This window comes from Ursus maritimus, unplaced genomic scaffold, assembly GCF_017311325.1.
Source record: "Ursus maritimus isolate PB19 unplaced genomic scaffold, ASM1731132v1 scaffold_7, whole genome shotgun sequence".
NCBI lineage: Eukaryota > Metazoa > Chordata > Mammalia > Carnivora > Ursidae > Ursus > Ursus maritimus.
This window is the reverse complement of record NW_024426885.1, coordinates 83,747,047-83,891,225: the sequence shown is the minus strand read 5'-3', so window position 1 is coordinate 83,891,225 and position 144,179 is coordinate 83,747,047. Positions and strand designations below refer to the sequence as shown.

General features: G+C 45.4%; 1 protein-coding gene across 3 annotated transcripts; it reads left to right on the top strand.

The window, feature by feature from the left end:
* The first annotated feature begins 48,276 nt into the window (after positions 1 to 48,276).
* On the top strand, positions 48,277 to 108,628 carry EDARADD (EDAR associated death domain). 3 transcript variants are annotated; one of them, XM_040623804.1, is made up of 7 exons: positions 48,314 to 48,447; positions 50,367 to 50,509; positions 57,738 to 57,796; positions 61,601 to 61,640; positions 72,795 to 72,853; positions 95,547 to 95,592; positions 106,714 to 108,628. In XM_040623804.1, the coding sequence occupies exons 2-7, from the start codon at positions 50,470 to 50,472 to the stop codon at positions 107,094 to 107,096; spliced, it is 627 nt and encodes a 208-aa protein (XP_040479738.1). In that variant the 5' UTR covers positions 48,314 to 48,447; positions 50,367 to 50,469; the 3' UTR covers positions 107,097 to 108,628. The 3 variants fall into 3 exon arrangements, with proteins under 3 accessions (XP_040479739.1, XP_040479740.1, XP_040479738.1); XM_040623805.1 differs by lacking the exon at positions 50,367 to 50,509 and having other exon boundaries at positions 48,277 to 48,447; XM_040623806.1 differs by lacking the exons at positions 50,367 to 50,509; positions 57,738 to 57,796; positions 61,601 to 61,640 and having other exon boundaries at positions 48,277 to 48,447.
* Positions 108,629 to 144,179: the final 35,551 nt, after the last annotated feature.

Sequence of the window (144,179 nt, the reverse complement as noted above, 5' to 3'; positions counted from 1 at the left end):
TCTAATCTTACTATCTGGCTTTTTAGCATAGCCAAAGTATGGATATTTGAAATAAAAAATTTGAGTTCTTTTATAAAAGTTGCACAGAAAACCAAATATCATAAAATACAGGTTATGCCCATTATAATTTCTGTATATATAGTTAAATATTATAATTATATTATGTATGGTTATATGGATCATAGTTATATAGTTATATGAATTTTATATATATATATATAAATTAAAGTGAATGCTCTGTAATGCTTGTGACAAACAGCCTCTTGGAAAGTAAGTGCAGGATGAAGGACCTATGAGAAGTTGTTTTCGAGTTATTGCTAACATTGTGATTCAAAGAGCTCTCCCTTGGCGTTCCCATCCAACCCTGACCGGTTCTAGCGTGTGGAGCATCTCGTGCGGGGCGGGGAGGTGGTGTAAACGGCCCCTCGTACTCTGCTCTGGCACCGTGAGAACACAGCATCCCCTGGGCAATGGTAGCTCCCATGTATTCAGCATTCGCTCTGTCCCAGGCAGGCACTGTTCTTGTGGCTTACATGCACTGAACATCTTCAATACTCCCGGCCACCCTTTCCTTGGAAAAGTGTAGTAACTCACCCAAGGTTGCATTCCTATGAAGTTGTAGACCCAGGGTTTACACCAGTGAGTCCCTCTGCAGTGTCTCTGCTTTCACTTTTAGGCTGTCCTATCTCGATCATTATACCTTGTACCGGCTTTCACCTTTCTTCCAAAGTTCCAAGGGTTGAGCGTAGAAGGAGGAGAAGGCACCTCATTCCAAAATACTAATGACTCCTGGAATATAGTAGCACTGGCTTTGAAACAAGTCCTTCTAATTTTTGTTTTCTCTTCAGCTTTCATCAAACAGAAAAGTATTTTCTTTGAAATACGTGAGTCTAGTCTTAGCTCTTTCGTGTTCTGGTTGCTGAAGTGGGCTTATGCCAGTGGGTGTATCATCGCAGAAGCAAACTGGAGGTGGGCAACCAAACACTGCCAGGATCCCTCCCTCATAGCCCTGTTCCTCTCTGAACATCTCTCTTTTCTTCACCTTGCCCTGCAGACCTGCCCTTTCATACAGAAGGACATGGACAGCCCCAGCGACCAGGCTTCCCCTGCCTCCCTTCTCCAACCCAGCCAGTCTGTGCAGGAGTATCTCGGTAATCGGTCCGAATTCTTGGCTCAGGGTGGTCAGGTGTGAACTCTTGTGCGAGATCCTGGGCCTGCGGCAAGGCCGTGTTATCCTAATGTGTCTGCTCCCTTAGCCAACCTGTTAGGATCTGTTGGTATGAATGAGCACTTTTCTGAAAAGGGATGAAGGCTAGGGGTGGCAGTGAGAAGGATAAACAGACCATCTAGTAGGTACCTACTACATTTCGATTTCACTGAAACTCAACTGGGAAGTCGTTGTTAGACCCCCAATCTCTTCCTGAACCCATCGGGTCCGGCTTAGTTTTGTGAGTTTTCAGAATAAACAGCTGGTTATTTGAAAGGAGGATCTGAAGCCGTTTCCCCCTGTGGCATTTTAAGGAATGCCTTTGAAAAGCAAAATAGGACAGTCAGCAAGAAGAGCAAGCTTTCTTAGGTCTCCTTAAACTGAAGACCCGCAGCTCCTACAGCCAGCCCTGGCACAGAGCAGACATTGGGTAAATGATAGCTGTTGTTTTAATTCTTGGAGAAGGCGCGGAACAAGTAGTATCGGATGTTGTCAAAGTGGGGTTACTGAGATGGGTGCTGGCACCCGAACTCGCTTACTCTTCTCTAGACCAAGGCCCATCACAGAGCATCAGCTGACAGTCCTCAGGAAGACTTAACATGATAGGAGCGCCTGGGTGGCTCAGTCAGGTAAGCTTCCGAGTCTTGGTTTGGGCTCAGGTCATGACCTCAGGATTGTGAGACAGCCTGGCATTGGGCTCGCGCTCAGCGGGGAGTCTGCTGGAGATTCTCTCTCTGCCCTCCCCCCACGCGCATGCGTGTGTACTCAGGCACGCTCTCCCTTCCTCTAATGGTGGTCCCTTCTGCCCCGGACCGCTCAGGGATACTGGTCTGATCCTTCTTAGAACCCAGCATTGCACCACTCTTCCTCAGCAATGAACTCTGCTAAGGGGAAAAGACTTCTGGATGGGACGCCGGGGTGGCTCAGTCGTTCAGCGTCTACCTTCGGCTCAGGTCATGATCCTGAGGTCCTGGGATGCAGTCCCGCATTGGGCTGCCTGCTCAGCGGGAAGCCTGCTTCTCCTTCTCCCTCTGCCACTCCACCTGCTTGTGCTCTCTCTCTCTCTGTCAAATAAATAAATAAAATCTTAAAAAAACAATTCTGGGATCCTATCTTTTCTAAGTGAAGAAAGTCATGCCAACCGAGAGATGAGGAATCAGGGCATGTGGGCACTGGACGTGGCTGCCATGAACTAATATCTCAAATCCTACAGGGGTTACGGAAATCAGGAATTATGGACAAACCAAGATCACACAAACAGAGGGTAAGACGGTACTCCTTAATTTATAGCACAGAACTTCTCAGGGTGCCAACTGGCTCCAAATGTCCTCTTTTTGGAGGGGGGCAAGATCAAACCATTTTATTGAGGGGCTTCAGGGAAAGGTCAAAGGGCTTGGAGGACAATGAGATCCATATCCTCAGTCTGGCCAGGATCTCCCCAGCTTCACAGTCACCAAAAAAAGTCCAAATGTGGTCTTAAGGCCCACATTCCATATTTTTTGGCGCTTGGCCTTCTGGTAACTTAACTATTCACTTAAGAATCACCGTGTGGTGCCCGCAATGATCTGGCTTCCCATAGCATAGGGCTCCCAAACTCCTCTACCCTGGTCACAGCCTTCATAGTTTTCCTTGCCTAAAATTCATATTTTCCAAACCAAATAACAGCAAGGTAGGCATTCTAGGTTTCAGATGGGGAAAAGTAGCATAGCTCAGATCTCAGGCCAGAGAAGGCTGTGCCCAACGGTTCCTGGCCTGCTGGATTCAGCCACCTCAGTCACCCCCCACGCCAGCGTCTTCTCCATCACAGTGGGGCCACTGTGCTATATTTCAGGTGCCTGCCCTGAAGTCAGGAAATTGCCACTAGACAGAGCACTGGGGCAATCGTAGGAGCCACTTCCTGGGTGTCCCTTCTCTTAGGGGCTGTAGTCGGTGTCACTTCGGCACGGTACCTGGAAACTCTGCCTCGTGCATGTCTGGTTTTATAGAAGTTCCTCTTTGTTGGAAGAGAAAAGGGTATTTCTAAAAAGGAAAATACTATGTTTTTAAAATCTTGGTGAAACTAGGGCACCTGGGGGGCTCAGTTGCTGAAGTGTCTACCTTCGGCTCAGGTCATGATCCCAGGGTCCTGGGATGGAGCCCGCATCAGGCTCCCTGCTCATCAGGAAGCCTGCTTCTCCCTCTGCCTGCCGCTCCCCCTGCTTGTGCTCCCTCTCTCCCTCTGCCTGCCGCTCCCCCTGCTTGTGCTCCCTCTCTGTCTCTCAGTCAAATAAATAAATAAATAAAATCTTAAGAAAAAATTTAAAATCTTGATGAGTCTGATCCTACCCTTGGCATAATCCCATCGCAATTCTGGGGATACTAGAAAAGAAACCATGCATGCATTTGAAGGATAGTAAAAGAAAATAGAAATATTACATTCTAATCTTGTAAGTTCAAGCTTTTCCATAATACTAAACTTGAGCTATGGAGAGCAGTAGTTGCCCTTGGCTATCTACCTGAAGAATGCTGAGAAGCCCTCCCCAAGGAGCATGGATAGACTGAAGCATTCTGAGCTCAACTTGAAACATTTCAAAATTTTTTTAATTATTTTTTTTTTTAGAAAGAGAGTGAGCACTCGTGGGAACGGGGGGTGGGGATGATCGGGATTGGGGGGTGTAGGGTGGGGGCAGAGGGAGAGACAGAATCTTTTTTTTTTTAATGTTTTTTTATTACATTATGTTAGTCACCATACAGTACATCCCTGGTTTCTGATGCAAGGTTTGATGATTCATTAGTTGCGTATAACACCCAGTGCACCATGCAATACGTGCCCTCCCTACTACCCATCACCAGCCTATCCCATCCCCCCCCTCTGAAGCCCTCAGTTTGTTTCTCAGAGTCCATAGTCTCCCATGCTTCACTCCCCCTTCTGATTGCCCCCCTTTCTTTATCCCTTTCTTTCCCTACCGATCTTCCTAGTTCTTATGTTCCATAGATGAGAGAAATCATATGATAATTGTCTTTCTCTGCTTGACTTATTTCACTTAGCATTATCTCCTCCAGTGCCGTCCATGTTGCAGCAAATGTTGAGAAATCGTTCTTTTTGTTGGCTGAGTAATATTCCATTGTATATATGGACCACAGCTTCTTAATCCAGTCATCTGTTGAAGGGCATCTCGGTACCTTCCACAATTTAGCTATTGTGGATAATGCTGCTATGAACATTGGGGTGCATATGGCCCTTCTCTTCACTACGTCTGTATCTTTGGGGTAAATACCCAGTAGTGCAATGGCTGGGTCATAGGGTAGCTCAATTTTTAACTTTTTAAGGGCCCTCCACACTGTTTTCCAGAGTGGCTGCACTAACCTGCATTCCCACCAACAATGTAGGAGGGATCCCCTTTGTCCACATCCTCTCCAGCAATTGCTGTTTCCTGTCTTGTTGATTTTTGCCCGAATCTTAAATACCTAAGGGATCAATCTTGTGACCCTGAGATCATGACCCTAGCTGAAATCAAGAGTCAGACGCTTCGGGCGCCTGGGTGGCCCAGTCAGTCAAGCGGCTCTCAGCTCAGGTCATGATCTCAGGGTCCTAGGATTGAGCCCTGTGTCAGGCTCCCTGCTCAGCAAAGAGTCTGATTCTCCTTCTGTCTCTCCCTCCTGCTCTCTCTCTCTCTCAAATAAATAAATAAAATCTTAAAAAAAAAGAAAAAACTCAGACGTTTAACTGACTGAGTCACTCAGGCACCTCAAAACATATTTCAATTTTATTTGGAGATTCATGGTTAATACCACGGTAGGATCTAAACGAACAATTCATTTAATCAGCATTCAGAGATTTTTGTTTGAAGGGTTGTTGTTCAAAAGCTTTAAGGAAAGATAGACAATCCTTTTGTTGCTAGTTTAAGTATCATTTGGGAACTAGAAAAGAATATTCTCTATGATTATCTGAAGCCTAATTTCATATCTACAAGCTGACTTAAAATAAATCAATTCTTTATATATTTGACAACATGAAGTATCTTTTTTGCATAGCAGTTTCTGTAAAAAAAAAAAGTAACATTTAATATGTTGTGTTTTTATTTGGCATTCTCATAATATATGCCCATCTATTTCTCAGTTATGAAGAGGCAATAAAAATACAAAATTTTTTGACACATCAGATAACCCTATCATCACCATGACATAAAGATGGGGAAAGTGACCCACAAAGGCTTCATGCCTCACTTTGAGCCAGGCAGCAGCACAGGGAGGGTCTGCCCTCAGGCTCGAGTTCCTCCCAGACCACCCTCTGCAGTGTGGCGAGTTAGACCCCAAGTTATCAGGGATGCTCAAGTCAGATTTGTTAATAACCAACGTTCACACACCTTTGAGGAAAAACCAGCATCATGGAAGAGAGATCACGATCTCTATAAACGGAGACTCTCTTGTAAAATAAGTACAGTTAATATTTTTAGTGGCTGAGAGACAACGGCACATGCAGAAAAGAGACAAGGTGTGGAGACAAGATCTTGCAAGGGGAAGATAGTTTTTACAGTTAAAGAATTCACCAGATGGGCTGAACAGCAGGAAAGACACAGCTCAAGAGTAAATCAATGAACAGGAATATCAAGCCAAGAACTTCTTTGAGAACACAGTACAGAACAAGGGAAGACGGACAGAAAGTTGAGATATTAAGGACGAACCCTCAAGTTCCAACATCATCCCCTAGTTGTTCTATTTACGTTGCTGTCAGCTCCTTCCTAGCCAAAAAATAGATCCCCTGAGCCAGCCTTTTCTCTTCCCAAGTTCCAGGCACTGTGAAGTCCACCATAGGGGCCAAGGGCACCACGGCGCCCGGTGAGCTGAGTCTCCATCTGGTGAATGCACAGCCCCAGCATTTTGCCCACGGATTTGCAAAACCCAGGGAGGCAGATTTCTTTTCTCTCTTTCTCTCTCTGTAGCCTCATACCAACCGGGAATTCTTAGAACTCTCTTCAGTGACTTCTGGGTGTAGCTTGGCCACCGTTTTCACTGAAAGCCCAGTTGAGCATGACCACCACCATTCAAGCACACGTATGAGCAATTACGTTTTCTAAAAAACAACCAGCCAATGTGCACAAACCTTTGAGTAGCACAGGGCACACAAGTTGCTGGAGTCCCTACCTCGGGAAATAGCAACAGAAGCCGGGTTCAGTGACCCAGGACCCTGGACCTTTGGCAGTTTCTGTGGTTGCAAATCCAAACGTGCCAAATCCTGAGGGACAACCTACTAACTGTAAAAGAGCAAAAATGCATCAGGATTCAAAGAGTGGAAATCAATTTGTACTGAAAAACAAAGAAGCGGGCTTACTGTGAATCAGGCTGGGAGGACAGGCATAGATAAAGGCTGCTGTATGGGTCACAGGAACCATTGTGACCTAAGGTCATGCTATATCTTGTAAAATGCTATGAGGACCCCTTCTTGGGGAGCTTCTGCTTTCCTACCAATGATGCCCCCCAATCTGCTTTGCTAGTCCCATGGATTCCTGGAGATACCCAAGTTCGAAACTACCCTGTCCTCATGACAACACCTGTCAATGGACTGCATGTTTGTGTCTTCCCCAAACTCGGATATCGAAATCCTAACCCTCAATGTGATGCCATTGGGAGGTGTGGCCTTTGGGCGATGATTAGGTCATGAGATTGGAGCCCTCATGAATGAGGTTAATGCCCTTCTAAGAAAACACCCGAGAGCTCGTCCTCCCTACTGTCGGCCGTGCAAGGACACAACAGGAAGATGGATGTCTGTAGACAATGAAGCAAGCTCTTGGCGGATGTCAGATCTGCCAGGACCTTGATCTTGGACTTCCCAGCCTCTAGGACTGCAAGGAATAGTAAATGTTTGCTGTTTAAGCCACCCAGTCTATGGTCACTTGTTATAGCAGCCTGAACTGACTAAGGCAGCGCCCAAGTCCTGATTAAGCCCTGCTTCTACTAATTTCCCCAGAAAGAGCACACGATCCAGAACTGACCTCTGCTTTCCATACACCTGCTTCAGATTCCTTCAGTGGGAGCCCAAACTTTGCAAAAGATGCTTTCCTCCTCCCTCGTGGCAACCAGCACCCTATGTCTCCTGAGGAAGGTCCTCCCGCACTGTATTAAGTCAGTAAATCTGATTTTAACAGATCATAGGCTTGTTCTTGGTGGTCTTTGAAAGATTAGGCATTAACTCTTCCGAGAATGTTCCGAAATGGCTGCTTCGTGAAGAGGTGAACTGTGTCCCCAAAGCCTGTTTTGCCACCTTGCAATCACAGACACACAGCCGAGACAAACCCTCCCAGGTGCTGGTGTCTCAGAGCACTCAATGCTTTGGCTCAGATGTCCCTCATATGACGGGTCTGCTGTAATCAGTTCTTGACAAGACGGCCGATTGGCGGTGGGTACAAAGTGCACTGATAAGCAATGTTAATATTAGGGAACAATTTTTTGAGTGCCAAGTGTGTGTGTGTGTGTGTGTGCACACCCACGCATTCACGTGCTAAGCATTATGGTAAATGTCTGACAAGGACTAAAACATTGAAAAGTCAGAATAACCCATTAGCTGATATTGTCATTATCCTTACTTCCTGAATTATGAAACAGGGTCAAAGAACAAGAAATGGCAAAAAGAACCGAGATTTGAGGCAGCTCACTTCACAGCCAGGCTTGAGCCATAAGCACGTACACCTGGGTCAAGTTTCGGCTCTGTGTAACCTTGCCGTAACCTTGGATAAGCCGTTCGCCTCTAAGGTTCAGGCTCTTCATCTGCAAATGACGGACGTTTCAGGACCCATAACTCCCAGACCATTCCTGTGAACTCCACACTTGTAAATTCAGCTACCTACTTTACTTTTTATCAGGAACTGGGAAGGGTCTGAAACTTTTCTTGTGGCTAGCCTGCTACAGTGTCATGGACGCTGGCAAAAAAATGCAAGATTTAAGTCAGAAACAAAGGACTTGACTACTAATAGCACAGGAAGTAGCGTGAACGTCATGCTCACATTGGTTTGCTCATTCCCTGGGTACCATGCAGGAAATATGGGGCAGTCCAGGGGGATACTTTGCATGCTGACAAATCCTGAACATAGGGACCCCAGATCTTTCATAATGGGCAGTACGCCTGGCTGAACTTTCCTTTTTTTTTTTTTTAAGATTTTATGTACTTATTTTTGCACGCACACATGCCAAGGGAAAGAGAAAGAGAGAGAGCGTGTGTGCAGGAGCAGGGGGGAGAGGCAGAGGGAGACGCAGACTCCCCGCCGAGCAGGAAGCCCGATGTGAGACTCGATTCCAGGACCCCGGGATCATGACCCAAGCCAAAGGCAGACGCTTCACCAACTGAGCCACCCAGGTGCCCCCTGACTGAAATTCCCTTAGAGGGAGACATTATCATTATTACACGAGACAGGAAGAAAGCCTGCCATCTGCTCTGGAAAGAGATGCTCTTTCCATATTTCAAAGTTATTCACTATGTAAACATCCTTACAGAGCTAGTCTGGAACAAAGGCTCTCAGTGCCTCTGCGCACAAGATGTGCGGACATAAATCCGTGCAGAACTGTCTCCCACAATATCCACTCTGTATTTCTATACTGTCTTGGCCTCTTATGAATTTTCTCACAAGTGAGACAGTCTAATGACTCTGACCAATAGAGACTGGGACCAAATCTGTTAATTTGGTCTCATGCAGCATTTAAAGTTACTATCAATAGGACCTAAGCAGCAGGATGAAGCCAACCTGTGATGTTGACCTCAGTCATGCCCTCCAGGGTCCTGGACCCAACCAGCCGAACAAATCTAAGTCATCATTGTCATTAAGGTTCTGTACTGACCTTTCCACATGGTGCCAGGCATTAACCCAGGTGTAGCAAGATGCATTAGTGATTGCAGTCTCTGCCTTGGCCCTTCAGGAAGAATTCCAGGGCAATTCTGACACCCATAATAACCTCAGGCAGTGAGTTGAGGCTGGCCTGACNCTTTCCCATGGCCAAACTGGTGGTCACTTCATTAAAGTCAGGAACAATTTTGTACCACCTCTTCTAACTGGATGACTCTCATTGTAGGAAAAACTGTCTGCGATATGTGCATAAGTACTAAGTCGGTTATCCCTCTGGAAGATTCCCCTGAGTAACCAAGAGCAGCCTCATTTTAGGTAGAGCTCTGCCATCATATTAGGGCTATATGACATTCTGGTGGTGTTTCCTTAGGCTCACCCTTTAAGTACAAGTCCATGTCTTTTGAGAAGGAGGTAAATTAATGCCTCAATTCCACACTAGAGGTGCAGTGCCAGAGGTCCATGTGGGGCCTCTAGAAAGAAAGTGTTGTTGACAACTGTCGGAAACTCCCAAGGGAAGCCCACATTTGTGGAGGGACACAGGTTGAGTACCTCCAACGTGACTTCCTGGTAAGGCCTAGCGTTCCCAGTTTCAGTTTGAGTAATTACATCTTGACTCTTAATCATAGGAAACAAACTGAGGGTTCCTGGAGGGGAGGCGAGTGGATGGATGGGATAACTGGGTGTTGGGCATTAAGGAGGGCATGTGATGTAATGAGCACTGGGTGTTATATATAACTGATGAATCACTGACCTCTATGTCTGAAACTAATATTATATGTTAATTAATTGGATTTAAATTCTATTTTTTTAAAAATTAAAAAAATAAAATAAGTAGCAATCAAATCATGATCAGAGCTGTCTAGCAGGGAGTATCAGAGCCAGCAGTCAGTTACATTTAAGGAGCTTGCCAAAGTTTAGGACAGTCACACTAGGGCATTTTCCTGTGTGAGGAAGTCTTCAGGGGCATTTCCGAAGACAAAGATTATGAACATCTCTCCTTCCCCTATACCTCCTAGAGCCAAGGATGCTCCCTCTACCCACTCACCCCACTGGCCCTGTACGTGGGTGTTGTTTTCTCTCCATCGACCACAAAATCAGTAAGTAGCTATAACTTCACTTTTTCCAATATTCCTGCTCCCACCCGGACCTTTCATCTTTAATGGCCATGGGCAACAGGGACAAAGGCATCAGTTAAAAACTTACAGACTTCTATTATGCTCCACTACCTTGGTCCACATGGGCCACTGCAAAGGGACTCTGTGAACTGTGTACTCAGATGAGTGGTCATTTTCTTCAGAAAGGCAGGGACTATGACAGATACAGGAACCAAAGAAGCAAGAATTAATGGGCCATCAGAATAATGGAGCACCGACCCTTTTTCATCCTTGGTTTGATCCTCAAGGTCCAATTTCTCAACAGAATTTTCATTTTGGCCTCATCTGACTCACTTGGCTACCCCTGGGCCAGTTGGCAGTTCTACTAAGAACTGGAACTGAGGAGGGTGCTACCTTAGAGGAGGAAGAGAAGAATATTTGTCAGGTAAACCCAGGAAATGTCCCGTATAGGAAGTTATGCTTTTTGTCATGGTTCTCCATTAACACCTCCCCGACTGTTAAGGAAAAAAATTATTCGTGACACATGATAAAGACGGTAGGGAAGATTTTATTCAAGGGATGCTACTACAATGGGATTTTGTGGTATGGGAGAGAGATCTGCCTCAACTCTGAATACAGCAAGGACAAATGGAGATTTATAGCCAGAGAGGATGGCGGGGGTCATTAGACAGAAAATTAAGAGGAAACATCAGGGTTAAGGGTGGAGGGATTCTGCCTGAATCACCTGGACAGGAATATTGCTGAAGGAAGGCCAGGGTCATAAAATATTGAGAATGGGGGATAAGGAATTTTTTAAAAGATTTATTTATTTATTTATTTGGGGGGTTAGAGATAGAGGAAGAGGGAAATAGAATTCTCAGCAGACTTGCATTGAGCGTCGAGCCCAATGTGGGGCTTCCTCTCACGACCCTAAGATCACGACCTGAGCAGAAACCAAGAGTCGAACGTTCAACCAACTGCACCACCCAGGCACCCGGGAATAAGGAATTTGATCAGATATTAAGAGTGGTAAGATACCGGGGCACCTGGGTGGCTCGGTCGGTTAAGCGTCTGCCTTCGGCTCAGGTCATGATCCCAGGCTCCCAGCTCAGCGGGGAGTCTGCTTCTCCCTTTCCTAGTGCCCCTCCCCCTTGCTCATGCTCTCTCTCTCTCTCAAAATAAATAAATAAAATCTCAAAAAAAAAAGAGTGGTAAGATATTAAGGGTGAGAGATAAGGAATTTGATCAGATATCAAGGGTAGAGTAGGAGATTTCTGAAAAATTGACTCAGCAGGATTCTTGCTAAAACTGGACTAAATGAGCAGAGCCTGAGGTCAGGGCCTGGGCAGAAAGAGGACTCAGAGGAACCTGACTCAACTTTGGTCAAGGAGAAAGTCTTCCTCATGCATGACTCATTGTATTTTCTGCAGTCAAAAGAATTTGATAATTCTTTTATCAAACAGTCAGTGAACAAGAGATATTAAAACAACAGCAATAATAATAACAAATGTAAGCACTCTAGCAGAGACAAGGGCAGTGCAGGAATCTGCCTCATCAGGTTTAGAATATACATGACTCTATGATTGAGTTACTACCAGCACTTGACTTAATTGTTGAGATTAAGAAGTAGCACAGAGGATCACAGGGGAAGGGAGGGAAAAAACTGAATGGGGAGTCATCAGAGAGGGAGGCAAATCAGGAGACACTCTTAACCAGGAAACAAACTGAGGGTTGTTGGAGGGGAGGTGGGCGGGGGGAAGGGGAACAGGGTGGTGGGCATTAAGGAGGACATGTGATGTGATGAGCACTGGGTGTTACACGCAACCGATGAGTTACTGAACTCTACACCTGAAACTAACGATGTACTGTATGTTGGCTAACTGGATTTAAATATTTAAAAAAAGACACTAAAAAAAAAAAAAGATGTAGCTAACTCACAATATCTTTGAGTGGAAGAATGTGTGGACTTTCTACACCCATGCGGTCCAAATACCATGGCTAGCAGCCACATGTGGCTATTGACCACTTGAAAGGTGGCCAGTGCAAACGAAGAAATGCCGTAAATGTAAAATACACACTGGCTTTCAAAGACATGTTATGACCAAAAGTCAGAGAGTATTGCAACCCTAACACTGCAAACATTGCATGGCATCTACAACTAATGGGAGTGGGAGCCAACCTGAAAGGTCAACCTGAAAGACCATGATGTCAGAAAGAACATGGGGGAGAAATACTTACAAACCTGGAGTGAACGGGCTGAGGCCAGTCAGGTTGCCTTTTTTTGTGCGCAATTCTGTATATGGACAAAGAGAATTCACTGGAGATGACATGTGTGTGCCTCACATTTTCAAAGGGATATTATCAAAATGTGTACAGACCGACAGCCATACGTTAATTATGTTTGAAATGTATTCAGACCTACCCGAGTCCATTAAAGTGTATCCTTTCATGTTTAGCTTCTCAATTTTGCTCTTCAGCTCCTCCCATTCTTGAAATCCCAACACAAATCCCATCTCTTGCCTAAGGACCATGAACGACCTCACTATCAATGGCCATAGTGATTTGTTCAAAACAACTTAATCTGGAGTGATGTGTCAGGTGCTGTTCTAGGGACTGGTGACACGGTGAACAAAACAGGTAAAGATCGTGCTTTCATGGAGCCTATCTGGCCTTAAGGGGGAGAGCCCTTCTTTATCAACACGAATAGACTTGCTATGGATGTTGTTTAGAATTTCAGTTTTTTCTTGGAGATATTCAAGTGATCATCTTGGAGGTGGTTCTCCTGAAAATCCCCTTGGAGGACTGATTCGACCTTCTGAGTCAGGAACTTTCCTAAAGACAGCAGTAACAGGAAAGGTGACAACTGGCACTCTTGCATTAAGAAAAAGAACCACAGTGCTTGAAACACAGATATGCTGCTCAGCTGTCAAAGAGTCCACAAGGCTGCCGAACGTGTGTGGCCAACAGACACAGAGGTTATCATCCTAAAGAGCAATGGGAAATCCCTCTGGTTGATGACTCTCCTTGACAGAGGCTTGACAATGGCCTTGATTCACTTACTATGATGTTTAAGTAATTGTACACATTATGAAAAGTACACTGGGCACTTCCGTTTCCATGACACCATCAAGGATAGTGTCGTTCTATTAAAATTTTGCATGGAGAGCTGTAACGTATAGAGTAGTTAAATCGTTATGTGGTACAGGTGAAACTAATGCAATGTTGTGTGTCAGCTATAATTCCATAAAAAAGAAATTTTTTGTGGTTTCTGATCTAGGAATCAGCCAGTGAATAATTCTATATCAGTGTCCAGTTACCAGGATAAACATGTGATTTATTTGTACTCCTGAGAGTAAGCTGAATTGTGATCAACAAGCTAGCTGGGCAACTACTCATTTATCCTGCTTAATAGAGACATACGAAGGTAAAAGGCATCTGAGGAGACTGATGATTTATATATTGAATAACATCTTGACAGGTATAAATTGCAATTTGTGCTTGGTGATAAGATTTTTGATATTTACTTTCTCCTTCCCTTGGCAAGTCAAGAGGGTTAAAAAGTAACTAGTGTTGAGTCCATTGTTTTTCTTAAATGTTTACAGAGCTATAGAACTCTCAAGTTTTCTTTATTAGACAGGATTAGATATAAATTAGTGATAAGATTTAAAACGATTTATACTGCTAAAATGAGAACTGTCAGTTTGAAGAAAGCTCGTTTTTATAACCAAAGCATTGCTCGGGCTAGAGATTAATGAGTGCTGTGCTCGGGGTGACTGAAATGATCGCTTCAATGACCGGTCGAACTTGTTCTGGATTCTCCCGCCCCTCTGTTCCACAGACCATCTTCTTCAGTACACGGCACTTCCCATAATTGCCTTCAGAAAGTCAGTTAACAGAACTGGGCTATTAGTTTTGCTTGTAAACCCCAAGTCCCTCCGCACACCTTGCCTGCGTCCTCTGGTAACTGACCACATTCTTGGGATCTGCTTGTCACCCTAGAGTGGGAAGGAAGGGCGGACTGCTCTTTTCCTCCAGGATCTCAGGCTCGCTTTCTCCACTCTCATCTCACACCTAACAACGTGGCCATGCCGGATAATAGCACCAACTTTCAGCAACCAGAAACCATCCCCAGATGATAAAATCACCAGCAAATGGACAGAAGAAATGCCCTACCTCTTCTTCCACCATTCAGGGCAGAGTCAGCTTGATGAGCCCACTGAGGACAACGAAGTCCTTCTAAGGAACAGACATGTCCAACCCCGTTGGTGCTTGATGGTGTTACACAGTGGCTGGAGAAGACAGAATGGGAATGGCACAGGGAGAACAGTGGGTTTCAGCTTCTTGGAAACAGAGCCCACATCTATTTCTATGTTTACCTCGCCGCTATAAACCCAGGTCATAGCACAGTGCCTGGAGCAGAGCAGTGGAAGCTCTCCAGAACTGATAACTATTGCTATTTATACACTAAAATTCCTCCCACAAAGGGCCAAGTGTCACAGCTTCCCCCAGTTCCCCACACCAGGCTGCAGCCAGGCCCGCTGGGCTTAAAGCAATGAAGAATCAAACTATTGGATTAAAGATGGCGAGAGGCATTTAACAGGACCCAGGTTACAGGAGCCATATTGTCCTTCAGGACCTTGGGTCTTACCAGTGACTAGTTTTTCACTTCTCTGAAGAGACTGCTCCCCAGATCTCCCTTGAACCTATGTCTGGAGTCCAGCACCAGCACCTCATTTATAATCATATTGAATTTCTTACTATCACAGGAGAAATCTCATCAGAAACAAAAGTAAGCACTTATTGCCCATGGTTTTTTATTTTTTATTTGTTAGAGAGAGAATGAGAGAGCACAAGCAGGGGGAGCAGCAGAGGGGAAGCAGGGAGCCTGATGCAGGACTCCATCCCAGGAGCCTGGGATCATGACCTGAGGGCAGATCCTTAAAGGACTCAGCCATCCAGGAGCCCCTTATTGCCCTTGTTTAAAACTTAATGCATTCTCTCCCCCCACCTTCACTCATACACGCCCATTCACAGAGTCAAATACAAAAGCAGGTATTCCCCACTCTAATTCGCTAAGGCACTATGAGCTTAAGCTCAACCAAGTCACTTCGCCTGGGGCTGCTCTATTGCCCCCTACCTGCTTCTCTGTCCCCAAGCATGATCTGTGACTGAAGTGAAAGGGCGGTGGCACCTTCTGCCCTCCCTCCACAAGGCTGTCATCAGCACACTCTTCCCTGTGCCTCCACTCCCAGGCCCTGGCTGCATTGGCCCTCATGGTCTGCCCTCTCTTAGAGCCTTTCCACTCTCTCCAAGGGGAAGGGAGACCTTACTTCTCACCCGTGGCTGTCACGTGCCCTATGTATATTGTGATGTCAGCCCAATTAAGATCTTGGGAACCAAAGGACCTGCCTCTGGTTATGGATGAAACCAACTCTGGGGCTTGGGACACACGACACCAGCACAAGCTGGTAGATGGTAGATGGTTAAGGAATTACCTGAGTTTTCACATCTGGTTAACGGCAGAACAAAGAGGAGAGCCCGGATTTCCTATCTCCCAGGACGGTACTCTTTAAGTAACTTACAGCGCCATCCCTCTCGGGCTTTGGGAGTGGCACTGTTCCAACCGCAAAGTCTTGGTTCTGTGCAGCACTCTGGGCTCTGAGGATAGTCAGTCCAGAGTCACCCCCGGCTGGGAGCTGTGGTTGGCAGACGACTCCCAAATACCTTCCCGTCACAGTTACCCTGCGTCAGATGCGAATCTGTGGAATGCATGGGGCTTTCCTGTTGGCCTCTAGCACTGACGCCCGAATGGGCTTCAGAGTGATTTTTTACACCCACTTATCTTAACACATCACAGTGTGACTGCTCCAGAACTCACTCCAGGGTTTTCCTCCTGCGCTGACTGTTCCCCAAAAGTCATATGCAGAATTTCTAATCCCCAGTGTGACTGCATGTGGAGACAGGGCCTATAAGGAGGTAATAAAGGTTAAATGAGGTCATGAGGGTCCTGATCTGCTAGGACTGGTGTCCTCATAAGGGGGGTGAGATATGACAGCTCTCTCCCTGCCTCCCCACTGAGTGCCCACAGAGAAGAGGTCATCTGAGGGCACAGTTGAAAAGATAGCTATCTACAGGCCCGGAGGAAAAGGCTCACTGGAAACCAGCCTTGCTGGTGCCTGGATCTGGAGCTTCCGGCCTCCAGATCTGTGAGGAAACAAATTTCTGTCGCTTAAGCCACCCGGTCTGTGGTGTGTTGCTGTGGCAGCCTGAGCGGACAAAAATACACTGATAACGTTTCTTTCAAGCTCTGGGGAAACTTCTATACACTGTGCTCCATGCTTTGGGGTCGACCCTTCTCTCTATAGCTGTTGCTAATACTTGAGCCAGAGAAGTGCTAGGCACTAGGGATGTTGGAATTGGAGAGGATATCTATAACCATCCAGCTCAGCATCCCCAGCTATGAAGAATTCACACACAGTGCAAACGTGGTTATCCTGCTTAATTACCCTGGTGATTTCTTGATACCCAAACCCAAATGCCAGTTCCCCTGTGGAGTACTAACCTCACTACCTCCCTCCCTCACCCGCCTCCATGCAGACCTGGGGCCCTATCCTTCAACTCTTGCCAAGCCAACAACAACAGTTCATGATTCAGTTCCTGCCTCTCATGCTTTATTCGTTGCCTCCTAAAGTCTGGTAACCCCACACTCCTCTTCTTTCAAAAAAAAATGCACCGCTCCCTTGGAACCTACCAGATGTTTTTTACCCCTACAATTTAGTGGACAACAAGGTACCAGAGCCTCTGAGTGACTATTAATGCCTATTTGTCACACTGTGTATGCTACAGAGTACCCTGTTCTGTGTTCTTAACAATCAGGGCTTTGACTTCTTGCAAGGCCTCTGAAGGCCCATCACCCACAGTAGTTTGTACGTAGCTGACGGTGGACTTTAACCAGAGTCTATTGCGCAAAGGCCAGAAGTGGTAAGTCCCTTGACCAGTGAATGAGGCATGCACACCTCCACACGTCTTGAGGTCCTCTCTTCAAATATACACATTCACTCTGAACAGTCATGCCCTCCCCGAGGGAAAGGATGACCACCCAAAATCAGTGCGTGACCTCAGAAAGTTGACGCTAGACTGTGCAGGCAGTGGTAACGTCCCCCAGTTCATTGGCCTCTCTCAGTGCTAAAAACCCCCTTTCTGTACACAAGCTTCCTCTCAAAATTCTAACCAATCAATAGAGGCAACTGGGTAATTTTCTATCTGCGTTACAAAAGTTCAGTGCTATGTATTTTGAAACAAATAATTTTGTACTCTATTGGGTTTGTTATTTTAGTAGAATTATCTGTAAGAGAGGCAGTTAGAAAGAGCTTTTGATGTACCAATTTAAATTTGAACTTATTCTGAATTAGTCATTTATTCTCTCCCCTCTCTCCAGTGAATTTCTTTCATGTCCTTAACAGAACTGAGAGTTCTTATATAGAATATGGATGATCACACTGACTCTATGATGCCTTGCTTGACCAAGATATTAAAGTATACAAACGTCAACTTTCAAAGGATTACCTCCAGCAAATTCTTATGTTTACCATAATGTTAATTTAAAAAATTTACTTGTTTAGATGCAGTACAAAGAATAGACGTTTGCCATTTCTGTAGCAAATTATTACTGGTTTTTCATTCATCTTTGAGAGTCCTAGTGAAGATGTTTGGTTCCCTTTCAAGTACTGAAAAGAAGATACTAAAAAATACTTGGAAGGACTCCTCTACCACTCTTTCCTACCATCCCCATTTGTACATGAGGAAACGGGGTGAAAACCTAGAGGGAGGAGGCCAGCAGAAAATGAAAGGGAAACAGGCTGAGAGACTAGAACTGAAGCTTCGCAAAAATATAGCCTTTCAGGAAGTAGAAAATGGGCTGTCTGCTTCCAGCTTGGAGATGAGAGTATGGAAGCTTGGGTAAAAGGAAGAAGCAAAATCCTGAAGATTATCAGGCTCAGGAGGAATGGGGTGGGGGTGGGGGGCACCCAGGTTACCAGTAAGTTACAAACCTTGACTCTTCCCATTTTCGTTAAAAAAAAAAAATTAAACCCTGCAGTTCCCTCCTCTTCATCCCCCTCCCTCCTGCAAAGAGAGTAAAAAACAGTGACTCTCAGGGTACCTAAAAATGAGTGAGACATAAACCAACAACCACAAACGTTTCAGAAAAACCAAACAATGAAAAAAACCCTTTAATATGTTTTATCGTTTTTTTTCAAAAGAGAATTTGCACCTAAGGGGTAAAAAGTGATCAAGACATTAACATCAGTATAATTAAATTAATCATAGGGATATGCCAGAATATCATATCATGAAATGAGAGCAGGCAGTTATGAAAATTAACAGAGATCTTGGAAATACAAACAGCTATCGAAATAAAAAGAAACGTTTCAAGAGATGGGCTGAATAGCAGAATGGGCACTGCTCAAAACCGAACCAGGGAGCTGGAACATCAAGCTAAGGAATTCTCCCAGGAGGCAACACAAGAAATAAAAAGATAAAAGCTATGAATGACAGGTAGGGAATTATAGAATATAGATCTAAAAGTTTCAGCAAAGGTCCACAGACATCCATGGGTTTGACTGTCATCTTTCCTGCTTATCTTCTCAGCCAAAAGTGAAGCACCTGAGCCGTAGGGCTTTTTCCCAGAGTTACTGTTGGCTTCCGGCTCGGAGTCTCAAAGTGCCGGTTTGGGCCCTGGTTCTCCCTCGGGATTCGTCTACCAGCACCTGTAACTTCTTCAGACAGGCTCCCCAGGAAGCCCAGGCCCACCAGCGGCTTCAACGCCACCCAGTCGCCAGCACTGCGCCTCCCCAGCTAACACTGTGGCACACGCTGCCCAGCGAGAGCGGGTCCGAGGCGACGCTCCGGGACTTGAATGACTCCAGCGGACAGATGCCAGTCCAGCGGTGAGAAAGCTCCTGAGCTCCTGGAAGCCGCGTGGGGAGGCGGGGATGCTGAGACACCTGCTTCACGGCCCCGCCCCTCCACGCAGACCACGCCTCTTCGTCGGCCACGCCCCCTCCGAGCGCGGGGCCTTGTGGGAGTTGTGGTCCCGCGCGGCCGCGAGCTGGCCTCCTCCCGGAAGGCGGGGCCGGCGGCCGGGAGAACCCAGGAACTACAGCAGCGGAGGCCGCTCCGCCTCCCCGGGGCCTCGGGCTAGACGGCGGCCAATGAGGCAGGACCACGCGGGCCTCCAAAACAAGAGGCGGTGCGGGCCGTGCGGGCGGTGCGGGCGTGCGGACGGGGCTCCCTGCTCCTGCGCCCGCAGCCGCCCGCAGCCCTCCCGAGAGCCTCCCCGCAGGCTCCGGATTCAGCCCTTCTCCTGCCCTGCACCTGCACAGCCCCGGGGCCAGGATTCGGCCGGACGTCCCAGAAGTCGGGCTCTCCTCCTCCCGGTCGCCTTTCTGTGACCGCCTGCCCAGGCGGTTACCAGCTATGCCTCCACTGGCCTGAGAACTTTGTCCAGGTAGTGCGGTGAGCAGTCCAGGACTCACCAGCTTGCGTTTCTGTCTCAGAGGTCACCGCTCTTTGATGTAGAGATGCTTGAAAACCATCGTTTTCATCTCTCCTGTCTGTTTGGGGCTTGTTTCAGGCTGGACGAGGAATCGAATCCCTATGACTGTTTCTTTGCTGGAAGCAGAAACTAAGGGTGGCTTTTGTTTGTTCGTTTTTTAAGTACTGTCTTAAACATTTTATGAAATCAACAGATCTGGATTCCAGAAAAACAGAGCGCCCCGGAATTCATGCCTAGTGCCTGCTGATGAAATAATCCGTTTAACTGTTCGCTATATTCTCGCGACTGGGGCTGATAACATCTCACTTTATGCATAATACCGAACTCTACATACACACGGTAGCAGTATTTTTCAAAGCCTACTCTGGGACGTTTGGACTGCGATTTTTAGGCTTAATATTTAATAATAAATAGGAAGAGGCCTGCTCAGACACCACTCTACACATTTACTGATTCTGGTAGAAAAATGGAGAAAACAAAGGAGTTAAGACTCCTTCCGTAAAAATTGACGGTCCATTTGGTTTTAAAATTAAATACACTAAGATATTATTTTCTTTTTAGAGTCCTGTCCTTCACATCAAAGATCTTTCACTACAGAATCAGGGTTACTTTTGTATTACTGAAGCACATACTCTTAAGAAATAAAAAAAGAAGAAAAAAAAAGCTGTCTCCCACTGGGTGTGAGCTGATGACTCTTCCGGCTGCTCAAGTGATACCAAAAATCGGTCCGGCTGGGCTCCTACTTCCCCAGGAAGATTCACTGCCTTTGATGGGGAACGACAAGGTGGTTCTGGAGGTGGAATGCCTGGCGATGGTTCCTCACTGCTCTGTCAAGCTTCAAACAGGGAAAGAACTCGTTACTGTAAGACGCCAGCTTTCACCACTGTTCCAGCTGCTTTCCTTGTAGCTTCTACGCAAGTTTTGGATCTTCCTCCTTCACCGACTTCTCCCTCCTTCACCGACTTCTCCCTCCAACCCAATTCTCAAGAGTTATAGGTTGCTCAGCTCCCTTGCAACTCCCCGGTGCCAGCATCAGGCTGGGGTCCCTCAAGCAAAGGCCTGAGTGCCTCTCAGCACGCACTGCTCTCCTCTCCCAGTGGTCTCTCCAGGAGGTGGGCACTCCCACCTGCACCTCTTGCCAGACCAACACTTACCTGTCCTGCAGGGTCACACCAGCCCGGCTTTTTATGTGTTCTCTTCCCAGTGGATAGCTTGTCGTCAGCGCTGTGCCTTGCTTCTGTCAGGATTTACCCTGGACATCAAAACCCTTTTTCTTGTGCCAGTGAAGCCTAAGAAACATTCCTGACGAGTGAACCAGGAACTCGAATAGATCATATTTATCCTGAATGTTCTGTCCAAAATGAAAAATATTTACATTTCTGAGGAGCCTCAAGATCTCTGACAAGGGAAAGTTCATCGACTCTATCACGTAGTGGCGTATATAAATGTCAACCCCGATTCTGTGTCAGTTTTCCTGCTTTCCCAGCTAGTAATTCTCTACCTCAGAAAGCCCACTCTCAGCCCTTTCTTCCCTGAAAGGCTATTGCTCTTAGAGTCTGCACATGGTACGTGGGGCCTGATGGTCCTGGCCGCCCTCTGTACCTTGAGTCTAACTGCTGGGTATGCAGCACGTCTCTTGTTCTAAGATTTGAGATAGTTTGGGGCACTTAGTCAACAATAATCACTTTTTTGTTGATCCAAATGTTCACCCTTTCTTAATTATTCTATTACCATAATTGACTGGTTCTGATATTTGTTTCCCCCCCCCCAATTTAATATCTCTTAAGGTGGAATGCACCTTGCACGGGACAATACGTCATAGTGTAACTGACAGCATTTCTCTTTCTTAGCAGAACAGAAAACATAGTGCATCTTACCCTTGATAAAAGCTAAGATGCAATTAAATACTCTATTTCGATCATGATTCCGCTACTTTAAATCCTCTGCTGGCTCCCTGTGCCCCCACAGTGTAATATCTCAGCTCCTCAGCACAGTATACAAACCATCTCACCCCCAGTGTCGAGCTCTGGGCTCAGCTTCCATCCCCACCCTTCCCCCTCCCGCCCGATGCTGCCAGATCGGTTGTCTGTCCGTGAAGTTGCTCTGGTTTCCCAAATGCACCCTGCTGCCTCCTGCCACTTGGAAACCTGGCATCTTCATACTCATTCTCCCACGTTGCATTCACACCCCCTCCCCTGAGAATCTGTTGCTGAGTGGCTCCTGCCCAGCTCTAGGTGACCCTTGGCAGCCTTGTATCTCCCTCTAGTAAAGAGCCTGTCACGCTGCACTGTGGACATGCCCACCACCCCCCGAGAGGAGGAAGAAGCCTTGAGGGTGCCGAGCGTTTTCAGCTCCAGTGTGGAGCCCCATGCCTGGCTCGCAGGAAATGCCGGATCCTGAAGACAGATGGAGGTCATCTTCTGGCTGCAGCAGGCTCTGCTTTGCCCACCACAGGGTCTGGATCAATAAAATAGTAGCTGGTTATTACTGCTGTTGTCCTAGGGATTTTTCCCCATATATTTCCCAGGTCTTGACTCTTTTTACATCACTTTAATTCAGGCCTCAACCACTTCCTGATCAGATCAGGTGAAAGCATTTTCCTTCCTGTACCTTCTATGGATTCCATACCCAGTAATTTATAATCTACATGGATTTACTGCATCAAATAATTCCATCTTCTTCAAATATGATTTTGATCAAGTCACTTGCCCTTCTTAGAACCATGTCATAACTCCAGTAGCAAACTTGAAATCTTGGCCATTGGTTTTGATTTTTGTTTTGTTTTTGTTTAGGGGTTTTGGTTTGGTTTGGTTTGGTTTGGTTTTTGTAACTTTAAAAATCCCTTCAGCTCTCGGCTCTGTCTGACCTGATTGCTTTCATTGGTTTCTTCCACAAAATTGTACCGCTTCAAAAACTCTCCTTGTTGTCAGTGGTGCCCCCACCCCCCCGAATGCTTCATTAGGAGAAAGCTTTTTTTTTTTTTTTTTGCTCTGGTAAATTTGTAACAACAATGAGACATTTCAAAGAGGTGATTCACAGAAAAATTTCTCTAAGGGTGGGGTGAGGGTTACTCAAAAAGGAATTTTACAAGGTTTTTTTTTTAAGACATGGATAGTTATTACAACTTAACGTAACTCATGGGGACTGTGCTCTTAACTGGTCAAACGCTTCTTGGCATGCAAGAAAGAGTAACAGGGTTCTAGATGGTTCTCGAGGCATTCCAGCACGAGTCTCTTGAGGTGCGGATTCTAGTCCTGCGCTGTGCAAAGCATGAGGCCTGTCAGTGAATCTATTTCTTCCTGTCCTTTCCACCTGAATAAATAATGTGGTGATCCTCTCAATGAGTTATACTTTTGGTTAAACAGCCAACTGTCTTTTAAGAGGGCTGCAGTCATTTTTTTCAAAATCCCATATATTTACTCCGATCCTAGAACTTTGTCATTCTGACCCTCTCTGCTGATTAACATATTCTCTCCAAAACTTCAGTTATTTGCAGGTACTTGTGGTAGAAACAAAGATTCTTTACATATTAAAAAAAAATCCATTCACAAGCTTCATTTACAGTGATAATACCAAGACTTCATAGTGAAAATCTCAGGAATCTAAAAGAGTACCATATGCTATTCATCAAATAGTTATGGAATCTCCACTAAGTTCCAGGGCTGCAGAGAATGTGAGCAGAGAGGGAGGTAGCATTTGTTCCACCTTATGCTACCATATTTATTTCTTTGTTACTCAGAGGGGCCTTCTTTGTAGAACACATTATCTGATGTTTTAAAAATCATAAAGGTGGACATGGGTTTGAAAGAATGGAGCCTAGAACAAGCAAAACTAATTGAAGCTATTACAAGCATCCAAGACCCAGCAAGCAAGAACCTGAGTAAGAATCCAAAAATTCAGGGAAAGGAGTTAAGATGGCAGAGGAGTAGGGGTCCTCTTTTTCAGCCGGTCCCCTGAGTCAAGCTGGATAGGTACCAGACCATCCTGAACACCCACAGAATCAGCCTGAGACACAGGAAGATACATCTGGATCTCTACAAATGAACATCTCCAGCGCTGAGTATTGAGGTACAAAGCGGGGAGCCATGGAACCGCGCACAGATATCGGAAGATAAACGGAAGGGGGGGGAGGGAGCCGCCACGTTCGGGCACCGGGAAGTGGTAGCCACCTGCACAGGGGAGCGGGCTGACTTGCGGACTGGCACCCGCGAGAGAGCAGACTGAGACCGTGAGCCGGGGAACGCATGCCACCAGACTTCTCACGGAACTCCGGTGTGCTCACTGGATCCAGACTGAGACTGGGAGCTCTGGGAGCACACAGGGGCGGCTGGCAGCTGGTGGTGTTAGAAACACAAAGGACAGAGAAGCGCCGGGCCGGGAAGTGAGGGCTGGGATGCCGGGTGTAGGGCGCACATCCCAGGATGCTGCAGGGTTGAGCAGCACCAACAGAATCAGAGTTAAAGTGGCCAGAACATCAGTGGAGAACAGGCCTCGATCCCTCTGATCTGAGACAGAGGCCGAGATTCGGCCACTGCTGCTCTGTCTCTCAGAAAAGGCACAGCAAACCGCCAGGGAAAGCCGCCAGAGAACAAAAGCCTGGAAACACCAGCTCACAGGGTGCCCATGCCCATCCCCCCTCACAGGAGAAACAGAGACCCTACCCAAACAGGGTTGCCTGAGTATTGGCGTGGCAGGCCCCTCCCCCAGAAGGCAGGCTGAAAAATCAAGAAGTCCACATCCCTAAGATCCCTATAAAACAAGGGCGCACAGCCTGGGTCTTGGTCAATAATTTGGGCTCTGGACAACCCCGCAACCTCTCCTCATCAGAATGACGAGAAGGAGAAATCCCCCCCAGCAAAGAAAAGACAGTGAGTCTGTGGGCTCTGCCACAGAACTAATGGATATGGATGTAACCAAATTATCAGAAATGGAATTCAGAGTAACAATGGTCAAGATGATGTGTAGACTTGAAAAAAACATTAACAAAAATGTTAATGAGAATATAGAATCTCTAAGGGCAGAAATGAGAGTGAATCTGGCAGAAATTAAAAATTCTATAAGCCAAATGCAGTCAAAACTAGAGGCTCTGACGGACAGAGTAAATGAGGCAGAGGAACGTATCTAGCGAATTGAAGGATGGGTTAGTAGAAGAAAAAACGAAAATAGAAACTGGACTTAAAAAAATCCACACCCACGAATGTAGGTTACGGGAGATCACGGACTCAATGAAATGATCCAATGTCAGAATCATCGGCATCCCCGAGGGGGTGGAGAAAAACAGAGGTCTAGAAGAGATATTTGAACAAGTTGTAGCTGAAAACTTCCCTAATCTAGCGAGGGAAACAAACATTCGTGTCCAAGAGGCAGAGAGGACCCCTCCCAAGCTCAACCACGGCAAACCTATGCCACGTCATGTCATAGTGCCATTCGCAAATATTAGATCCAAGAATACAGTATTGAAAGCGGCCAGGGCAAAGAAATTTCTCACGTACCAAGGCAAAGGCATCAGAATTACGTCAGACCTGTCTACACAGACCTGGAATGAGAGAAAGGGTTGGGGGGTCATTTTTAAAACTCTTTCAGAGAAAAACATGCAGCCAAGGATCCTTTATCCAGCAAGGCTGTCATTCAGAATTGATGGAGAAATAAACACCTTCCAGAATCGCCAGTCACTGACCAATTTCGTAACCATGAAACCAGCCAGCCCTACAGGAGATGTTAACAGGGGTTCTATAAAGGTAAAAAGGCCCCAAAAGTGATACAGAACAGAAAGTCACAACCGATACAAACAAACACTTTACAGGCAACATGGCATCATTAAAATCATATCTCTCAATAATCAGTCTCAATGTGAATAGCTTAAATGCTCCCATAAATGCCACCGGGTTGCAGATTGGATAAAAAGACATGACCCATCCATTTGCTGTCTATAAGAGACTCATTTTGAACCCAAAGATACATTCAGACTGAAAGTAAAGGGATGGAGTACCATCTTTCATGCCAATGGACCTCAAAAGAAAGCTGGGGTAGCAATTCTCATATCAGATAGATTGGATTTTAAACTAAAGGCTATACTTAGAGACACAGAAGGGCAATATATTATTCTTAAAGGATGTATCCAACAAGTGGATATGACAATTATAAATATCTATGCCCCCAACAGGGGAGCAGCAAGATACACAAGCCAACTCTTAACCAGAATAAAGAGACATATAGATAAAAATACATTAATAGTAGGGGACCTCAACACTCCACTATCAGCAATAGACAGAGCACCGGAGCAGAAAACCAACATAGAAACAAGAGCTTTGAATGCCATACTCGACGAGTTGGACCTCATAGATATATATAGAACACTACACCCCAGAACCAAAGAATACTCATTCTATTCTAATGCCCATGGAACATTCTCAAGAATAGACCATGTTCTGGGACACAAAACAGGTCTCAACCGATACCAAAAGATTGAAATTATCCCCTGCATATTCTCAGACCACAACGCTCTGAAATTGGAACTCAACCACAAGGAAAAATTTGGAAGAAACTCAAACACTTGGAGACTAAGAACCATCCTGCTCAGGAATGACTCGATAAACCAGGAAATCAAAAATCAAATTAAACAATTTATGGAGACCAATGAGAATGAAAATACAACAGTCCAAAACCTATGGGATACTGCAAAGGCAGTCCTAAGGGGGAAATACATAGCCATCCAAGCCTCACTCAAAAGAATAGAAAAATCTAAAATGCAGTTTTTATATTCTCACCTCAAGAAGCTGGAACAGCAACAGAGGGACAGGCCTAATCCACGCACGAGGAAGCAGTTGACCAAAATTAGAGCTGAAATCAATCAAGCAGAAACCAGAAGTACAGTAGAGCAGATCAACAGGACTAGAAGCTGGTTCTTGGAGAGAATCAATAAAATTGACAGACCACTGGCAAGACTTATCCAAAAGAAAAGAGAAAGGACCCAGATTATTAAAATTATGAATGAAAAAGGAGAGGTCACGACGAACACCATTGAAATTGGAAGGATTATTAGAAATTTTTATCAACAGCTATATGCCAATAAACTAAGCAATCTGGAAGAGATGGAATCCTTCCTGGAAACCTATAAACTACCAAGATTGAAACCGGAAGAAATTGATTCCTTAAACAGGCCAATTAATTATGAAGAAATTGAGTCAGTGATAAACAACCTTCCAAATAACAAAACTCCAGGCCCGGACGGTTTTCCTGGGGAATTCTACCAAACATTCAAAGAAGAAATAATACCTATTCTCCTAAAGCTATTTCAAAAAATAGAAACAGAAGGAAAGCTACCAAACTCATTCTATGAGGCCAATATTACCTTGATCCCCAAACCAGGCAAAGACCCCATCAAAAAGGAGAATTACAGACCGATTTCCCTAATGAATATGGACGCCAAAATCCTCAACAAGATACTTGCTAATAGAATCCAACAGTACATTAAAAGGATTATCCATCACGATCAAGTGGGATTCATACCTGGGATGCAAGCGTGGTTCAATATTCGCAAATCAATCAGCGTGATACATCATATCAACAAGAAAAGACTCAGGAACCATATGATCCTCTCAATCGATGCCGAAAAAGCATTTGACAAAATACAGCATCCTTTCCTGATTAAAACCCTTCAGAGTGTAGGAATAGAAGGTACATTTCTCAATCTCATAAAAGCCATCTATGAAAAGCCTACTGCAAATATTATTCTCAATGGGGAAAAGCTGGAAGCCTTTCCCTTAAGATCAGGAACTCGACAAGGATGCCCACTCTCGCCACTATTATTCAACATAGTACTAGAAGTCCTTGCAACAGCAATCAGACGACAAAAAGGGATCAAAGGTATTCAAATTGGCAAAGAAGAAGTCAAAATGTCTCTCTTTGCAGATGACATGATACTCTATATGGAAAACCCAAAAGAAGCCACTCCCAAACTATTAGAAGTTATAGAGCAATTCAGTAACGTGGCGGGATACAAAATCAATGCTCAGAAATCAGTTGCATTTCTATACACGAATAACGAGACCGAAGAAAGAGAAATTAGGGAATCCATCCCATTTACAATAGCACCAAAAACCATACGTTACCTTGGAATTAACTTAACCAGAGACGTAAAGGACCTATATTCTAGAAACTATAAATCACTCTTGAAAGACATTGAGGAAGACATAAAAAGATGGAAAGATATTCCATGCTCATGGATCGGAAGAATTAACATAGTTAAAATGTCCATGCTACCCAGAGCAATCTACACTTTCAATGCTATCCCGATCAAAATACCAAGGACATTTTTCAAAGAACTGGAACAAATAGTCCTTAAATTTGTATGGAAACAGAAAAGGCCCCGAATCTCCAAGGAACTGTTGAAAAGGAAAAACAAAGCTGGGGGCATCACAATGCCGGATTTCGAGCTGTACTACAAAGCTGTGATCACAAAGACAGCATAGTACCGGCACAAAAACAGACACATAGACCAATGGAACAGAATAGAGAACCCAGAAATGGACCCTCGGCTCTTTGGGCAACTAATCTTTGATAAAGCAGGAAAAAACATCCAGTGGAAAAAAGACAGTCTCTTCAATAAATGGTGCTGGGAAAATTGGACAGCTACATGCAAAAGAATGAAACTTGACCACTCTCTCACACCATACACAAAAATAAACTCCAAATGGATGAAAGACCTCGATGTGAGACAGGAATCCATCAAAATCCTAGAGGAGAACATAGGCAGCAACCTCTACGACATCAGCCACAGCAACCTTTTTCATGACACATCTCCAAAGGCAAGAGAAACAAAAGATAAAATGAACTTGTGGGATTTCATCAAGATAAAAAGCTTCTGCACATCCAAGGAAACAGTCAAAAAAACTAAGAGGCAGCCCACGGAATGGGAGAAGATATTTGCAAATGACACTACAGATAAAAGACTGGTATCCAAGATCTACAAAGAACTTCTCAAACTCAATACACGAGAAACAAATAAACAAATCAAAAAATGGGCAGAAGATATGAACTGACACTTTTCCAATGAAGACATACAAATGGCTAACAGACACATGAAAAAATGTTCAACATCATTAGCCATCAGGGAAATTCAAATCAAAACCACACTGAGATACCACCTTACGCCAGTTAGAATGGCAAAAATAGGCAAGGCAAGAAACCACAATTGTTGGAGAGGATGTGGAGAAAGGGGATCCCTCCTACATTGTTGGTGGGAATGCAAGTTGGTACAGCTACTCTGGAAAACAGGGTGGAGGTCCCTTAAAAAGTTAAAAATTGAGCTACCCTATGATCCAGCCATTGCACTACTGGGTATTTACCCCAAAGATACAGACGTAGTGAAGAGAAGGGCCATATGCACCCCATTGTTCATAGCAGCATTGTCCACAATAGCCAAAGCATGGAAGGAACCGAGATGCCCTTCAACAGATGACTGGATTAAGAAGCTGTGGCCCCTATATACAATGGAATATTACTCAGCTATCAGAAAGAACGAGTTCTCAACATTTGCTGCAACATGGACGGCACTGGAGGAGATAATGCTAAGTGAAATAAGTCAAGCAGAGAAAGACAATTATCATATGGTTTCTCTCATCTATGGAACATATGAACTAGGAAGATCGGTAGGGGAAGAAAGGGATAGAGAAGAGGGGGGTAATCAGAAGGGGGAATGAAGCATGAGAGACTATGGACTCTGAGAAACAAACTGAGGGCTTCAGAGGGGAGGGAGGTGGGGGAATGGGATAGGCTGGTGATGGGTAGTAAGGAGGGCACGTATTGCATGGTGCACTGGGTGTTATACGCAACTAACGAATCATCGAACTTTACATCGGAAACCGGGGATGTACTGTATGGTGACTAACATAATATAATAAAAAAACATTAAAAAAAAAGAATCCAAAAATTCAAAGATCTTTGAGAAATATCCAGGCCATCTACTTATGTATCACAAGATAGTGAAAGAATCAAACACTGAGTCATCAGGGATCCAATCATAGTTTAAATGACACAAATAAAAACCAGGTCATGTTTGGTTGGAAAGTTATCCATAAAGGATTTAATAGTAAAAAAAAAAAATCATAAAGCTGAATTTAAATTCTGTCCTTCATTTCCCACAACCTTTATAAAGCCAAGAAGTATTGGATGGAAAATAATTTTGCTCCATTTTTTAAGAGCCCATAGATGGCATTTTTTAATGTTATGTTTTTGAGTTTTCATCACTGTTTATTCACATTACTTCTGCTTTGGACAGATAAACAATTGCTAATGACAATGTGAACTTCCTCCAAATGTACAACCCAAAATCCCTAGGTACACCTTACTTAAGCTCTTTGTCCCCTCTAAACATTATTTCTCTCTTATTATGCATTCTTGTTTTGTATTGTCTTGCATTATAAAGTTTTTTTTAATAGACTTTATTTTTTAGAGCAGTTTGGGGATCACAGCAAAATTCCCTTTCCCCACATACACAGAGTTTTCCCCATTATCAACATCCTCTTCCACAGTGATAATTTGGCACATGCACTGACCCTACACTGACATATCATTATCACCCAAAGCCCATAGTTTACATTGGAGTCCACTCTTGGTATCGTACCTTCTATGCGCTTTGACAAGTGTGTGCTGATATGTATGTACTATTAAAGGATCACGCAGAATGATTTCACTGCCCTGAAAATCCTCCGTGCTCTGACTATTCATCCTTCTCCTCCCTAACTACTATAACACTGACTTTTTACCATCTGCATCGTTCTGCCTTTTCCAGAATGTCATAGAGGTGGAGTCCTACAGCATGTAGTTTTTTCAGGTTGACTTCTTTCACTTATTAATAGGAATTTTAAGTTTCTTCCATGTCTTTTCATTGTTTGATAGCCATTTCTTTTTATTGCCGACTCATATCCCATTGTCTAGATGTACCACAATTAATTTATCTGTTCTCCTACTGAAGGACATCTTGGTTGCTTCCAACATTTGGCAATTATGAGAAGAGCTGTGATAAACATCTGTATGAAGGTTTTTGTGTGCACACAGTTTTCAACTCTTTTGGATAAGTACCAAGGAGCACAGTTGCTGGATCATATGGTAAGAGTATGTTTAGTTTTGTAAGAAACTGCCCAGCTTGTCTTCCAAAGTAGCTGCACCATTTTCGTGTTCTCACCATAAATGAATGAGAGTGCTCTTGTTCCACATCATCAAGAACATTTTATGTTGTCAGTGTTTTGGATTTCAGCCATTCTAATACATGTGTAGTGATACATCATTGTTGTTTTAATTTACAGTTCCCTAATGATACATGGTGTGGGGCATCAGAGCATCTTTTCATACGCTTATTGCCATCGTCTTATCTTCTTCAGTGAGGTATCTCTTCAAGTCCTTTGCCAATTTTTAAATCACGTTGTTCATTTTCTTATGTTTGAGTTTTAATAGCTCTTTGTGTATTTTTAATAACAGTCCTCTCTCAGATATGTCTTTTGCAAATATTTTTCTCCCTGTTTGTGGCTTACCTTCTCTCTCTTGACAATGTCTTTTGTGAAGCAGAAGCTTTCAGTTTTAATGAAATCCAGCTTATCGATTATTTCTTTCATGGCTCATGCCTTTGGTGTGTATTTGAAAAGTCATTGCCATATCCAAGGTCATTTAGGTTTTCTCCAGTGTTGTCATCTGTTTTATAACTTTGCTTTATATTTTATATATATTTTATATAATATATAAAAATTTTATAATATATATTATATTATATATCATATATTTTTATATATTTGTATTTATATATTTATAAATTATATATTATAATTTTAAAGGGTGTAAGGTCTCTGTCTGGATTTTCTTTTTTTTGTATGTGGATGTCCAGTTGTTCCAGCACCATTTGTTGAAAAGAATATTTTTGCTCCTTTGTCAAAGATCAGTTAACTATATGACTATATTTATGCGGGTCTATTTATGGGCTCTTTATTCTGTTTCATTGATCTGTTTGTCTGTTTTTTGCCAATTGTACTGTCTTCATTGATGTAGTTTTATAGTAAGTCTTGAAGTTGATTTTTATCAGTCTGACTTTGCTGTTCTCCTTCAATATTGTGTTGGCTATTCTGAATCTTTGACATCTCCATATAAAATATAGAATCAGTTTGTTGATATCCACAAAATAACTTTTTGGAACTTTTATTAATAGGATTCTGTTGAATCTATAGATCAAGGCGAGAATAACTGACATCTTGACAATATTGAGTCTTCCTATCCATGAATATGGAATATCTCTTCATTTATTTAGTTGTTCTGATTTCTTTCCTTTGGGTTTTATAATTTTCCTCATATAGATGTTACAGATATTTTGTTAGATTTATAACTAAGTATTTCATTTTGGGGGGTGCTAATGTAAATGGTATTGTGTTTTTAATTTCAAATTCCATTTGTTCATTGCTAGTATACAGGAACATGATTGACTTTTGTATATTAACCTTGTATCTTGCAACCTTGCAATAATAGCTTATTAGTTCCAGGAATTTTTTGACAATTTTTTTTCTACATAAATGATCACGTCACCTGCAAAGATAGTTTTATTTCATCCTTCCCAATCAGTATATTTTTAATTCCTTTTCTTGTCTTATTGCATTACGTAAGACTTCCAATGTGATGTTGAAAAGGAGTGCTGAGAAGCGACATCCTTATCTTGTTCCTAATCTAACAGGAAAACTTACAGTTTCTCACCATTAAGTGTAATGTTAATTGTGGGGGGTTTTGTACATGTTCTTTATCAAGAATGTGTATTCTGCTGTGGTTGAATGAAATAGTTAACAGATGTTGATTATGTCCACTTGATTAATGGTGCTGTTGTGTTCAACTATGTCCTTACCGGTTTTCTACTGGATCTGCCCACTTCTGACAGGGGGTGTTGAATTCTCCAACTGTAATAATGAATTCATCTATTTCTCCCTGAAGTTCTAGCAATTTTTGCCTCGTGCATTTTGATGTCTGTTGTTAGACACATACATATTAAGAGTTGTGAAGTCTTCTTGGAAAATTGACTGCTTTATTATTATGTAATGCCCCTCTTTATCTCTGATAACTTTCTTTGCTCTGGAGTCTGCTCTGTCAGAAATTAATATAGCTACTCCTGTGTTCTTTTTATCAGTATTAACATGGTCTATATCTCTCTGTCCCTTTACTTTTAATCTATATATGTGCTTTTATATTTAAAATAAGTTTCTTTTTTTAAAGATTTTATTTATTTATTTGAGAGCAAGAGAGAGCATGAATGGGCGGAGGAGGCAGAGGGAAAGAGAGAAGCAGACTCCCCCTGAGCCGGGAGCCCAATGTGGGACTTGATCCCAGGACCCTGAGATCATGACCTGAGCTGAAGGCAGATGCTTCACCGACTGAGCCACCCAGTCGCCCCTAAAATAAGTTTCTTATAGGCAACATATAGTTGGATCTTGTTTTTTGGTCCACTCCAATAATCTCTGTCTTTTAGTTGGTGTATTTAGACAATTAACATTTAAAGCGATTATTGATATTGTTGAATTAATACCTACCATAATTGTGACGATTTTCTACTCCATGCCTTTGTTCTTTCTTCCTGTTTTTATCTTGCTCTGTCTTTTGTAGTTTTTTTTTTTTTAAGATTTTATTTATTTGAGAGAGAGAGAGAGAACAAGGAGGGGGAGCTGCAGGCAGATGAAGAGGGAGAGACAGACTCCCTGCTGAGCAGGGAGCCCGATGTGGGACTTGATCCCAGGACCTGGGATCATGACCTGAGCTGAAGGCCGACGCTTAACGACTGAGCCACCCAGGCACTTGAGCATTTTATGTGATTCCATTTTGTCTTCTTTTGTGGGATATCAGTTATATTACTTTTTTAAAAAACTTTTTTAGTGGCTGTTCTAGACTTTGCAATATAATAACTAATACAAGCCACTTTCAAATAGTGAAAAAAATATATTATTATATATATAATAACAAAGTAATCCTAATTCCTCCCACATATCCCTTGTATCATTGCTGTCACTCATTTCACTTATATAATAAGCGTACATAAGCATATATGTACGTAAGCATAAATAATTGAATATATTATTGCTATTATTATTTTGAACAAATTATTATTTGTTAGATCAGTTAAAAATTTTAAAAGTAAAGTTTTTTTATTTTACCTTGACTTACTGCTTCCCTGATGGTCTTCCTTTCTTTATGTAGGTCTGAGTTTTTGACCTATATTTTTTCCTTCTAAGGAACTTCTCTTAACATTTCTTATAAGGTAGGCCCACTGGCAATTAATTCCCTCAATTTTTGTTAATTTGAAAAAATCTTTACTTCTCTTTCACTTTTGGAGGGTAAGTTTTCAGGGTGCAGAATTTTAGGTTAGCATTTTTTTTTTCAATCAACACTAAATATTTCACTCCACTGCCTTCTTGTTTGCACAGTTTCTGAGCAGAAGTTGGATATAATTCTTACCTTTATTCCTCTATAGGTAAGGTGTTTTTATTCTCTGGCTTATTTTTCCTTTGTCATTGCTTTTCTGAAGTTTGAATATAATATGCTTAGGTATAGTTTTTGTTTGTTTTGGTTTAGTTTTCATTTTTGTCATTTATCCTGCTTGGTGTTCTCTGAGATTCTTGGATCTGTGGGTTGGTCTCTGATATTAATTTAGGAAAATTCTCCATCATTATCACTTCAAATATTTCTTTTGTTCCTTTCCCTCTTTCTTCTCTTTCTGATATTCCCATTACATGTGTGTTAAAACTTCTGTGGCTACCTCTCAGTTGCTGAATATTCCAGTTTCTTTTTCTGTCTTCTTTCCCTTTTCTTTTCCATTTTGGAATTTTCTACTGTCTTATCCTGAAGCTCTGAGTTTTTCTCCTCAGCCATATCCCATCTGCTAATGGGCCCATCAAAGGCATTCTTTATTTCTGTTATTTCTGTGGGTTTTTTTTTTTTTATTTCTAGCATTTAAAAAATTTTCTTCTGAGAATTTACATCTCCCTGCTTAAGTTGTCAATCTGTTCTTACACGCTGTCTACTTTATCTGTTAGAGCCCGTAACATATTGATCATAATTTTCAGTCCTCTGGCTGATAATTCCAACACCCTTGCCTTATCTGAGCCTGATTCTAGTGCTGTTTCTTCAGATTGTGTTGTTTGCCTTTTTAGCTTGCCTTGTAATTTTTTCTCGATAGGCAGACTTGAAGTACCAGGTAAAAGGAACTGCAGTATGTAGGCTTTCAGTACATAGGCCTTTAGTAATGTGGTGGTGAGTGTGGGGCAGAGGAAGCATTCTGTAGTCCTATTATCTGGTTTCAATCTTCTAGTGAGTCTGTGCCTCTGGACTACAAACTTCACAAATGATTCTCAGTCCAGTCTTGCCCCTAGATGAGACAAACTGCTAGAGTGGGTTGGAGTTGGCTCTTTCCTTTCCCGCATGGGGAAGGTTAGAGCCAGCTGAAGTTGGACATTTCCTTCCTCCAGGATGGTTAGGCTGTGATAAAACCCCAATAGTTTAGGTTTTGGTAGAATAGTTCCTCTGAAGGGGAGGCCTTTTTAAGAACAGAATGCTCTGAGTGTTTCAAGATGATTTTGTTTCTCCTCTTGTTGCCAATATTCACTGTGAGAACCTGGTCAAACTCCTGGAGGTAAAATTCATAAAAAGGTGTGGTCCCCTCTGGAGGGTTTTTTTTTTTTAATTGATATTTTTATTTTTTTTATTTTAATGGTTTTTTATTATATTGTGTTAGTCACCATACAGTACATCCCTGGTTTCTGATGTAAAGTTCGATGATTCATTAGTTGTGTATAACACCCAGTGCACCACGCAATATGTGCCCTCCTTACTACCCATCACCAGTCTATCCCATTCCCCCGCCCCCTCCCCTCTGAAGCCCTCAGTTTGTTTCTCAGAGTCCATAATCTCTCATGGTTCATTCCCCCTTCTGATTACCCCCCCTTTCTTTATCCCTTCCTTCTCCTACCGATCTTCCTAGTTCTTATGTTCCATAGCTGAGAGCCCTCTGGAGGTTTTATTTCTCAGAAATCCACGCTGAGCCTTCAGCCATTGACCAATCACAGTTCAGGGTTTCCTGCCTTAATACTAATTCCAGTGAAGGTGTCTGTTTATGGGTTTCTGTTCTGGTAGATTGTAATCCTCTATACTGGCCTGTTGGTTTCTCCAGTCTTGAAAGCAGTGGTTTGCTCTGTGACCCCACTTCTCTGATGGACCTGAGGAGGGCTGTTGACTTTCTGGTTTGTTGAGCTTTTCACTTGTTGTCAGGGAGGAGTGATGATGACTTTAGGCTCCATGCTGGCCATTATATAGTTTTAAGTATTTGAAAGCAGAATACTGATTTTATTGTTGTATCAATATACTTTTGTGATTATCGTTAATGTATCATAATTCGACCACTCTATTATTATTGAACATTTAGGTGCTTCTACTGCTCCTTTATTTCTTAGTTATACTTCAGCTGAAATGATTATGTTTGTGCGCTTAAAATTATTCTTCTTTGGATTATTTTTTTCTTACATCCAAGTTCACACCCATAACCCTCAATCCCAAACTCTATTAAGAAAATGACTGTAATATTCATAATTGATCGGATGTTTTGGTTGGGAGAGGAGGATGGGGGAGGAGAGAGATGAAGATTAGTCCTCTTTCCACACTTTCAAATCTTTGCACTGACTGAAATGAAAAATGTCTGAGTATCATAAGGAGTTGCCCGTTGAAACAAGTTTAGTGACAATCCGTCCTCTCCACTAAAGGAATAAGTAGTCCTGAAACTGAGAAAGCTTTTATTGAAATGCTGCTGATGGGCGTTTCTAAAATGCAAGTTCTCAATGATCACAAAACAAAGGTCAATTTAATTCTGTTAGCCTACGAGAAATTATATCCTACAATGTGCAACTTAAACTTCCCCTTCTGTTTCAACTGAATTAAACTTCTCTCCGTGCTAATTGCGTCAACTGTAACTTACTGATAAAGAAGTACAAGTTACTGCCCCTGAGGCTGCTGTTGCCGATGCTGGTTTGAGCTAGTTCACCGCAGGTCCTCTTACTTGTATTTGCCTTTGGTGCCCTCTACCTTTCCTCTTGGTGCACTTCCTTGCTCCTCTTCATCATTTCCTCCCTTCCTAATGTTCCCCCATTACCCCGAGAAAACCTGATTGGATTAAAATAGTTGATAATAGCATGAAACTATTTGCATTTTAAAAGAGATCAAAACAGTGTGACACAAAGGAATGAAATGCTAATTGGTATATAATCTCAGATAGGAAAAGTTGCAAATCATCTCAAATATGCTAACCACCACTTATTGTGTAAAATGGATAAAAAATCAATTTTACTTTCATATTTATGTCATAGCCTGCAATATTGAAATTTCATAATCTGGAAAATGAGAAGAATGAAGGAAAATTTTTCAAGTGACTAATTCTTTGCAAACAGATCAGCCTGAAACAGTGTTTATTGGGGGGGGGCACAAGGTAGGTCGAGACTGATTTTTGTTAAGTAGGCACCTTTATGAAAACTATTTCCAAATTATCTATTTAAATTTTTAACTAAATAATATATACATAAATAAATATTTATGTCTAAAATTAGGACATTACAGAAAAAGCTAAAGTCTCTTGAAGCATTCATCTCTTCCTATCCTGGTTATCTTCCCTTGTTGCCCAGAGATAACCATTATTAGCCATTGTTATAAATTTGGCATGTATCCATCCTTACGAAAACAAGAAAAGCTTTATCGAGGTATAATTATCATACACCCAGCTACACATACTTAGACTGTACCCTTTGGTAAGCTCTGACATGCATGTACACCTATGAAAGCATTACCCCGAGCTCTATGTGCTGGACCTATCCATCCCCCAGGTTTACTCATTTCCCTTTGTCATCACACTTCCTTCCCAACCTCCATCCTAGACACCCACTGATCAGCTTTCTATCACTATAGATGAGTTTGCATTTCAGTAGGTTTATATAAATGGAGGCACACATTATGTACTCTTCCCTTTTTCTGGCCTCTCTCACTCAGAATAACTATTTGAAGATTCATCTGAGCTGTTATGTGTGCAAGAGTTAATTCCCTTTTTTTTTTAAAGATTTTATTTATTTATTCAACAGAGACAGAGACAGCCAGCGAGATAGGGAACACAAGCAGGGGGAGTGGGAGAGGAAGAAGCAGGCTCATAGTGGAGGAGCCTGATGTGGGGCTCGATCCCAGAACGCCAGGATCACGCCCTGAGCCGAAGGCAGACGTTCAACCGCTGTGCCACCCAGGCGCCCCAAGAGTTAATTCCCTTTATTACTGAGTAGTGTTCCACGCTAAAGGTATACCTCAATATTTTTACCCATTTACCTTTTGATGGACATCTGGGTTGTTTCCAGTTTGGAGTTATTACAAATAAAACTGCAGTGAACTGTGCACAAGTCTTTGTCTAGATGTGTGACTTTTTAAAACTTGGATAAATATGTAGAGTAGCAAGATCATGTTGTAGGTGCGTATTTAAATTTTCAAGAAAATGCCAAATGGTTTTCCAAGCAGGTTGTACTCAACATTGCAACCACTGGGTGGAGGATTCCAGTTCCTCCATATCCTTGTCAACATTCGGCATGATCAGTCTTAAATTTTAGCCTTCCTAACAGGTGTTAAAGTATCTCATTATGGTTTTAATTAGAATTTCCTAAAATGCTAGTGATGTAAGTGTTTATTTGCCATCTTCCTTGGTGAAGTGTTTCTTTGAATGTTTTGTCCATTTTCATTGGGTTGTTTGTTTCTTTATGTGTTGAGGGTTCTTTTCATATTTTGGGGAAAAGTCCTTTGTCAAACACATCATTTGCCAATATTGTCTCCCAGCAGTGGCTGGACTTTCCATTATTCTAAGTTTCTTTAGAAAAGGAAAATTTTAAAAATTTGATGAAGGCCAATATTTCAATATTTAAATAGGTATGTATTTTTGGTGTTGTACCTAAGAAATCCTAGCTGAACCCGAAGCCACAAGAATTTCTCCTCTGTTTTCTTCTTATAGTTTTAGGTTTTTATATTCATGCACATTGCTTTCAGACATGGTTTAATTGCTCTTGAGTGAATAAGGGTGGTAGGTACACATTTAATTTTTTTAAGAAACTGCCAAGTTGTATTATTTCTGGCTTCATTTTTTCCTTTATTGGCTTATTAACCATAACTCTTATTTTTTATTTTGGTGGTTGTTTTAGATTTTATTTATACATCTTTAACATATCACAGTACAGCTTTAAATGATATTTTAACAATTCCTGCATTAGAACCTTAGAAACATATACTTCCTTTTCTCTCCTCCAGGCTTTTGAGTCATTGTTGACATTAATTTCACTTCCACATATATTATAAACCCCACATATATTGTTACCATTTTGCTTTAAAAATCTATTAGCTTTTGGGACACCTGGGTGGCTCAGTTGGTTAAGCATCTGCTTTTGGCTCAGGTCATGATCCTGGACTCCTGGGATTGAGTCCCTGCGTCAGGCTCCTTTCTCAGCAGGGGAGTCTGCTTCTCCCTCTCCCTCTGCTCCTTCTCTCTTGCCCTCTCTCTCTCCCTCATTCACTCTCTCAAATAAATAAATAAAATTTTTTTTAAAAAACAAGTAGCTTTTAAATACACTGACCAAGAAAAAAATCCTTTTCTATGTAACAACATATTCATCATTTGTTCTTCATGCCTTTGTGAAGATCCAAATTTCCATCTGGTGTCATGTTCTTGTCTGCCTGAAGGTCTTCCCTTAACAATTCATTTAGTGCCAGTCTGACAAAGACAAACTCTTTCAACTTCTGTATGTCTAAAAAATACGTCATCTTTATTTTTGCAATACATTTCTACTGAGTGTACAATTCTCAGTTGACAGGTTTTTTTTTTTCTTTCAGTTCTTTAAAAACATTGCTCCACCATCTCCTGCATGGTTTCTGATGAGAAATATGCTGTAATTCTTCATTTTGTCCCTCTGTAATGTATCCTTTTTCCCTGTGGCTGCCTTACGACTGTCTTTGTCTATGGCTTTGAGCAAATTGATTATGTGAGGCTTGGTGAAGTTGTTTTCATGTTTCTAGTGCTTGGGGTTCACTGAGCTTTTTGGATCTGTGGGTTTAAGGTTTCCATCCAATTTGGAAACCTTTCAGCCATTACCTCTTCGAACAATTTTTGGTTCCCCTCCATCTTTCCATTTCAGGGTTTTCAGTTACATGTATGTTAGGTGGCTTGAAGTTGTCCCACAGTTCATTTTTGTTAAATTATTTTTTCTCTCTGAGGCTCATTTTCAATGCTTTCAATTGCTGTGTCGTAAAGTCACTAATCTTTTCTTCTGCAACATCTTATCTGTTGTTAATCCCATCCAATGTATTTTCCCCTCCTTAGGTGTTATAGTTTTAATCTCCAAAAGTTTTATTTTGGGTTTTTTATTTTATTTATTTTTTTAAAGATTTACTTATTTGTCAGAGAGAGAAAGAGAGAGCACAAGCAGGGGGAGTGGCAGGCAGAAGGTGAAGGGGACTCCCTGATGATCAAGGAGCCCAATGTGGGGCTTGATCTCAGGACCCTGGGATCAGGACCTGAGCTGAAGGCAGATGCTTAACTGACTGAGCCACCCAGACGTCCCCATTCTGGGTTTTTTAATAGTTTCTGTGTCTCTACTTAGCTCACCAAACCTATGGAATACAGTTACAATAAAAGCTGTAATGTCCTTCTCTGTTAAGTCTAACATTTGTGTTAGTTCTGGATTAGTCTCAATTACCTAGTTTTTCTCGTCATTATGAGCCTATGTTTTCCTACTTCTTGCAAGCCTAGTAATCTCTGTATCCCAGACCTGTGCATGTATCTTGTTGGGTACTGGATATTTTTGCATTTCTATATTTTGTATTTGTATTTATTGAGGTTTTCAGGATGCAGCTAAGTTACTTGAAAAGAGTTTGATACTTTTGGGTCTTGCTTTTAAGATTTGTTGGGTGGAACTGGGGAGGGCTTGATCAGTCCAGGCATAATTATTCTAATTATTCTGCACTACTGGGCAAGACTCTTCTGTGTACTCTACCAAATTCCCATGAAATAGAGGTTTTTCCAGTCTGGTTGGTAGGGCTAAGCACTATTCATGGCTCTGAGTGAGCACCAGGTATTGTCCCTTCTAATCCTCTAACATAGTCCCTCTAATCATCCTTTCTCCAACTGTGGGTGATTTCTAACATGAACGCTTCCATCAGGAAATGTCATGCTGAGTAGTCAAGAGGGGCAATCCATGGGTCTCTGAGGAACTTTCTGTGAAGTCTCTACAGCCTTCTGTCCCGTGACTTCTACCTACATCTCTTCCCATCAGGGAATCATAGGCCTTAGAAAGGTCTGTGTTCCCTTTCTCTGCACTGTAGCCTGGAAATTCCCTTAAGGCAACAAGCTGGGGCAATCATAGGAATCACCTTGCTTATATCCTGGCTCTTAGGAATCACTGACCTTTTTTGTCTGATGTGTAGTGCCTTAAAAACTGTTGTTTCATATATTTTACTTGGGTTTTTGTTCTTGTTTCAGGCAGGAGGGTAAATCTGGTTCCTGTTACTCTACCGTGGTCAGAAGGCAAAGTTGATATGTATCCGTTTCTTAAAATTTTTACATGTAGTTATAGAAAACATAGATTGGCTTATGTCTACCCCTCATATCATTTTGCGACTTGTTTTTTCATTTAAAATGTTTTTTAGCTGGTTTTTGGCAGCTTCTGTAAAATACTGCATTGCATGACTATATTATGTATTTATTTATTCTCCTGTTGATTGGCATTTAGGTTGTTTCTAATATTGGCTGTTACGAACAAGGCTGCAACCAACATTCATATGCATGCCTCCTTGTATCACATGTAGGTGTTCCTTTAGGGAAATTTCAGGTCAATTTTAGCAAACTTAGCAGTTTTAGGTCAAACTGCTCTTCAATGTGACCATATCACTTTACATTCCTACACTGTATGAAGACCTCTTTCTTTGCAATCTTGCCCGTATTTGATATTGGCGAGCTTTTAAGTTTTTGCCAGTCTGCTAGCTCACTGTTGCTTTAATTTGTGTTTCTCTTATTTTTATAAGGTTGAGCGTCTTATCATATTTTTATTGATCATTTTGGTTTCTTCTAGGAATTTTCTAGTTAGTCTTTATCTAATCTTATATTATTTTTTAACATACTTTATTTAAATGAATGCTGACAGCTTCGGATGCTGATCGTTTATTTTATATATATATATAAATTATATATTATATACTGTTCTATTTTATAATTAGAAATACAAATATTTTATAATTAAATTTTATTTTATATTTTGTTATAGCTATAAAATAGAATATTATATATAATTTCTCTAAGTTTATCCCCATTTTATAATTTTCTATTGCCTTTATGGTGCAAAATTTGAATTTTTATCCAGTTAGGTTTATCAGGTTTTTCTTTTATGTCTGTTTCTTTTTTGGCCTTAAGAAAGCCTTTCCTGGGGTGCCTGGGTGGTGCAGTCAGTTAAGTGACTCGTCTTGCTTTCTGCTCAGGTCGTGATCTTAGGGTCAAGAGATCCAGCCCCAAGTTGGGCTCAGTGCTCAGCACAGAGTCTGCTTAAGACTCTCTCTCCCTGTCCCTCTGCCCCCCCACCCCCCCAAATAAATAAATATTTTTTTAAAAAGAAAGCCCTTCCTGCTACTGAAGTTATTAAGACATTCTCTCTTATAGTCTCTCTTAGTAATTTTAAAGTTAAATGCTTTAATATTAGATATTTCATCTATTTGAAGCTTACTTTTGTGTATAAGGTGAGGTAGGGATATAAATTACATTGTTTGCTATCTAAATAGCAAAATATCCCAATACTATTTTTGAACTGTCCATCTTCTCACCACTTACTTACTTTAAAAAAAAAAAGATTTATTTATTTATTTATTTATTTATTTGAGAGAGAGAGGGCACCTGCGTGTGTGTCAGTGGGAGAAGGTGCAGAGGAAGACAAACCCAAGCAGACTCCTCGCTGAGTGTGGAGGCTGAGGCAGGGCTCGCCACACAGACCCCTGCGATCATGACCTGAGCAGAAACCAAGAGCTGGATGCTTAACGGACTGAGCCACCCAGGCGCCCCTCACCATTTAAATGTCTCTTGTCATATAGCAAATTCCCAAAAGATACAAAAATCTGTGCTTGAATTTTTTCTGCCCCCATTAATCTTTTTTTTTTTTTTACACCAACTCCTTTAATTACTGTTGCTTTATAATATCTTGCTATCTTGTAGGGCAAATCCCCCCACTTTGTTATTCCTTCTCAAAATTATCTTATTTATCCTTTCATATACATTTGCAACTAGTTTCATGTTCTAAGAAAATCTTATTAGCTTCATTGGGATTTATTAACTCCATAGATTAATTAGGGAATCATGAATATCTTTACAATATTGAAGCTTCTTCTTTTTTTTTAATTTTTATTTATTTATTTGAGAGAGAGAGAACGTGAGCTGGGGGCCCACCTTCCTGTCTTAGCTCAGAATGAATTCTAAATGACGAGTTGTTAAAATAATTTATCTAACAATGGATGATTTTGTAGATTTCTGAGTCACCAACTTGAGCCTGTGTTCCACATTCGGGGGGTGCACAACCCAGGAAACTAAGTTCTGGGGTGCTTACTATACAGGTTTTCGCTGGTCACTGATAACACCAGGTTTTCTTCTCATCTGTCCTCTTCTAACAGCAGAAACAACAAAATCTCCTCCAATTACTTAGGTTTCAGGGTTTAATGTGTAAAGCTCGTCCCTCTGAACAGATTTTTCTCTCAAAATCTGGAGCAAGAAATAAACTGTATTCACTAAGAAAGCAGCTGGAAGATGCTGAGCATGATGGCCCGTAAGATCAAGGCACTGGCACACACCTGTGAGTGGTCAGATCCCAAGGCTGGAGGAAGATTCTAGAATAAAGTGCTCATTAGCGAGCCATACCTTCTCTCCTGTCTCCTTACCCCTCTGCACCTCCCCCTTCCTATCCATGGCCTTTGAAATGTTTTAGCAACACACCATACTGAGAATCACCCACACTGTGCGACTCCGTGGAAAACCAAACACAGCACAAAAACTGGTTTTCTAGCTCATGCTTCTGGATGGTAAATAATTCAAAGCAAGCTGGAGGAGGAGGCAAGAGGGCATCTCCTAGACTCACGGCCTCACTCACCGATGTTCTGAAAGGCCAGTATGGGGTCACGTGCCAACTGCCAGAGTCAGGGTGAAGTTGCCACCGCCTAACCACGTGGACTGAAAGTGGAAATGGTGATTCTCTGGAAGAAACCTGGGGCATTACTATGAGAAGTCAGATGGCAAAACCGTACAGAGATGTAATCTTCTGTACGAAAAAGGGCTTTTCTATAAGTGAGTAGAGGAAGTTTAAGAATTATTCATGTTTAGGGGCGCCTGGGTAGTGCAGTCGTTAAGGCGTCTGCCTTCGGCTCAGGGCGTGATCCTGGCGATCCGGGATCGAGTCCCATATCAGGCTCTTCCGCTATGAGCCTGCTTCTTCCTCTCCCACTCCCCCCTGCTGTGTTCCCTCTCTCGCTGGCTGTCTCTCTGTCACATAAATAAATAAAATCTTTAAAAGAATTATTCATGTTTAAATATAGGCACCAGAATGCCATGTTCCTTGTCAGATAGGCTTCAAATCAGCAAAAATGATAATATTTTACTTACATAAGTTTTTTAGTCCCTCTGTTAACATTTTGGAATACATCATTTTAACGCACACCTGCAAATTTGTTAAGCAATCACTTCGTATGAGACAAGGAATGCTTAAAAAGGCAACAAAAGAACATTTACAATTTTCAGACATGAGCTTCCCTCACATTTGGATAAGGATGCAAATTCAACTCTGTAATAAATTACAGTGCATTGTAAAGATTAAATACACTCAAGGATTGCGTTCTCTCCTTCCTCCACCCTATCCTACACACAGCTGCCAGACTAATCCTCCAAAAACACCAATTTTCGTGTGCTGCTTTTCAAAACTAGCTTCCTGGCTTCCTGTTGCCTGGAAAATAGTCTCAAATGCTTTCGTCTGGCAGTCAAGGCTCTCTGTGATGTGCACCCTGGCAAACGTGTCCCTCTGCTTCTTTCTTCCACTGTGCACAAGTATGGTGATCTCAGGCTAGTTATTTAGAGACCCATCTCCCCACTGACCCAGCAACGGTACGTGCATCTCCGAGACTCACGGCCTCACTCACCGATGTTCTGAAAGGCCAGTATGGGGTCACATACCAACTGCCAGAGTCAGGGTGAAGTTGCCACCACCCAACCACGTGGACTGACAGTGGGAATGGTGATTCTCTGGAAGAAACCTGGGGCATTAGTATGAGAAGTCAAATGGCAAAACCGTCAAGGTCCCCTACGACTGCCTTAACACACTCTGGACAAAATTTAAGGAGACAAGCAAACGTATTAACTCCCACTTAGGCCTCGTCCATCACACACAATTCCACAAGGCTGAATCAAGCAAATGCAACTGAGGGAGGCATTGTCTCATTCTGGAACAAAAGGAGCCTCCCGTAGCCCCCAATCCATGCACTACCATTATAGCTCTAGCCACTTTTGTATACATCAGTCCCTGTCCGGGAGCCCAGTTCGCTGGGGTCATTTGTGTACAATGGACATATCCTCAAGAATATAACTTTTTATCTCAGATTGCATAATTTTAAATAACACTGAACAAAAATGGGGTAAAGTGAACAAAACAGCATATTCTGTGATGAATCAAATGAAATATATTTTGAGTTGCGGTTTTCCCCCATTTAAAGATAACATTTCTGATAACTGTCATTATCCGTGAAAAGACACAAGACCAACAGTTTTTTTTGGGGGGGGGTTTGGTTTTTTACATGTGTGTTTGTGTGTATTTTTCCACTTAAAGCTGTAGCCATATTGTCACGAATAAAGATCTCAAATTTGCCTGGAAGCTTTCATGGCAAATTGCCGGTTTGGGGATAGTCACCACCCAGCCAAATGACTTCATCCATCATTAGTGCCTTTCTTCCACACATACTCTCTTCCTGGCATAAACATTTGGTACCCTGGCTCTACAGGGAAACAGTGTCTGCAAATCTCTCTTGATCATAAACTCCTAAAAGTTGGGGACTCTCACTTTGGTTTCCCCAGGGCTTCACACTTTGTTCGGTGCTTGGGGGGCAATGGGCAGTTCAAAAGGTATGTTAATGCTCTCACTCAACTCATTGCTCGATGCTGGGCACCAACACTGTAATACGTATCAGTTTATTTCTTGTAACAAAGGCAGTAGGAACTTCTCCCAATCGACAAAATTCCAAGGACAGAATGAAGGCAGGAAGGGAGCTGGTGTATTTGTACCTACTATGTGAGAGACACTGGTTTAGGGATATAATATATATATATATATATATATATATATATATATTCCACTGAACTGTCACAATCCTGCAAAATCTTACACGCTCAGACTTTATAACCCAGGCTCAGTGTCAGGCCCATGAGTCAAATCCAGCATGGTTGAGTCTGTGATGACCAAGTCCACTACCCATTTATCATGATTCTGAGATTCATGAGTGTGTATGTACTATTAGGAAATGTCAAAAATGCCCATTTTAAAGAGCGTTTTAAAACACTGGGTAGCAATAGAAGCAAAAGCAGAATGACATACTGTGATGACAGCAAATAGTTTGGGTGGGAACCCTTTGGGAACTCTGATGGATGAGAATTGTTTTTAAATTAGTTTTTTGTAAATTGCAAAAAAAGCGCTCCCATTTGTAGTGCACACTTTATAGTTCACAAAGCACGTGGCAACGATCAAGATAATGATGGGTTACAGTCGCAACTCATAGAAAAGGAGGTACAGGGAAATTGAATGCAAGGAAATAATAACCTACATCCACGGTCCATCTGCCTTGTAAAGAAAATCAGCCCGAAAGTGCATCCCTGCCGCCTCTCTCCTATCTGACATACTACAGAATGGCCGTGATACCAAGATGCAGCAGAGTTCAGGGTTTTGAAAAGCAGACCAGCTGCAGAGCAATGACCGAGCTTGCGCAGCTAACAGGATAGCTCAACTTGGTACGTGGTTCCCGACACCGACTTTCAGAAGTGATTCCATCTTCATGAGACGTCAGAAAGAACGACAAACCAAACCTCAAAATAGATTCGGAGAGAAAACACTCTTAAAAAAAACTTCCCTTCATGGGGTGCCTGGGTGGCACAGCGGTTAGGCAGACGCCTTCAGCTCAGGGTGTTATCCCGGCATTGTGGGATCGAGCCCCGCATCAGGCTCTTCTGCTATGAGCCTGCTTCTTCCTCTCCCACTCCCCCTGCTTGTGTTCCCTCTCTCGCTGGCTGTCTCTATCTCTGTCGAATAAATAAATAAAATCTTAAAAAAAAAATTTTTTTCCCTTCTTATCAGAAGCAGATCAAAGGGAAGTTTATCCTCCCATTTGCTAAATTCCCCAGAAAGCTTCCTCTAGAAGGTTGTACGCTCTTCAGACGCCCAGCAGGACCCTCCTGAGGCTGGCACAGCTTCCACGGCATAGTCCGGAGAGTAAGACACTAACTTAGAGAGCGCCATGGGCCTCAGGGCTACAAAACAGATGATGATGAGAGGCATAAAGCAAGCCCCTGGTCACCGAGAGGGTATGTAGACGTTGCTGCTTTTCCGCGTTTTTCAAAGCTGAGTTTTTAGCTGGAGGCACCTGCTTTATGATAAATTGCTAAGACCGTACACTAAAAGCTATTATGTTATCTCTTACAAACCATTTCCTATCTTTCCATTCTCGTGTGCCAAGGCAGACATGGATTATTTAAAATCCTGAAGAGAGGCTATTAAATTTAAATTGCCTGTAACCTTTGTGTAATAGACTCATGACTGATGATAGGTTTAGTTAAAATGTAAGTATTTTAAATGTATTCTTGGTAAACGATTCCAATCTGTACTCCCTTAAGTAACTGGTGCCTAATCCCTTTTCGATTAAACCGTAGCGCTCTTCTATTAAGGTCCCATTCTGCATTTCCGAGAGAACCCCGAGCTGTTTTTCTCAGCGGCTGTACGGGTGCGTATCAGGCGCCCTCTTTTCACTCCCTTTGTGCAGCATCTACCCTGGAGGTCATGTAATAACTGATCCCAAAGAAAAACTCAGATCGAAGTCAGTCGTGTGTGCCATCAGGCAGCGGCATACTCTGCCTGAAGACGAGCAGGCAGGCATCTCAGCGCTGGCCTGCGTCGGGAAAGCTGTGTCCTGGCCACGGGCGCGATTAGGGAGCCAGCAGAGCGACCGGAGACTGCAGCCCAGCGCTGGGCTAATCATTTCTTCGCAGCCAGGCGTGGGCCGCGCACAAACATCAGCTCGCTGAGCCGGGGCGCGAGGCTGCAAGGACGCCCGCTGCCGACGCTGGCGACGCTCCGGGCCCCCGAGGGCCCCTCCCCGCGCCCCGGCCGGGCCCGCGCCTCGGGAGGGAGGGAGGGAGGGAGGCGGCGGCGCGGAGCACGGGCTTTGCTAATTGCCGAAGCAGGAAGTGAGCGCGAGGAGGACGCCGCGGAGAGTCTGGGAGGCGGTGGAGGTGCTGCAGGAGGAGGGGCGCGCGGCGCCGCGGGGGTGTGCTGCGGCCGCGTCGGAACTGCAGGGCCGGCCGGACCCGCCATCCCTGCGCTCCCGCTCTCCTGCCCGGTCCCCGAGGCCGCGCAGCCCCGCTCGGGCGCCCGTCCGCCCCACCGCGCCCCATGGCTTCTCCGGACGACCCTCTGCGCGCAGGTAAAGTGACGCCGAGCCGCTCCTTCCCCGGGAGCGGGAACCGCGGGCCCGGAGCTCGCGGGGCGGCCGCAGCTGCCGCGGGACTGTCGGGGCCCAGCCTCCCGAGACCCCCGGATTCCCCCCTGCCCCGGGGCGAGCCGGGTCCGCGCGGGGTCGGGCCGGGGACGGCGGCAGCGCCCGGGCCCCGAGGGCGCGGCGAGCTTCCCCCTCGCGGGCGGGCGCACTGGCCCCCAACGCTCGGCACCCCCACGCGTGCCCGGGGCGCGTCTGCCCGCTTCCCACGCTGCGGCCGCGCAGCTTTTGTTCTGGACTCGGGATCCCAGGTTGAAACAAGCCTCTCAAACTTCTCCGGCGGCCAAGAGCGCAAGGAGTGATTTTCATCCCCCCCCCTTCCTTTCTCCCCGCTCACATGCCTTCTCAAGTCTCCTCTTCTCTCCTCATTTTCACTTTTATTTAATGGTTTTGTTCTGTATATTGGCCCTCAGAGCCTTTTCATAAATGTGTACGCACGAAAGGGAGAGCCGGATCCCACCTGTGGGATCCCACCTGCAGAGGCCTTTAATCAGAATGGCCTCCAGTTCTAGCCTTAATTTAAAATGCTGTGTGTACCTGAGGACTGAGTCTAGGTTTTTCTTTAATCTCTTATTTGGATTTGAAATCCTCCTCAGACTTCACCTTCCAGGATTCCTCCGTCCTTGCTCTCCCACGGTCTTGGCCGGATGGATCCCCCGTGACTGTTGAACACAGGAATGAATGAACGATATGTTCGCCAGGGCACACTGGGGCTTTTTCTTGTTTTGCTGAGGTTGGAAAGGCTAGGGAGAGAACCATACACACAGATACAGAACTGCATGTAATTGCTTAGGTAAACCTGCTTCCTAGTTTATTGCTTGGGCTTGGACAGGGCTGGAACATTCCGCCATGAGTCTGTGACTTGAGCAGTTAGGAAGAGACAATATCTGTAGGTGAGTCAGAAGACAGCGACATTGGCATCCTGGTGTGCTGGGTTTGGGAGAGTTTCCTGGAGATTCTAAAGAAAGAGCTAAATTCTTCAAGTGGGGAATGGTAAACATTGTATCGATGGGAGATGGAAAATAAATAAATAGTCTGGATATCCTTTCCCTCCCTCCATACCCATTATTTGGGAAAACAGAAAGGGAGGGGAGAAATCCTCCCACTCCCATCCCCACTCACCTCCACATCCTCCTCCTCTTCCAGGAACCTAATGGATGAAGCACCAAGAGGTGTTAGGCCTGTTGTTACCAACAGTGGTCTCCATCTCATTCAGTGGTCATGGTGAAGGGGATTCAAAAAGATCTTGGGGATGCAGGGATCCATTGAATGGGGATAAGTGTAAAATCCGCTTGGGCCCCTAAAAATTAAGGGTACCAGAGAAGACAAGGCTCAGGAACTCAGGCTTACTAGTGAAACAATGTGTAAAAAGCTTCAGTGAGTCACTGCGTGAAGAGGCCACCAGGGCAGCGAATACGGTCGTAGGTGACCCTACGTAACAGCACTACAGGATCTGGATTTCCCATGGTGGTCTTGGTCGGCCCGGCCCTGCCAAAATGGATGCTCACAACCTGGAACAATAGGTTTGGGAAGTCCCAGCACATGAGGCATGATGAGAGGGTAGGATGATAGGAGGGTGTCCTTCGGAAGGACTCTGTCTCCTTGACTTTAAGAGGGAGAACCCAAATCTGTAGGTGAAATCTTTTGGGCTACAAAGAGGGGAGAAGCCTCCTAAGGTAGGGGTCTCCTTGTCACTTGCGAAGATGTCGGAGAACCTATTCAGACAGCTCAAAGAGGTCCTCATGTCCAGCCATTCTCACTCTGGAATTCTATCAATAAGGTGAGGGTTCCTCCAGTTAAAAAAAGACTAAAATGACTTCCCTTTCTCCTGTTTCTGTAACCTCCAGGACACACCCAGCTACCCCTTCCAGTGCTGTAATGAAGCCCCAGATGGTGCCCATTTGTGGAACTCGTTAAAGGCAACGTTCACGTGTACCCCCATCAAGTACCATGCTCCCTCACCTGATTTCCTACACTCATCTCCCACCTGGTGTGTGCACACCTGCCTTTTACCAACCCCTTCGCCAAACAGCAGCCAGAGTGGCCTTTCAAAGACATATCAGTTCCCGTCATTTGTCTACTAAGAAACCTGCAGTGATTTTCTAACAAACTCTCAGTCCTTACAAGGTGTCAGTAGTCGGCACATCCATCTCTAGCCCTCCAACTGACTGATGTCTGTTCTGTCCCTGCCTCTCTGCCCTTCAGCCACTCTGCCTCCTTTTCCCCTGGAGAGCCCTCATCCCTCCTGTCTCCGAGCCTTTGTACAGGTGATTCCCATTGCTGGGAAGACCCTCTTCGTCTCCCCCCACCACTCCTCACTGCAGTTACCTCCTTCTTATTCTTCAGACTTCAGCTCAAAAGCCCCAGGGTATACGCTGTCCATGCGCCCTGTTCTTTCCTTTCTAGCGCAGGCCTCCGTGTCCAGCTGTGGTTGTGTCACTGCGGTCTCTCCCCAGCTCACCTCCAAGCTCTGGGATGGAGCGCATGTCCCCTTAGCTAGAACGCCCGACACAGTGCTCAGCACATAGGAAGCCCTGGTTAACTCCTTATTGCCTCATCGAGTGAGCGAAAGGATTTAAAAATTTCACCTCAGACGCTTCAAACTGGGCACAAAAAGCTTTTCTTGGATTGACATTTTAGAAACTTCATCAAGTTAGGTGTGTTCACTGACTTCACTTTTTAAAGTTAAAAAGAAAAAGACATTTGTATCTGCACCTGCGTCTAACAGAGGTGTGTGTTTACTATTAGACCACGTTATGAGATGAAGGGAAGGAGACGACTTTTTACATGGAGAAAACGTATGAGACTGTTGGGATCACATGGAAGGAAAATAGTCATTCTAGTTGCAGTTGCTATCTTACTCTATCTCTGCCACTAATAAAAATCTAACATGGGATGAGTCAGAATCGTCTGTCGGAGGTGAGGAAAATCTGGCTCGCGTTCATACAGACGTGAAAGCCAGGAAGGAAGAAAGAGGCTTTGAAAGCCTGGGTGAGGAGGTGGTGCGATTCACTGCAGTGAGCTAAGTGCCCAGGGCCAGCGGCTGCGGGCATGTGTCCTTCTTTTGTTCTGGGGTTCCTTCTGCACCGCGTGGCCAGGCTGGTGGCTGGGAGCAGCTCAGGACGGCGCCTAGTCACGTCTTACCTCTCCCCGCCCCTCCCAGCCCTCCTGTGGGCTCAGGTGGGTCCCAGGTGGCTGCCTGCCCTCCTGGCAAAGCCCAGTAGCCCTGGAAGCAGAAACCAGGACCAGCCAGTGAGCGCCGTGTTTGACAAGCCCTACTGGCCAGCTCTTGTTCAGATGCACGAGGGAGCCATGGCCTGCGGCAGTTTTGCCTTCTCCCTCTCCCCTTCCCTCCCCGCTTCCTTCACTCCTTCCCTGCTGGTGAGCTTTCCCAATGCCAACTTCCTCTCTTTTCCTTTCTTGCATGCCTGTCTTCTAGATTTTCTTCTCTCTCTCCCAATTACTTCCCCTTGTCTGAATCTCCTCTTTGGTCCCTTTGTCCCCTCTCTTCCCTCCTCCTTCCCTGCCCTCTCTCAAGCTCCATCCCGTCTGTAGGCATGAGCCTGACTGTCACACTGCATGCTCGGCCACCCTCCACAGAAGTCACTCTTAGGTGGGCACCTTCCCGAGCCCCTGGTCCTGCCCCTGCTCTGAGGTCTGAGGATGACAGAGCGGGGCTGCTGCAGAATCAGGCGGGAGGAGAGGCTGAATCCTGCATCCACACCGCCACCCAGCATTGCTGTTCTGAGAGCTTTCGGGGTCCTGATAGGGTTAGGACTCTGGGGCTTCTTCAGAACCAGGTACGTGAAGAGCCGTAGGTCAAAAGAAAAGCCATCGCGCACACACACAAAATAATCATGAAGGAAAAATAAGTTAACTCTGAAATCCCGGGTTCGAAGAGTTGCCTTGAATTCGTCACTAGGAAGCACACAAGGCCTTACTGTCTTGGCTCCTGGTGCCCGGGAAAGGCAGGAAGCTCTCTGACACGCTTCCCTCCTTGTCGCTCCCAAAGAACATCCTTAGAGGCGGTGGGTTTTGTTTTGTTTTGTGTTTTTTTTTAATTCTTTTTAAAATTTTATTTTTTAAATTTTAATTCTGGTGTAGTTAACATACGGTGTTACATTAGTTTCAGATGTATGATATAGTGATTCAGCACTTCCATTCATCACCCGGTGCTCATCACAAGTGCCCTCCTTAATCCCCATCACCTGTTTAACCCATCCTCCAAACCCTTCCTCTGGCAACCATCTGTTTATCCTCTATAATTAAGAATCTCTGTTAATTCGTTTCTCTCTTTGTCCCTTTGTTCATTTGTTTTGTTTCTTAAATTCCACGCATGAGTGAACTCACATGGTGTTTGTCTTTCTCTGACTTATTTCCCTTATATTGTCTAGCTCTGTGTCATTGCAAATGGCAAGATTTCATTTTTATGGCTAAATAATATTCCACTGTGTGTGTGTGTGTATAAGCATATATATGCACTACACTTTATCCATTCATCAATCGATGGACACTTGGGCTGCTTCCATAATTTGCTACTATAAATAATGCTGCTGTAAACATTGGGGTGCACGTATCCCTTTGAATTAGTGTTTTTGTATCTTTGGGTAAATACCCAGGAGTGTGATTGCCAGATCAGAGGGTAGTTCTATTTTTAACTTTTTGAAGAACCGCCATATTTTCCACAGTGACCACCGGTTTGCATTCCCACCAGTAGTGGGAGAGGGTCCCTTTTCCTCCACCTCCTTGCCAAGAGGCGGTGTTTGAACCTCCTCGGAGGAACTGTGTCTAGGCGCTGTTGGCCGTCGTCTGCTGTGACTCGTGAAGGGAGATGTCAGGACAGGGCGTGTGTTGCAGAATACGAGACTGTGGCTTCTGGAGAGGCTGTGGGGTGCAGTCCGCGGTCCTAAGTCTCCCGCGGAGATTCGGGTCTCCGAGTGGATGAGGACGGATGAGGTTGTGGACTTAGAGTTGATGCTGCGATGACTAGTGCTGTGGGGGACGTTGGGTGAAGGTATTTTGCACATGGGAAGGACGTGAATTTGGGGGGCCAGACTGCATTTCCCCCAGGAAACCTTGTTGCCGTCCTAATCTCCCGTAGGTCAGGGTGAGACCTGATTCGGAGCTAGAGTCTGTGCAGCTGTAATCCAGTTACAATGAGGTCATGGGAGTGGGCCCTAATCTCCTGTAACTGACATCCTTATGAGAAGGGACAATCTGGACGGAGATTCCCCCACTGTCAGTGGTGGTCAGTGCGTGAACTTCTAGAAACTCTGAAAGTAGTGGAGAACAGGCACAGATGGGCACTAGGTAAGTGGGAGCTCTAGTGGAATTTTGGGTGAAGGTGCGATGGACGGTGGCATCCTGTGTCATAGTGACGTCAGCCCGAAGATGCTCTTTTGCCTCTGGGGCCCCTGCTTCTCACCACGCACCGACCTTTAGAGCTGGAGGGACATGTGGAGGCTCTCTGTTCCCCCGTGAGTATTGCCAACTAGGGACAGGAGGCCCCGAGAAGCAGCCTGCCTAGTTGGCTCTCACCAGAGGTCTCCAAGAGCGAGGCCCGGTGCCCTCGCCAAGGGCCATGCTGTGTGAGTTCACCCTGGGCCTCTCTCAGGCCTTTTGAGAACATTCCGGATGTTCTTACAAATTAAACATTGTCCTCACTGCCAGCACTGGGATCCTTTTGGGTCAGTTGCCAGCTGATTTAGTGTGGTCTGTGCCCTGCCTAGACTCACCCATCCAGGAGAGGCCAGGTGGCTGTGGGAGGAAAGGACTGCCCGAGACAGCAGAGGGACAGCCGAGAGCTAGAGAAGGTACCTGTGCAGCCCTGGCCTGAGCTCCCATGGCCCCCCTTGTTTGTTTTGGCCCCTCCTGTGCCTCCTGTCTCCTCTGATATCAGAGCCTTGCCTGGGGGCCCTGCCTGCTGTTCCCTGGGGCCTGTAAAAATAAACATTTTAATGCTCCCAAATCAATGATTTGATCTTAGAGTTAGTGATATTGTAAATGTGCAGCCCCAGGAGCTCTCAGAAATCCTTTAGGACAACTTCCTACTTCCAGACCAGTGTCAGATAACCAGGGTCAGCCCTCCTCCACATAATCTTCTTGGTGCACAGCCATCCGGGCCTTACAAACAGAGGTAGTTGAGCGGGAACCACAGGACTTTCCGGCAGAGGAAGGCGCAGAGTCAGGCAGAGCACGCTGGGCGCCACGTGGGCCTGGCTGGTGAGCGAACGTGGCACGATGTGTGTGGAAGAACTCCCTCCACGGTCTGACCTACGTCAGGGGTTCCAGCGAACTCCATCAAAGGCCCTGAAGGTCCGAACCCATGGCCTTTTCTGATGGCCCTTTCGCGTTGAGGCCGTGCCTCAGACAACGAGAAACCTAAATTCATTGTGCCCTTCCCGTCGCAAGTTCCATCTATTCTCAGAGATTACGGACCAAAGCAAGAGACTTGGGGCCTCCAGACAGGTGCTGTTGCTGGGCTGGCTCTTCATGTTCACCTTACAGCCTCCGGAGACATGCTCCCGTGGGTCCGAGGCGGGCGGACGGGGTTGCCATCTGTCTCCTGGCCCGACTGCGTTTTACGGGGGAAGGAGCCTGAGGCAGCAAGCGCTTAGGGGAGTCACCAAGGTCACATTGCGAGGCTCGTCCGAGGTCACCCCTGGACCTACTCAAGGCCAGACCGCTGCTCTCAGCAGCGGCGTGGCGGGGAGAGCCCAGGCCTTCTGCACCCAGCCCACTGTGCCTTCATTTTAACTGTGCTGTTGGCTTCCTCACTGCGGATTTTGGGGTGATTCTGCCTTTCCCAGCCATGCCCTCCATTTCCTTCCTCTCATGCTGATTTTTCTACTGGAAACGGCACTAACGTGTCATAGATGTAGCGGGCGGTATGTGCACAGATCCTGTTGAGGGTCGTTTAGAAACCCCCCACCACGTACCCCAGCTCCCCAGCTCCTGCACAGCCCCTGGACCTGAAATTCTATTGTTACCTGCTAACATTCCACACCACGGGTGGGGGGCTTGTTTTACATCATCATCGTCCAGCTACACTTTAGTGAAACTGGAATTATTGAGGCAAGGCTGTGACAGGAGGGCGGGAGGAAGAAACTGGAGGTGGCGTCCACCACCCTCTCCCCAGCCGGGAACCAGATCGAGAAGCATGGAAAGGAAAAACTCAATAACCACACTCGGTATGTCTGGCTGGATGTATCTGGAGTCCACGAATATGTTGTGTTCTCTCCCATCTCTTGGCCTTTGCCCATGCTGTTCCCTCTACCTACAATGCTGTTCCCCCCCTTCTCCTGTCTCACTTCAGCTCATCCTTCCAGGCTCAGCTGTCAGTTCCCCTGCAGGCTCTTCTCTCCTGCTGCTCTCTCCGCATGGCCTCTGCGCACCCTGGGCTGAGCACAGGCTGCTCCTCTCAGTTCCATATCATTCTGCACTTCTGTGACTTCACACTAAGGGCTCTGTGGTGTAACTGCCTATTCCTTGGACCACACAAGTCCTGCGAACTCAGGGTGGAATGAGCACAAGTGGTTCTTACTTACTTTATCCCATGGATTTAAATCCATTTTGAGTCTGTATTCTACTGGGCTGCTAGGAAATTCCAGCTTAGTCTGAATTGGGGCCCCGGCCCCCTTGTTAGGGTCACACAGGGACCTGAGAGGATGAGGTGGTGCTGGGAGAACTAGGGAGGCATCTGGGTAGGCATCGATATCCTTGGGGTCAGGCAGCGCTCTGCTTCTGTGCCAGACACAAATCACGGTTTCTTTGCTAGAGCGGAGGAGTCCCCTTTGTGCATCCCCTGATGTGGCCTTGCTACCTCTGGGCCCTTCCAGGGACCAGGGCACAGTCCCTTGTTCCATGGGAGGACGCTGGCAGAAGGCTGTCTCCATGCGTCCCCACTCCACTGGGCCACCCCATTTAACCTCTCCAGTGACTAGCCTGTCAAAAACCAACAGAGAGGTGTTCCCTGCACACTGCTTCTCCTTCGGGCATCATCAACATGTGCTGGGCAGAGAGCTGTGGAAACCCCAGACACATTCTAGAAGGGAGACATCTAGGGAGAACAAACACAGATTAACATATCAACAAATCATCTTGCTGTGCTCCTTAGAATCCCCAAAGGTGTTTCCTGGGCCTGGTGCCTGGTGCACAGTGTGTACTTAATTCAAGTTAAACTCAACTTTCATCTTGGCTGGTGTCAGGCTTCCGCTGAGGGTTCTATAGGTTGCGCACTGCATAAATCTAGAGGACCGCACTCAAACGGATTTGCTCTTGATTAACATAGTTTTCTGGCAGATGTCTGGTCAGGTGTCTTGGAGTGGGGGAGCTCTTTTCCACTTTGAACAAACTCTTAAGATCTAGTGGTGGCCTCGACCGAGGCCTATACCTTTTTCTGTTTTTCCTCATTCAATTCCTTAAATGCAACAAGTGTGGTAACTAAGAAGCAACATCTTGGGAAATCAAAATCACTTTTTGCTTAATAATGATCCTGGGAGGTTGCTGGCTTTATTAATTTACCTAAACCACAGCCAGAAGCTTAATATTTTAAAACGATTTGAGAAAAAAAAATAGCATTACAGAAGAGTGGGAAACATGGAGAGAAGAAACCAGGATCATGTCATTCCTGCTCAAAGATATAATCAAATTACACCAAAGAGTCATGGGTACCATGTGTGCATATCCATTGTTATATAAAACTCCGAGGGTCTGTAGATCTCTACAGGTAAACGGTTCAAAATACGGTGTTTTTTATTTTATTTTATTTATTTATTTATTTATTTATTTATTTTTAAGATTTTATTTATTGGACAGAGAGAGACATAGCAAGAGAGGGAACAGCAGCAGGGGGAGTGGGCGAGGGAGAAGCAGACTCCCCACTGAGCAGGGAGCCCAATGTGGGGCTCGATCCCAGGACGCTGAAATCATGACCTGAGCCGAAGGCAGATGCTTCATGACAAGCACCCCAAAAATATGGTGTTTTTTTAAAATAGAGTTTGTCTTAATCTCTTTCTTGGTGCCATCAGACCCCATTCCTTCCTATTTTGTTTCCAGTCATGGTTGACAGTAAGTTTTTCTCAAGCCTGAGTAGGGTGTCTTGCATCAATATGAAGACGGTTCTCAAAGGACACGTCTGTGCTCTTAAATTACAGAGAATACCCTCCATTTGGATTTTTTTGTTTTTTTGTTTTTTGGTTTTTGGTTTTTTTTTACAGATCATATGGCAAAGGAGCCAGTGGAAGACACGGACCCCAGCACTTTATCCTTTAACACGGTAAGTTACAGTCTTTACATCGATGGGGAGAACGCTTGTTATTCCTTGTGTGCCTTTGTTACATTTTTATTGCTCAGTATTGACACGAAGATCAGAAACCCCAAAGTCAGGTTTTCCCAAGGTAAATTTCTTTATCACCGTGTTCTCTGTGATGTAAGAGGCTTTGGGTTTCTCAGGGCGAAAAATGGTACTGGATTCTGTTCTTGTGATCTTTTTAGATTACATCCGGTCTGTGTATACTTGTCTATTTTTAATACTTGTCTATCTACTTTTAACTTCCTCTTCTTCAAAATTCAAAATATTTGGGGCACCTGGGTGGCGCACTTGTTAAGCGTCTGCCTTCGGCTCAGGGCGTGATCCTGGCGTTCTGGGATCGAGCCCCATTGGGCTCCTCCGCTGGGAGCCTGCTTTTTCCTCTCCCACTCCCCCTGCTTGTGTTCCCTCTCTCACTGTCTCTCTCTGTCAAATAAATAAGATCTTTAAAAATTTCAAAGTATTTAACATGAGATGGAAATTAAAAACAGGACTGCAGTACAGTTACTGGGGGCTGGCCCCTTGGCCAGCTGGGCACACGCTGTTTGATTCACATGTGTTACCGCATCTATTCCCTGCAGCAACCCTATAAGGTAAGCCCTGCCCATTTTACAGATGAAAAACAGAAACGCAGGGGTTGCGGTGAGTGGCCCCCCGTGGAAGCCGCCCAGGCGGGATGCAGACCCGGCAGCTGGCTTCAGGCCCTGCCCTCCCAGAACCACTCTGGGGCGTGTCTGGTGCTGAAGGCTCACCAAGGATTTCGCACACAGCATTCTGCATCCTCCACGTGATCGCCGAGATGGCAGGACGGCCGCCCCGTTCCGTGGAGGAAGCATGAAAGCTAACGGATTCGTATACAGTCCCCCAGACTGGAGCGCGGCTCTCCTGGGTGGGACCGCCTCTTGCTTAGGACCAGATCCGTGCATCTGGCAACATCACATGTGTTCTTATGCATATAGGGTGTGACACGTTCCTTTTTTAAAAAAAAAAATTGGAGGAGAGGAACTCTGATTAATAAAATTCTGATTCACTAATTTAGTTAGAATGACATAAAGTACACAGCACAATACCATTAGACAATGTAATTCGATGAAATGTCCTCAAGTCTTTGGTGATTCACGAGGCACCTCAGTGTCTTGAAGACCTGAGGTGTTTGTCCTTGTGTCTCGAGTCCCCACCGCAAGTTCGCTAAGGGGCACTGTGGGGGACAAAGCTGGACCCATGGCGGAAATCAGTATGGAAACATCCCCTGCCCCTGCATTGCACAACGACAGAGTGCGGGACGGCCCCGTGGCTGTCGCCCACCGTCCCCTGGGCAGTAGCCCCGAACGAGAGCCTTTGGCTGCTAGAACGTGCACTCAGTTCGTCCTTCCGGTCCCCTTCCCCGGCGCCCGACCTGCGCTGCTCTCGGGCTCCCACTCTCTTCCCCACATCAGGTTCTCCTTCCCTCTCACTGAGGGTCACGGCCACCTCTGCTCACTTCTCCGTGCCAGGGCACAGTGATTTCCCCAGACCTTCCCTGGGTCGGTTTGCTGGGGCTGCCACAACAGAGGACGGCATGGCGGGGGACCTAAGTGCCCCCCACTCCTGCAGGTTGGAAAGGCCAGGGCCCTTCTCCTCCCTCCGAAACTGGTGGGGAAGAATCCTTTCTCATTTCTGCTGGTCTGTGTGGTGGTCGGCAACCCCTGGTGGTTCTCAGCTTTGAGCTGCATCCCTCCAGCGCCCTTGCTGCCTTGGCTCGTGGCCGGGGTCTCCCCGTGGGTCTGCGTCTCTTCTTTGTAAGGACGCTGGTCCTATTGGCTGGAGGCTCCAATCCACTCCAGTACGATCTCATCTTAACTAGTCCTCTATCTAAGTGTGTAGCAGCCCTATTTCCAGATGAGGTCACATTTGGAGGTACCGGGGGTTAGAACTTCAACAGAACTTTTTGGGAGGATACAAGGTCAGCCCATAACATTGCAGGTGCTCAGGATGAAACCCGTACTCCTCAACATGGCAGATGAGGTCATGGCTCCATGACCTCATCTCAGCATCCCTCCTGATGAGCCAGTCATGTGTAGCTGTTTGCTGCTGCTGAAACACCCCACACCTTCTCACCTTCCCGGGGTGCTAACACTGTTCCATCCAGCAAGGAAAATCTCCCCGCTTCCTCACCTACGGAACTCCTCCCCACACCTTCTCACCTTCCAGGGGTGCTAACACTGTTCCATCCAGCAAGGAAAATCTCCCCGCTTCCTCACCTACGGGACTCCTCCCCACACCTTCTCACCTTCCAGGGGTGCTAACACTGTTCCGTCCAGTTGATGGGCCAAGCTTCCCAAGAACCTGGAATGGCACCCATCTAAATCTTTTCACCTCACTTCCAGAATCTTCCATGTAAACTGGCTCCATCATTTCCCGTCCACCCCTGCCCCCTCTAGCGTGCATCTCTGCTTCTACACCCGTCACCCTTCACACGCCCTGAACTTGCTCCTCTGTGCCCACCACCTGCGATCACTGTGCTCCTTCCTCTTGGTCACCGAGTTCTTGGGCATTCTCCACGCCTAGCTCAAATGTCGGCCACTCCAGGAAACCTGCATTTGCTCCAGCCTGTTGGTTCCTTCACGCAGATTTTGGTTGAAGTTTAACACTGAGTCAGAATGTGGGGTTGCAAAGATCATAGTTCCTTTTTTAAAAAAGCTCTGAGTCTGAGGAAATAGGCAAGTACATACTTTAAAAACAGCCTGATAAGTGTTACAGTGCAGGTGTGTTTTCCGTGCTCTGGGGAACAGACTATCTAGAAGAATTTAGTCTCGGGGAAAATTTGACTTTGAGTTCTCCGTGATTAATGATTGATGGAGTTCTCCAGTGGAAGAGGAGTTCGAGGCTTTTAGAAGTTCTGAAACTTCAGTGTTGAGCTCCAAAGAAGCTGCAAGGAAGGGGTTTTAAAATAAAATCTTTGGTTCCACGTTTGTTTCTTTTTCTCCTCTGTCAGAGGAAGACATGTGTGAGACCTACAGGCACTTAGAAGGTGCAGCCTTTTTTCAAGGCCGGAGGAGGTGGACCCAAAGGCCCAGATGGGGAGTAGGAGCCAAGCCGGTTGGGGGACAGGATAGGGGGGCTGGGCACATTCCACTCGTCTGGTGTAAGTCATCAGAGAGTGGCCAACATTGTTCAGTCGGAAGTCAGAGTTTCCAGAAAGAAACACGTGATTGTAAGAGCCTTTGCCGTTTTGCATTCCCTCCCATGGTACTGCCCCCATCCCATGCTGAGGAACTGAGTAGATCTTCGACATCCTTGTGCAGTCAGGAGGCTGGTTGGCTTTTGAATCCTATCCTGGTCACCCCAGGACAGAGCTTTACAAGAGTGAGGACTGCCTCGTCCACAGGCTTGTTGACCCAAAGGAATGCCACAGAAATGAGGACAAGAAATTGGTCTATCCCCATAATTTGTGAAAAGAAATGCTCCTCAATTTTAAACTACAGGAAATGGGGATGGGATAGCACTGCAGAAAAGAGAAGTGTGGTTTAGCGGTCAGAGCTGAGGAAGTTTGGAAGGATTATTGTGTCTCGTATTCCAACATTAACTTCTTGTCAACCTTGATTTCATTTTTATAGGCTGAGGATAAAAACAAGCAATGGGTCAGGCCTGTTGATAAATCCATGGCTAGAAAGTTGCAAGGTTTTAAACTAAAATTATGACTTTCCCCAAACAAAGCCTTCTTTTCACTTTGCTCTTATAACTGAACTGTGACGTTTAAAAATAACTCTCCTCTTTTGTTGGTTTCCACAGTCAGACAAATATCCCATTCAAGATACGGGACTCCCTAAAGGTATGTACACTCAATATAACTACTTGAACTTGTGATTATTTTAATACCTGGAACAAAGCACTAGTCAAAGTCATCTCTCGTTACTTAAAGTTGTTAAACAGAAACATAGTGACAATTTACCTTTTGACTTGTTGATTATCTCAGGCATGGATTTTCTTATTGAAATCTATAAGTCGTTTCATTACAAATTGTACATTAAATCCCTATGGTGTTTTTAAGATGCATAAAGTGAACATAGCCAGGACTCTGCGTTGCAAGTGACAGAAACCTAACTCAAGCTCATTTTAAAAAGGGAGGAGGGACACACTGGCTTAGGGTCTTTGGACGCTGCTGGGTGCAAGCATTTAAAGGATGCTGTCAGGCTCAGTCTCTGTGTCTCTCATGGCTCTGTCTTGATCTGTGTTGGCTCCATTTTGGGGCAGGCTTTCCCTTCACGGCAGGGAAGATGGTCACCGACACCTCCAGCTGTACACGGTGCCCGTCAAGATGGCGCCCCCCTCGTGCCCACAGCACAGTTCTAGGGATGACTGTCATACGGGGAGTTTGGGTCACGTGGCCATGCGTGAATCAGTTGTTGCCCTCAGGACGATGGAGGACACTGGTCAGGTCTGCGCCTTGAGGTTGGCTGGGGGAGGGCATGGAGTGAAGTCCACCCAAACCACAGGAAAGAGGCTTCTGTTACTAGACAGAGGGGCAAATGATGCTTGTCAGTCCCCAAAGCAAAAAGCAAAAAAAAAAACAAAAAAAACAAAAAACCCAAAACCCAAAAAACCTATCTTTTGTAATTCACAGACTAATGTTTTAGCCATGGTACAGACATGGCTAGGCTTAGCCTCTTGTAATTTCTTCTGTGGGGCACTTTGCAAAGCCGTATCTGTTGTGGACGCCGTCTGGTTGCCCTCCTGGAGCATTTACCTTGTGCTTGCTGACAAGCCAGAGAGGAGGGGTGGACGGGGTGGGGGACAATCAGATCTGACCAGCTTCAGAGATGTCGGGGGCCCCCAGCTTCCTGGAGAGGTAGGACTTCCTAGCACCCGCTAATGTGGGTTTTCCTGGCAGTCCTGGTGATAGGGTCACCCGACCGGAGGGTGGGGAGGGAGCTCCCCGCCAGGGTCCACCTGGAGTTAAGTGCAGGGTTCTGCCAAGGCTCCCCTCCCTCCAGTCCTTACTCACCAGACTCTTCGCCTTACACCCAGAAACTACACAACTAGGTTTCATTCATGCCCCTGGGAGTGGCAGTGATGTAGGAAAGAGGGACCGAAGGCCAGGTTTGAGTCCACATCCTGGCTGTACTTGGGGAGGCTTCTGGCAAGTTTGCTTCCCCCTTTCCCCTATTGGTGAATGACTTCTAAGTGTCCTGAGTCCTCCAGTCTGTGATTCGATTCTCTAGTTCGGCCAGAAGGTGGAAGATGCCAGCCAGGTGACCAGGGGCAGAGGGGAGGCAATCTCAGGTGCTGCTCCCTGGACTTCAGTGTGCAGTGAAGAATTACCAGGGGAGGGGAGGGGGCTGTTTAAAATGTAGGTTCTGGGCCCAGCTGCTCTGAAATCACGATGTGGTAGGTCTGGAGCCAGGCCCAGGAACCTGTGTGTAAATGCACACCTGAGGGGCTGGGAGGCAGACCTCAGTTTAACCTAAGAAGCTTCAAGGATTTGGTGTGTCCGCCAGGGAGGCACATAGACAAGAGAACCAAACTGTAGTCAGACCACGTGCTGGACTCTGAGTACCCTCAGAATGGTGGTTCCACATCTCAGGGTCTCAGTTTCCTGTCTCCTGGTGTAGGAAGGACGGTGTTCTCCTCCTCCTCCTCCCAGAACGCTAGTGAGCATCGAGTGAAATGAGTCCAGGACGGTGCCTGACACAGGCGAGCATCAGATGGCAGAGGGAAATCTGGCCAAGGAAGTGTGCGAGATCAGGCTTGAGGATGCTTTCCCAGCCCCATGGCAGAAACAGGACTGCTTGAGACGACCACTGAGCTGCAGGGACTCTGGAAATGCAATGTCATGGTCTGATCTGTCTAAAGATCTTTTTTAACACCCTTGAAAGTGATTTCCTGTTTTGGGGGGGGGGGAAAAAGACTGGTTGCTTAGCAACCTGATACTATAGTAACTGTGTTATTGGTTTCTCCTGGAATTTGAGATTTACAAAACCTTAATTAAACTGATGATGAGTTTATAAGTAACATGACTGTGAAAACCACGTTTATGAGAAATGTGACTAGATCTTCTATCCTTATTCACGGAGAACAGTATAATTAGGCACATGATTTCTTACCTCTAAAGAAATACATCATCTTATACATAACGTCTAAAAGTTTAAAAACTTACTCCAAGGGCGCCTGGGTGGCTCAGTTGGTTGAGCGTCTGACTCTTGGTTTTGGCTCGGGTCATGATCTCACGGTTGTGGGATCGAGCCCCGCATTGGGCTCCCTGCTCAGTGGAGAGAGTCTCTCCCCCTCTGCCCTTCCCCCCAATCACTCACACGCACTCATGTTCTCTCTCTCTCTAAATGAGTAAATGAATAAAATCTTTAAAAAAAACCTTCAACATTTGCATTCAATAATGCCTATGACTTGGGGTGCCTGGGCGGCCCAGTCGGTGAAGCGTCTGCCTTCAGCTCAGGTCATGACCCCAGGGTCCTGGGATCAAGCCCCCACAGCAGGCTCCTTGCTCAGTGGGGAGCCTGCTTCCTTCTCTCCCTCTGCTGCCGTTTCCCCTACTTGTGCTTTCTCTCTCGCTGTCTCTGTCAAATACATAAATAAAATCCTTAAAAATAATAATAATAATATCTATGACTTGATATCTGCTAGTATTTTTTAACACCTACCAATGGGGCCAATATTATCATTAAACATTTATGGTCATTTTTTCATTGTAAATGTTTTTACAGAAAGAAACCCCATGTGAATCAGTGTGGAAACTAACGTGTAGATTTAAAAATAAATGTAATCTAATTAAGTCCGAGCTTGGACTCTGACATTTAAGTGAATTTTAGGGGGTCCTGCTTTATTTAAAGGAGGATTTGCCTGTAATTAACTTGACCGATTTCCATATGGTTAAAAAGTCTTCAAAATTTATTTTCTTAAGCAGATTAGGCATGTTTCACAAAATCTTTGTTACACGTCTGGTATATTCCTGCTGTCTTCATGGGCAGTTTTAAACTCTTCCTCACACGGTCCAGACTAGAGTGGCTCTGAATTATGTGCTTTCACCACAAACCAACAGTGGAAATCTAAGGTAACTCCAGCGATCAGCATGTTTTTGAGACGAAGCACGTTGTTAAACTTGTTTTCTTACCGAGAACCGCCTCCCCTAATTTTAGAGATTTCAGGGGGTTCGTTCTGTCCGGCGTCTTTTCTGAGAGCTGTTCTGTGACGGTCTGTAGGCACCACACTCAGGGCTTATCTGATTACTGTTATTCTATTTGAGTGTAGTTGACACACACGTTACATCAGTTTCAGGTGTAGGACATAGTGCAACACAGTATGGAGGGTCCTTAAAAAAATTAAAAACAGAATTACCATAGGATCCGGTTATACCACGACTGGGTATGTACCCAAAGAAAACGAAAACACTGATTCGAAAACATAGACGCACTCTTATGTTTGCAGCTGCGTTCTTTGCGGTAGCCAAGCTATGGAAGCAGTCCGCGTGTCCGTGGACAGATGAATGGATGAAGAGGATGCGGGGTGTGTGTGTGAGAAGTAGAATGTCACACAACCTTCAGAAAGGATGAGATCGTGCAGTGTGCGACATGAGTGAAGCTTATTTTATGTCAGAGCTCCTGATGTCTTGTAGAACTGCTGGCTCGAGTGCTCTGGAGGGACTGCGACTCTTCACAATTTGAGAGAAAATGTGTTTGGAAAAAAATTCCGATTTTTGAGCCACTCTTCACAGTGAGGGGAAATCATTGCACATAAATACGTCATAAATCAATCAGGATTTTAGCCTCTTTTTCTCTAGGGTTCCTGCTCTTTTATTGTTCAAAATATTTTGTGGAGAATTTTAAGTTAAAGAGACATAGGGGCGCCTGGGTGGCACAGCGGTTGAGCCTCTGCCTTCGGCTCAGGACGTGATCCCGGCGTTATGGGATCAAGCCCCACATCAGGCTCCTCCGCTATGAGCCTGCTTATTCCTCTCCCACTCCCCCTGCTTGTGTTTCCTCTCTTGCTGGCTGTCTCTCTCTCTGTCGAATAAATAAATAAAATCTTAAAAAAAAAAGAGACATAAAGACTAATTCTATTATGAAAGTTGAGGCATTTGAACTCAAGCGTAGATGATATTTGGGGGGACCTTTTAGAGCAATTTTTAACAAGTGTAGAAGTAGTGGTTCAATTTTAAAAAGGAGAAAAATAAACAAATATGAAGGAATTCACTAAAATAATTCAGAAGTAAAAATGTTTGCCCTAAAACTTGGAAGCCCATATGTTGTATTTTGTACAATTTCTCCCCTCATAGACTGACAGCATTTTGTTAATAGGCGTCCTTGTTCTAAGAGGAGACTGACCACCCCTCCTGCCTGCACAATTTGCCGTGTCCTGGTCCTGCTCATTCCATAAGTTCATGGCCTCCCACTCAACCTTGACTGGGACTCTACAGGAAACTCCCAAATCAACCTTTCTCCCCCAAATTATGATTTAAATACAAAGGTGACCAGCCTGCACAATTTTTTTAGAAGATTTGATTTATTTGAAAGACAGCGAGTGAGAATGAGAGCGCGAGCTTGGGGGGGGGCAGAGGGAGAGGGAGAAGCAGACTCCCCGCTCAGTAGGGAGCCTGAGGCAGGATTCGATCCCAGGACCCTGGGATCATGACCTGAGCCAAAAGCACATGCTTAACTGACTGAGCTGCTCAGGCGCCCCCATCCGGCACAATTTTTTTTCCTTTTGTGGAGGGTAGAGAGGAGAGAGAGGAATATGACCACAGGAGTGTTTGGGGTACCACTTCACAAAAGTAACTATGTAAGTTCAAGTTGTCCTCATATTGGGGAAAAAAACATGCTTTCACAAAAATGCTGGGTTGACCATTATGACAGGAGCCCTTCTGAGAATCAGTGTGACGGAAATCACACGTCTGTTACTTTTTGCTGTAATGCATCAGGATTCTGTGGGATGCCTGTTGGATGTCAGGTTTCTGGGGGCCCCACAATTCCAGGTAAGGAAGTCTGGTGTGGGGCCTGGGAATCTGCATTCTTAACCAGCACAGGTGCTTTGGATGCCTGAACGCTGGGCACTGTCTCTTGAGAAGTGTAGGCCCAGGTGAGATCTCTACTGCTCTTGTGTCAAAAGAATAGAATCCTCATGAAGAACCATGCTTTTAGTTGACATTCCTCAGATCATACGATTAAGGGGAATCATGTAGGAGGCCATGAATGTAGCCCCTTGTTTGAACAAATCCAGCAGCCCGGCACTTCATAGGTGAATGAAAACGAATGCAAGAGATGAATCAGCCAATCTCTCGTTCAGTCTCAGCTGTTGGCCCCTGATAAATGATTCTTTATTTAAAGCTCTATAACTCTAAAAGTTCGCATAAACCTTTCTTTCATAACATCCTAGATTTCTGTCAACTGTTTAGAGAGTAGTATTAAAATCTGTAAAGATTCAAATCTGATGGGACCAAAATCAGTTCATCTGTGCCGTCCTCACCACAAGTCGGGGAGCTGCGAAGTTAACACCTAAGTCAAACAACCTAAGAATGGAGGTTTCTTCCCCAAGTGAAGTTTTTGAAAGGTGTTAAACACGGGTCATGCATTGCGGGTTCTTTGACTTTCACTGGCAATCCCCACTTTGACAATAGCGCTGAGGTGGCTTTGCTTTGACTTTAAGAGGCTGAGCTATGACGACAGGTGCAATCCCACTGCCTGCTACCTGCCAGGCTTAGTAAGATGTCAGCTGAACAGAGCAGCACAGTGAATTCTGATGTGGTATTAAGCAGAGGGGAACGTGTTTGGAGTGCCACTTACTCACCTGGCTGCTGAGGGAAGGATCCTGCCCCGGGGTTAGGCGGATGGCCGCACATACCTGCACTGGACGGATGGGATGGACAGCAGTTTATGGGTCACTTATCCTCACGCCCTGGGGCGGGGGGAGCACCGCAAGCCACTCAGGGTCACAGGGGGTTGCCCTCGGGAGCAGCGTGGACAAGCCGGGGCTGCAGGTGGTAAGTGTGGCGAGAGGAAGAGGGCCCCTGGTTCCCCGGGAGGATGTGATTGTTTCATCTGAGTAATTCGGTGGGCTGGCAGGGAACTGAAACTCAGAACTCAGGGGTGAGTGGGGACTGTGGCTTGAGTTTAGCTAGGGGGCCTTATCCACGGAGCAGAGTGTGGACAGCTTGTACCTCGGCCGTTCGAGGCCCTCCTGATTTTACCAGATGTCAAGACAGCACATGACATTGAGTCTTAATCTTAGATCTTATACTCCAGTTGACTCCATGGTGCCTTGACCTCAATTTAAATCTTAGTGACGAGCGAGACTTACAGGGCAGAGACGGTCCCTAAATGGCAAAACAGGCACTTAAGCAGAAGAGAATGGGCCATGTGGTGTGGCATTGGGGTAGTGAGTGCACGGCCCCAGAGGGCATGAATTAAGATAACCCGTGCCTATGACAATTGTCACCCCAGGCAGAGGCTCTGTTTGCACTTTGTAAGTAAAGCAGGAATTCTGTGAGGAGCCCATTATACCTTTCGATGTAATCTGTTGCCCGTAGAGTGGATGGAAGTTCCATTGAATGGCTCCTTTTAGAGCCAGGCATTGTGCATTCTGAGAGGTGAAATGAACATCTTCGTCCCTGTCCAGTAATGTCTCGAACTCCAGGGGTTAGGGAGTAGTCTAGCGAGGCCTTATATTGTGGTCTTATAAGAAGAGACATCTGTTACCTTGATTTATAGTCTGTTCATCTGTGAGGCAAGAGATTCCCAGAGTTCTTTACCCCAGAGTGGACAAGTCTCCCAGGCAATGATTCAAGAGTTCCTAAAAAAAAAAAAAAAAAAAAGTGCTGATGGGACCATTTGTTGGCCAGGGCATCCAGCACTAAGATGACAGCCTGAAGTTTGGCCAATTGTGCTGACCCTTGACTCCCATCTGTTATCAGGAACATCCTGAAAGTGCTGGAAAGCACACTTGTCAATGGGCTCCATCATGTATGATGGTGGTGATCTCGTCTGTAGTGTCTACGAGCTCCCACGGCTATTTGCTCAGTTGATCTGAAGCCCCCCCCCCCGCCCCAGGTAACCCAGGAATCTGAGCAGAGTGATCTCTTCCAGCACCACGGCATCCAGCAAGAGACTGAGGATAGTGGGGGACACCCCCTCCCGTGGGTGGAATATGCCGGAGGGCCTAGGTTTTGCTCCACTGAGTAGCAAGGCCTCAGAAGCCATGTCAAGCTTGTACGGTGCTGCTTCCGTGACCCGAGGCATAGTGGGCAGCAGGGCATGGAGGCTCACAGGTACAGATCAGGGAGAGCCTCTGTTTCCAGAAGGGCCTAGCATGCAGCCAGCAATCGCTGCTCTCATGGTGTAGAGAGAGGAGCAGTTTCTTGCATCAGAAGCCCGTGGACAACTTACGGCTATTACGGTGGTCCAGAGACTTCAGGAGAAGTGGGAGGAGGTGGTTGAAACCCTGACACTGAAGGGGTCTCTGAGAAGGCTCACCGTAGACTTTTGTTGGAGGGAGCCAAATTCATGGTGGACCAATTTGCACGAAACTGTAGCAATGAGAGTAAGTAAATATGTAAGGGGAATACGTTGCCTCCAGAATTCCAAAGGAACTAAAAGATGTTGGACTTGTATTAACTTGTAGGTTCTGAGAAGGTCCATAACTCTTTATCGGCAGTGTCAGAGATGGTTACCAGAAGAGTCTTAGGAGTTTAACCAAGTTGGCCGGGCGGTGCACTGTGTTGGGGGGCAATGTCCCGTTCCCTTTCTGTGAGCTCTTTTATGGATATTTATATGGCTTGGATGATTATGTCAAATGGATGTCCTCAGAGGAGGATGTCATCCATGTAGTGTCATACCCGTGATCCTGGAGAAGGCCGGGTGTAGTTGAGACCTTGCCTGCAAAGACCGTGTGCTAGGACGAGGCTGGTAGGTACCCGTGGGGAGCCCGGTCACCACGTGTGGGAGCCTTTGCAGATCAAGGCTCATGGCAGCGCAGAGGCTGCTGAAGCAGACACTGCACAGAACATATCGGCCAAATCTGTAATGGCCAGACGTTTACTCGTGGCTGATCGGACGGAGCCAGCAGTTTCAGTAGTACCGGGCATCGGTGTGGGGCCACATTAGGGTGCAGTAATGCGCTTCGAGGTGCCGTTCATTTGCTTTCAGGTTTAAGAGGAGGCCAAATTCAGCTGTTAAATGGAGAAGCAGTAGATAATCAGCCTTTCCCTCATCAGGGCTTATATAATAATTTTTGATCTTTGAAGGTCCTGTTTAATTTACATTGGGCCATATTAGTTATTTGAACTAAGAGGTCTATGGGGTCCCATTTTGTCAAGTCATCTAACTGTGAAGATTTAATAATAGTTCATGGAGTCAGAGCAGCTGTGCCCCCGGTGGGACGCTCCAGGGCAAGGGGTGCTGTGACCGTGGGAAACTGAGGCAAAGCAGGAGGTCTCACGGTCAGGGTGAGGCGTGCCAGTCCTCTGTTTTACATGCAGGAGCTCTCCTCAGATTATGGGGGAAACCATGTTGACATTCAGCGGCATCTCCAGGAGTAACTGTAATTCGAGCCCCAGCACTGATTAAGTCCATGAGGGTTTGCCAATTCATGCACTGAAGCAGCTATTAGAGTGGATTCAGAACCTATGTCATCAGGTACGGAGGCATCCAGCACTTTTTTTTTTTTTTAGAGTCTGTGTGCACACGTGCAGTGGGGGGAGGGGCAGAAGGAGAGAGGGAGAATCTCAAGCCAACTCCACGCTCACCGTGGAGCCCGACAGCAGGCTCAATCTCACGACCCTGAGATCACAACCTGAGCTGAAATCAAGAGTCGGATGCTCAACCTACTGAGCCCCCCCGACGCCCCCCCCCATCCAGCACTCTTTCATCTGTGGGCTGTATAAATGATTGTAGTAAATGTTGGATTTGTCAGTGGGTCCACCTGTGGACCTCCGTTTTTAGTTTTATTTTTCCTTTTCTCTCCTCCCCAGTATCCAGGTTTCTGTCCATCTTGCTTTCATTTCCCTTCCCCTTTTCTTTTTGCGTCACTGGATAAATTCTGGGTGCAAGTAGGTGGGGGAATCCTCTACTCTGCTCATATTTCTACATTTCCTCCTCCACAGAGCCTCAAATCAGCACTGTGGGGGTTGGGGCCTGCCGCGGCTGCCCACCATATGGCAGTGGTGGCTCGCACGTGGTTTCGGGACCCCAGGCTTGCGTCAGGCTTGAACTAACCCCTTGCCATGCCGCAGGGGGACCATGGGTTTCCCCTGTAACTGGGGATCAGGATCTTCTTTGCAGCCAGGCACGGGTGGCCCAGTGGCCAGCAGGCAACGGGCTGACACTGCGCTTTGCGACAGCCCTGCCTTTCCTTTGTCTTTTATGCTTTCTCTGCAGATTCCCTTGGAATATTTTTATTTCTACCTGCATAAAGTCTCACATTTTTTCTTTCTTTCTTTCTTTCTTTCTTTCTTTCTTTCTTTCTTTCTTTTATTTGACAGAGAGAGACAGCGAGAGAGGGAACACAAGCAGGGGAAGTGGGAGAGTGAGAAACAGGCTTCCTGCTGAGCAGGGAGCCCAATGCGGGACTCGATCCCAGAACGCTGGGATCATGACCTGAGCCAAAGGCAAATGCTTAATGGCTGAGCCACACAGGCTCCCCTCGTCATTCACTTTCTGATCATTCATGGTGCAGACTTTCTGGGGGGTTTATAGGGACAGGCTGGGGAAGCTGATGGCCCACCTCATAGGGAAGGCCAGTCAATCTGCTTGGGGTCGGGATCCACCTCCAGGAAGGTCCTACTGCTTATGGGTCAGGTGGGGCCCATGAGGCCCGCGATCGCAGGGTCGGTCCTTTGGCATACCGTAAGCAGTTCCCGGGCCACGGGCTGCCATGGATGTAAACCACGTTGCCCTTGGAGGTCAGGAGAGCTTGTGTGCTGGTAGTGAGGGAAGCAACAGCATAGGAGACAGGCAAAGTCAAGGTTTGTACCTGAACAACCAGAGAGCCCTGTCTTACTCTCTCTGGGGTGGTGATCTCATTGGTTTCTGCAAACCTCCCAAAGGGCCATCCCCACACCCATACTGGCCATGTACGATCACAGTGCCTGTGCGCCTGGCCCAAGTACCCACCAGGCTGGACACAGCCCCCCGAGAGCTCCAGCCCAGCCCTTGATAGCTGGGACTTACGTAGTGACCAGCCAGGGCGCTTAGAGCTAGAATCCTCCCAGCTCACCTGCCCAACATCGGTGGAACCCGACAACACATCACAGTGGGGGACAGATGGTGAACAACAGCTTTCACCTTGGGGACGAGGACATTTTAGGTGGGAAGAGAGGACAGACATCAAAGGAAGACAGCAAGCGTACGTCTGCCAGCAACTGGCAGTCCTGTCCCAGGCAGCCCCCGCCAAGCCCCTGCCGCTAGCTCAGTCTGACTGAGTGTCTTCCCTAGTGGTCGGGCCGTGCTGGTCGTGAGGCCAGTTGTCAGACCACCTCCTGTGCACCCCTAACGCTAAGGGAGGATCCTGCCCCGGGGTTAGGCGGACGGCCGCACATACCTGCACTGGACGGATGGGATGGACAGCAGTTTATGGGTCACTATCCTCATGGCCTGGGGGAGGGGAACGCTGCAAGCCACTCAGGGTCACGGGGGTTGCCCTCTGGAGCGGCGTGAACAACCTGGGGCTGCAGGTGGTGAGGGTGGGGGGAGGACGAAGGGCCCCTGGTTCCCTGGGGAGGATGTGATTGGCTTCTCTGAGTAATTCTGTGGGCTGGCAGGGAACTGAACCTTGGTACTCAGGGGTGCGTGGGGACTGTGGCTGGTGACCTCCCAGGCAGCGGGGTGTAGTTCAGGGGGCTTACTCGTGGACGCGGAGAGGGCAGGAGACCTCGCGCCTTCCCGGTTTTACCAGGTGTCCAAGCAGCATGTAATCCTGAGTCCTGATTCTAGGCCTTACATGTCAGAGCGCGCTCTTTATGAAGCCCTGTGTCTTTTTCCCGCAGCTGGGGAAGGTGACACCATCACTCCGAACCGCCCAACAGACTGTGAGGTGCGACATCAGGTAAGACTCGTTTCAGCTCTAGTTTCACCCTCAGCTTCTTCCCTATCCATCTAGAGTTGTTTAGAAATTATCTTCCAGAGCTTTGAAAAGAAAGAAGAGGATTTTTAGGTAATAAAATAAGTCTGGAAATGATCTTTCAACAGCCCAGTGATAGAGCACACGGATACAACTTTTGTTACTCCCCGTTGCATGGGAGCTTTAATCCAGTCTTCAAAAAAAACACTTGTCTGTAGGCTACACACGGACCGTCAGTGTTCGTGCATGAAAGAGCAGAGGCTGCTTGCTTTCAGATGGAGCTGGTATGCTGTGAATGAGAAGCTTTTTTTTTTTAGCCCCAAGCAAAACTGGATAGTCTAATAACATTTTTGACACGTTTTCATAAAACCTTTCCTTTTTTCAGTAACATGTTATTTTTTTTTCCTGTCTTTTGCCAAAAAAGCAAATCCAGGTATTGTTTTCCGATTATAAAAGAATGTTATTTTAAACTTTAGAAAGGACAAAACTGTACCCCCAAAATTGAGAATTGCCTGTCATTCCATTGTTCACCTTTTGAGGTACATTCTTCCAGAAGGTTCATTGGGTCGCCGTGTGCTTCACTGTCCAGCCCGTTGCTTTCCACGCGCTCAAAGCTCATTAGCAGAATTGCACAATACTTCACATCTGCTGAACTATGTTTAGAGTGTCAAGTGTCTCAAAAAGCATGTCTTGCCTCAAGATGGGCTAGTTTGGTCCTGCCCGTTCCTTAACAGCAAAGTAATTCTTCGCGAGACAGATTGAAAGTTCTGTTCAGACTTGCTTGTCAGACATCAGTCTGTCATAAATCATTAATAGTGATACTCTTGGACAGTCAGATCACTTCTGCAAAAAAAGCAAAATTATAGTGTAGTTGATAGCACAGTCGATTTTAAGTTACACAGCTCTCTTGAAAGTAGTCAGTGATGCTGCTTTTACCTTTGGTTTGGGGCTCTTCGGTCACCTGTGAATACCATATTCTTATTTAGTAATCCTTAGCATTTTCCTTGGCATTACAATCTAATGATTGGCTTTGGCACCGACTAAATTTAAACAATTGTACTAAACCCAAAGTATGAAATTTCTCTTCTTGCATTTCTTAATTTGTTTAACAAAGTTTTGTTTCTCGCACGTTTTGTAACACGATACAGACTCACATGAAAACGCAAGAATGCTACAGTGTTTGTTTAGCTCGCTCTTAGGGATTTTCCAAAACCAGTTAAGATTAGGTGCAGAAAATACCTTAGGAGACTGTTCAGAAACTGTTTTAGTGTCATGGGTCTGGCTATATGAAGTGAAGTCTATCCTACGAGATGAAAATAGATCTGTCGACGAATAAAAGGGGAAGAAACCTATTTGAGATCGTTTTCAGTTCTGTTGTACAAGAAATTGTCCTGTTCCTATGTAAGGTGGGACTGTACCTAGCTCCTTCAGTTCATTATTTCTGAATCATCTATAGGATTGGTTCTAACTGCGGGATATCCAGAGGATTCTTTGAAACCAACTTGGCAGTTAGAACAAAGAAAACTCACTAGGGGTGACACGTTTAAAAAAACCAAACCAAACAAAAACACCCCACAGTCCATTTTCCAGAGCTCCGACATTAAAAGCAAGCCGAAAATATGTTCTTCAGAATACGTAACATTTGACGTGTGAGTGCTTTTATCATTTGAAAACTAAAATCTGCCTCTTTGGATGAGGTGGAGGGAGAACATCGCAGCGTCCTGGTGTGCAGAGTCGAATTCGACTTCTCAGACAAGATTTCCTGAAGAATCCTTTACTTTTAGGACCTTAAATCCATACCCCATCTGCTAGAGCCTGTCCTACTTCTACAGTTTATTACAACTGTGACTTGTTTGATCATCTGCTGAGACCAGACCTGGACTGGGTGTTCTTGGACGTAAGGAAAAGCAGGGGGCGGGCAGGGAGGAGAGAAGACCTCTGCAGAGCTTACGGAGTTGCTGGCGAACCAGGGCCCCAACATGAGATTCTAGGTGTGGGGATGGTTCACAGGGCTTAAAAACGTTCATGGAACGTGGGACGGCTGGGTGCTCAGTCGGTTAAGCATCTGACTCTTGATCTCAGCTCAGGTCTTGGTCTCAGGGTTGTGAGTTCAAGCCCCACACCGGGCTTCACCCTGGGCATGGACCCTACTTACAAAAACAAACTCTGTGGAACTCTATGTTCAAGAACACACTTTCCAGAACCTTTAGCGCACAGTAAAGTTTCAGCTACGTGAGCCACATGCGCAAACGTCTGGCCAATGAGACTAAAGCAAAATTGTTCCAGTTTGTAGCCAACAGTCCATGCCAAGAGGAAATAATAAAAATAATATCAGGTTGCTCACTCAGAGCTAGAGGTTATGGGAAGAGTGACATTTTCCTCTATTTATGTGTTTAATTGGTTTTATCAAACTAAAGCTTTTATCTTTTAAGATTTAGAAACCACATGAAAGTACTGGGCTCATTTAGTTGTGACAAAAGAACCGTACTAATGTAAGGTGTTAGTAGTGAAGGGAATGGGGTGTAGGGTATAGAGGACTCTCTATACCATCTTCTTGAGTTATCTGTAATTCTCAAACTACTCTAAAAATATTTTATTTTAAGATTTAATTATTTTAGAGAGAATGTGCAAGTGGGGGGAGGGGCAGAGGGAGAGGGAGAGAGACTCTCAAGCCGACTCCGTGCTGAGCTTGGAGCCCAACATGGGGCTCAATCCCACGACCCCAAGATCACAACCTGACCTGAAACCAAGAGTTGGCTGCTTATCTGACTGAGCCACCCCCTAAAGTAAAAATGTATTTTAAAAACCACACTAAGGGGGACGCCTGGGTGGCCCAGTTGTTAAGGGTCTGCCTTTGGCTCAGGGCGTGATCCCGAGGTCCTGGGATCGAGACCCGCATCGGGCTCCTCTGCTAGGAGCCTGCTTCTTCCTCTCCCACTCCCCCTGCTTGTCTTCCCTCTCTCGCTCTGTCAAATAAAGAAATAAAATCTTAAAAACAAAACAACACTAAGGGACGCCTGGGTGGCTCAGTCAGTGAAGCATCTGCCTTTGGCTCAGGTCATGATCCCAGGGTCCTGCGATTGAGTCCCACGTCAGGCTCCTTGCTCAGCAGGGAGCCGCCTCCTTCCTCTGCCCCTTCCCCTGCTTGTGCTCTCTCTCTCTCTCTCTCTCTCTCTCTGACAAATAAATAAGTAAAATCTTTTTTAAAAATTTAACAATAAATAAGTACCAAACGAAGTAAAATTTAGAATCTAGGAAAATGAAAAACTTCATTCACAATTTCACTACTCTAATATAACCATTTTTTACCATTTGGATGTATTCCCTCATACATTTTTTTCATATGAATAATTATAACAACTGTAAATATATCTTGCTTTTGTTGTGTAATGTCATCTCACAAACGTTATCCAGTTTGCGACATGGCTGTGCTGTCAGTTTGAATGGCTGCGTGGTGTTACCGTCTCTGACATGGAAGTGATTCTGGGATGCGTGTCCAATGGCAGGACCGGCAATGGTACCCGTCAAGGTCTGAGGAGAGAGTCACTGACAAAGACTTTGCCTGGAGCTGAAGTATTAGGAGATCCTGGATGATAAGGCTGAGGGATAAGTTGGAGCCAGACACGGGTGGATGGAAGGTATTGGGCTTCGTGAGTGATGGCCCCATGACCATATTCAGGAGCCCAGGGGGACTGCAGAGAAGATGAGGGTAAATTTTAAGCCTGTACCTGGAAACTGTTCCTACCAAAAATATAAATAGAGAATTCAGGAAGAAGATAGGATTCACGTATTGCTGGGATTAAGTTCTGTTTGTCTGTGGGCTGTGAAACAGGAGATGAAGGTTTGTAGAGGTTGGGGTGTGTGAGATTTGCGGCAATGCCCAGTAAGTGCTAGAAAATGCAGCTCTAGGGCCTGGTTTAAGAGTCTCACGTTAGAGGGGCGCCTGGATAGCGCAGTCGTTAAGCATCTGCCTTCCGCTCAGGGCGTGATCCCGGCGTTCCAAGATCGAGTCCCACATCGGGCTCCTCCGCTGGGAGCCTGCTTCTTCCTCTCCCACTCCCCCTGCTTGTGTTCCCTCTCTCGCTGGCTGTCTCTCTCTATCAAATAAATAAATAAAATCTTTAAAAAAATTTTAAAAAAATTAAAAAAAAGAGTCTCACGTTAGGAGGTTACAGCTGAAGCCTCAGGAGTGGACAAGACTGCCAAGGAGGGAGTCCTTGTAGAAAAACAAAGAAAGGAGCCAAGGGTGGAATCTTGAGGAACACCTCATTTTGAGGCCAGAGGAAGAAAAGGAGCTCAGAAGCAGAAATTGGTCCTCAGGACAAAAATATAATTGCAGGGTTTAAAGAATCAGTGGGTGATAAGAAAGTTCATGCAGTCCTGGCAGATTCCTTAAGGGAACAAGGGGAAAAAAATTCTTGTTTGAGGGTGTTAGAAAATACAGGAACAATGCTGGTTCTTTTCAGGATGGAAAACAGTGGATTTTGAAGGATAAGGTATTACCAGGAGTGAAGATACCCAAAACAGGAGAAGGAGAAGTATAATAATTAGTGGGGTTTATTTTCCTTCCAGGGTTAATGTTCCTAGCAAATACTGATTTATAATGTGCTTAAAGATGTTCTGTGGAGGGGCGCCTGTGTGACCCAATCAGTTAAGTGCCTGACTCTTGATCTCAGCTCAGGTCTTGATCTCAGCATTGTGAGTTTGAGCCCCGCGTCGGGCTCCGCGCTGGGTGTGGAGCCTACTTAAAAAAAAAAAGTGTTCTGGGGCGCCTGGGTGGCACAGTCGTTAAGCGTCTGCCTTCGGCTCAAGGCGTGATCCCAGCTTTCTGGGATCGAGCCCCACATCAGGCTCATCTGCTAGGAGCTTGCTTCTTCCTCTCCCACTCCCCCTGCTTGTGTTCCCTCTCTCGCTGGCTGTCTCTGCCAAATAAATAAATAAAATCTTAAAAAAAAAAAAAAGTGTTCTGTAGGGAACACCCAGCATATTGGTTTCCTCCAAGGAATGTAGAGTCTGGCAGAGAAGATATACGCACACATATTTTAGATAAATAATCTTATCCTAGGCACATATCGATGAGTTAGCATTTGAGAAGTAAGAATCTCTGGGCACTTGGGCGGCTCAGGTCATGATCCCAGGGTCCTGGGATCAAGTCCCACATTGGGCACCCAGCTCAGTTGAGGAGTCTTCTTCTCCCTCTGACCCTCTCCCTTCTTGTGTTCTGTCTCTCTCACGCTCTCTCAAATAAATAAATAAAATCTTCAAAAATAAAAGTAAGAATCTCAACTTTTTCAGAGACAGGACAAAAAGAAGGCTGGTTAGGTAAAGATGCACGCATTCTTTTTAGACGTGAAGACCCTGGACGCTGAGATAGTTGATGTCAGATTTGAGTAACGCCTTGAGTGGCGACCCTTGAGTGGGGCAGGAGGGGATTGCAACAGGCTAGATGACGCTGCCTCCATCCATCCATCACATCTTCAATACCGCACTCTCTTAGGTGCCGGGGATATAGTGGTGACCGCTTAGAGCTACAGTCATAGTAGCGTTTGACATCTCCAGCCTGGAAAGCTGAGTAGGAATGTTTCTGGATGCTCCAAGAGCAGAGGCTCCGTAGGCAGGTAAGCTGAGAAGCTCTCCCTTAGATTCTTGGAGAATCTCAGTGCATCTCCGTAAGAGAAAGCAGAGCGCGGAGACAGCTGGTTGAGTTCATTTGGCAGGTAAGCCAACTTCTCTGAACAGGGAAGCCTTGTTTCTCCCACCACCTGGGCTTGGCTGTCAACCTGGGCATCCAGCGGGGTCAACAGCTCCACTTTGGAAAGCGCTGCTCTGGGCAAAGTCGTCTTGATCTTGCAGACCTGGGGAGCTTCCTGAAAGAGTGTCCGTGTAGAATGATGGCGTAAGAACAGAGTTTTAGACAAGTCATCCTGGCAGTGGCTCGTCGAGGGGAGGGCGGGGGAGAAACACGGAGGCTGTGGTGCTCACCCAGGAATGGGGTCCCCAGGGCTTGAGTGAAGATGTGCAGGGGAGAATGAGAAGGGGAGGGTGCCTTTCCTAGCATCCGTGCTGGTGTCTAGGGCTGCTCTTGCCAAGCTCTGCAAGCAGGGTGTCACTGCCCCGGAGTCTGTAAGTCCAAGATGGATCCTTCTGAGGGTTCTGGGGGCAGGCTCTGTCCCCGGCCTCTACCCTTGCTTGTCAATGGCCATCTCCTCCCTGTGTCTTCCTGCCGTCTTTGCTCTGTGCGTGGCTCTCTGTACAAATGTGCCCTTTTCACAAGGACGCCGGTAATACTGGTTTAGGGCCAACCTGCATGACCTCATTGGAACTTGATACCTCTGTAAAGAACCTGTCTCCAAATACAGCCACGTTCTGAGGTGCTGGAGGCCAGGACCCCAATGTGTCTCTTTGGGGGAGTACATAATTCAACTCATAGGAACATTTGCAAACAGAATGAAACAAGAACCAAACGTCAACATGTTTGGAAGGAAGTGAAAGGGCTTGACGTCCATCAGGGCTTGGGACAGAAGAGAAGGGAACCTGGTGACTGCTGGTGACTGGGCGCGTGGGGGGGGTCACTGTCAAAAATAGGAAAACAGCGAATCTGGGCAGTGGGGGGGAAATGAATTGGTCTTTTTGAAGCTCTTAAAATGTCATCCAGACATCAGAGATGCTTTACGGGCGTGCAACTAGTAAGTAAGACTGACAAGGAGCCGACGGTACAGGATCGATTGTTTCTACTGGTACTAGTGCTTGGAGGGAAATGAAGCAGGGGAGGAGGATTGGGGAGCCCCAGGACTGGCCGGGAGCCCCAGGACTGGCCGGGAGTCCCAGGACTGGCCGGGAGTTGCCATTTGTAATCGGGACTCAGAATGAAGCTTGCCTTGCTCCGGGTACCAGAGCAAGTGACGCGTTTGGGGAACATGGGAAAAAAAGCAATCAAGGCAGAAGACAAGCAAAGTCATCAGAAATCAAGAGCCGGGCCAGCTCAGGTACAGGCAGCCCCCCCCGCCATCCACCCAGCCGCNCGTGTGGCCGTGTGGCTTGCAGGGACCCCCAAGGCCAGGTTTCTCCCTCCAGAAACCCACAGGGCAGCTGAGCTGGCAGGACACGCAAGGGAGCGAACACAGCTCGAGGCATTGACTTTGGGGTTCAGCCAGGCTCCTGCCCCTTGAGACCAGGACTGTGTCCTGCACTGGGTTGGTCCTGTTATCTGGGAGGAAGAGGGGTGCGGAGGCCTTAGTGAAACCACCCTGCTGGCCATCGTTGAGAAGAGGCAGGCGGGGTAGAGACAAGGGAGTGGGGCAGGTTGTCGGAGCTCGGAGCTTCCAGAACAGGAAGAGAGAGGGCAGAACCTTTCCAACCCAGGCGTCGATTCTAAAAGCCCCGTAGGTGGGTCTGATGCACCCCACTTCCTCTCCTGCAGACCAAATCACTGAATAGGGGGGTAGCACCTGGCCATGGGTTCAATCGCCTGTTCCACAGCAAGGCTGAGGAATGAGTAATTTGAGTTCACGTTAACATGGACGTGCAGCTATGGTTATTGTGAGATTTGTCAAGTGTGCCTCTTACCCCTCATCTGCCATATCCCCTCAGCACCTGCCCTTCTTGACCATCTCTGGATAATCTGTGAGCCTGGCTTTGCACAGAGAAGGGGCAGGGGTCCTTCGTGTGTCAGGTGGCTGCTGTGCGATCTGACGCCGTAGGCAGGAAGGAGAGTCCTTAAGGACAAATTTACAAAACATGGAAAACACCTATTAGTGGCCCAGAGAAAACAGATTTAAGTTTTTGCCCACCTGTGATCTGCTTAGCCCAGTGGATCTGAACCCTAACCGCACATAGGAATCACTTGGAGAACTTTTATGATACGCCAGTGCCTGGGTCCCATCCCGCAGAGATTCTAACTGAAATGGTTTGGGGTAAGCTCCCATTGCTGACAGTTCTTAATGCCCTGGGAACTTCACTGCACAGCAGAGTGAAGAAGGGTGGGGTAGACCACACATCCAGGGGGTGACGGGTGCAGACACGCCCACGGCCTTAACTCGTCATTCCCCACACATGCGGGCTGCTCCCACCTGCTACCAGGTATGGCCCTGTGTGGTGCCCATCTCCAAATGTCCCCTTTTTATAGGGAAGCCCGTCCTCTTGGGTTAGGGTCCTCCTTAATGACCTCTCTGTGACTTGATTACCTCTGTAAAGACCGTATTTCCAAATACAGTCACATGCTGAGGTCAGGACTCTGACATATGAATTTGGAGTGGGGGTGGGGGAGGCACAATTCAACCTAAAACAGCATTCAGTGATTTGGTGTTGATTATATGACAGCATTTATCTTGGAATCTAATACTTGGTAGGCATTTAATAAGTGGAATGGATGGAGGAACACCTGTCTTCTAGCATCCGGGGTGTTGCGTGTGCAGAACACATGCACCCTGGTTGTTTACGTCCTCTTCCAGGCAGAAAGCCAGAGCTTTCCCAACTGACTAACCTCCAAGTAAAAGTCATGTTCTTATGAAAAGAAGATAAGGGAAGTATTACTCTCCTTTTCCTTTACATGGGTATAACTATTTTGTGTATCCCTGTAATCACACTGTACAGACAATGTAATTTTAAAAAAAGATTATTTATTTTAGAGACAGAGAGTACAAGTGGGAGGGGGAGAGGGAGAGCAAGAGAGAATATCAGGCAGACTCCACACTGAGCGTGGAGGCCAACACGGGCTCAATCTCATGACCCTGAGATCATGGCCTGAGCCGAAACCAAGAGTCCGACTGAGCCACCCGGGGAACCCCTCCTTTCTCAACCTAATATGGTATCCTAAGCATTCTAAGAAGTTAATGGGATGCAATCAAAAGAAGAGTAATTAACATTTTTAAGGCCAAGAGTTATTCCAGGCACTGACCTGTATGAACTCATGTAATCTTCCAAATGACCCTATGTGGGATATGTGCTATTACTATGTCCGTTTTTCAAATGCACACTGCGACACAGGAAGATTAAATAATTTGTTTAAGGTCACGCAGCTACTGAGTAGTGGAGCGAAGATTTGAACCACGCAGGCATTCGGACTCCAGACGCCATGTTATGGTTGCTACTGGCCTCACCGTGGGCTTTGGAGCCAGACAGACCTTTGAGGCCCCTAGCTCTGTCACCTTGAGCTGGTTACCTGATCTCTCTCGGTCGGTTTCCTCCTTCGTAAAATAGGTACAATAGTACCAGTCTTCCGGCACACGGTAAACGCTCAATAAATATCTGGTTAGCGTTGCATTTAAATGAGTGCCATACCGTACTTGACTAAGTCTTGGCCTTAAACCTCTAAGCTTGTCTCCACACCTTCAGCTCAGGCCTGATCGAAATTCTGAGGCACAAAGAGATAGGGACGTAGTTCCCCTCTCCTCCCCCACGTGAGAACACAGCACCATAGAATGACCTGATGTGGACGGAGCACTCCCAGCTGAATGTTTCCATCTGCCCCCAACAGCCAGTCCCAGCCGCGTCTCCTCCAGTGGTATGTCACACCGTCTTACCTGCGTAGGCTCCTTCCAAGATGGCTCCGGTGCACTTGGCCAGCGGAAACTTGTCAGGGACAGCTCCCTTGTCACTTCCTCAGACCTTCCCAGTGGCAAAGGGTTGGGCCCGGGGTCTACACATCGGTTGGCATCCAGTCAAGGAGTGAGAGGCTGGTCTCCCCGTTCTGACAAGCACCCCCCACAGGTGGTGATACTGAGGCCCCCTCACCTGGCTTGGGTGGGCACAGAGGTCCCCCTTCCTCCTAATGGCAGGGAAGGGAAATAGGCACAGCGCTCACGTCTTCCGGTTCCTTCAAAGACATCTCTCCTTAGCTGAGCTGAAGGCGGGGGTGGGAGATTAATGGCCACACCAGCACTACCGGTCCCTCCTCAGCTAGTCCTTTGGGGTTTACCTGGCCTCACTGGGCAGTGTATGCACACCAGTGTCCTCCACTTGGGGCCCCAGTCAAAACTCTTGAGACACTAGGAAAATGTCCCATCTCATATCCTGTTTTATTCTTGGCCATAGAGTGATTTAAGAGTCTCCTTCTTGTGGAACTCGAGGTGGTTTCAGCTGTTAGGCTGTCTGAGATGTTGCTGTGGCGAACATCCTTTCCCTGCCTCTCTCCCCACTCCACCCCCCATGTAAGGCTGCAAAGTTCTTGGACTGCATTTGCATCTGTATTTACAGACTAGACCTAACAGACCAGCCTGCCAGTCTGATCTTCCTCCCAACGAGTTCCAAGAGCTCAGATCCGTTCCTAGTGACAAATGGCACCAAATTAAAAGAAGATACTGTTTTATCCGTTGAGAGCCTATCAATAACTAAGTGATTTCTTTGAAATTGAACAAAACCTTTCAAAAATAAAGCTGCACAGTATGTTGCCCAGAGTATGGGGGGGGGCCGCGCAGGGGGCCATAGCCAGTTTTTAAGCCATGAAATGCCAAGCATGCGTGTTGATAGTATTACACAAAGTACCCTACAAGGACCAAGACAGAAGTGCTCAACCCTTTGCAAGCCGGAGAACCATCTCAGTTAGTAACTGACGCCCAAGACATTGTGGGTAATCTTGGCTCTTGTATATTCACCAAAGAAACGGAAGTCTTCTATTTCCAAGGACACATGTTTTGTATCTTAGGTGGGACTCTCCCCCCCCAACTCCCCGCACCGTGGCCTTGACCCCTTACCTACCATCGGTGCCTCTTCTTTTTTTTTTTTTTTAAGATTTTATTTATTGTTTTAGAGAGAGAGAGAGAGAGAGAAGGGTGGGGGGCCAGGTGCAGAGCAAGAAGGGGAAGGGGTCTCAGGCAGACTTTGCACTGAGCAGGGAGTCCGAGTGGGACTCGATCCCAGGACCTTGAGATCACGACCTGAGCCAAAACCAAGAGTCATCCTCTGAACCAGCGGCTCCACCCAGGTGCCTCCATGCCTTCATTTCATCTCTGGGTCCTCACCTTCCTCCCAGATCCCAGAGGCCAGCGAGGCACTGCTGATCCTGACCATTTAGAAAGTGGGTTTGGGCCCAGATGGGCAGACTGACAGCTTGGCAGGGTTAGAGCTGAAGAGGCCCACAGAAATCATGTTGTTCATGATTTCTCTTGTTTTGCAGCGAGGGAACCTGAGACCGTTGATGAGGGACAGAGTTGGGACCGGTGCCTTGTCCTGTGTCCCCCCCACCCCCGCGCCCCCACCCCCAATGCCCAGCGTTTCTGAGTCAGTAGCAGCTGCTCTTTGCAGTTGCTTCTGGGCCCCTTGCCTGGGGAGATTTTCGGCTTTTCCCACAACTCTAAATGCTATCTGTCTGGCAGCACAGCGTGGGTCAGAGCGCCTGGAATAAAACCGGTAAACGGCGGGGTTGCTCTTTGCTTTAAATTGGATCGAGAGGTAGTTGGCAAAATGCTCTCCAGCAGGCTCGTTGCCTTGGCAGGGCCACCGACCTAGCTGACTGGGCAAACCCGAGCCATTGTGTGCGTCTAATAACGGGGCGGCCAGGCGGCGCTGCGATGGGATCTTACGGGAGGCAGCCCAGCAGGCCGCCACCTGCCCTTCCGCACGATCCGTTCAAGTGCCAACAAGATCTGTTAACAGGTTGGGGAGCCCTCTCGTTTGTTCTTTGAGGGGAAAGCAGATAGTTCTGGGTGTGGGAAATACTAGTCACGTCTCACTTCATCGAGAATGAGGAAGCAGTGCTCTTAGGTGAAACCAGAAGACTTCCCTGGAGGCCGAAGTGGCTATTTTTAACTCCGGTGAGACGGACTTCCTTGGGCTCTGCGGTCACTAGCTAGCAGGCCGAAACAGAGTGCCCGTTCTTGCAGCAGGCTGGGAGAGGGCTCTCAAAGACGCACACAGCGAGCTCTCTGGGTGTGTAGAGGAAGGAGAAGGAATTTCAAGGGTGGGTGTTGCTGGGACAGAAACCGCCTGTTCTGTAAATATAAGTATTATACATCTCCCACGTCCGCTGCTCCCTCTCTCCCTCACTGACCCACCCTTCCCCCCACTCTGCGCACTTGACCACCTCACCTCTACTAACGGGACTGGGGGGAACAGATACATGTTAAAATTAAGCAATACCAGGTGAATTTGATTAGGGTCTTTCAAAGGGGTCGATCTTTTCTTTGTCTTGATACCCTAGACAGTTGTGCCTAAAACACATCAAGATCTGACTCTGTCTCCCAAGATAGAACTTAACTTCCTCAGGTCGTATCATCTTACTTGTTCCAGACTAAATTTGTGTGTCCGGCAAGGGGACCTTCCGCTGGCCGCCTCCTCACTCTGCTTATGCCATCGCTGGGAAGGACCGCAGCTGGTAGCACATCAACACGGGGAGCAAACCCGCCACCCCCCCCAGCACCCAGCCTTGTCCCTTTATCCTCTCCCTCCTCTTCCCTCCCCCAGCCCGCAGGCTCAGCCCTCACAGCCCTCCCCTTGTCAGGCGTTTCCGCCGGTGCTGCTCTTGCCGACTTTCGGTGGAGCCTGCCTTGCCTAGCCCTTGGCTGGGGTAGACCAGGACCACCTGTATTCTGTTTTTTTTTTTTTTTTAAGATTTCATTTATTTATGTGACACAGAGACAGCCAGCGAGAGAGGGAACACAGCAGGGGAGAGGGAGAGGAAGAAGCAGGCTCCCAGCGGAGGAGCCCGATGTGGGACTCGATTCCAGAACGCTGGGATCACGCCCTGAGCCGAAGGCAGACGCTTAAGGCCTGCGCCACCCAGGCGCCCCCTGTATTCTGTTTCTGAACGCTGGACACAGTAATGAAATGTAAACTCCTGTTCCCACGACAAACTCACGCTGTCCGCTGCAGTCATCATTCCAGGGCCTCGAGAATGTTTTCTTTAATAAGCTTGCCAGAAATGAAATTTTAGAAGAAAAATCAAAGTACAGGCAATTCCCCACATAGGATGGGCCAACTGACAATTTTTCGACTTTATGGGGGTACAAAAGCGATACGTGTTCAGTAGAAACCACCCTTGAAATTTGGGCTATGCATGTTTTCCCGGGCTAGTGATCCCCCAGGACGTCCTCTCTCTTGATGCCGGCCAGCGGCCCAGCGCCCAGGCAGCCACGCGACCACAAGGTCAACAGCCAACACACCGATACCCGTTCCACACCCACATAGCCGATCTGCTTCCCACTGTCAGTACGGTGCTCCGTCAACGACAGGAGATCCTCAACACTTTCTTGTCAAATAGGCTTCGTGTGAGACGCTCTTGCCCAATTGCAGGCTAACGTAAGTGTTCTCTCTCTCTCTCTTTTATGATTTATTTATTAGAGTGAGCATGTGGGAGGGACAGGCAAGGGAGAGAGAGAGATGCTTAATCAGACTCTCTGCTGAGCACGGGGCTCGATCCCACAACCCGGAGATCATGACCTGAGCCGAAACCAAGAACCTGATGCTTCCCTGACTGGCCACCCAGACGGCCCACCTCAAGTACGTGCTCTGAGCACGTGTCAGGTCAGCAGGGCTGAGCTATGGTGTTCAGTAGGTTAGCTGTAGTTACGCATTTTCAATTTAGGATATTTTCAACTTACAATGGGTTTATTGGGATATAACCCTCTCATCAGTCAAGGAAGATCTATACTCTAATTTGATAGTTTAATTTGATGTTTTATTAACTTATTTCTACTTTTGGGCCAAGTCAAAATAATATATTTGTGGTCAGACACATATAAGCCAAAGGGCAGGAATGCCGGCTTTCTAGCACTTAGTAATTATGTCCCTAGGAACAGCATAAGAGGAGTTTATTAGTCACTGAATTATACAGCCCCTCATTATATTTACTCTAATTGTTTGACTTAAAGGCTTCTGTTCTCATTATCATTCAGCACTTTGTTGGCTGTAATGCCTTTGAATTTCACTAGTGAGTGAGAATTTCACTGAGACTTCCCATTGGTGTGGGGTTGGGCTGCAGCCTCCCACATGCACCGTCGAGAGTGCAGATTGATACAGCTTTCAGAGCACGGGTTGGCAGCACCCATTACTCATTGATCAGGCGATCTCCCTTTGAAGATCCTACAGAAATCATAGCAGAGTGTGTTTGAAATAGAGAAAAACTGCAGATAACTTACGTGCCCATCTGTAGGGACTGGTCGAATACATTTTGGTACTTCGATGCAGTACAATTAAAACTATTAAAAAGAGGAGATATCACTGGCCTTAAAAGATATCCATAAAATATTATTTTTTTAAGATTTTATTTATTTGAGAGAAAGAGAGCATGAGCAGAGGGGAGGGGCAGATGGAGAAGCAGACTCCCTGCTAAGCAGGGAGCCTGACACAGGACTTGATCCTGGGACTCCGAGATCATGACCTGAGCCGAAGGCAGCTGCCTGACCGACTGAGCCACCCAGGCGCCCTCCATAAGATAATATTAAAACAAATTGTAGGGGGACACCTGGGTGGCTCAGTCGGTTAAGCAGCTACCTTCGGCTCAGGTCATGATCCCAGGGTCCTGGGATCGAGTCCCGCATCAGGCTCTCTGGTCAGTCGGGAGCCTGCTTCTCCCTCTCCTCCTCGCTCGTGCTCTCTGTCACTATCTCTGTCTCTCTCTCTCAAATAAATAAATAAAATCTTTTAAAAAATACACATTATTTAAAAAAAAGTTGTAGGGGCACGCGGGTAGCTCAGTCAATTAAGTGTCTGACTCTTGATCTTGGCTCAGGTCATGATCTTAGGTTGTGAGATCAAGCCCCCTGTCGGGCTCCAAACTAGGTGGGGATGCTGCTTAAAATTCTCTCTCTCCCTGGGGCACCTGGGTGGCACAGCGGTTAAGCGCCTGCCTTCAGCTCAGGGCGTGATCCTGGCGTTATGGGATCGAGCCCCACATCAGGCTTCTCTGCTGTGAGCCTGCTTCTTCCTCTCCCACTCCCCCTGCTTGTGTTCCCTCTCTCGCTGGCTGTCTCTCTCTCTATCAAACAAATAAATAAAATCTTTAAAAAAAAATTCTCTCTCTCCCTCTTCCTCTGCTTCTCCTCCACTTAAAAAAAAGGGTGTAGACTTGTATGGTTTGCAGTTAAAAAACTGTCAGTCTTGGTTCCTATGACTAAGGAGTCAGGAAGGACACGCCCCAGATTGTAACCAGTAACCTCTGGAGGGGGAGATGGGCTGAGAGATCGAGAGAAAGATTTTCATGTCTCTTGTGGCTTTTTATAAAAATTTGAATAACAATATTCCTTAACTTACAGTGGGGTTATGTCCTCATAAACTCTTCATAAGTTAAAAATATTTAAGTTGAAAATGCATTACTGGACGCCTGGGGGGCTCAGTCGGCTGGGCCTCTGTCTTCGGCTCAGCTCAGGATCCTGGGATCCAGCTCCACGTCCGGCTCCCTGCTCAGCGGGGAGTCTGCTTCTCCCTCTGCCCCGGTCTCGTGCTCTCTCTCTCAAATAAATAAATAAAATCTTTTTTTAAAAAAGGTCTAAACCACCTTCCAAATATTGGCACTTGCCACCACGTGTCCCCACATAATGATGCACCGAGGGAAAATGATAGGGTGAACTGAAGGCTGGTGAGAGTGTCTGCTCATCTTGCACGAGTCTGTGCTCCAGCGTCACGTGCGTCCTTCACCCGGGATTTGCAAGTGTTAGAAATCTAGGCAGCAACCCCCTGCCTCTCCGTGACACCTGCTGCCTTTGCACGTGCAAACCATAACCTCCTGTGAAACACTTGGTGATATTTCAGAACAGTAATCAACTATACTTCATGCTCAAGGGGAAAACCCCTGCCTCCTTCACCTTTGAAACCATAGCAAGGGTATGAAATTACACCTAAGCGTGCCTGGCCTCCAAGTCGCAGGGGAGCACCTGTGGGCTTTGACCCCCACTTCAACTCCAGAATAGCAGGTCTTCCTTGCAGTTGGATAGAACCCTCTTTGAACCAAATGTACACAAACCTGTGTGTTTGCTCTCACCCCAGCAAAGCAGGGCAGCCTTTATTTCAAATTTCCATTCTTCTGCATTTTGTTCTTTCATCCTCAATGAAACTTTCCCTGTTCCCTGTGGTCTCACTTGAATTCCTGCCCACCTTTATGCTCCCCTGGCATTCTCTCTGTGCCTTTCTAATACATCACTCATTCCTTGTGGTGTCAGTATTTATGCTCATGACTTTGTTTCATTACTGGCTTGTAACCTTGAAGCAGCGAGGATATGGATCCTTTGTCTCCAAATTGCAAGCCTGAGAATGGTCTTGGACACTGAGTCGGTGCTTGGTAAACGTATCCTAAATTAAATGCATTTCTGAAGGCTGGTTTCTGGAATATACTTTCAAATAAATAGATATGCCCAGCTTTTTATATACATAGTATACTTCAGCAAAAAGTAAAAGTGTAAACAGTTACTGTAATAATTGTTATTAATTTGCAGAAAAAGAATTAAGTATAAATTGCTTTAGAAAAATCCAACAGGAGACGCATAGTCTAGTCCTACTGTGTAAAAGCGGTTGATCATTTAATACATTCAGGAGAGTTGCATGGATACCTGCTGTGTCTTGGGAATTCACACCACTGAAAGTGGCTTGAGTTTCACTGGGCGTGTGACAGGAGAGAGTCTAGAACACTCTAAATCCGAGCTGTAGAAGATCTGTTACTATTGCACACCCAGGCTTTTAAAATCATATTTTCAAAGCCATTTACAAAAATATTGTCTTAAAGCAGAGATCGAGATTTAGCGTTGGTCGTTCTCCCGAAGAAGCTACTTACGGAATTTCACTGAGCTGGTACCCCGCCTGGGCAAGTCATTCAAGTGGAAGGTAGCTCTTCTCTGGCTCTTTGGGTCTAATTCAGGTTGCTCCCACCAAGTGAGCAGTGATAACTTGGTTTTGGTCTTCGTGGTGGTTTCCAAGCAGACTCAGGTGATCATCAGGTTAAGTGCTTTCCCACGCAGTTATCCTTACAAAATAACAAAGATGGAACTCTTTATTAATTAGCTAAGTGTAGACATTTAAAGATGGAACCAGACAGTCCAGAAGGGCGTGTTTCCCAGAAGACCAGCTCCTACGTACGGCTTGGTACCTTCCCTGTCAATCTGTCAGCGTCTCCGGTCTGTCAGTCCAGCCCCACGTGGGATGGACCATACATGACGTACACATGCCTCTGTGAGGAGGAAGTCTTCCCCACAGTGTGTTCTTGGCCGTGGGGGTTCTGCTGCTGTGTGAAATCCATGCGAGTTTCCAGAGCCCTGTGGGAGCCCTGTGTGAAATCCGCAGACGTGGCTGTTGGTCACCTGGTGCCTGCAGCTCCCTGAGCAGAAATGGGACCTGGCGACCAGTGTATAAGCTAACCAAAGCACAAAACGAGGGTAGCCTAGCCAACTTTCTGCTCAAAGAATTCTTGGCAGCAGTTAACACCTCTGCCCAAATATTAGGTAATTCCCCCATATTCACAATGAGAAGGCTTTACAAAATGGAGATTTTCTTTAGCCTGTTTGGTTTTATATAAAGCATTAGCGTTCAACTTCGCAATCCCTTCAGATTTCCTGAGAAGATTAAGAAAAAAAATTTTTTATTGTGGTAAAATACACATAACATAATATTTCCCATCTTGACCATTTTTAAGTATATGATTCTTGGCATTAAGTCCATTCATGTGCAACCATCACCACCATCCATCTCTAGAACGTTTCATCTTCCCAAACTGAACCTCTGTACCCATTAAACACGAATTCCTTCTCCACTCACCCCAACTCTTGGTAATCACTATTTTACTTTCTGTCTTTTGAATTTGATTCCTCTCAGTACCTCATATAACTGGAATCATACAATATTTGTCCCTTTGTGACTGGCTTATTTCACTTACCATAATGTCCTCAGGGTTCATCCATGTTGTAGCCTGGGTCAGGATTTCCTTCTTTCTAAGGCTGGGTCACATTCAACATTTTGTTAGTCCATTCATATGCCAACGGACATTTGGGTGGTTTCCCTCTTTTTTCTTACCTAGACCTTTCTTTTTTGGCACACAGACCCAACCATACCCAGAAACTATTCGCTCCCATAAAACCGATACTTTATACTTGAACTTCATTCAGAATTAAAACAAGGCTTTTAAACAGAAGTCTTTTTTGTCGTTTGTAAAGGGTAGCCCTTCGCTCCTGAGAAGTACTCGGAGTAGCCAATGAGCTAGCCCAAAGGGTCATGTGCCTGGCACGTGCAGAAGTAAGTCCTTGAGAAGTCTGGAAAGAAGTAGGGAAGAAGAAAGGGAGTAGAATGAGGGGACTGGTTTCAGAGGTTGGCTTACAACAGGGGGACTTGTATGTGATAGGAGACCCCTGCTGTCCTGGCTTGCTCACAGCTGAGCCCGGTGCCGCTCTGACCCACGACTCTGTCCTCCAAGGTCCTGGATCAGTTTTAATGGGGGAGCGAGATCTCAAGCTACAGCTTGTGCGACTGAGCACCATTCAATCCCTCGGGCCCCAGTCCTGGGTCCCAGGGATGCCACAGGCTGGACCTCTGTGCCCCAGTCCTGTGGACTCTAGTTCCTAGAACTGGGCTTATGTTGGGTTCCCATCACCAGCACACGTCCTGAGGACTGGTGCTGGCCCTGTCTGCCACCAGGGATCATCTGCCCATGTTTCCTACTGGTTTGTCACAACCCTCTGATCTCCAGGTGGAGCCCATGGTCTCCTTCTGGAAATCCTTCACATCAGCTGCTCCCAGAACCATCACAGAACTTGCCACATCCTCTGTATCCTGGGCCTTGTCCATGAGCTGGTCCTCTGCTCCCTTGTCTACCCCTGCACTCCGCAGGCCTGACCTGGTCCTGGAAGCAGGTTCTGTGCTGTAGCGAGAGGCCCCCTTGCGACGATTCTGGGCTCAATTATATTGAACTAACATTTCTGAACACAGCATCTAATATCAGTGCTAGGCAATATAAAGACAAATAAGGTATGTCCCACCCTTCCCAGTAAGTGCCATTAAAAACATCTGCACATGACCACAGTTCAAGGATAAAGGTTGGGTCTTGAAGGTGAAAAGACGCCATCTCTTTGGAGATAAGAGAAAAGGAGAAGAGTAGGGACAAACACATTGACCCAGCCCCTTCTCAGGATAAGAAGCACAAGTGGGTATGAGGCCTTCAGCTGGGTGGAAAAGGTTTGGAACAAAACCCAGGAGGGCCTTAAGGAGGACAGTGGAAGAAAGAACAAGCATGACGGAGGAACAGCTGAGATCAGATATGTAATCTTACGAATGTGGGAGGGTTATCACTTCTTTTTCCCAAGCAATACTCAGCAGTTTAGAGCAAGACAGGGGGAAGGGAGGGCAGAGCTAAGGACTGGCCACGGGCCCGCAGCTAACAGACAAGTCTAGGGTGTTTTTAATCACATGGTTAAGACACTGGACCATGACTGAGTGGACAGGAATCCAGGTGAGGCCAGAACAGTGGAGTGGGGGTGGAGGCCACAGAATCAGTGACCAAGAAGATGAGGCCAATGAGCAGGGTTGGAAGCATGAGGGAGGCATGGGGAGAACATCCTGGAGGATGGCAGTTCATCCCCTGCTCCAGAGACCAGACTCCACACAATATTTGTGTCTTCTTTCCTTCCTCCTGCCCACTCGCTGTCCCTTCCACAGATAGTCTGTGTTCTCTGTTTCCAACGTGCTAATCACAGGACGGCATGGACAAGGGCCCTTGCCTGGCAGTCCTGTGGTCTAGTGCAGAAGAGAGACACTTCAAACCCCCACACCCAGTGTAGCAAGCATCCCGTGGGATGCGCAGACAGGATGCCCCCAACACATGACCCACACTGGGAGTTTGCAGAAGGCTTTCCAAGAGGAAGTGATGTCTAAGCCGGGACCTCAACAGTAAGAGGAAGTTGAGCAGACAGAAGGGTGTGGGGGTGGGTAGCCCTGCGGGCTAACACCTCTGTCCTCACCGCCCACCTGGTAGGAGCTGGCGTCCATGTCTGCTGCAACCGTGCTCAGATATCACCACTCATCTCCTCGCCAGATCTTGTCTTCGCGGGGCCCACGTAGCCCCTGAACTTTCCCTAACTTGATGCTATCACCTCTTGCTTTTCTCCCTCCTTTCTGACCTCCCTTCTCTGCTTTCCTCCTCATTCCCTCCCCTGCCCCCCAAAATGTAGGTGTCGGGCTGCTCCTCAAGGCTGTGAGCACATGTCCTGCTCTCCAGCACCTCTCTTCTTCCCTAATACTGTCGGCATCCGTATTTTCATCTCCGGCCCTGACCTCCCTCAAGGACCAGCACCATGTTTTCAATACCCATGGACGTCTCGTAGTCTCATCCATCACTCTTGAAAAAACTTGATTTCATCTCCTTTTGGCTCGTGCGCGTATCTCTGCAGTGGCTCCGGCGTTATCCCTTCCTTTCCCAGATGAGTGGTCTGGGGTCTCATTAAGCGTCCCCTCCGAGGCCATCTTCCTTTTCCCCACAGCACCTCATAGTCACTGGGTCTGTACATGCTCCGTAACTTCCATACACACAGCCGCGTTTCCTGGACGCCTCTGAGCACGCCTGCTTGTGGACAGAGCTCCTGAGTGACCCCCCGCCCCTGTCTGTGAGATGAAGCCCAGCTCCTGACAGGCTTCCGGGCCTCAGTGCGGCCTCAGAGCCCCTCCCTCTATTGCCTCTCATGGCCTTTCTTCGGACAAGGCGCCCTACAGCCGCCATGTTGCCGCTTCCTTGGCGGCTCACAGGGCCCCCGGCTCAGTGCCCTTGCCTCCAAGTGCCCACTGTCCACATCCTCAGCAAAGTGTGTCTCAAACATCTCTGGTTCAACGAAACCTCCTGTGCTTTTTCCTGTCGGAGGAACCGTCTCCCCTCTGACTGTGTCTATACCTCCCTGTTGGAACTCAGCACCATCTGCCGCGTATTTTAGTTATTGGTGTGCGTCTCTACTTCCCCAGCATATCTGAGGGCAGGCCTGGAGGTCGAGGGTTCAGATTTCTCTGTCTTTGCATATAGGTTCTGACATGGGGAACTGGTATAAACCGGGTGCTGAAAGTGGCTTCGGGAAGGCCATTTTAACAAATGCAAAAATAAGTCTTCCGATTTCACTCTTAGAAAACTAACCTCAGAAGGAGCGTAACGTAATAATGAGAGCAAGAACAGAGATGGTACTTCGTGAGTCACTCTGAGTCACGTCATGTCCCTCGTCTCTGTCACGGGGATGACTCAGGCCGGACGTTGTCTTTGGTAAAAACCATCTGCAGTTATGAGACATCAAGGCACATAGGCCACGTAACGTAGTGTCTCGTGAAAGGAAAGCTCCTGGGTTAGCGGGGACCTCCGTGGCGCGAGTCTGTCCAGTTTTCACGTTCGTGTCCCTGAACACCAGGGGAAGGTCCTGTTCCTGTTTGCTCCGTGCACGTTTCCAATTCGGTGAGCAGAACCGTGACTTTGCTGATAAAAGGGCCTGCCTGCCCGGTCCTGCCACGGTTCCACAGATGTGGGAAGGCAGGTCCCTACATGACCCGTTCAACGGTGGCCCCACCCTTGTGAAGCTTCTGGGGTTAACCCTGTAAAAGGAAAAAACAGAGAGATTTGTGTTCATTCAAAAACTTCCCATAACCCTGACCCGCTGTATACACAGAGCGAGCGGGTTTCTTTGCGCTCCAGTTAGAACAGCAAGACTCAAACAGAAACAAGAGAGATTTAGATTCGTTGGGGGGCGGGGGCGGGGATCTGGCTGGTTAAACATGGGAATGCTTCTTGTGTAGAAAAAAAAATGAGACTCATAATTAGACAAATGTATCTATGCTGCTGAGACATGGGAATTTATGAGCGTGGAGTGAGGGGGACGGCTTCTTAGATGATGGAGAGAAAAAGACTTGAAGGGCTGGACCGCAGGGAGTTAGCACGCCTTTTCAGGGCGAAACAGAACGCAGAGCACCTTAGTGATGAGCCAGTCTGTCGCCCACCTCAGTCTACAAATGAGGGTGCCGAGACCAGAGCTGGTAAGCGAGGTCCTTCAGGTTACGAGTGCAGCTAGACCCCACGCCGGTGCGGCTTCTGGAACCCAATGGAGGGGGTCAGACCCGCTGCTGAGAGAGGTTTTCATTGTCTGAAGATGGCATTAACATAAACAAACATGGCCTGACGATGGTCCCCTGTGTTGACTTCATTGCACACACACACACACACACACACACACACACACACACACTCAGCCTCCTGCAAGGTCACAGGAAATCCATCCGTGGAGCCTGTTCCACAGCACGGCCTTGCTCGTCAAGACAGAACCCCCAGCAGAAGGGCAGAAGCACAGTCAGCTCTCACGAGATTTGGACACTGCCTTGGACAGTGTCTCTTTGCAGTTTCGAAATACGTTTTTAAAAAATATGATAGATACAGAAACAAATTACAGCCTAGACTGACAACAAGCCCAAGCAAGGAGTAGATAGGGAATAAAATAAAAATCATCCCTCGTGTGAAATAAAAGTAAGACGGTAGCACATTGTTTCATCCATTGGGGTCTGCTATGTGCCAGGCACTGTCCTGGGCACAGGAGGACCCAGCACAGGGAGCAAACAGACCAGACTCCTGCTCTCCAGGAGCTTCTGTTCAGAGGAAGACGCATAGTTCCCTACCCATTACAATCCTGTCCGTGAGATCCATCCCACCCCCTGCCAAGCTCTGGTGGAAATTTAACTATGTTAGAAAATTCATACTATCTCCATTCACATATGGGTGTGATTCTAATGAAGGTTGCTTTCTGGTTGACAGGGAGAAGAAAATGGCTTTCCAGACAGTACTGGAGATCCCCTTTCAGGTAAACGATTGACTGCAGATGTCTGGGCTTCTCTGATAACTGGCATGATGGAATTAAAGATAATTCACAAATAAGTTTATCATTAACTTTAAAAATCTGTATTACAGGCTAGAGAAACTTTCCAACCACAGGCCATGGGGAAGTGGCAGGAAATGTTAGCCAGATTTCACAAAAGCCTTCAAAGAGTATTTTCTCCAAGCTGACCCTACTTGGCTCGTGAGGGGCACAGCCGGGTTCTCAATAGGAAAAGTTTAGGAGGGGGCGACAGATCAGAGCAGAGCCTCCTTCCTCAGAGTCCTGGGGGCCTTGGCATTGATGGAAACCTGCCAGGTGGAAGAAGGCAGCGGGGCTGGGGCCAATCAGGCCAGCATGGGAAGGGCCAGCTCAGCCAGCCACTGCCTCTGTCCCCACTGTGTCTGGGGCCCTCTGTTAACCAAGGAGCCCCTCCCTCACCAGCCGTGTGCTCGTCCCCATTCTGCTGTTGGTGTGTTTAACCTGAGAAACATTCAGATCTGTCTCCTTTCCCCACTTGTTATTGTAAGTTGGAAACTTTGGCAATCTTCAGATTTCTTACTAATTCATCATGGAGAAAATCTGGAGTGAACGTTAAAATAAGCTACCAAAAGAATGACTAAAAAACATAATCACTAATGTTTTCTATACCTTTTAAAACACATATCATAGGACCTGAGTCATTAGGGTTTTGTTTCTTTCTTTCTTAGAGGGACGGTGGTGGACCCTAAAACCCTGAGGATAATTTGTCACCAGTCCTACCTAGACTGTGCCCATATAACCATGCTGAAAATCAGAATATGTGGTGTATAGTCAACTTTTCTCTCCCCTTAGAAACATGATGTTAGCAGTGCCTGGGTGGCTCAATCGGTTAACATCCCACTCTTGATCTCAACTCAGGTCTTGATCTCAGGGTCGTGAGTTCAAGCCCTGCACTGGGCTCAGAAAGAGAGAGAGAAAGAGAGGGAAAGGAAAGGAAAGGGAGGAAGGGAGGAAGAAGGAAGAAAGAGAGAAAGAAAGAAAGAAGAAAAGAAAGAAAGAAAGAAAAAGAAAAAAAGAAAGAAAAGGAAAGGAAGGAAGGAAGGAAGGAGATGTTAGCAGCCGTTATCTCTGGGTGGTGAGACTCTAGGTGACTTTTTTTTCATTGAATAGATTTTTATTTATTAAGGACCTACTGTGTGGGTCCTAGAGCAGAAGTACAGCTCTGGGAGACAGAGGTTGGGATCCTGGTTCCAGTCCAGCCACTACCCTGCTGTGATTAGAGAAGTCAAAGGGGAAACTGAGCCAGTTGAACTTGTAGGGAGCCTTCCCACCAGGTTTCACAGGACAGGCCCAACGTCAAGGTCCCATCTGGACACCCCACTGGAACCTGCTTTCCCTGGACCACACCCCGCCCTGACCAGAGGCTGGGACCTCTGGCCAGTAATTATCCCTCCTACACAGATGCGCAGCAGACAGGCTCGAATCAGAAGCACTAGCTGTGTGATGTGGGGAGGAGAAAGCATCTTTGCTCACAAGCAGTCAATTTTTGTTTTCTTTCCACTCTCCTATATTTTTTAAATTTCTCACATGAGTGAATACCAGAAAAATCTCTCCCCCAAAACTTCAACCTGTATATGCAAATGTGTTTCTAACAAACGATCAGATGCCGGCAAATATATACAACGTGTGGTAAAAGAACCACGAAGCCCGTAATGGGCTAATTGACCGGCTTGGCTGGTAGGAGCATGATTTTTTCCCCCTATGCTCATCTGAATTTTCAGATTTTCTGCATTAAGCACGTATTTCTTTTCTAATTAAAAAAAAAATCTGTATTTAAACTTTTAAAAGACTAACACCCTACACATTAATGTGGAATGTGAGCTAAAAGTGGGAATGGATAAAGTAAGTTGTTTAGGAATATCTATAGACCTTTACGATTTAAGGTTGTTATTGCTTAACAGATTCACTGTAATCAAATTTCAGTTGTCTCTTAAAAAATTTTACCTGTGTCAAAATGACATGGAAGACTTTTGGAGAAAATAACCCTTTCGGAGTGGTAGCAGGTCAGTGATGGAGAGCAGATGGTGCCGAAGGGAACACCCAGCGGGCTGCTCTGCACACAGTGTGTTCAGGGCTTTGGTGGGATTTTTGTTCTTGTTTTTGTTTTTCATAAACAAGATGAGAGACACTGACTTAATGGCTTTGCTCTTGAATAAACGGGCAAAAGCTGATCTTTGAGTGAGAGTAGCAACTTCAGTAAGCTTTATCATTTTAGTTACAAACACTAATTTAGCACTTACTGTATACCAGGCCCTGTTCTAAGTACTTTAAACAGCCACTTAGAACAAGTGCCCATGACAGCTCCGAACTTATTTTCCTCACCAGGTGGATATTACAGAAGTCATGCTGGGTCACAGGGGTCCTACGTGGGACTCAAGCCCGGGGCCTGGCCAGGAGCTCAGTCCCAACTACCACACCAGGCTGCCTCTGTACGAGTCAGATGCGTTCCTGGGCGTACACACATGGAAGGCTTGAGTGTCATACGGGGGTAAAGGTCAACTATCTCAGATACAGTCTTAATCTGGAACAAAGCCAGAGCCCACCCCCAAAGTCAGTCTCTGAACCGCTGTAATACCTTTCCCAAAAAGCTCACTACGTTCCCTGGATCAGGCCCTCAGGCCTGAACTCAGAGCCTGGATTTCATTTAATTCTTGTCTTTAACCAGCTTATAGCTGGTGGGGAGAACGGGAGGCACTGCCCCAGCAGGAGGGATTAGACAGACAGGAGAAACAACAGCGACAGTTTGTAAGCAAGGAAAGATAAAGTACACATCGGAATCAGCTACCTCCTTCGTGGGGCCAGTGCGGACGGAAGCAAACGCCCACGAGGGGCAGAGCACGGGAAAGAAGACCTCACTGTGGCCGTGGAGTCCTACAACAGCACACCTGCTCTCCACACTGGGCCAGTTTTTCAAGGACGATCTTCTGACCACCTTGCATAATTCAGCACTTGCCCAACCTAAACCTCATTTCCCCGCAGAAATGAAGGTAAAATAGGATTGTTACTTTCTTTCAAAGTAGGTCCATTACATGACACTTTGTTCATATGTTTGTGTCACATAATTTCAGAATCCAAATTCACATGGAATTCTATGCTGAATTTTTACCTGGGCCCTTCCGGACCTAAGTTTGTTTTTTTCTTAAAGTGCCCTTTCCACTCCAGCTTTGATGACAAAATCAAGGCTCCGCCTGACCTGCCCCAGATCCTTCCAATTTGTCGGTTAGACTCACCAATGCAGCTGCCAACTTAATGTCTCCTTAAAAGGGTGTTTTAGAGAGACAGAAAATGAAATTGCATTGTTTTTCCCTTTGGTTAAGAGATCAAACGCCCACCAAAAGCCCTTGGGTTAGTTTCCTGGGAGATAAAAATAGTTCATCATTTTCCAGCTCAGAGCATATAAACTACGTCCGATGAATAATGTGGTGTGTGCGTGCCCCAGTAATTTATCAAAGCCATAAACTGACATTTTAAATATATTTATTTCCAACCACACTGGAAACCACACACACATAGAAAAAAGCATGAATTTATACCCTCAACGCACGTAACTGCAGAAGTATTTGACTCCACGCTGACACTGTTGGTATTTTGCAGGCTCCAAATCCGATAATTTATAGACAACTGGGGTAGAGTTATTTTATTTCAGGACCACAATATTTTGCTATTTGCAAAGTTGCCAATAAAAAAATGTTTACGATTTAATTGTTTGAATTAACTCAAGACCTCGTTATCCTGCAGAACGTTATTATAAATGATCTAAGGGCTCACAGTGGTCCCGAGCGCACGGGAGGGAAACACCCGTGTGGTAATAGTTCTCGAAAAGCCAGGTTGTGCAAGATAAAACGGCACCTAGCCTGCAGGGAGACACATTAAGTCAGTCTGTGATCCACTGCCAGCATCCTGACTGGAGCCAGTTTCTAGGCTCAAGTCATCATGACCTTTGTGAGTCCTGAATATTGTTCCAATTCACAATTAACTGTTAATTGACCAGTATTTTCAAACCCGCCAGCCCCAAACCCGAGTTAGACACTGCACTGTCGGACGCGCGGTTTCTTACTGTTGTTTCAAATGACGCAGCCACAGCTTGTCGGCAAACATTCTAGAATCCCAAACGCTTCTTTAAAGTCTGTGTAAGTGTGTGTCTGAGAGAGGATGGAGAGTAGGGGGAGAGGACTGAAAACACCCCATAGGAAAACCCACTCATCCACTGTGGAGTGTGGGGAAATGACAGGCCATCTCTCAAAGAAAAGTAACTCTGATTCCAAAGTGTAATTTTGGCAGGTCCTTCTGACTAAGAACTTACTCTGCGGGTGTCTTTAAGGCAAAATGGTTTTCAACCCCAGCTGCATTTTAGAATCCCCAGGGGAGCCTTTAAAAATTCCCATGCCCCTCCTGCACCCCAGACCAATTCAATAAGGATTTCAGTGGGTGGGGCCAGAGGGCTAGGGGGTGGGGAGCGTTCTGGAGGGGGAGGTTGAGAACTACTGCTTTAAAAGAGGCTGTTGGTTCTGCTCCCTTACCCACAGCCTGCCTGCTGTGCCCTGGGCTGAGGCTTTCATGGATGATCTCATTCAGTCCTCGCCACAACCTGTGAAATAGATCGCACTGTCCCGTTCAGGGAGTGAGGATATGGCCTTGGAGAGCTCAGTTACTGGTCCAAGTTGCACACCTGCTTCATGCTCATACTGACAGTTGGCATGCTTCTAAAGCCATTCTTAATTTCTGTGGTACACAGGGTACTCCTTCTGCATAGCGACCAGGCATCTTTCTTCTGCTTTGTACATGCTCAGTTAGCACTTAAAAAAGAAAAAAGTTTCGGTTGATCTGGAATTTTCTAGATAGCTCTTCTTAGGCTGCCCAGAGGTTTCTAACTGGACTATTTCTCCATGACACATTCTTCAATCATTTGATTGACTCAACAAATATTACTGAGCGCCTACTGTGTATCTGGGATGAAGTGGTGACATTAGATACGAAAGTCCCTTTCCTCTTGGAGTTTATATACTAGTTGGGAGTGACAGACAATAAACACAAATAAGTCATTATATATGATGGTAGGAAGATAAATGAGGGTAATGGCATTTTGCCTGGTAGGGGAGGATGCTGCTTTAGCTAAGAAGGTTCACGGGGACCCGAACAATGCAAAGGAGCCAGCCGTGTGAAGATCTGAGGAAGGAGGACTCCAGGGAGCAGAGCTAGCTGGTGCAAAGGTCCTGAGGCAGGCCTGAGCTTAGTGATCTAGGGACCAGTGTGGGCAGGGAAGAGCGATAGAGAAGGAAGTGAGCTGGGAGGTGTCAGCAGAGGTCAGACCACATGGGGACTCTTTTCTTCCCAGTGTCCTTACAAAAAATAAATGTAAGACCTAACATCTTTACATAAGACCTGACAAAAGTGCTTTCACATCCTTTATCGCATTTAACTCATGAGATACAGAAATTACCATTTTCATTTAACGGATGAGGAGTCTGAAGTCTGTGGATGTTAAATGCCTGGAGAAGTCAAGCTCTAGGAGGTGGGAACGCTGAGATTCGATGAGCCCCACATGACACAGGTTGGAATGATGCAGGATTGAGGGCTCTGTGCTGGGCTGGTCATAAGGTAGTCCTTCCATAATGACAGTTGGCGTGATGAAGAGACTCTGAAATCTGGTGCTTCCTCCTCTGACAACCCTCCCCAAGTATGAGCCGGTGCTCAGATGAGACTCACCTCGAAATTAGAAGTCACTGTTGTTAATGGTGTGTTCCACTCTGGCTTTGCACTGGCAGAAAACACGCAAGTCGAGCGTCGAAATATGGCAAGTGAGGACCCTCATTAGAGAACCTGAGTGACTTTTTATACATAAGTGACTTCCTTCTTGAAATAGCCCTCTCCTCTCCTCAAATCTAGAATCAATCCATTCTCTTGTATTTTAAGACCAGTGCTGTATTGTTTTCCACCAATATCTGTTTATCGCCAGGAGACACCAGCAACATTCCCTTTCCTTTTAACTTTCTCTCTTCAGGTCCTAGGATGCATCCCACAATAATCACAAGTCTACCAGGGGGCACCTGGCTGGCTCAGTGGGTAGACAGTGACTCTCGATCCCAGGGTCGTGAGTTCAAGCCCCACATCAGGTGTAGAGATTACTTAAAAATAACAAGTATCCCTTGTCTCCTGGGGAGAAAGCAGAGTTCTTATTCATTTGGCAAACAATTTCTAAGCTTCAACTGTACAGCAATCCTATGCTTGTGTTTTGAGAGGCATCAGATAATCATCCCATTTTCCCCCATTTCTGATGAAGGCTTCTCTGGTCCTCTATCTCTCTCTCCCCACAATTGTTTCTTCCCCAAGGCATCACCTAGCCTAGCCTTTTATGTGCGCTATTACGTGATAGGTGTTCAAAGCAGGGCAGGACAGAATATATTTGATACAAAACAAAACAAAACATGTTTCTCCACTGAAGTCCGCCAGAGAGCTAATTATAGTTTATGATTCTAAAAGGCAACTTTTAATTCGCTAGTGTTGGCAGTCCGTGGAGATTGCAGTTCAATAAACGGTTTGTGGTCTGTGTCACGGAAAATACAAAAGGAAAACATCGATAGATTTTTGGCACATCATTTATTTTCAAACAAACTAATAAATGGTCAACATAATTGTTCAAAGAAAAGCTTCTCTTATACTAGAGAGCTTAAAGGAGCTTCACAGAAACCTTACGTCTTTCTTCTTCTTTATATTACTTTTTGTTATATTATTTTTAGTCTTCTTGCCAACATTGAATCTTACAAAGGTGGTACTAGAGATCACCTTTGGGCACCAATAGATTTAATTCTGGACTTCGAGATTTAAATCCTCCTTTCTTTTTCTGTGACATTTAGAAATATTTTTGAAGTATCCAAAGAAATACAATCATTATAAAAAAAATTAGGAAATATCCATTGGTAACACTTTTGATATACATGCTTCCAGACTTTTTCTATGTCTGTGAATATGTATATAATATATGCTTTACATGGATATAAATGACTGTTGTTTTCTGGTCTTTTTTAAAAAGATTTTATTTATTCATTTTTGAGAAGGGGGGTCAGGGAGGAGGGGGAGAGGGAGAAGCAGGCTCCCTGCTGAGCAGGGAGCCTTGATGCAGGGCTCCATCCTGGGACCCTGAGATCATGACCTGAGCTGAAGGCAGACGTTTAAGCAACTGAGCCACCCAGGCGCCCCTACTATATTGTTTGTTTTTACAAAAACAGAATTATACATACTCTTTGGTAACCTGCTTTCTCGGCCATTTGATGGAATATTGTACATTTGACCCTACCTTTAAATAAGAGCAAAGAAAATTGGAGGATTTCCCTTATACCCTTCGTTTAGTAAGGAATCACCTTTACCATTACAAAGGTCGTTTTTTAAATAAATTAACTTCTGTTCTATTGTGCTGCTAAAGCTTTACTTCTTTTTTTTTTTTAAGATTTTATTTATTTGACAGAGAGACAGAGCACAAGTGGAGGTGGGGAGGCAGAGGGAGAGGGAGAAGCAGATTCCCCGCTGAGCAGGGAGCTGGACATGGGGCTCCATTCCAGGACCCTGAGATCACGACCTGAGCCGAAGGCAGATGCTCACCTGACTGAGCCACCCAGACTTCCCAAAGCTTTACTTCTTAATGCATCGTTATTAATGTGGCTGAAGAAGGTCTCTCCCCGTACTATATAGAAATGTAGTGCAACATTTTTAAACTCTAAGATGTACAGCGCAGTGCAGAAGGATCTGGATCTGTTCTCGGGGCATTTAAGGTGTCATGAGGAACAAGAGAACCACGCAGACTGCCTCACTGCAATGCAGAGTCAGGAGATGCAGACGAAATGATGGGATTCTGGGGCGCCTGGGGGGCTCAGTCGTTAAGCGTCTGCCTTCGGCTCAGGGCGTGATCCCGGCGTTCCGGGATCGAGTCCCACATCGGGCTCCTCCGCTGGGAGCCTGCTTCTTCCTCTCCCACTCCCCCTGCTTGTGTTCCCTCTCTCGCTGGCTGTCTCTATCTCTGTCGAATAAATAAATAAAATCTTAAAAAAAAAAAAAAAGATGGGATTCTGAATGAGGCAGCATTCCAGGCCGGGGCTGGGGAGATTGCATGCAAGGGCTGAATCTGAGGGGGGTTTTATAGGATGGATGAAGTTCAGCAGAGGAAGTCCTGGGAGAGGCGGAGGGAGAGAAGAGAGAAAACTGATCAGAGAGAAAACACCAGGAAAGACATGGAGGTAGAAGAATTTGAGGCCCAATTTTCCCGCCTGTGAAATCGACAGACATTTTTACTTGGTGCCGACAAAGGTCCGGTGACGTGGGCAGCATCACTGCTCGCGGTTGGAGTATAAATTGTACCACCTTTATTTCTGGAAAGCAGGTTTGGGCACATGCATTGATAGCCTTAGAAAGCTCATACTTTGGGGCCTAATTATCCCATTACTGGTGCAATGAGTATAGATGTGGCCAAAAATACACACGCAAGGGTCTACATCAAATTGTTCCCCTTAGTTGTAAGAATTTGGGAAAGCCCCTAAACGTTCAGTAGTTTATACAAAATCTGTAATGGTATGTAATTTCCAATTTTTCTACCCTGAGCTGATATTAGTCTTTCTTTTAATTTAATTAATCCGAGGCAGGCTTTATAGGCTGGATGAAGTGCGGGGAAGGGAGTAGGCCAGCTGGTCTGGAGCACACATTATATCTGGGAAATCCTGGGAAGGAAAACAGGAAGTGTAGCGTGGAGAGGTTCCAGGGGAGGCCGCGACCTGGTAAGTCGTTGGAGGCAGTGAAAAAGTCTACAAGGACACCTAGGGAGCTGTCAGTGTCCGGAGGGGAGTTGGAGTGCCGTTGATGCGTAGGGGGAGACATTTAAGTGCTGTTTTAGGTCCCCCGAGTTGGAGATGTCAGTGGTCAGCTGTGGAGCCCAGAAGAGCAGGCAGGCTCCTCAGTCACTCAGTCAACATTGCTTATGCATTTGTTATAAGCCAAGGGCTGTGCGGGGTCCCACAGATGCAAAGAGAAGGGGCCTTCCATTCTAGTGGGAGTGCGTGGTGGGGGTTGTTGGGAGTGGAGGATGTGGCCAGAGGGAGGGAGTGTGGGAGGGGAAAGCTTCGGGCTAAGAACAGAACTGAAGCACCTCCTTGTCCTGCTCAGGGACTCAGCAGCCAGACAGGCTGGGATCTCAGCACGTCAGGTGACAGGGGGAGGGATGCAGCTGGGACATGGTGGGCTGAGGCTGGGGGTTTGGGGCTTGGCTGTCGGAAGGAACCTTCAAGGAGGATGCACTCTGCCGTGCAACGGACAGTGTCCAAAGGGGCAAAGGAGCCTCGGGCCCAGTTCCAGAGGCAGCCATATCCCAGGGGAGCTGGTGTGAGGGGGACATTAGAAGCCACAGCAGGTCCAGGTGACCTTCAAAGTCAGGTGGGAACCTGCTTGTTCATGTAAGACATTGTATTGGTTACCACAGAAATAAAACACCACTGGAGAAAGTTTGGAAAATAGAAACAATCCTATGGAATTAAGACAATAGCGATTACTGTTTTTGTGCATTTCCTTCCATAGTAATAGTAACAGAGTTTTCACATAGTTCTAAAGTCAAGGACACACATTCTCTACATCCGGCATTTTTCACTTGACATTACAGCACGCACATTTTCTGGGTCACGACGTAGTCTTCAGAGTTACTTAAATAAAACTCCATCAGGCAGTACAGTGATTTATTCCACTAGTCCCCTAACATTGGCATTTGTTTAAAACAACGGGTAGTAAAGATCAGACCGTCATTAAAATATTTCGTGTGTGTACATATTCTAGATTATCTCCTTAGGCGGGATTCCCAGAAGTTGTGTTAGTAGGTCAAAGGGTGTGAGCCGGGTTCTCAGGGTTCTTGTCATCTTGTCATTTGTACTCGCCTCCAGTTGGCTGGTTCTCAACCTTGGGAGCACCGAAGACACTCCCTTTTCCTAAATTCTTTCCTCTCCGAAATTGGGAAGTCCAGGGCTCGGTATAGTAAAGGTCATTGTAACCAACCTCCCAGAATTTTCCAAGCCAGTGATCTCTGGTGTAGCCTTTGGCTGTTAAAGTCCCCGGTTGGAAGGGTCAGGAGCACCAGTGCCGATGCAGTTGAGACACTCACGTTGCCATGTTGTGCAGACACACTTACAACTTAATCCTAAATGACCTGTCGGCACTTGTCTCTGCTCCCTCATCGCCCCCTGTCCCCGACGTGCTTCCTCGTGTTGACACGAGGCTGCAGATGACTGACGGAAGAATATCTGCCCTTCCTCTGGGCTGGGGCTGTGCCCTTATCGGTGAGGCTCAGCTCAAAGACCCCTGTTCATCCGTCCCACGGTGCACACCTCAGGTGTTGGCTCCACTTCAAAGGAGCCCCGTGCGTGAACAAAACACAGATAAAGGCGAAGGGATGATAAGGTGGCCATAAATCTCAAAAGTAAGTTTTCTGGCATTATCAATTATCACTCTGTTCCAAATATGCGTGTGGAGTGGATATTCCAGTTTTGTGTGTGTGTGTGTGTGTGTGTGTGTGTGTGTGTGTTTAAAGGCCTTGCAAAGAACTGTGCAATCCTTTATCCCCTAACATGCTGTGTTTGGCATTAAAAAGCTGTCAGGGCTGACTTGTAACTTGGAAGGGGTAAGAGCAGAGGTTCAGGCAAGTATGGGCTGGCTTACTTGGGGGACAGCAGAGTGTGACTCCTGCCGGGGACCCACCCCCAGAGAGAGCCCTGCTCCTTGAAACCCAGATTCCAGCCAGTGGTGCCGCAAATGCACAACGTGAGACTCAGAGTCTCCAAAAGAAAGGGATACTGGCTGTATAAGCCCTTACTAGTTCTTCCAGCAAAGCCACCCCTCCCCTGGCTGTCAAGAGCGCCACGTTTGTCGTGTGAATCTATAGAAATGAGTATTCTGAGAGTATCTGTGAGTATCTGTAAGACCCGCTGTGTTCCACTCATAGCGGTGCTGCTGGCATTCGAGCAGGAAGATGGAGGGCGGGAGAGATGGGCGCACGCGTTCACTTTCTTGCTGACCTGTGGGCTGTACTGCTTACTCCTGCAGATACAAGCAAGGGCGAGTCCTGCAGGGAGAACTGTACTTGTCCCTCCTGCTTGCTCCGGGCCCCGACCATAAGTGACTTACTCAACGATCAGGACTTGCTTGACATCATCAGGATAAAGCTGGATCCGTGTCACCCGACAGTAAAGAACTGGAGGAATTTTGCCAGCAAATGGGGCATGCCGTACGATGAGCTGTGTTTCCTGGAGCAGAGGCCTCAGAGCCCCACCCTGGAGTTCCTGCTGCGGAACAGCCAGCGGCCGGTGGGTCAGCTGATGGAGCTGTGCAGGCTCTACCACAGGGCCGACGTGGAGAAGGTCTTACACCGGTGGGTGGATGAGGAGTGGCCCAAGAGGGGGCGTGGAGACCACCCCAGGAACTTCTAGACCTCCGCGCCTTCATACTGGCCTCTTGGGACCTCGAAACAACCACAGGTTAAGGAGGAATGGGGGTCTGTTCTTTTTTTAAGAGTTTAGGATAAGGACGTGGAACCGTGGATATCGGTTTTCCCCAAAGCTGGTGGGTGTTTTTTGGAGGGGTAGGATATGTTTTGGTGGCGGATTTTTGCTTGTTTAGTTTTGCACATTGGTTTTAATTTAATATTTGAATCTGGACTCGGGAAACATACTTTGTAGACTCCTCTAGGGACCGGGGCCAAAGACGGCAATCGGAATGGATTCATGCCATGACGAAAATAAACTTACCCTTTCCCTTCGATGCTGTGGGAGATTGAAATGAGAACTAAGATTGTTGGTGGCCCCAGTCGATCATCACCCACGGGATCCCTCATGATGAACCGCGCTCCCGCATCTGACAAGAGGACGGCACAGAGAAGTCACCTCGCTTGTTCCTTTTTCGGGCATGAAGCACTTCGGTGAAGTGGCAGGATATGGGTATCCTGGGGCCGTACCTTCAGACCGTATGTGCCATCTTTTTTATTCCAATACTTTGGTACCCTGTGCATTATCAAAAATGTCCTTTGCTCAAGTATTTTTGGCAAGAAATGCAAAATCGGTGGTGGGAGGACAGAGTCCGGAATCAGAGGGGGAATGAGGACCTTGGGCAAGCTGTTTGACAAAGAGAGTCACAAAATGCCCTTTGTTACCCAAGACTTTTAAAAAATTAACTGAGTATTTACTTTTACACCTTTTATATGAGGCTGAGTGTTTCACCCCGAGATCAAGTTCAGTGAAGAAATTAATAAAAATCACCTGGCCCCTGGTTGACATGCAAGCACTTCAGCCCCTACTATCCCAGCTGGAAACAGGCCACTAACGAACTACGCAGCGGTTTAGCCAAGAACAGGGACTCGGTATTAACATCCAAAATCCAGAGGATTTTAAACCAAATGAAACATGGGGTCCAAACAATACCTGATGTTCTTATTTGATGGTTTAAGGGGAGGTGAGGTGTGGAGGGTGGAAGGGTTCGTTACTGGAGAGATCTGATTTTCTCGATGTTTTACAGGGTAACAGATACAAGGCAAAGCCTTGGCTTGCTTGACAATTTCATAAAAGCGCCATTTGGTTTTGGCCTTGGGTTCAGACAATCAAGGTACTTCTTTCGGTTTGGTGGGATTCTGTATATGTCCCTGATTTAAAAAAGCAGAAATGACGAAGAGCACTGATTAAAAAGCTTAGGATTAACTCAGAAGAAAAATATTTTCTCAGCCACGAACATAGTTTTGCACGAACCATTTTAGCGGTTTTTATCAGGTGGCTAATACATACAGTCAGCTTCGCTATCAAATGTAAACTCCAAACTAGCAAAATCTACGGAGATTTACTCCTCACTTCTGACTCGGGGCTCCTCGCACCCAGCTCATCTTCCCTTGTCTGATTTATCAGAGAAATGTCAGGTTTATCACAAGATGTATTTAAAGGAGCAGCACTTAATAAAATGTGGAGATTTTTAAAAATAGGTTCTTCTGCAGTTGATGTCCAACGAGGGGGTTGTTACATATTTACTGTCAGCCGGGCTCCAGGCTCCGTACAGAACTCATTAAGGGGGCTCTAATCTTCTAGGAATTTGATTTGATGTTCCGTGTTCTCGTTAAGTTACACGTGACACCCGCCCCCATATGTTAGCCCAAAATTTGCTGTGGGAAAATACAGATGAGCTTTTCGCATTAGTTACTGATACGTTAGGGAAGTGGGACAGGAAAGGGTTGTGACTATCAGTGTGGCATGGTAAGGACCCCCAGCGGGGGATGCTGTCACCTTGTGTCCCACCACCCTTGGGATACAAATGTCCTGCTGATGGCTGTCTGGGCAGGGCCACAGAAAGTCCCTTCCCTCTCGGGCTGCTGAGGAACTCCATCTTTTCATCACACTTCCCTCCTGCCCATCTCCATCCTTGCCGGTTGTCACGCCACCTCAGCACCAGGCTGTGGGGGGCTCTGACCAGGTAGAAGCAGGAGGAGAGCAGAGAGGGAGGAAGATGCCAGGGAAAAGCCCTTTGGCTCCCTTTCCTCAGCCTGCTCCTTTGTCCTCCGGCCTCTAGGCCTCTAGGCTCTCCCCTCCCCCAGACAGAGACGGAAAACAACAGGTGGAACCTCCACTCCCACCCCCAGCCACCATTCCCATGGGGGGAGGGTGGGGAAGTTTTCCTTATTTCCAGAGACTTCCTCCACCTCCAACTCACACAGGACAGGGGTGCAGCAGGAAGAAAGAGCAACCTGAGGGAGGAGGGGATTGGAATAACACCACCCCCACTACCCTGCCCTCCCTCCCCTGCTGCCCCACCAGCTTGCCCGGTCTCCCCCTCCCCCACCAGGGGGTTCTCAGCTCAGTGGATGCCCAGCTCTATTAAAAACCCTGGCAGGTCACAGACCACCCTTAGTGGCTTGGAACAGTACCTGGGGGAGGTGGGCTTCTACGTTTCTGTCCGGTAGGGCCACAGCTGCAAATTTTAAAAAATGTTTAAGGTCCTAATATCCCAGATGTTCAATCTGGAAAATACTGTGAAAAATTTTCCCATAGAAACACAGTTATACACGGTGATTAGGGTCTTTAGAACTGTCAGTTCTAGATTTCACAAATCCCTGGATTAAAAGTTCTTCGTAAACTGGCTTGGGAACGCAGGTCCCTATTGGCACTGCTTCTGTTTCCAATTTCAAACTCCAACTTTCAGTCTGAAAACTGACGTTCGAGGGAACTTATTGTCATATGTATCTTGAACATGGCTATCGTTCCTAAGTGTCTGCTGAATTCACCTCGGAGCTGGATCAAAAATGTTAAGACAGGATTCAGGTGATTCGGGTCTGGGCGGAGCGGAGTGTGCTCCTTTTCCATCAAATTTGGGAATTCCAGGAAAAGTGCGTGACCACAGAGTCCAACCCCACATTTCCCCATGTGGCATCATTACTTGCAAAGTCCTCATTGTTCATAATTTCCAATCCTGGCTATGAAATCTGAAAATTCCTGTTTATAATTGCACAGGGGAAGTGCCAGGGTAGACAGGACTTTTCAAATATGGGAGTTGATATGACCATGCTGTTTGAATTTGATTCTACCATTATTTTCACATACTGACATCTCTATCGATTGACATTTATCTTATGAAAAGTTTCAATTATTAGAAGTATGATGTTAGCAGAGAGAAATTCAGCCATAAGTTTTTTTAAAATACAAGTTCTTTCGGACTCTAGGCTTTGATTAAATGTACGGTGCTTTTGTTTCTGTTACATGCAGGCATATCAAAGAGTAATCCTCAACGGAAATAGAACCAGCACTCAATTGCGTAATAACCCAAAATACTTTTTAAGTTAATTTTCAGCAAATAAATACTGTAACAGCAGGGCACCTGGGTGGCTCAGTCGGTTAAGCATTGGACTCTTGGTTTCGGCTCAGGGCACGATCTCATGAGTCACGGGATCAAGTCCCGTGTGGGGCTCCAAGCTCAGCAGGGAGTCTGCTTGAAGATTCTCTCCCTCTGCCCCTCCCCCCAGTCGTTCTCTCTCTCAAATGAATAAATCTTTAGCACAAATACCGTAACAGCATAAATATGGTGAGACTTCACAACAGTGAGAGTGGAAAGGAAGGAAATCACTTAATGATTAATTGATCAAGTAACTGTTAAAACGTAAGTTCATTAATACGTAAGAGTTTTTCTCATTATGTGTTCCTAGGGATCTGGGTTAAATTGAACGAAACTGCTTATGATGAGGTCCTTTGCCATTAGAAAGATGAAATCACTTCAGCTGCGTTCCAGGATGTAGTGTTTCAAACAGCACTCTCATACCGCAGTGTTACGTAGTGAGGCTTGATGTTATGAACCGGATTTGTTTGCTTGCAATGGAAAATCACTTCATGTGAGAAAGGGAAACAAAGCTGCCATAAACATCACATACACCCAAGACACATACACGCCCGAGAGACTCCAACAGGTCATGCTTTCCTTAAATTGTGAGATGTGAAATGGTTAGGGCTTCAGTTTTTGCCAGGATTGCCCACCAATATTTCTGGATACCCCATATGCACAAGGCACCCATTTTGGTGGCACCCAATAACAGTCATTAACAACATAGAAAATTCGAGGTAGTAGACAAAAGATGGTACCCGTCAGGGTCTCCCTCAGAGTCATTTTTATGTGGTACTGCCCTCTGCTGGAGTCTGAAATCGGCACACACGTCCTTTCTGGTTCCGCTGCCTTCCCAAGACCAGCCCAGAACCCACCTTGCGTTTGTTGTAGGTGGTACTGTAGAACCCTTACCAGGAGCCCCGATGGAAGATGGGAAGAGCTCGGTTATTTTCCAAATTGACATAAGCAGAAGGAGGCTGGCATAATTGAGATGAGGATCCAGTAGCCCGAAAGTGCCCATCGTCACATGGCCCCTTCATCCAGGTGGGTTGTGTGACCAGTCTGCTCTACGAACAGGTCCATGCTCTGAGAATTACGTCAGTAAGACTTTTCCTCTATGTGGCTCTAGAGTTAGCCATTTGTGGGTGTTTGGTGTTTCTCCCTTCTGATCTAGCGACGCTCTTTCATATTCAGGGAAGTGGCTGTGAGCAACAGTGGCTTTCGCGTGAAAAGGCAAAGGGATCGCCCTCCCTTAGTTACAGCACATGTCGACCGCCAGCACTAGCTTTCTTCTTCCTCTATAAGTTATAGTATAAAAATATATTCTTTTAAATACAACATTAATAACTAAGGTCTAGCAGATTTCCTTTCCCTTTCTTTTTTGAAGCAATAGATGTTTCATTTAGTTTTGCACCAAGACCACACCGTCCTTATAACATTCTCCACTTCTGCCCTTCTGTTCTATGCTTTCCCTCGCCTTGGGTCCACGTTTCTGCTTTGCGTTGCTCATGTCTGGGTCAGATTTTCCCGCTGTGCCCATGGCCTTCTTCCCCCGCTACAGACTGACGTCTGCTTCCTTTGTTCACTTGCACGTGCAGGAGCAATTTGTTGGGTCATCTTTCATATTTAATGACACTTTCGGCCTAATAATGTTAAAACTGTTTCCTACCCTTGTAACTGAAACATACATAACTACATTCGCCCAAGAAGTGATGAGAAATGTTCACCCTAATTTGTTGCACGGTTTCCTGCTTGGGAATTCAGGCTGCCCCTCTGAAGCCTGTGCACTGGGGTATAAATGAGGGCAAGTCTTGCTTCCCTGGTGTGTAGAGAAGCTCGTGGCCGTGATGCTAAACCATGTGCTAGGCCTGCTGGAGCCTTGGGGTGAGGGGTGCCACAGCTGGGGTGCTGGCCACCTCGAAGCCCCCAGTAGACGAGAGCCTGTTCTCTTTCTTCCTGGGGCTGTGGCTTCGCTGAGAATGCCTCGTAGACGCCAACCCTACAGTTGAACTGAAGTGATCGGTCAACCGTGCAACTGGAGATGAAATGACTGAATTTACTAACCCTTTTGGAAATGTAAAAAAAGCGTAGCTTCTCTTGACTTCCCAAGCTGAGCCACACTCTTCCATGTCATATGGCAGCCAGCATCCCATTTTCCTTTGAGGCATGGCCTCAGAAGCTTCTCAGAAGACATTTCTTCAGCTGATAAAGACAATGCTTTTAAACAACTGAATTTTTGTGATACTCTACTTATATATCTTAATGGTGTACTTTTTTTTTTTTAAGATTTTATTTATTTATTTCATAGAGACAGCCAACGAGAGAGGGAACACAAGCAGGGGGAGTGGGAGAGGAAGAAACAGGCTCATAGCGGAGGAGCCTGATGTGGGGCTCGATCCCGTAAGCCGGGATCACCCCCTGAGCCGAAGGCAGATGCTCGACGACTGCGCCCCCGGGCGCCCCTTACTGGTGTACTTTTTAAGCTGCCCTCATTTTGATCTCCTGTATGATTTTGTGTTTTTCTTATAAACAACTAAAGATTATTTTAAGTCTAACAATGGGTACTACAACATTAGAGACTGATGTCAACCATTATCTTTAACTGGTGCTTTTACGTGGATTCCAGTGCAACCATTGATTCATGTGATCTGTTGGTCAGTCGTCAACCAGAAAACTAGTGAGTTTCTAAAATGTGTCCTGGACACTGGGGATGCAAAGATAAGCAACACCTTCCCACCCTCAAGAAGCCTATAGACGAGGGAAAACCTCTGAACAGGATGAGAGACGTTCCCGGAGAGAGCAGTGCGCATGTGGTCCAGGAATGGGCAGAACAAAATTGAGAATCCCTGAGGTAGGAAGAAAGACAGGTAAACAATCCAACCAAGTGTTTCAGATGCTCTGCTATCTGTACGTGAGGGAGGGTTTTAGGTTACTTTCTGCCTCTTCGACCTTTCCATCTCTGGCCATGGTGTATCCTCCGAGCTGCCAGACATCATGAACTAACCGACCCGACCTTTCCACATGGATGCGTCTGCGGGCACCTCAAACTCAACCTGTCCTAAAGTGAACCTGTGACCCCTCCTGCCAAACTTGTTTTTCACCAGAGTTCCCTACCTCACCACTCGCCCTGTTGCTTGAGTCATCATAGAGACCTTCCTCTCCTTTCCTGCCAATTCCACCTCCCAAACATTGCTTCAATCTCTGCCCTCCTCCCCACCTTCCTGACTGTTATCCTAACCCAAACAGCCACCCTTCCTCACCCGGTAAGGGCCTCCCAGCCAGTCTCCACATAGTTGATGAATACTGTCATCACCACGTTAACCTCTTCTGTGGACTCTCATTTGCGAGATAAAGTCCTGTGAGATTGCCCCCCAACCCAGCGCCATCTTGCTTCATTCTTCCACAGCTTCTGCTGCTTCAGCCTCACTGGATTCTAGGTCCCCAAGGTTGTTGTTCTTTTTCCTGCCCACGTCTTCACCCCATGCCGCTTCCTCTGCCCTGTCCACACACAGCTGCACTCACACCTGGATGCACCATCCTTCCCAGCTGATCTACTCAGCTCCAGGCCTCACTCGCAACACCATTAGCTCAGAGAAAGTGCACCTGACTCCCAGACTTGGTTGTCTTCCTGTCATTTACCTCCACAGCAGGAACCACAAAAGTAACCCCTTGATTGCAGTGTTGTCCTGCTAGGCACCAGCCCCCCCTTATTCACCTCTGGGTCATCAGTACTAACTGGCCTAAAAAATATTCTAAATATGCTGAATGAATGAAATGAAACTAGTGAATAAGTACTACGTAAAGCAAAGTCTTTCTTTACATGGCCTGCGAGGAGGAAAAAAGGTTATAAATAGAAAATACAAAACAGGGGGATTCACTCCAAACCGTGAATGCCTCTGGACACTGAAACTCTTGTTAATTTTGATGAGGCTCACCCATTCCATCCCTCCCACGGGCCTAAAAGGTCAAAGCAAAAATGTGGAGTTTACGTAGTGGTGACAGGCCCACAACTTTGTGAATATTCTATAAGGCACTGAATTGGGCACTTTCAGATGGTTAATATGGTTAAATTTCATGTTCAGTAAATTTTCCCCTAAGTAGGGGAGAAAAAGCTTAAAAAATAATCACCGCTGTCCCCACAGGAGAAAGTGAGGCAGAAAGACCAGCTCCCCGCTGAGAGACGGGAGCCTGTGGGGGGTGGGGGGTGGGGAGCAGGGAGAGGGCGGGAGGGGGGAAGCGAGCAAGAAGCTGGTTGCAGGCCTAAAACAAATGTAACATGCTGTGTCAACTACACTCAAAATTTTCTTTCTTAAATAATACAATGAAATATAAAAGTAAAAACGGAAAAGCAGCAAAACAAGGAGCTGGTCTTGACAGCCAGTAAAGGCTCTGCTCTGTGACCCCGAACCAGGCATGTGTCGTCCATCTCCTTAGTGACAGCAAGGTGACAAGAAGCACCCTGGAGCTCTGCCCTCCACTGCTCTCCTCTCCATGCACCTCAGGGCTGAAGACCGTGTTCCTCAGAGGGTCTGTGTAGTGAGGGACCGTGCTCCAAATGCCACCGTGCGTCCAACCACCTTATCCTTAAGGCACCTTAGCCCCTCCCTCTCCCAAGACTGGAGAGGCCAAAGTGATCAGGACTGTCGCCGTGGGATTTGTACAAGTGATAGAAAATCATAGTATAGACTCAATAAATAACACAAGAGAACCAACTGGACCATAAAAACAGAAGGGAATATAAATTGAAGACAAAAAATAAATTATGGTATTTGTCTTCCATCCAAACTTCTCCCACCATTAAAAAAAAAAAAAAAAAAGGCTCTCCAACTTCATGGCTGTCTATAGCTTCCTACTATCTCATCTTTCTCTCTTCCTTCACAGCCGAGCCTCTGGAAAGAGTTTGTCTGCTCTTCTGGTCTAGAACTCTTAATTTCCCATTGGATTTGGTGACTTGCTGAAGTCTGACTCCAGGGGAGGTGTCTGGCAGAGGTGAAGAATGACCTTCTAATGTAGCGTTCACTTGTCCACACCAGTCCATATCCTTATATAGACAAGAGCTCATCTTGCTCCATGCATGGCCTCTAGTGTCCACCGGTGAGGTTCAAATCTGTTGACAAACTGGCATCACAGACCCAACAGAGAATGGCTGCATGGGATCCAAGGAGCTGCTGGGCTGGAACTCCAGCCATGGCTCCTGCTAGGTGGATCTGGACATGTGGGGGGAATTGGACAGGTCTTCCCATCAAAGTCATATTTGCAGGGGCCTCCCAGGAAAGAACACAAGCTGAGAAGAGGAACCAAGTATATAGCAAACTCCTAAGGTACCAACACATGCTCATTGGAAGGAAGTAGAGGTTTTCACCATTCTACAGTGAGTGCTTCTTGAATCTTCCACCAGTGGATGCCCCAAACCTGGAGATCCCTCCAACAAATAACACGCCTCTGACAAACTGTGACTCAAAGGGGAGGGACCCATGTCCCCTCACTCTGCCACAAATTCCCCTGAAGCTTAGGCACCTTGACTGCCCAGGGTGATCATGGCATAATGGGACCATGAATAGCAGAGTGGGGACTAGCAGTGCCTTTGACCCCCAGCTACTGTGGAACCAAGGCCATCTGGCTGAGGAAGGGTCCATCATGCCCAGGGGAGAAATGCCTTATCTGGAGAAGCCTGAGAATCCCATGGAAGAGAAACACAGATGTGATGCTGCCAAGGACTCCCAGGGAAGCATTTCTGGTTGCAGAGAACTCAGCAGGTGCCAAGGGCCTCATGTCTCCTGGTAGAAGTGAGAAGCCCGGGAAATTTTTCCCTCCCTCCCTCCCTCCCTCCCTCCCTCCCTCCCTTCCTTCCTTCCTTCCTTCTTTTTCTTCCTCCCTCCCTCCCTCCCTCCCTCCTTTGGCTTCTGAGACTCCATTCTCTCCCAGTTCTTTTCTACTTCTCTGATTTTTTCCTTCTCATCTCCTTTGTAGCCTCCTCTTCCTCACTGTCTCACAAAATGTTGGTGGCCCTCAGTGTTGTGTTTTTCCTTCCCTGCCCTTCTCATGTTCTATTCAGTCTCTCTGGCTTTGATTACAACCTCTATGCAGGTAATCCACGATCCTATTTCTTAGCCCTGACTGCCTCCTGTGCCTCCCATACAGAATGCAACTGTCCATTGAGCAAGTCCCAGGTGCCTCAAATAGAATATATCCAAAATGGCAGACATCATTTCCTGCTCAATATCTGTTCTCCCCCTAAATTACTTATCTCAGAGAAGAGTGCCCATTTACTCCAGTGAGGAAGTGGGAAGTCAAGCTTGCCGTTGCCCTCCTTCATGACCACATCCCAGTGATCACCAGTCCCGTTGGTCCTGCCTCAGTCCCTACCACCCAGACCAGCCCAGGACCTCATCTACTCTTGTCTAGCCCTATGGCTGTCATCATAACTGGTCTCCCTGACCCCCAGCCAGTTTCCCTTTATGCCTCACCACCCCGAGTCAGAGTACTATCCTGCTTAAATTCTTGTGTTTGCTTCCCCTGCACTCCCCTACCCTCCCAACCCCAGCCAAATCAAATACGTGTCCCTGTCAGTGAGGGAGACTGTTTCACTCTTTCCAGGGGCATGAAGCAATATGGTAGCTCAGTACTGATATTCTGTTCAGGTCCTTGATGGAACTATTTTTACTTCTATTCATGAAAACAAAGTCCTTTTACACACCATTCAGAAAAGAACCGTAATGGGCATTGTTTTATCCGTTCTTGGCGAAGACAACTTAGCTCTTAACAAGCAGGGTGACTATGAAAATATTTTGCTTCAAGTTAATATTTAAATATTTAATTAGAAAACTCTGAAATGGAGGAGGGCATTCACTGGAAGGTTGCTGAAACTTCATTCACTTCACAAATTATGCTATTGTGTAAGTACCATGCCAGGCCCCGAGGAACTGGGTAGATGTGGCCCTGCCCTTCTGACCATGTGCCCAGGTGTGCCCAGCCCACCCCAGCATTGCTGCCCCTCTTAGGCGCATCCCTCCCTCACTAAGGGCTAGATCTATCAGCTTCTGGCCTACCTGGCCAGGTTTTCCCCAGCATAGCCGACAAAGACGCGATTTCCAAAATGCATGTGTATTAGGGTTCTTCAGAGAAGCAGCAACAATAGGGCGTGTATATACATATGTAAGAAGATTTATTCTAAGGGATTGGTTCATGCGACTATGGAGGCTGACACATCCCAAGATCTGCGGTGTGCGTTGAAAGGTGAGAGACCCAGGAAAACTGATCATGTTAAGTTCCAGTCTGGAAGCTGGTGGGCTCAAAATGCAAGAAGAGCAATGTTTCAGTTTAAATGTAAGGGCAGGAGAAGATGAGTCCCCGGTCAAGGCTATCAGTCAGTGGGAGTTCCCTTTTACTTGTGGGTGGCTCAGATCTTGTTTTATTCAGGTCTTCAACTGACTAGATGAGGCCCACCCACATTGGGGAGGGCAATCTGCTTACCGGGTTTACCAATTCAAATGTTAATCTCATCCAAAACCACTATTACAGACACACTAAGAATAATGTTTGACAGATGTCTGTTCACCCTGTGGCCCGGTCAAATTGACACAGAGAATTCACCTGTCACAGCATGTCAATATGTTTGACTGAACCTAGAATACTTTTAGGAAATATCAACCCTCTAATATATTTTTAGAAATTAGTTTAATACATTTTTTTAAAAAAATGATTGAGGGCTTAGGTGGAGAATCACCTGGGAAATCCTTAAAGCTAGGTCCACATGGCTGGACCTCGAGAACACGGTGCTAAGTGAAGTCAGTCAGACAGAGGAAGACACCGTGTGATCTTACTTACTTGTGGGACCTAAAAACAAACAAAACTGAGCTTGTAGATACAGAAAAACAGGTATGTGGTTGACAGAGCTGAGGGGTGGGGAAGTGGGCAAAATGAGTGAAGGGAGTCAAAAGGTAGAAACTAATAGCTATAAGGTAAGTGAGTCGTGGGGATGTCATGTACAGCGCGGTGCGCGACCTGACAATGCCGTATTGTATATCTCAAAGTGCTAAGACTTAATCTTAAAAATTCTCATCACAAAAAAAATGTTTTGTATCTATGTGTGCTGATGAATGTTCACTCGACTTACTGCGGCGATCACTTCACGACATGTACTATATCAGACCACTCTGTGGTTCCCTGGAAACTAGTGTAACGTTGTAGGTCAATCATACCTCAGTAAAGAGGAGAGAAGATGAACAGATGGCAAATTAGCACAGAAGAAGATGCCCCGCATCGTATATCAGCAGGCAACTGCAAATGGAGACCAGAGACCACCTCTCAGAATGGTCAGATCCAAGCACGGACACCACCAAATGCCGGGGAGAACGTGGAGCAACAGAAAGTCTCCCTCGTTGCTGGAGGGAATACAAAACAGTGCACACATTTGGAAGACAGCATGGAAGGTTCTTACAAAAGGAAACATACTCTTACCGTATGAGCCAGCAGTCATGCTCCTTGGTACTTACCCAAAGGTCCACACGGAAGCCTGGACACACATGTTTATAGCAGCTTTATTTATTTATTAAAAAAAGAAGCTACACCTCCATCTGCATATGAGAAAAACACTTTGGTCAGAAAAGGAGGACTTGGGGCGCCTGGGTGGCACAGCGGTTAAGCATCTGCCTTCGGCTCAGGGCCTGATCCCAGCGTTGTGGGATCGAGCCCCACATCAGGCTCCTCCGCTATGAGCCTGCTTCTTCCTCTCCCACTCCCCCTGCTTGTGTTCCCTCTCTCGCTGGCTGTCTCTATCTCTGTCGAATAAATAAATAAAATCTTTAGGAAAAAAAAAAAGAAAAGAAAAGGAGGACTTTATAACCTTGAATGAAAGCAGGAACTCTCTTCTTAACTCTGGCCAAGCCAGAAACCTGACTGCCAGCTCTATATCACTGTGTTTTAGTTATGCTTTTGAGAGTGCCCTGTTGGGGCGCCTGGGCGGCTCAGTCAGTTAAGCGTCTGCCTTCGGCTCAGGTCATGACCCCACGGTCCTGGGATCGAGCCCCACGTCAGGCTCTCTGCTCAGCAGAGAGGCTGCTTCTCTCCCTCTGCCTGCCACTCCCCCTGCTTGTGCTCTCCCTCTCTCCCATAAATACATAAATAAATAATTTTTAAAAAGAGAGCCCTGTTGATCAAATTGTTCGATAATAAACTAATTCTAAGACCCACATATGTGAACTTGTATGTTTTTTCATTCTCCATATCACAGAACAGAATGACTAGCACAAGGATGAAGAAATATTTATTCAGAACATCAAGAAGGGCCAAAGGCCAAGAGTATTTAAAGTGTAAGACCCTCGTTTTCCTTGGAGAATCTAGTGCCCTTTCTTGGTTCTGGCCTGTACACCCCTCCCAGATGTCCATAGCTGGCGGGAGTAGTGGCCGCCTGTGTTGTAGGATTTGAGTGAATGAAATGAAATGAAAACATTTCCACTTCCTGCCACCTCCATTGGTGTGGCTCTCTTAGGCTACCTGATTTTGCAAGAAAGACCTAGGTAAAATATGGTAAGAGTTCAGTGAAGGTATAACCTATTCTTATTTTCTGTTACTATGAGAGAAATTTTGGGGTACCTCTGAGATACAAGAACTGTGGTACTTCAATATGGCAAAAGTCACCGCCAAACCAAAAGGGATGTGGGATTTCCAGAATTTCCAAAGTAATAATAGCTAATGTACTTACTTACATGGGATTTACGACTTGTTTGTATATGTGACATATATTAACTCATTAAGCCTTCACGGCCCTCTGAGGTAGGTACTCCTCTTATGTCTGTTTTATGGATGAGAAACCTAGGGTACAGCATGGTTAAGTCACTTGCTTAAAGTCATGTGGGTGGTGGAATCCAGATCCCCACACGTGAGTCTGGTCCCAGAGGCCAGCTCAGCTCTGCTTTCACAACCACCTAAGGACAGGAAGTGAAGAAACACACATTCGGAAATGACTACCATCAGGAAGTCATAAGATTCCTGGAGTGTTTATAATGTCGCTCCTCTTGTTGTTTTTCAAAAGCTCTGTCTGTTTGCCTAGAGCGAATCCAGTAAAATCTAGGAATGGAGGGAAAAAAAGAAGGAAGGGAGGAAGGGAGGGAGGGACAGGTTGGTGACAGGAAAGCTGGGGGGTGGCATTCCCTTCCACTGTCTGAAAGGATTGTTGGTGGCCATGTAGATGGTAGCAGATTTAGGAAAGCAAAGGAAAAAAAGTTCAGCCTTTGAGGCTTTGAAGAAGAAAAAGGAAGTGAACAGTGGAACCTGGCCTACCAGAGAGAAGGCACCCTGAATTCACAGACACTCATCCGTTAGCACCTATGAATCCCTTATTTCCTGAGATCACGTTAGCCAGACTGCTTTATGGCGGAATCGTCAGGTCAAAGAAATGATTTGCTTTGTTTTTTGTTGTTGTTGTTTTGTTTTTGTTTGTTTTTTTTTAAAGATTTTATTTATTTATTCGACAGAGATAGAGACAGCCAGCGAGAGAGGGAACACAAGCAGGGGGAGTGGGAGAGGAAGAAGCAGGCTCATAGCGGAGGAGCCTGATGTGGGGCTCGATCCCATAACGCCGGGATCACGCCCTGAGCCGAAGGCAGACGCTTAACCGCTGTGCCACCCAGGCGCCCCTGGTGTTTTTGTTTTTTGATGTAAAGTTCGATGATTCATTAGTTGCGTATAACGCCTAGTGCACCATGCAATACGGCCCTCCTTACTACCTATCACCAGCCTATCCCATTCCCCCACCCCCCTCCCCTCTGAAGCCCTGTTTGTTTCCCAGAGTCCATAATCTCTCATGTTTCATTCCCCCTTCTGATTACCCCCCTTTCTTTATCCCTTTCTTCCCCTACCGATCATCCTAGTTCTTATGTTCCATAGATGAGAGAAATCATATGATAATTGTCTTTCTCTGCTTGACTTATTTCACTTAGCATCATCTCCTCCAGTGCCGTCCATGTCTATGCAAATGGTGGCATGTGGCAAGAAATGGTTTGCTTTGATTGGGGTTTCCCCCTCATGCAGCGAGCTCCTGAAGAGCCAGCACCTGACCCAGAACACTCAGCAAAAACCCGGAGCAGGAATAGCACAATCGCAAGTTCTAATGACTATTAAAAAAAAAAAAAAAGGAATAGCACAATCGCCATGCACTACAGCCACAGCCACGGAGGGAGGAAATGTGGAGTGAAGGGGGCCTCCAGGAGCTACGGCAGCCCAAGGGATGGTATGAAGTTTTTGTTGCCTGGCCAATAATGTTAAAAGTTCTTAAGCAGCTGCTTGATTTCATACAGTTATTTTGAAGAGAGGAGTTGCTTCAAAACAATGATGTGAACTGCATCATCAATGTGTTTCCAAATTATCGGTTGAAGCATACAAATTTCAAAGAATGAACCACGTGATTTCACACACTTTTGTGGAGGACATCTGGAATTGCTTTTAGGGACACTTACGACTCCCGTGCTTACACATATGAAAAGGTGATTAAATATTTATAAGACCTAGATTATTTATTTCTTTTTAAGATTTTATTTATTTATTTAGAGAAAGAGCATGCACGTGTGAGCCGGGGGGCAGGGCGAGGGGCCGGGTGAGGGGCCGAGGGAGAGAAAGAATCCCAAGTGGACTCCACACTGAGCTCGGAGCCCAGTGCGCGGCTTGAGATCATGACCTGAGCTGAAATCAACAGTCGGACACCCAGCCGACTGAGTCACCCAGGAGCCCCAGACCTACCTTATTTTAAAAGATGAATTTCAAAAAAAGTCTAAGTTGGATTCATTCATAGAATTTTATACAAAAAGAGATGATGTTGCAGGAAAAGCGCAGTATCTCCATCGTCGTATGAAGATGTTCATTCTTTGCAGTTGCCCCAGGTGTGTGGTGCATTGGTGTTCTTGCTGTTTATACGTTGTTTCTGTAAGAGCCCACTGACTTCGTACCAACGATGTACAGTAAAGATGATTTCATTAAAAACAAAGCAAGAACTACAAAGACCTCTCCGGTTGTCACGGCCTCCTCGCCATAGTAGCTGTGTGCGGACCGGGTAAGCCATTGTTCTCCTCTGCACACACGTCATCTTGCCAGTGCATTCAGGCAGACAGAATAAGGAGTGCGAATAGTGTATGGTTATTAGGAACGCATACCGCACTAGCTTGGGGGGAGGAAAAAACTAGTTTACCTACAGAGGAAGAATTCCTTGATGAATTTTATGAGCCGTGCGGCTTTGTAATTCTAGCAGAGAGATGGCCTATTAATTTAAAGTAAAAAAAAATAAAAAATAAAAAGCAAGGAAATAAAACCATTTCTCCCACATGAAGAAACAGAAGAATCTTGAAAAATCTGAAATTACAATTTTCACCTAAACACCTCCAGATACGGATCATTTCCAAAGAGCTAAGATCTCAACCAGATATGTCTTAACTTTAAAGATACGCACACCCAAAGGAAGTTGAGATGGCACGTAGATTTGAAGTATTAGCTGCGTTTAATCTGTCTTTTAAAGCAACATATGACTTCACCATGGGGTGGCATTCTAGAAGGAAGGCTGCCAGTGTATGGGGTGAGGCCTGGGGAGGTGGCAGAGGAGCTGGGATTCTTTTTTTTTTTTTTTTTTAACAGGTGTTAGCAGAGGAAAAGTCCCGAACGGACAATCTGATGATCAATGAGCTAAAACAACACAGGACACTGTGTGCCTGATCCCAGGTCCCAAGACCTGGCTAAGTACCCTCCTTAAATGTCCAGGAAGGGGCTTGGTGTTCTCAGTCTCTCCACTTAACCACACCCCCTCATCCTGCCGGCAGGAATCAATCCAGGCTTGCAGCCCGCCCCACCACCAGGTTTTATGATAAAATCACCTATTTCTCTTCTTCCTATAGCTTGTCCCTGAGAGATGGGGGAAGTTATAGAAAGAAGGCACCTGGGCGTTTGGGATTATATTACATTTGTAATTAGATCGTCCTCAACTCTTTCAAAATATTTAGTTTCTAAATGAATCCAGCTTTAAATGCCTGAACTGGTTCACACACAGTTCTGCTTCCCAAATCGTGGGGCTTCATTCATGAAGAACTCTCCAGGGGTATTGGGCTGGCTCTCGGAAGAGGGGCTCTTTCATACGCATCATCTAGAATGATCCGACCCTTAAGAGTAACTGCTGTAGTTTAACAGACACACTGACCACCCAAAGGGCTAAAGGTCGAATTGTCTTTACAACTTCACACGGGGTCCCATACAAGCAAAGGGCTCTGCTCCTAGAAACAGATCAGCTTCCTCATCACCTATAGCCAGAGCCTCCTCTCCTTGGAGATGCTATGTTAGGGTCTCGTCCCTGTACCACAAGATACGACTCTCAGGACCCAACCTCAAGGCACGCTGGATTTTGACAATATTCACACTTTGAATAGCTCTGATTCTGAGTGGTGGTTAGAGCTCTTAGGCTAGATCTCTGTCCCCAGTGCCTACACAATGGGTATGTTAATAACGTTGGTGGGCTAGTAAATGATAGATAAGGAAGAATAAGAGGAGCAAGAGAGCTGGTAGTCTCCAATTCCAGCTCCCGGGACAAATTACATGGGTTGTTATTTTCATGACTCCTTCTCCTAAAAGCCCCACCTTCAAGGGCCCCACACACATTTTCCCAGCCGCTAGGTCAGTATCCAACATGGGCCACCAACACTTTTCCACAACTATATTAATAGTTTTTCGAGGAATTTCTTGCACGGATTCGAAGGGTGATGATCTGTAGGTGACATGAGGAGCATGGGGTTCCGGAGTGTCTGTGGTCGTCAAACCCAGATGATTGCTGGCCCCATCATGCAGATTTAAAAGTCCAGAGTTGGCTTCCGGAAGTGCTTGCGAAACACAGAGGTCAGGGCGCCTGGGTGGCTCAGTGGGTGAAGCGTCTGCCTTCAGCTCAGGTCATGATCCTGGGGTCTTGGGATTGAGTCCTGCATCTGGCCCCCTGCTCAGCGGGAAGCCTGCTTCTCCCTCTGTCCGCCGCTCCCCCTGCTTGTGCTCTGTCTCCTCTCTCCTTTAAAAAAAAAAAAGAAAAAAGAAAAAAACCACAGATGTCAACATCCACAGCCCTTTACTGTTACATACACATTCTGCGCAATCTCCCAAATTTGTTAAAACTCCAGTGACTTGGAGCTTATTTTCTTGTGCAGATTTTGGTTTTACAACCAGGGGAAAATATTAGACATTCACAGAAAAACAAACAAAAGATCTAAAAGAAATTAGACCAAGTCAAAGAGAAATAAGCTTGTGATGAAGTAAGCATTTCAACCACTTGAAAATATTTCTCTGCTTTTGATGCACAACTATTAGTTACATCGCCGTGAAAATAATGCTTGAATAAAAAGAAGGAACCAGTGGGTCCCCTGGCTGGCTTAGTCAGTACAGCCTGTGACTCTTGATCTCAGGGTTGTGAGTTCAAGCGCCACGTTGCAGTTGAAGCCTACTTAAGAAAAAAAAAAAAAAGCTGGTGAAAATGTGGTAGTCTAGTGAGAATTGGCCGTTGTGGTGTGCATACGGTGTGCATGAAATGACTCATACACAGAATTTCAGAACCAGAAGTGTTTCTGTAATTCATCAGGAGGCTGATTTTACAGCTGCAGAAATTATAACAGCCTTCAATTCAATAAAATACACTTTATTCAACACGTAGTCATTCATGAAGACATTAACAATCATTTTTTATAAAGACGTCTTCCTTTCTCGCTAAGCTTTTCTTTCTTTTGGTCAAGACAATAATTTGTCTTCATGGAGTTCCCTGGAGAAATGGTGGATCTTAGGCCCAAGTAAACACTCAAGCAGAGCTTTGCGATGGCCCATGTAGGCAGCAGTGCAAACGAAGACAATGGCTTAGCTCATTTTTCTTTGCTTCTTCCTCCAAGCATCTGTCTCTGAAAAGAACCAGCTCAAGAAAGAGGTATTTCTGTGGAGTGACGGATTTGAACTAACTGCTTTCACTTCTTTTAGATGATTTTATTTTAGATAATTTCTGTTGCTTGTTTTAAGGTTACATAGAAAGTTATAGAGCAATTCAGTAATGTGGCGGGATACAAAATCAGTGCTCAGAAATCAGTTGCATTTCTATACACGAATAATGAGACTGAAGAAAGAGAAATTAGGGAATCCATCCATTTACAATAGCACCAAATATCATACGTTACCTTGGAATTAACTGAACCAGAGATGTAAAGGATCTATATTCTAGAAACTACAAATCACTATTGAAAGACATTGAAGAAGACACAAAAAGATGGAAAAATATTCCATGCTCATGGATCGGACGAATTAACATAGTTAAAATGTCCATGCTACCCAGAGCAATCAACACTTTCAATGCCATCCCGATCAAAATACCAATGACATTTTTCAAAGAACTGGAATAAATAGCCCTTAAATTTGTGTGGAACCAGAAAAGGCTCAGAATCTCCAAGGAACTGTTGAAAAGGAAAAACAAAGCCGGGGGCATCACGTTGCCGGATTTCAAGCTGTACTACAAAGCTGTGATCACAATGACAGCATGGTACTGGCACAAAAACAGACACATAGACCAATGGAACAGAATAGAGAACCCAGAAATGGACCCTCGGCTCTTTGGGCAACTAATCTTTGATAAAGCAGGAAAAAACATCCAGTGGAAAAAAGACAGTCTCTTCAATAAATGGTGCTGGGAAAATTGGACAGCTACATGCAAAAGAATGAAACTTGACCACTATCTCACACCATACACAAAAATAAACTCCAAATGGATGAAAGACCTCGATGTGAGACAGGAATCCATCAAAATCCTAGAGGAGAACATAGGCAGCAACCTCTACGACATCGGCCAAAGCAACCTTTTTCATGACACATCTCCAAAGGCAAGAGAAACAAAAGATAAAATGAACTTGTGGGACTTCATCAAGATAAAAAGCTGCAGAGCCAAGGAAACAGTCAAAAAAACGAAGAGGAAGCCCACAGAATGGGAGAAGATATTTGCAAATGACACTACAGATAAAAGACTGGTATCCAAGATCTACAAAGAACTTCTCAAACTCAATACACGAGAAACAAATAAACAAATCAAAAAATGGGCAGAAGATATGAACAGACACTTTTCCAATGAAGACATACAAATGGCTAACAGACACATGAAAAAATGTTCAAAATCATTAGCCATCAAGGAAATTCAAATCAAAACCACACTGAGATACCACCTTACGCCAGTTAGAATGGCAAAAATAGACAAGGCAAGAAACAACAATTGTTGGAGAGGATGTGGAGAAAGGGGATCCCTCCTACATTGTTGGTGGGAATGCAGGTTGGTGCAGCCACTCTGGAAAACAGTGTGGAGGTCCCTTAAAAAGTTAAAAATTGAGCTACCCTATGATCCAGCCATTGCACTACTGGGTATTTACCCCAAAGATACAGACGTAGTGAAGAGAAGGGCCATATGCACCCCAATGTTCATAGCAGCATTGTCCACAATAGCTAAATCGTGGAAGGAGCCGAGATGCCCTTCAACAGATGACTGGATTAAGAAGTTGTGGTCCATATATACAATGGAATATTACTCAGCTATCAGAAAGAACGAGTTCTCAACATTTGCTACAACTGGTGATGGGTAGTAAGGAGGGCACGTATTGCATGGTGCACTGGGTGTTATACGCAACTAATGAATCATCGAACTTTACATCAAAAACCAGGGATGTACTGTATGGTGACTAACATAATATAATAAAAAAAAATTAAAAATAAATAAATAAATAAATAAAGGGTCGCCTGGGTGGCTCAGCCAGTTGAAGGTCTGACTCTTGATTTTTGGTTCAGGTCATGATCTAGGGTTGGAAATTGAGCCCTGTGTAGGGCTCCCTGTGGGGCATGGAGGCTGCTTGAGACTCTCTCTCTCCTTCTCCCTCTGTCCCTCCCTCGTCCCTGCTCTCTGTCTCTCTCTAAATAAATAAAATCTTAAAGACAATAAAATGTCAATATTTGCAATAAGCTAGAAATTATATTCCTGCCAACATATTAAACCAAACATCCATGTAAAAAGTGTGAAAGCTTACGTAGTTTACTATTTTTTAAGGACCTTATTTTACTAGAGCAGTTTTAGGTTTACAACAAAATTGAGAGGAAGGTACAGAGATTTCTCATACCTCCCACTCCCACACATGCACAGCCTCTCCCATTACCAACAGCACTCACCAGGATGGTACTTTTTTTGCTAAGGAACGTTGACACATCATAACCACCCAGAATGTGTAGTTTACCTAAGGGTTCATTCTTAGTATTGTACATTCAGTGGGTTTGGACAAGTGTGTAATGACATGTAGCCATTATTATAATATTATATGGAGTATTTTCACTGCTATAAACATCTTCTATGCTCTTTAGCTCTCTCCCCCACCCCCCACCTATCCTCGACCTCTGGCAACCATTTATCATTTTTTTGTCACCAGTTTTGTGTTTTCCAGAATGTCATATGGTTGGAATCATACAGTATGTAGCTTTCTCAGCCTTCTTTCACTTAAAAATGTGCTATTAGGTTTCTCCATGCCTTCTCATAACCTGACAGCTCATTTGTTTTTAGTGCCAATTATCTGGATGTAGCACAGTCTACTTATCCATCACCTACTGAAGGACATCTGGTTGCTTCCAAGTTTTGGCAGTTATGAATAAAGCTGCTGCAAACATCTGTATGCAGGTTTTCGTGTGAACATAAGCTCTCAGTTCCTTTGGGTGAATACCAAGGAATGTGACTGCTGGATCATCTGGTAGGAGGATGTTTAGCTTTGTAAGAAACTGCCGAACTGTCTTCGGAAGTGGCTGCACCATCTGCATTCCCACCAGCAGTGTATGAGAGTTTCCATTGCTCCACATCCTAACTAGAATTTTGGTGCTCTGGATTTTGGCAATTCTAATAGTACGTAACGTTACTTCATTGTAGTTTTAATTTGCATTTCCCTAATGACATGTGATGTGAAGCATTTTTTCATAGGCTTATTTGCCATCAGTCTATCTTCTTTAGTGAGGTGTCTGTTAAGGTCTTTGGTCCATTCTTTAATTGGGTTGTGTTTTTATTGAGTTTTAAGAGTTCTTTGTGTATTTTGGATGACAGTTCTTTATCAGAAGTGTCCTTTGCAAGTATTTTCTCCCAGTCTATGCCTTGTCCTCTCTTTCTCTTGACATCGTCTTTCACCACTGGAAGTTTTTATTTTTAATGAAGTCCAGCTTGTCAATTAATTTCTTTCATAGGTTGTGTCTTTGGTATTGGATCTAAAAAGGCATCACCATACCCAAGATCATCTAGGTTTTCTCCTTTGTTATTTTTGAGGAGTTTTGCCTTTGACATTTAGGCCTATGATCCATTTTGAGTTAATTTTTGTGAAGGGTGTAAGATCTGTGTCTAGTTTTATTTTTTGTATATGAATGTTCAGTTGTTTCAGCACCATTTGTTGAAAAAAACTGTATTTGCTCCTTTTTATTGCCTTTGCTCCTTTGTCAAAGACTAGTTAGCTATATTTATGTGAGTCTACTTCTGGGCTCTTTATTCTTTTCCTTTGATCTATTTGTCTATTCTTTCACCATTACCACACTTGATTACTGTAGCTTATACTAAGTCTTGAAGTCTGTTAGTGTCAGTCCTCCAACTTTGTTCATCTCCTTCAATATTGTGTTGGCTATTGTGTTGCTTCTCCATACAAAGACGTATGTCCATAGGACATCTTGTTGTACCGCAAAGCAAGGAAACTATCTAAGATTACCAGGTTGTGTCAAAAGAATCCAGAAGCTAACACAAAGGGCTTCCCTCTGAGGGGATAATGGGATAATTATGCATATCCTGTATGATGACAGAATAAATTATGGGATGATTTAAGTACCAGAAAAAAGAAGAAACAAAATCAAGTATAATAATATTCATCAATTCATAATGACCTCTAAAAAAACCAATTCATTGATTACCTTTTGTGGAGGCTAGAGAGTTGACTTAGTATTATGAAAATCTCTACATAAAGGGAAAGAATCCAGCACTTACTTTGCCTTTCCGGTGGAAACTTCACCTTGGGATCACTGAACCATATTTCCTTACACAAGAATTCCAACTCATAAACATAGAGGAATGATGGAATTGATAGAGCATTTTTCAGTTCCAGTGAAATAATGGACCTAGGCAATGACCATCAGTAGGTAGCTGCTAAAACAAAGCATTTGATCAAAACCTGATGAGAACTTTGCAATGGGTGAATCGGGCTAACATCATCTGAAATCACTGGCCAGTCTGGATAGCATAAAACGAAAAACTGGACATTAAGTGCCTCCTGATGACTTGAGATTGGAAGCACATATCACTAAGGAAATCTTCTGGCCAAAAATGTGAACCAGGGTCTTAGGAAACCTTTAAGTGTAACTACCAGTTTTTAAGTTTTCAGAGATTAAATGAAGTCTGACGATTTGAGCCAGTGGTGGGGAGGGAGTAGGCGCAGTGCAGATGAGACAAGATAGGCCATGTTGATAATTGCCAGAGCTGGACGATGAGTAAATGGAAATTCATCATGTCATCTCTCAACTGATGTGTATGTTTTTACATTTCCAAAATAAAAAGGGGTTTTAGTACGTAGACTCAATCACATTTTTCTACTTGGAAAAAAACATCTGGATTTCTTGCTTGCTCTAACCTGTCTCAGAAATTCTTCCCCTGAGGTTTCCCTTGTGACTTTATTTTATAATGAGCTGTGTAAATACAAGCTAGAAGAGGATTAGCTATGCACAGGAAGGATTGGTTAAATATTCAGATTGGGTTGCTAAGGGAGGCCTTTTCAATTAGCAGTAATTGTGCCTCAGATAAACCTCATTGGCTATGAGCCTGCCACTGTGCAAAGCTGAGGGAGGGCTTTCAATCGCATTAAGAATCTCAGCTACTCTGCAGGAACAAAGATCCCAATGAGCGTTAACAGTTACTGACATCATTCTTTTAAATCATCATTATTTTAAAATGCGTATGCATAATTACTTATTGTCTAATTCCCACTAGATGTAAGCTCCAGGAAAGCTATATTTTTTTACCCATTGTATCTCTAGGGACTAAAATGTTACCTAGTATAATATACATATGAGTTCTAGTATTCTATTGTGTTTCCACTTTAAAAATTTACATAATTGCAGATACATTCTCATATAAAATAACAATAGGGTATTCCTTATTCTTTCGTTAACATACCATAGTCCGCCCAGCCTTTCAAGAAAAGTATTTTAGAAATAGGACAGCATCTCATTCTTTGAGCCATTGGGATGAACTGATTTAATTTACACTCCTCTGAAGATCTTTCACATCTTCAAGATTCTTTTATTTTATGACAAAACCATAGTTCTAGAAGCCTGTTTCTCACACCTGAAAAGACTGGATAAGGGACATGATCCTGTAGAACATAAGAGGTAAGCCTGATGAATCTGAGCACAGAGGGTCTGAAGGTTGGAAAAATAGGCTGAGTGCTCATGGGTGGTGCTAATACTGGGGTGTGAGAGAAATTAGTTCAAAGCAAGAGAATTCAAAGAAGAAATGAGTCCATTTACAGAGAGGGGGATATTCAGAAGAGCTTGATGGCACCAACCATGAAATTTTCCTGGCAAGTAGACCTTTGTATAAAAAATATAAGTGCTGTTGTTTCATGAAGAATGCACTCCTGGGGTACCTGGCTGACTCAGTCCGTAGAGCATACAACTCTTGATCTCCGGTTCATGAGTTCGAGCCCCACGTTGGGTATAGAGATTACTTAAAAAAATAATAATTAAAATAGTATACTCCTAAAGAGTGCATCATTTAAAATCTGTGTAATTCAGAACTAATTTTCTCACAGGACTAATGGAAAGCGGGTGTATGTTCTGAGAGCTCATAAATCTGTAACTATTGTGGCAGATTTTTTAATATTGCTTTTTTATGTATCATTATTCTCGGTCAAGGTTCTAGAGTTTTGACTTCTAAATGCACAGCATGATCTATCAAAGCAGTAATTTAAAGTTCTTTACAGTGTTTTAGCACACCTAACTTGTATTCCAAAATTACTGATTTGAGGCATATTTTCCCAGCCCTGGCACCACCAACCAATGCTTGGCGGTAAAACATTTTTAATTATAATAACAAAAACACAGCAACACAATAACAAGCAAAATCACCACCAGAAGTTCTTCCTACCTTTAAGCAAGACGGTTCACATCATTAACAAACTGTGGCAGGTATTTCCTCTTAAGGTGTTAATCCTACCATGTAGCAAGAGCATACAGTTTCCATTCATAAATTTTAGTATACTTACATTCCTTACCACTGTGCCTTTTCACAGTAGGCGTTCAGCATCGATTTGTACATTTTAAATGTTATAAAAACATATTGAGCTCATTGAACAAAACAGGGACTAATGAATGGGTTATTTCTAAGAACAGTTTCTCTGGTTTTGTCGACATTTTAATCCAGAATTACTTCACCAACACTGGATTTCTGGCTGGTTTACTTTGTCACATTTGCACCTAAATACCACTGAACAAAGAAATAGAGCACTGATGTGTATCGATTTCAACTTCTTTTGCAAAGGAGAGATGCTAAGCCCAGGCAAAAGCGTGTAGACATTCGATTGCTCCTCACCTCATCAATAACCTATTATTTCAACCTAACATTCAGTGCCCACCTCACGCGAAGCATCACACTGAGCGAGGGGAACATGTAAGACAAGTTCCTCTTTTCAACTTAAATCGAGTTGGATAAAACAACGCAGAGAAGGATAAGTGCAGATCCAAGGTAGTGCAGGCCATGGGTTAAATGCAGCTGTTTAAATTGGATCCTGAAGAGTGAATCAAACTTGGAAAATGGATAGGAGAAAGCGAGAAAAGGAACAGTAAATCGGAACGTGTGTTCACTGGTATGAGATTCGTAATGAATCCCTCCATTAAAAAAACAATAAAAACCGAAGCCACGGAAAAGAAAGCCCGAAGTGGCGACGCCAAAAACAGGTCCTTCGACACGAACGTGCATAAAAATCAAGTAGAGACAAGTAGGAACATGGATCTTTGCGGTGCCTCACGGCCAACGGAGGGCAAGCCCCCAGCTGTTCAGGGCGGCTGACGTAACTTTATTTGCATTTCCCTGTTTTTGCAGCGAATCAGCCGCCGGGGTGGGTCCTTGACCGAGAAATCGGTCGTTTCCTGCTCGTCGAAGCGCGCGTGCCTGCGCCCGGGGCTGCGGGCGTTCTTCCCCAGGGAGGCGTGTAACGGAGAAAACTAATACGCGGAGTACTTGGCGGGCGGCGCGCGGCGGCTGCAGCCCCGTGTGGGAGTAGCCGACCGACGCCCCGCAACCGGCCCAGCCCGCTCCCGCACCGCTCCACCGACGCCCCGGGGGCGTGCGGGCGGAAACGCGCGCAGCCGAGCGAGCACCGGTGTTCTCCTTTCCAGCCCATTTCCCCGCCCTTCCCGCCGGCCCCCGACGACGGGGCGGACGCGCTCGGGAACTCGTCAAGCACCCTCTCGTCCGCCCCGCAGCCGGCCGGGCGCGGCCCCACCCCCGGGGACTGTGCGGAAGGCCTCGCTCGGGGGGACCCGCAGCAGCCGGGCCCCGAGCCCGCAGGGCCCCGAGCGCGCGCCGCACGCAGAGGCGGGGCCCGCGAACCAGGAAATGGAGGCGGGCTGACACCTCCGGCTTCCCGTAGTCCCCTCGTATCCCGGGCTCCCGCTTAACGCGCTGCGGCAGAGGAAGCGTCCTGTGCGCCGGGCACCTGCGACGCCAGTCCCGGGGTGAGTCGGCCGGCGGCGCTTCGCCGGGGCAGCGCCAGACGAGGACGGGCTGCGGACGTCGCTGTTTCGGAGTCCGGAAGTCGGTGGCAGGGACGTGTCGGCGCCCTGGTCGCACAGGTCCTGCCCGCGGCCGCGCGGGGCGGGGTGGCGGGAAGCTCCCGGGAGGGACTGGGCGCGGGAGCGGCGGCCCTGCTGGCGGCGGCTGCGGACAGCGGGGGCCGCCCCGCCGCAGACCCTCGGGTCTCTGGCTGCCCTGGCACTTGCCGGCCCCCAGGCCGAGCCTCGGGTCCCCGGCTGCCCTGGCACCTGCCGGCCCCCACCCCCATCCTCTGCGCTCCCGCGCTCTGAAAACACGGCAGTTCAGCGTGCAGAGTCATGTCACTGCAGGGTGAAAAAGTTCGCGTGCCAGGGCCGCCGCCGTTGCTTTGACCCTAAAACACGATGATGGCTTTTCGTGAAGCGAGCGAACAGCCGGCCCCGTCCCCGTGCGTCCCCGTGGACACTGGGGCAGTGACTGGTTTCGTGCCGGCTCGGTTCACACGGGTCACTCTTGCTCACGATGTAAATTATGAATGTGGCTATGGCATCTCTGTGTCCCTCCTTTCTGCTCGTACTCGCCCTTCCTGCACTTTCGGAGCAGAAGGAAGCGTTTTAAGGTTTCGACTGATGTCCGAATTAATGACAGGCTGGGGTTACGGTTCGGTGGTGAACAGAGAGGGATGCGGTGCCTTGTTTTTCTCAATAGAAACTCGGAGATGTGGTTACTGCGTGCGGTCTAATGACAGAATTGGCGGAAGAGAATGTGGGAAGCTTCCCTTTCGTTTCTCTTTTAGTTCTGCTTGACGACTGAAGTCTTCCTGCAGCTGTTGAATGGGGTCTTCTCCCAGAGGAGTACTTCAATCTTTAAAGCTGTGGCTGATGCGAAGCGCGCACAGGCCTCCGCCACCCCATAGTTAATTTTTTTCTTTTTAAGCCACAAGGGAAACTATATCATTGATATTCAAGGCATTGGATTTTTTTTTGTTTTTTAAGCTTTTATTGATTTGTTTGAGAGAGACAGCTTGAGGGGAGGGACAGAGGGAGAGGGACAAGCAGACTGCCCGCTGAGCGGGGAGTCCAGATCAGGATCCCAGCCAGAGTCAGAGGCTTAACCGATGAGTCACCCAGGCGGCCCTGGATTTTTTTCTTTTTGACTTGTTTAATTTGGAGGAGGAAGAGCAATGCCTTCTATTAAAATAGGGGCAAAAATTTATAAAGCACTTACTATTCCATTGTTTTATTAATTCATTTAATCAGAACGAACCTGTGAGGTGAATGCTATTCTTATTCTTACTGTACAGATGACAAGAGTTAAATGAATATCTTTGGTAGTTGTACACGACTATTTACTGTTATTGTATTTTTAGTAATAAATTCCAAGTTAGATATTTTCTATGAATGTATTCTAAATTTATTATTTGGTTGTATTTCTGTTTGAGCAACTTCAGGACTTGGGTGGTAAAAAATAAAGGACAGGTAGTGCTAATTTAGCTTATGACAATTAACATCTTTCCTCTTACTGTTATTAAGTTGACTGCATGATCTGATAAACTTGTGTCTTTTTTATTAAAGAATAATTTACATATAATGTTGTATTAGTTTCAGATGTAACATTGAGTCAGTATTTATATGAAGTTTATATACATTACTTGTGAGATGATCACAGTAAATCTAACTAACATCTATCACCACAAAATTGTTACAGTGATATTGACTATATGTAGTAAACATCTGTTACTGTAACGGAACCAACAGGAGTTTGCTCCTTGGTGACTCAGAGATAGAAACTACACCCAGGTGAGTTGTCCCACAAAGGAAGCTTTATGTGCATCAAATAAGGAGATCCTGGGGAGTAACTTGCAAAGCTGGGACTCCCCCAGGAAGGGTGAATTGGCTGTTACGTAAATGAAGTTTGCACTCCTCCTTGATATTACATTAGTATTATAATGAGGTAAAGGTGATTGTTGGTTATTCCAGAGGTCACTCCTTGGTCCATGTGTACAGGCCTGAGTCAGGGGTTTAGGGCCACCAGAGCTCTTCCCCTGGGCAGTCATTATTGATTGAGGGGTAGTTTCTGTTTCCAACCTGGGATGTTATTCCCACAGGATCTTTTGCCTGAGTTAAGCTGGAGGGGCACCTAGGTTAAGCGGGTTAAGCATCTGCCTTCAGGTCATGATTCCAGGGTTCTGGGCTCCCTGCTCAGTGGGGAACCTCACTTCTCGCTCTGTCTGCTACTCCCCCGCTTGTGCTCTCTCTCTCTCACTCTTGCTCTATCTTAAATAAATAAAATCTAAAAAAAAAAAAAAAAGCTGGAAAGAAGAGCTTAAGGAAAAATGCAGGACCAGCGTTGATGGGTACAAGGAGGTGGGTAGTAAAGGTCAGGTCTTGGGGTCTAGCTGGTGACATCACCATACAAGATTGTTACACTGTTATTGACTACATTCCCTGTTATATCCCTTTTCTTTTTTTTTTTTTAATTTTTTAAATTTTTTTAAAGATTTTATTTATTTATGTGACAGAGAGACAGCCAGCGAGAGAGGGAACACAGCAGGGGGAGTGGGAGAGGAAGAAGCAGGATCCCAGCGGAGGAGCCTGATGTGGGACTGGATCCGGGAACGCCAGGATCACGCCCTGAGCCAAAGGCAGACGCTTAACGACTGCGCTACCCAGGCGCCCCATATCCCTTTTCTTATTTACTTTATAACTGGAAGATTGTACCTCTTCATTTCCTTCACCTGTTTTCTCCATCCCTCCCACCCCTGTTCTGTCTGGCAACCCTCTGTACCTATGAGTCTGTTTCTGTTTTGTTACGTGTTTCACTTAGCATAACACCCTCTAGATCCATCCATGTTTGTCACAAATGGCAAGATTTCATTATTTTTTATGTCTGAGTCCTATTCCATTATATGTATAAACCACATCTTCTTTATCAGTTCGACTATGATGGACATTAGGTTGCTTCCATATCTTAGCTATTGTAAATAATAATGTAATGAACATAGGATTATATAGGTCTTTTCCAATTAGCGTTTTTCATTTTCTTGGGTAAATACCAAGAAGTGGAGTTGCTGGATCATATGACAGTTCTATTTTTAACTTTTGAGGAACCTTCATACTGTTTCCCACAGTGGCAGCACCAATTTACATTCCCACCAGCAACACACGAGGGTTCCCTTTTCTCCACATCCTTGTCAACACTTGTAATTTCTTGTCCTTTTGATTTTAGCCATTCGGACAGGTGTGAGGTGACCTCTCAATTGTGGGTTTGATTTGCATTTCCCTGCTGATTAGTGCTGTTGAGCATCTGTTGAGTGATGTTGTGCCTGTTGCTTATCCGTATGCCTTCTTTGGAAAAAGGTCTGTTCAGGTGTTCTCATTTTCTTTTTGTTTAAAGTTCGATGATTTATTAGTTGCGTATAATGTTCTGCTCATTTTTAAATCAGATTGTTTGGTACTGAGTTGTATGAGTTTTTTTATGTATTTTGGATGTTAACCCCTTATTGGGGTATAATTTGCAAATACCTTCTTCCATTCGGTGGGTTTCCTTTTTGTTTGTTGATGGCTTCCTTCACTGTGCAGAAGCTTTTTCTTTTGTTGTAGGCCCGTTTGTTAATGTTTGCTTCTGTTGTCCTTGCCTGAGGAGACAGATCCAGAAAAATACTGCTAACACTGATGTCAGAGCGCTTCCTGCCTATGTTTCCTTTTAAGAGTTTTATGGTTTCAGGTCTTATATTTAAGTTTTTAATCCATTTAAAGTTTATTTTTGTATATGGTATGAGAAAGTGGCCCAGTTTCATTCTTTTGCATGTAGCTGTCTAGTTTTCTCAACATCACTTATTGAAGAGACTCTCTTTTCCCCATCTTGCCTCCTTTGTTGTAAACAAACTGACCATGTAACCGGGGGTTTGTTTCTGTGCTGTTGTGTTCTATTGATCTGTTTGTCTGTTTTTGATTACTATACCTTGTGGTGTACTTTGAAATCTGGGAGTGTGATACCTCCAGCTCTGTTGTTCTTTGTCAACATTGCTTTGGCTATTTGTTTTTTGTTTTTTGTTTGTGATTCCATACAGATTTTAGGATTATTTGTTTTAGTTATGTGAAAAATGCCATTGTATTTTGATAGGGATTGCATTCAATCTGTAGATTACTTTCGGTAGTATGGACATTTTGACAATATTAATCCTTCCAGTCTGTGAACATGGTATATCTTTATATTTATTTGTGTCATCTTCAGGTTCTTTCATCAGTGTCTTACAGTTTTGAGATTACAGGTCTTTCACCTCCTTGATTAAATTTATTCCTAGGTACTTTATTATTCCTGATGGAATGGTGAATGGGATTATTAATGTCTGTTTCTGAGAGTTCATTATTACTGTATAGAAATGCACTGATTTCCGTATATTGATTTTTGTATACTGCAACTTTACCGAATTCATTTATTCTAATAGTTTTTTTGGTGGAGGCTTTACGGTTTTTTTTACATAGTATGTCATCTGCAAATAGCAACAGTTTTACTTATTCCTCTCCAATTTGGATGGCTTTTATTTATTTTTCTTGCCTAATGGCTGTGACTAGGACTTCCAATACTGTGCTGAATACAAATGGCATAAGTGGGCAGACTTGTTCCTGATCTGAGAGGAAAAGCTCTCAGCGTTTCCCTGTTGAGTATGTTAGCTGTGCGCTTGTCATATACGTGGCCTCTATTATGCTGTTCCCTCTCTACTCACTTTTTTGAGAGTTTTTATCAAAAGTGGATATTGAATTTAAGCAAAGCTTTTTTGCATCTATTGAGCTGTTCATATGATTTTCATCCTTTGTTTTGTTAATGTGGTAAATCACATTAAATGATTTGCAGCTATTGAAAGAACCTTGCATCCCCAGAATAAATCCCATTTGGTCATGTGCATGATCCTTTTAATGTATTGCTGAATTCTGTTTGTTAATATTTTGTTCAGGATTTTTACATCTATGTTCATCCGGGATATTGGCCTGTAATTTTTTTTTTTTTTTTGGTAGTGTCTTTGTATGGTTTTGGTATCAGGGTAAAGTTGGCCTTGTAGAATGAATTTGGAGTGGAAGCATTCCTTCCTCTTTAGTTTTTTTGGAGTAGTTTAAGAAGAATAGGTATTAACAATTCTTGAAATGTTTGGTAGAATTCACCTGTGAAGCTTTCTAGTCCTGGACTTCTGTTTGTTAGGAGTTTTTTGGTTACAAATTCAATTTCATTACTAGTAATTGGTTTCTTCAGATTTTCAATTTCTACCTGATTCAATCTTGAAAGATTGTATGTTTCTAAGCATTTATCTATTTCTTCTAGGTTGTCTAATTTGTTGGGATATAATCATTCGTAGTAGTCTCTTATGATCCTTTTATTTCTATGGTATCAGTTGTAATTTCTCCTCTTTCATTTCTGATGTTATTTATTGGGCTCTGTCTTTCTCTTGATGAGTCTGGTTAAAGGTTTATCAATATTGTTTCTTTTCAAAGAACCCGTTACATTGAACTTTACTATTTTTTTAAATCTCCGTTCCTTTATTTCTGCTCTGATATTTATTATCTCCTTCCTCTTACTAATTTTGCACTTTGTTCTTTTTTTTCTATTCTATTTCTATTCTATCTTTTTGTTCTATTCTATTTCTATTAGGCGATGAATTTCCCTCTTAGAACTGCTTTTGCTACATTCCTTATATTTTAGAATGTTGTGTTTTCATTTGTCTAAAGGGATTTTATTTCCTCGTTGATTTTTTCATTGACCCATTAGTTATTTAGTAGCATGTTCTTTACTCTCCACACGTTTGTGTTTCTTTTTTTCCTTCTTCTTGTAATTGATTTCTAGTTCATTCTATTGTGGTTGGAAAAGTTGCTTGATATGATTTCAGTCTTCTAAAATTTATTGAGACTTATTTTGTGGCCTATGTGTGATCTTTCCTAGAGAATTTCCATGTGTACTTGAGAGGAATTTGTATCTGCTGTTTTTGGATTGGATGTTTTGTATATATATCTATTCAGTCCACCTGGTCTGATGTATCTTCTAAGGCCAGTGTTTGCTTGGTAATTTTTTGGTTGGATGATCTATCCAGCGATGTAAGTGGGGTGTTAAAGTTCCCCACTGTTACTGTGTTGCTGTTAATGTCTCCATTTGTGTTTGTTCATATTTGCTTTATATATTTACATGCTCCTATGTTGGGTGAATAAATATTTACAAGTGTTATATCTTGTTGGGTTGATTTTATCATTATGTAATGTCCTTGTCTCTTGTTACAGTCTTTGTTTTAAAATCTATTTTGTCTGATATAAGTATTGCTACACCAGTTTTCCTTTCTTTCCTATTTGTGTGGAATATATTTTTCCATCCTTTCACTTTTAGTCAGTGTATGTCCTTAGATCTGAAGTGAGTCTCCTCATATACGGCCTCATATGTGAATGGAAATGTTTTCCTTCCTTTTCCATTTTTTGGAATAGTTTGAGAATAGGTATTAACTCTTCTTTAAATGTTTGGTAGAATTTGCTTGCACAGCCATCTTGTCCTAGACTTTTGTTTGTTGGGTGTTTTTTGATTTCTGATTCAATTTTATCGCTAGTCATTGGTCTGTTGAAATTTTCCTATTTCTTCCTGCTTCAATTTTGGTAGGTTATGTGTTTCTAGGATTAATCCATTTGTTTTAGGTCGTCCAATTTGTTGGCATATAATTTTTCATAATATTCTCTTGCTAATCTTTTGTATTTCTGTGGTGTCAGTTCTTTCTCCTCTTTCATTTCTGATTTTTTAAAATCCTCTTTATTTATTGGTTGATTGATTGGATGAGTCTGGATAAAGATTTATAAATTTTGTTGATCTTTTCAAAGAGATGGCTTCTGGTTTCACTGATCTGTTGTATTTTTTTAGTTTCCAAATTGCTAATTTCTGCTCTAATACTTATTGCTTCCTTCCTTCTGCTGGTTTTGGTTTTTTTTTTTCCTTAGTTCCTTGAGGTGTAAGGTTAGATTATTTGGTTTTTTATTTTTCTTCTTGAGGTAGGTCTGTATTGCTATGAACTTCCCTCTTAGAACCACTTTTGCCACATCCCAAAGATTTTGGACTGTTGTGTTTTCATTTTCATTTGTCTCCATGTATTTTTTTATTTCCTCTTGGATTTTTTGGTTGACCCATTCATTGTTTAGTAGCATGTTATTTAAAAATCTGTGTATTTGGCTCTTCTCACATTTTTTTCTTGTGGTTGATTTCTAGTTTCATAGCATGGTGTGATTTTGATCTTTTTGAATTCATAGATGCTTGTTGTGTCGCCTAATATATGATCTGTTGTGGAGAATGTTCTGTATACTCTTGAAAAGAATGTGTATTCTGCTATTTCAGGATGGAATGTTCTGATTATATCTGTTAAATCCATCTGGTCCAGTGTGTTGTTCAAAGCCACTGTTTCCTTGTTTTTCTGTTTGGATGATCTGTCTATTGATATAAGTGGGGTGTTAAAGTCCCCTACTATTATTGTGTTATTGTCGATTAGTTCCTTTATGTTTATTATTAACCTTTTAATGTATTTGGGTACTCCATGTTGAGTGCATATATATTTAAGATTGTTATATCTTCTTGTTGGATTGTTCCCTCTATGATTATATAGTATCTTTCTTTGTCTCTTGTTATAGTCTTTATTTTAAAGTCTATTTTGCTACTCTGGTTTTCTTTTGACATCCATTTGCATGATAGATATTTCTCCATTCCCCCACTTTCAGCCTGCATATGTCTACAGTTCTGCAATGAGTCTTTTGTAGGCAGCAGATAGATGGGTCATGTGTGTGTGTGTGTGTGTGTGTGTGTGTATGTGTTTGTGTGTGTGTTTAAAGACCTTATTTATTTATCTGAGATAGAGATCAAGCACAAGCAGAGGAAGAGGGAGTCTGATGTGGGCTTGATCCCAGAACCCCAAGATCATGATCTGATCCAAGGTCAGATGCTTAACTGACTGAGCCACCTAGGTACCCCTAGTCTTGTTTGTGTGTGTGTGTGTGTGTGTGTGTGTGTGTGTGTGTGTTTAATCCACTCTGTCACTCTATGTCTTTTATTTTTTTAATTTATTTAAATTTATTATTTTTTAAAGATCTTAGATTTTTTTTTAAAGATTTAAAGATTTTATTTATTAGAGAGAGAGAGAAAGCGTGGGCGTGTGCAAACAGGGGGAGGAGCAGAGGGAAGAGAGGGACAAGTACTCTATGCTGAGTGGAGCCCAATGCCGGGCTCAGTCCCAGGACCCTGAAATCACGACACGAACTGAAACCAAAAGTCGGGTGCTCAACTGACTGAGCCACTCAGGCACTCCTCACCCTTTGTCTTTTAATTAGAGAATTTAGTCCATTTACATTCCAAGTAATTATTGATAGGTATGTATTTATTGCCATTTGATACTTATCTTGTGGTTGTTTTTATAGTTCTTCTGTATTACATTCTACCCTTGCTCCCTTCTCTAATGGTAAGTGTGCTTTCTTTAATGATTTACTTGGATTTCTTTCTCTTTTATTTTTGCATATCTGTTACTAGTTTTTGATTTGTGGTTACTATTAGGTTTGTATATAACATTTTACATATATAGCAGTCTGCATTAAGTTGATGATTGCTTAAGTTTAAACCTATTCTTCAGTTCTCTGTCCCCACATTTTAGGTATATGGTATCATACTTTACATTCTTTTATTTTATGCATGGCTTGAGTGATTTTTACAGATACACTTATTTTTACTGCTTTTGTGCTTCCTACTTGTTACTCTTACTCATGGTTTTTCCTTTCCACTCAATTAGTCCCCTTTAACATTTCTGGTAGGGCTGTTTTAGTGGTCATGAACTCCTCTAGCTTTTGTTTATCTAGGAAACTCTTTACCTCTTCTATTCTGAAAGATAGCCTTGCTTGATAGATTATTGGCTGCAGATTTTTTTCCTTTCAGTGCTTTAAATATATCATGCTACTGCCTTCTGGCCTGCATGGTTTCTGCTGAAGACTCAGCTGATAGGCTCATGGAGTTCCCCTTCTCTTGCGGCTTTTAAAATGCTCACATTATCACTACTTTTGTGCCATTTTAATTACTATGTGCCTTGGTGTGGACCACTTTGGGTTGATTTTGTTGGGGGATCTCTGTGTCTCCTAGATCTGGATGTCTGTTTCCTTGCCCAAATTTGGGAAGATTTCAGCTATTATTTTTTCAAATAAATTTTCTGCCCCCCCCCCATTTACTCTCTTCTCCTTCTAAGATTTCTATAATGCAAATGTTATGCTTGATGGAGTCACTGAGTTCCCTGAGTCTGTTCTCATGTTGCATTTTTTTTCTCTCTCATCTGCTCAGCTTGATTACTTTCCATTACTTTCTGTCCTGCAGGTCACTGATTCATTCTTCTGCTTTGGTACCCTGCTGTTTATTCCATGAGGGTATTTTTAATTTCATTTATTGTGTTCTTCATCTTTGATTGGTTCTTCGTTATCTCTGTTCAGGGTCTCACTGATGTCCTCCACTTTTTTCTCAAGTCCAGTGAGTACTTTATGATTATTACTTTAGATTCTCTATCAGGCATATTACTTATCTCCATTTTGCTTAGGTCTCTTGCTGTGGTTTTGTCCTGTTCTTTCATTTGGAACATATTCCTCTGCTTCCTCATTTTGTCTAACTCTCTGTTTCTCTGTGTTGGGAAAGTCACCTATGTCTCCTGTTCTTGAAAGTCATGGCTTTATGAGGACTTGTTCCTGTAGTGTCCTGCAGTGCAGTGTCCCCTGTTCACTGGAACCTGGTGCCCAGGGGTGTATCCTGTGTGTGTTGCACGCACTGTGGTGTGGTTTTGACCACTTTTGACTTCAGTCCATTCATCCTCAGCGGCTCTCTTTGTCTGCTGTGTGCAGTGTTTGGTCCTTGCGGTATTAGCGGACCAGTCTTGGGCTGCTGTGGGCTTGAGTTGAGTCAGGCATTTGCCAGAGATGTAGTAACTCCAAACTTCAGGGTGCTCTGTGTTGTTCCCTGCGAAGCTTTAGTTGGTGGGTGGGACCTGCAGTCAGAGCAGATGTCTGCCCTCAGTCCTCTGCTGGGTCGGCAGTCAGACTGGCGTGTGTGGTTATGTTCCCCTCGCCCCGGTGCAGTAATCGTTTGGAGTTGTGCTGGCCCCTGTCAGGGCTGCTTGCACACTGCCAGGCTTGTGGCCCGGATTTGAATGGGCTCCATCCAAGAGTGTATTGGAGGGGGTGGATCCGCAACATGAGGTCTAGTGGGGTGCAGTGGGGCAACAGTGTTAGCAAGGTTGGCACACCGCTGGTTTTCTATAGGAGAGGTCCTGACGCGAACTGAAGCACGCCTGGCTAAAAGCAGTACATTCCCGAAGGCCAGGGAGCGGGGAGCCATGGAAGCAAGTTAGGCAGTGAAAGTCAACACAGCACTGGTTCCCGCAGGTGGGCAGGTGGCTGTGTGTTTATGCTGTGGTGGGGGGAGGGAAATGGTGCTTGCCAGTTTCTTTCTTCTTGGAGGAGTATCCCAGTGATCCCTGCCCCTCCGGGACAAGCTCTGAGATTAGTAAATAAATCTCCCTCCCGTGGCCCCAGGCATTTTCCAAATTACTGCTTCTGTTCTGTATCTCTCTAGGCTGTTTGTTGAGCTCTTTCTTTAAGGGCGAGGACTGGGCTTCTTGTCGTCCTCTGGGCTCTTCCACAGCTGGGCCCATTAATTTTTAGAATTCCAGGCTTTAAGTCCCACTGGTTGTACAAACTCACAAAATTCAGCCCCTCTGGTTTTCAAAGCCAAATGTTAAGGGCATTTGTCTTCCCCGTGTGATCTTCTCAGTGCAATAGTCTGTTTCCCTTCCCTGTGCCTGCGGATTCCTCCCTCCCGTGGACAGGCT

Excerpts from the sequence above, each read along its gene's own strand:
- EDARADD (XM_040623804.1), top strand. The coding sequence starts at position 50,470 with ATGCTCCCTCACCTGATTTCCTACACTCATCTCCCACCTG. Across the intron at positions 50,510-57,737 it reads CTACACTCATCTCCCACCTG|ATCATATGGCAAAGGAGCCA; the intron begins GTGTGTGCACAC and ends TTTTTTTTACAG. Across the intron at positions 95,593-106,713 it reads TACTGGAGATCCCCTTTCAG|ATACAAGCAAGGGCGAGTCC; the intron begins GTAAACGATTGA and ends TTACTCCTGCAG.